We start from the raw sequence: 111,200 nt of genomic DNA on the forward strand, positions 1-111,200 counted from the left end.
TTAACTGGATTCTTCTTCTCACTTAACCGAATTAAGCCTGGGGGTAAAAAAGAAGAGCCTACTGCACTGGACGCCTTTTTGAATTTTTTCCTTGCGCCTGTGTCACCTATGTGTCAGAAATTTAGATAAATACCAGTGTAGTTCTAGCACTCGCATTGCATTGTTGGAATGTGGTGCAAAGGTTGTTTAGACTTATTCAAATGAATAAACATCTTTCAGATTGTCTTCATAGAAGACTGGAAGTGAAGTAACAGAAAGCACATGTCCCATTTTACTGAGCTATATTTGTATTCAACTAAGCAATAACTCGAATGGGAGTTGTATATACACATAGTGGATCCGAAATGGAAATGCCTGGGTAAACGAGACACCAAGAATATTGAAAACAAGAGCTTCCACACAAATAACATCCCATCATGGTTAGGGTCCTGTATACAATGCTGAACAGGCTTGGCTGCCTGTAATTGTGAGTAGCACTGCTGCAAGTGGAAACCTCAGTGGGTTTAGGCCTTCAGGAGACTCTCGGTGACATGATCTTCACTGCTCACCAGCTGCATGAACAATATCAGGAACAAAATAAACCTTATATGTTATATATATATACACTTTGTGGCTCCCTTTGACCTCATGAAAGCTGTCAACTCCATTAAGGAAGATGCATTTTGTTGTGGAGGATACTTCTGAAGTATTGATTCTTCCTGGGTTTCTCACTACTCTTTGTTTGCTCTGTGATATGTAAGTAGAGATCTACAGTAACTAGATTCTCAGCTTTATCACTAGCTCTTTCGAAATTAAGAGAGCAATGAAGCAGAGCTGTGCTATTTGTCCAAAAATGTGTTCCGATATTGATTGCCATAGCATATCTGACCACCATTGAGCTCCTAGTTGAAGTATTTAACTTCCATCCAGAAAAAAGGCTACGCTGACACTGAGCTCCAGCATGCTGATGATGAAGTAGAGACTGCTTACATGGAGATCAGGTCTTTATGTAGTTGTGTACATCTTTACTAATGAGTACAAAGTCAAGTCCTTCATCAATAATATCTCGGTGAGTAGTCCCCAGCTCCAGAGATTCAGATTCATCAGGAGACTTTGGCAATTCTTGTACCTGTGATGGGTCCTCTTACAAATGGCTGACGCTGATGAAAAGATTCATTATTGCCTAAGAAGTGCTTAAGTAGGTGTTTGAAGATCACGTCTGACTACAAACTACTGGTCTATCATGCAGTCATGACCCCTGTTGAGTTGTGGGCAGCAAACAGAGGGCACCTCGAGGCGCTGAAGAAGTATTATCACCAATGCTGCCTGTGGATCTTTTGAACGCAGCCAGAAGAGTGATGAGCTAATATTAGTGTTCTTTTGCAAGCAAACAGGAAAGAGCAAATAAAAGGACCATATAGCTACATTTTTGATGATAATTTTTTTGAAAACATTATCTTACCTAACCTTTTGAAAATCAGAGTTTATTTGTCCAGATAATCTTGATGCTTAAAGTATTAATGTTTATTTAATTTAGAGGCCTGAATTGGAAGTGATCTTGGCATTGTACTGCAGGCTGGCTAGGGTCACACAGAGGACTTCTTGCTTCTGAAATGCAGAACTGCAGAGTTCACAATGAAAGTCATGTGTCATACTGTACGTCTGCTGCTGTGAGACAGGGGAAGGAGGAGAAATCATTATAATTCCTGATGTAGTGTTGTAATAAAATGCTGCACTGGTAATTGCTCAGACTACCATAGAAAGCTGGGACAGCTGTGGCTGAGCAAGTTAATAAATCAGTGAGTGTAAAATATCACAACTGAAAGAGCTTCTGGGTTTTCACACCTCCAGCACTTGTCATCTGAGCCTGGGAATTCTGTGAGGAAAGACTAAAAGAAATTATCTCACGCATTTCAGTAAAATTCACCTTTTTATCGGCGGAACAGCAAGGCTTGAACCTAAACTGCGACAAAACCAAGCACAAGTCTGCTAGGAAGGGTATGATTAGGTGGGCTTTCTTGCCGAGCAGAAGCCAGTTTGGGAATGATCCCCTTTTAAAGAATAACTTTTAAGGCACCACAGCTCCACCTCCTTCTGTGGAAGAGCGCCGGTCAAAGCGATGCCGGCGGCCCTCTGCTGTGATACAAGGGCAGCCTGCTTGTGAAATCAAAGCCAGGCTTTGATTGTTTCAGTGGGTGTGTGCACTGAGGTAGGCTGGCTCCTGCTCATTACATGGCCCCCAAGATAAATTCCAGAAATCCAGTAATTGTTGAAACTAGAGTCCTCGGCTCTGCACGAGCAAGTAAAGACACCCTGTGCATGCCTGAGCAGCTGCCGATCTCCTTACTGCTCACGCCTCCCTGAGGATTTACAGCCTGTAGGCACAAGAAAGGACGGATACAACTTGGAAGCATCAAGCAGGAAAAGATCATACTACCAGGCTCTTACTTACTCTGGTTAGGTTAGAGGCACTGCGCAACATGTTTTCTCCCTGAGCCCATGTCTCCTGGGAAGCTGTATTCATGACTAGATCTTGGCTGCTTGCTCTTCTAACCGATTGTACACCTTGTCTGTGCAAGGATGAGTGTGCCCAAGGAAATGGCTGAGAAATGCCAGTGGATGTTTCTGCCGTGGCGTGGAAGCTGGACCCTGCGCAGTCAGGAACAGAGACAAGGTAGACCTGCGAGGAGAAGCAGTGGGGGGTGGCGGGGCAGGTGGGAGGGCCTGAGAAGTTCCGTCGACCCACACAGAGTAGTGCATATTAGACAGGACATCACTTCCCAAAGAAAGCGCAAAGAAAGACAAGAAATGGATTTTGACATACAAATTTGACATAGTTTTATTTCTGAAATTCTGTAAAGGGTTCTTAAGAACTTTTGGTTTGGTTTTAGTTGGTTGTTTTCGTCAGTATACAGTAAATGTCACATAAAGAAAATACACTAAACTAAGGCAGTAGTATTCTGTGGCTTACTTATATTTTTTTTTATCTAAGGATAGTGGTACTTGCACGTTTGCATAGTATTTCACTCATGTTCATGACTTCTTTTTTTCATTGTACGGAAAACAGATTACATTTCTCTAACAATTTGAATGGGGGGAGGGGGGTTGTATTATTATTATTTTTATCAAAAATGGTGCTCTGGCATTATTGTCATATACTGTAATGATACAAATTCAGTAAACAGCATCGTAGCGTGCTTTCATTGCTGAGCATTTTTAAAAATGTTTTAGTTTTTAAAAGTATTACTTCATACATTTGGCTAAAAAAGCTCCACAAACGAATCATTGAGCGTTCATAATGTGAACACAGGGCCACTCACAAGTTCCGCCATCCCTGACCAGTTTCCCTTGAGAAAGCGGGACTCTTATTTCGGTATTCTGAAACACAGGCACAAGGCAGCTGAGCTCTACAGGATGGAGCAAGCTGTTATGTGAAAAAGATCCCTGAGGGCACAGTAAAACTTCATGCCACCTGCAACGCCTTGCTGCCTGATTCAGTTTCGTCCATTACGGTTCCTGCTCTGTTCAGGTGGCAGAAAACAGTGTCCTTAGAACCACACATCGGGCTGATTTTCACTTTACCACTGCTGTCTCAATGTAGGAATGAATAAGAAGAGACCTAAGCCTATATAATTGAAAAAAATAAAACCAAATATTACTGTCTTTAGTGCAAAAAAACAAAAGAAAAAATAATATTCATTATTACAGTATTTGAATTAATGTTCTCCTGGAATAATCAGGAAATATTTTTTTAATTATTACAGAACTGGAGTGTACTATCCTACATTTAATGGTGTGTAACCAGTCATTAGTAACTGTTTTTTTAAGAGAGATTGACATCAAAGTCATTCGCAGCATATTTTTCAAATTTTCTAAGTCATGTTTTGATGTCAGTTTCATCACGGCTATCAAGTTAGGAAATTAAAAAGTTCAGTAATTAGCGATCTGTCTGAAATACCGTGAAGTGTATTGCGTCCATTCTGATCCTGCTGTTGATCAAAGCTGCGTGATGTTTTGCATCGCTGTCTGGGTAATCGAAAGGTGTTGTGGGGGAGCATTTCAAGTAACCAGATGAACCCGCTTGTCTTTGTATTTATTTACTGTCTTGAGCCCTCAAGTCCATTTGTCTTGCTCACTGATGTATTTTCTGACATGACTCTCTTGTGCTTTCAGAGGAGGAGCGGCATGTGAGAGCTAATGACCGCGACTACAATGACAAGTTTCTATATGCAGTAAGTCGGAGCTCTTCTTCCTGCAGTGTGGGGAATAAAGGGTCCATTCTGAAGTGCCTGTGTCTGATCCTTTCTTCGTTAATAGAAGAAAAACAAAATTAATAGAATATTCTGTAACACTTTATTTGAATGTGACTGCACAGTGGCTTCAGTATCACCACATGATTACCACTCCAGATATTATAACTTAATACTTATACTTTTTTAATATGACATGACCTGTGTGTAAGAGGTCATAACATTTGTTTTAGCATCATTTCTAGTGATTGGTACAGTGCAAGCATTGAATGGATTATGAAACCGTTATGCAGCAACATTCAGTTGAAGCAATACTGAAAAATTGTATTTTTTTAAAGTAACTTAGGAAAATAAGTATGATTTTTTTATCTGAATGGCACATAAACAGTAGTATCCTGCTTGTGTTCAAGAATGAATCTAAAGTATATAGCTTTTATCTGTGTACCACACTTCCTGTGCCCGGTGTCATGATTCAGGAATTGTTCATTACTGTAATCTTATGATGCAATCACAGCACTTGCTTCATTGCTTATGAGAAACAACTTTTCTGGATTACATTGTTAAGGGGGATGTTAGGAAATCTGTGTTGTATATGGGTTTTGACCAGATTAATTTCTGTTTTCCTTGAAAACAGGGAGGGAACACCATTGGCAGCTGAATTTTAAAGTTGGTGTTTTGTTTGGAACAAATACACTTTTTGTGTTTGTGTGTGGTATCAGTGAGCCACAGACAGAGTTCCACCCCTGTGAAAACACTCTCTGCCCTTGGAAACAGCGGAACAGAACATTGTTAGTCATGCCTCCCAAAGCACATCCTACATACAGTAGATCTTCCACACAATCAGATTTTTTAAAGTGTTTAAATCACTAGGGCAGCTAGGTCTTATAAACCTCACATTAATAATACATTATTATAGGTTGCAGACCTTTTCTGTATAAACCACACTTTAATACCAGTAAGAGATCATCTTCTTTAAAAAGTTCACTTTAATAAAGTTAGAGATTTCTTTTTAAACATCGCATTAAATTAGGTTTGAGATGGGTCTCTTTATAAACTTACCAGTAATACAGGTTGGACATGGGTTTCCTTATAAATCTCATTTTAATGTAGTCTGGAAACCAGTTTCCAAAGTGCACATGTACCTTAGAGATTTTGTGTCCCAGCATCAGGAGTGCATGTGGTGGGTAAAGATGATTCAAGGGTAAATACTGCAGCTGATGTACCGTAAATACCGTAATGCTTGTGTTTCTGATTTTGGCACTTCTAACATTCCACATTTGTGGAATGATAGAGGGACGTGTGACTAAAGCTACTAAGCATTTTAGCAACATTTCAATATTATATTTATTTTAAATCATTATAACTTTGGAGAACCCACATAGGTTTTCCATTAACTATGGAAAAAAGTGCTCATTTTCACTTTCTTTCTGATGGGCACATTACTCATTTCCGAGTATTCGGCTGCAGTACATGGAAAAGGCGTGGATTTACTGAAAATGCAGATGCATTTAACTGCTATTTAACTGCTCTGTGAATATTAAAAGCTATAGGTAATGTGACACCTATTAATTTTAAGATTTGATACTGTTTTTGCTTCTTGAGATACTCCATATACCACAAATAAATTTCAACATAATGTGGCATTGAGGGACAAAAAATTGTCCCAGGCCAGCTGTAGCTACCAAAAACCAAAATGGTTTTGTATCAAACTTGGTTTTGCGTCTGAATGATTACATTTTAGCACCAAAGAGTGGTATCAGATCTCTCTCGGGGAAGAAAATGATATTTCTTACCGGAATAGTGTTCATGTTGCGGTGATTAAATAGTAATAATGCCCCTGAAGCAATCAGATATGAAAATAATAATAAAAAAAACATTTGTATGTTATTTGAGCACAGGACAAAAAAAATAATTCAATTACATTTTTCATTCATATAACATTTTTGCTCTTCGAAGGGTCCAGGCATTTTCAGTATTTTATATTGCAGTATTCTAGTCAGCATTTGGTGTTACGTTCAGCACCATCTGATAGCAATCCCTGCAGCTGTTGTTACCTTCTTAATCAAAGAAACAGGAGAAACACACACGAGAGCAATCATAACAAGACAAATATATTTTTTAATACTTTTTGTGCAGGCAAAGTAAAAGCATTCTTTTGGGGAGAGGTAGAATAGGAAACTTTCAGTGCTGGTTTTTGGAAGGTTTTAGCTATATACTATGTCAGACTAAAACCACACAATATCAGCTCCTAACTGTTTTCGATGAGCACCTATTATTTTATTGCTGTGGTATGAATGTTGTGGCTATGTGGATTGTAGCTGGCTTCTTCCTGTTTTTTATGGCCATACCTGAAAACTAATTTTAAGAGATTAGAAGGGTAAATAGCGCATAACTCATCCATCCATTTTATAGCAGCTTTGTCCAGTACAGGGTCACAGGGGAGCTGGAGCCTATCCCAGCAAGCAACAGGCACAAGGCAGGCTACACCCTGGACAGGCCAACAGTCCATCACAGGGCACACAAACAGACACAGACACGCACACCCTCACACCATGGCAAATGTTTAAAGAAGCCAATTCACCTACTAGCATGTCTGGACTGTGGCAGGAAACTAGAGCACCCAAAGGAAACCCACACGATCATGGGGAGAACGTACAAACTCCACACTGTGTAGTTATTTTTCAAGCAGAAAAATTATTGTGGTACACAAATATATCATTTATATATAAAGGAATGTAGGTGAAGAAATGTCTTTAAACTCAACCTGATTACAGTGAATCTTTTATCATCAAAGCAAGTATTACAAAAGATATGTGATTTTCAAATATATTCATTCCAAGGCTCCCAAACATTGAACGACATTACTGCTTAGAAAGATAAGTTTTTAAGCAAAGTAGAACAATATTGCTCTTGTGCTGTTTTTGGCTCTTGTAGCCTACAGCTCTTATACAGTATCTCTCTTTTAAGGAGCTAATATGTTTTGTTATTTGTTAATTACAGATACTGCCCTGTCATGTGTGCACACTGTGCTTCATCAGTGTGCTGGGCTGCTGTATTCGTCATCTTCGAACTGCTCTCCCACAGACAGTTCCTGTGACAGTTTCTAAAATATGGATTGTGAAATTAAATGTAAATATGCTGTCCCTGTGCGGTATAGTTAAACTGTCATTGCACTAGAGCCACTACTGTGCTTACAAAAAAAAGTAATTTTTTGTAGCAGAGTTATACAGATTGCTGTACTTTTTCTAAAAACCTATTTAAAATAAGGGCTGGTGAGGTCATTGTGATAAGATACCGTATTTATGGAACTTTAAATAGCAACAGGGGTCTGTTACGAACTTGCATTAAATTCAAAAGCTGGTCTGACATTACATCCTTATTAAGTTATATTTGCCTTGAAAGGGAGACGCATGTGATCTGAAGTCTCTGCTCCCAGTTGGATTGTTGTCATGGTGATGTTGCTCCTTCCCGTCTGTTCTACATTCACCTGATTGGCTTGTGCTGCTGCTGTATGCTTTTAAATACACAGCATTTTGATAAAAGTAAAATCTAGGAAATGACGTGAAATATCACTGCAGTAGCTTATAAGGGGAGGCTAAAGCTTATTTTTCAGGATTTCTGATCATTTTCATCTAAGTGCATTCAATCATCCTCCCTTAAGCCTCCACTCTTGAGTTGTCTCAGGATTCAGGTACACCTATTGAGCAAAGAATAGCAACACTAGTGAACTGAATTTCCTCTGTCTCAACAGCTACCACCTCAGCAGCAGGAGGTGGGTGATTATGCACCTGATGGTGGCCTGGTGGCCTGGTAGCCCGAAAAGGCATTAATTAGTGTGGTACAAGCAAATGAACCCCCCACTCAAACCTTCCACCTTTTCTGGCACCCAGTCCATATAGCCCAACTATGAATCAGAGCCACTGCACCAGAAAACCTCATGAACAGGGTGATCTGAAGTCTCTTAAGAAGCAATAGACAATGGTATCATCTTTCTAGTTCTCTAGGCACCGTGAACCCTGCCTACTTCCACAGCCATCATTCCAGGAACAACAAGGTGTTGGCTTTCCAGCATGTCATGCCTGCTAATCCCCAGCTAATGGGGCAGCTCTCATTGCAATGTGTTTTTTTCTTTGATTTGAAATTCTGGCACAAACATCAGGAGCAACAGAATTTCAGTTTAAAGCAAATGGTGTTTGCACCTACTGTATGCAGGCTGATGTCAAAACTGCAAGTTCCCAGCTTGATTCAGGCTGAATAATTTTTGGGAGATGTTACACTTCAGGAGTCCTTTAATCTAGCCGAGAGCTGAGAAAAAATCAGGGGACTTGGTCGACACAATTCCAATTCCAAGTTCATAAGTAAAGTTACAAATTAAGGGGAGGCCGTTTGTACCATCTAACCCCTTGGGTTTCTAGCAGTAGATTGATCCTAGGATTTCATCCAGCCATTTCATGAAAGAAAACAGGGCATCTGCATTGACAACACAGGGTGGCCAGCTCCAGCTCCAGTTTCAGTTTTAAATGCACTTGCATGTCGTTTCCACTTGTATCCTCTGGTTTGTGTTTCACTGTTAATTCGGACGAAATCCACTGTGTAGAGTTTGTCTGTGGTTTTGAGGATTCTGATCACTGAGTAGCAGTATAAGATCTCTACTGCAATCTCGGTTTCAGGCTGAAAAGGTTCAGTTCTTTTACCCAGCAAGTGTAGAACATTCTTTTAAGCCTGGGATTTTACAGTATCTGGTTGCTCTTATCTGGGCAGATTCCAGCAGCTGTAATATTGTCTTTGTAATATGGTGCTGAGAACTGTACATAATACTCTAAACGAGGTCTTAAATTTCAAAATGATGCATAATCATTTTTTAAAACTTAATATTTTATTCAAAAATGTAATACTCAAACTGAAGACTTCTAGAGGTAAGATAAGTTACAGTAAATGTCAGCAAAAACTAAAGAAAGCTGAAACATGTTGATTGCCCATGAGCTCAATATTTGGAGCACCTTTGTCAGCAGTTATAGCTGTAAGTCTCTACAAGCTCTGCACACTGGTTTGGAGCAGTTCTTGCTCATTTTTTATTGCAGATTTGCTCCAGCTCTCTCAGTTTTCTTGCTGATTGCTTAATGACAGCAATTTAAGGCTTTCCACAGATCCTGCAAAATCTCAAGGGCATCAACTTTCTTATTCTTAAGCCACTCCATTGTACCTTTGCCTTGTGCTTTGTATTATTATCCCGCTGAAAGGTGATTTTTTGTTTCAGTTTTAGGGGCAGAGGACCAAATTAGAAGTCCCCTAGTATATGCCTATACATTGCTCCATCCATTTTTCCTTCAATCCTTCCAAGCATTCCAGTCCCTGCTGGGGAGAAGCATCCCCAATAGCATGATATTGCCACCACCATGGCACACAGTATTGACTGGTCGAAGCACTGTTTTTATATTAGGTCAGACATAATGCTTTTGCAGTTATACCAGGAAGACTAATTTTGTCTTGTCTGACCACAGACCTTTTACCGTATGTTTGTAATATCACTTAAGTGATTTGTTGAAAACTACAAACATGTGAGATCTGGGATGCGTTTTCCACTATTTCAAAGATGTCGTTGGCCTTACAGTGACACCCTCACCTTCTTACTCCTTGCCCAGCTGTTCAGTTTAGAGGGACGGACTGTATACAGATTTCTTGATGATTGAGTAGACTGTGTTCATAGGGGTATTCAGAGACTTCAATACTTTTTTGTGCCTTTTGCCTGATTGGGGCTTTTCAATGACTTTATCGCTGACTGGTTTTGAAAGCTCCTTAGTTGCGTGGTTGAATCTTTGTTTAGAATTTAGTACATGACCAAGGAATGTCACAGGGACAGGTGAATTTATTCAGAATTAATGAAAACTAATATCAATGCCTGCAGACAGAGGCCACTTGAAAAAAAGTCAGTGATGATTTGTGTGACCTGTAAAATGAATTCACAGAAGGTGCACAAAATTACCTTATGTTTTCCATAATAAAGGCATTAAAGCAACATAATACATTAATTTATATTATAACTACTGTATATATCCTATCTGTTCTGTTTGCATTTTGTCTTTGCATGTGATTCCCCACATAACCAAATCCAGCTGCTGGCTGTTTGTAAGCTCAGCAGCAGTAGTAAGAGTGTGCAATCTTTTTCACTTTTAATGTTGGTTTTGAGAAAGTCATGATCTTCAACCTTTTGTGGTGCAACAGTCACTGAAAAATAGGCCACTGGGTTGATCTACTGTCCTTCCTGGAAAAGTATTTCTTGATTTTGGCTTCCATTTCTAGGTCATCATGTTTCACTTGGCCCCCAGTTCCCTTTTGTTCTTATTACCCGCAAACCACAAATGCCCTTGTGTGCATGTTGTAGAAATTTTTAGAAAAGGGCTTCTTATTAATAAATAATGTGAAACCAAGGATCTTTAACATTTAAATGATTCACCTAAGAATTGGCACTCACTGTCAGAACTCTTACATGGATTTTGCAGAAGCTGAAGAAGTATACTTGGTTTTCTGGAGAGCTTTATTTCTGAAGCTGTTAGTGTAGCAGTACATGTAAAGAGTTTGGCACTAAGAGTTTGTATTTGTATCTCATCTTCAAGTCTGCACTAAATAAATCTTTTTTTGTCAATGTTTTTTCCATCCAGGAAAATCGCATCAAAACATCAAAATACAACATCCTAACCTTTCTGCCCATAAATCTATTCGAGCAGTTCCAGAGAGTGGCCAATGCATATTTCTTATTCCTGCTTTTATTACAGGTAAGATGTTTTGTGAAACCATCATTTGAAAGTAGTGTACAAGTTCCTTATGTAATCCTAAAATATTTTCCTTTTGCCCTTTTATTCAAACAACACTATCAAGCAGATCCAATTATTTTATTGCCTTAGAAAATGGCACATGAGTACAGTCAGATTTAATTTGCAATATTAACTGTATTTCATCTCTTTTTGGTGAGATGTACCTAAAGCTGCTTAGAATTCCTTGCATTACATATCTATTAGAGTCTCCCAATCGAAGCCATTTGATTGTAGACTTGCTTTTCGATGTACACGCTGGAAACCACTGCCTGCGGATCTGAAGAAATCAATTCTCCTCCTTCTTTTCTTTTAAAGACAACCTCTGGTTTTCTATCCAGACTTCTCATTTTCTTAATGAGATGAGAGGGACACAGTCGTGTGCTTTCAACCAGAGACGTAATTTTTTTCCCCCTTAATGTGTTGCAAAATCAGCAGTGTTTTCCTTGCCTTTCTTATTATTCGTGGTGTCAGATCCTGAGCCGGTGTTAGCACTAATTGTCCTCAAGAGGTATCTCTTTTTTTATTTCAGAATATGGGTTTTCCTCTGCTGCAGAGCTTTTTATCTGCAGAGCTCTGCACTAGTGACTAGAACGCTGATTACAGACTCAGCTTTCTGAAAGTATGTGTAGGTCAAACAATCATTCCTTTCCCCAGCGCTCATCCTGTGTGAGTGTTGTCCATGCCAGCTTAATAAATACAAAGTACCAAGTCTAGAAGTGGTTGGTCTCTTCCTCTCCTTTAATTACTTTTGTGCACTAATTATATTAACTGGGATGAGGAGCTGTTTCATTGTGTTTATGTGGTTTTGATTTAACCCCTGGGTTGTCTCCACTCCTTATTTTTTGTAGCTAATTCCTCAAATCTCCTCTCTGTCCTGGTTCACCACCATCGTGCCTCTGGTTCTGGTTTTGACAATCACAGCTGTAAAAGATGCCACTGATGACTATGTGAGTAAGAGGTGACTTACCTGTATGAAGAGACAGATTTCTGTGGGTAACGTCAGCGACTGTATTTTTTTCTCATGCTGCTACTTCATCAGATGGCTTATAAATAATGTAGCAACCTTTAGCAGTGTTGAAACAATACACACTGTCAATCGTTCTTGTTACCAGCCCAGTGAGGTGATTGGAAGTTTTTGTCTATTCACGAGATTCGGCAGTCAATATTCTGGAACCCAGCCTTCTCATTAATGAGTCTTCGGTTTTGGTAAACTGCAGAACGTGACATATATATTTTTAAAATCTTAAGCTGCCATGTGGTCAGAATCTACAGGTTGAATTCAGAATCCCATCAAATGACATCTCCTTTTTTAAAAAAACAGCTGTAAATTGGATCAGATGTAGTTTGCAATCTGCGTTGTTCTTTTTTGTCCTTGAGTAATATAAATGCAAATCTTGTCTAGTGTTAGAAAATGGATAGAGCATAATCAGTTTCAAGCCATGAATTTTAAACTTTCCCATTCTAATCTCATGTTGCAGTACGTTAATGTATTTTGCATAAAGACTGAAAATATTTCTTTCTGTTTAAATAAAAATAATGTTGTTAGTATGGCAGGAGCTACTATAGATCTGATGAGATACAAGTCTGTGAATTCAGGAAAATATTTTGTTCAGACGTAATATGAAAAATATAGAATTCAAAGGTACTGGCTGAGGGAGGAAATGGGAGGAAACCCAACCAGATATCAGGTCTGTTCAGGTCTTGGCAACAGCGATACTGTATGTAAAACCAAACCTGTTTCAGGAATTTTTATCTTGTCCATGAACCTGTGTAGATTTCACTTATTATACGTCTAACAAACATCTGGTTATTCTAATTCTGTTTCCTTTTGTAACTCTTGTAGTTCCGCCATAAAAGTGATAAACAGGTCAACAATCGGCAGTCTCAGGTGCTCATCAGGGGCAAGTGAGTACGAATTGTGTTTTTGGCTGCTGTCCTGTGGAGGCTCATAAAACTTCCAGCGCTGTCATACTGCTTCACTGAGTTACTCACCACTTTCTAATGGGTTTATAATGTACAACAATATTAACTTAATTGTGTCATTGCCTTGGAGAACATCGGGAGCCATATGATGATAATGATGATGATAATAATAAACACATGCTCCTCAAACCTTGATAAATTGAGTGAACAATCTGACCACGTTTTTATATGGGTTTTTTTACGTTTTGTAATAAAATATTTTGAGTATTGTCTATGTTACATAGCATTGTATAATGTCATGCAAAACCATTTACAGGATGCACAAGAAAAAACACCAACAGTCAAATGAAACTTCACACATCTGAACAAAGTTCAGAAATCTGAAATACCATGCTCCATACATATGAAATACCACAGGATAATAGAGTGGCAAAGTCAGTTTTTGCCAATATTCAGTCCCTACAGAAAAAACAGGGCAGGAGAGTAAACTTACTGGCCTCAGGATAAAGAAACAATAATGTGTTTGGAGTGTTGTTTGAAAGACTTGAGACAAGGGCATTGGCTGACACTGCCAGGGTATGTTTTAATTTTATTTTCCTTTTCTTTTAGGCTGCAGAATGAAAAATGGATGAATGTGCGTGTGGGAGACATCATCAAACTGGAGAACAACCAGTTTGTAGCTGTGAGTACTGCTCACTCTCACCAGCCAGAGAGGCAGCAAACTTCAATGCGTTGTGTCCATGATGTTGCAAAGGGCCAGAATTCATCCTGTCACAGTCACAGGATTTGGAAAGGGGCTTTTCCCTTTTCATTTGGTGAAGTAATCTGCCCTTGTTCTGTTCCTTAGTTCTGAATAGAGATGATAAGACAAAAAGGAATGTCCATAAAGTCATGTGTGTGAGGGAGAAACCGTTCTGCTTCTCATTTCAGAGTGAGCTTAGGACTGAAAATCGAAACAACTCCTTTACACTGAGTCATGGGGGTGGGGTTGGTGAGAAACAGTGTCCAGCTGCATTGTTAAAGTGAATTTCCTGAAACCTCTCAAGAAACAGCTAGATGAAGTCCTTGAATCACTAAGTCACTAGTGACTTCGCTTTAGCATGCTGGGCTGATGGCCTCCTCTTCTTTATCACTTTTTTTACGAGTGCACATCATTTTGAGAGAAGCCTTTCTGTAAAGGGCTTTTAGAAACGTACCAGGGCGATCCAATAGGCACCATGCAATCAAGTGTTCGCCATGTCTGTGCCTCAGTATAACTAAATGTGTTAAATTAAATTAGCTAAAAAATGTGTTATTCTTCAGTTCAGAAGGTGCATGAATAATCACAGGCAAAACAAAAGTTTCAGTGCGGTATTTTTAGTTTAATTTAGGAAAACACCAGTTATTTTCATTGGACATTCTCATTAATAAGCAGTCTAGAACAGACACAATATGCCTTAAATGTGAAGTTGCACTTGTAATGTTCTTATTTTCTGTTACCTGCTTTAGGCTGACCTGCTCCTCTTGTCCAGTAGTGAACCATATGGGCTCTGTTACATTGAAACAGCAGAGCTGGATGGGTAAGGCCATTGGAACATGTCTTTGTAGTCTACAGATATTCTAGGGTTTGCATTTTGGTTTGTGTAATGGCTACTAATGCATGCTGGATCATAGTCACAGTTTTAACTGTATTGTCATTTTTGATTTTTATTATTCACATTGTTAGGTTAAGAGAATGTTGAAGTTGCAGCTTTCTCCTGTGCAACAATCAGGAGGGGAGATCTTTAGTATATTTCTTAACACTCATTTGGGAAGCTGAGCATGACTCATTTTTCACTCTCCTTTAAAAAAACAAATTTTCAGTGTTTCAGTGGTTGAGGTTAATAAAAAGTATTTTAAGTCAGTGACTGCTTCAGCTTGCTGGCCATGTTAAATTAAATTGTTTTTGTTTGCATCTTTTGTAGCCTGTTCTAGTGTTGAATCAAGCCTAGGTCATAATTGCATATTCCTGGTTTGTTTTCTTTAAATAGGGAAACTAACTTAAAGGTGCGTCAGGCATTAACGGTGACTTCAGACCTTGGTGCTGATATAAGCAAGTTGGCTGCCTTCGATGGTACGTTCTCCCATTGTATCTTCATAGAAACCTCTGTTAATGTTTTTTTGCAACACATAATAAATGAGGTATTCTTTCTTCATACCTTAATTGGTAATTATACAGCATTATGGAAAACCAAAAGAAACTACAGCATATTAGATCAGATCTCTTCATCAGCAGTGTGTATTCTGCCGTAAAACCTTCTCAGTTTAATGTAAAATGTAGAGCAGATGGCTTCATAATTAGTGGATTTTACATGTTTGATGCTACATTATAAAGGGTAAACTTAGTGTTGCTTTCTAGGCACAGAATTAATTTAAGTTTTTATGAGAAAAATGTTAAAAAAACAACCTTTTATTTTTTTTCAACTGTTTGCAAAAGTACTATACAGTTCTCATCTTCAAAATTTCATTACTGCAAGTACAAAAAAAGATGGCACAGTTATCAAGGAAATTAATTATTTTGTATTTATTAGAATAGTAAATGCTTTAAAAATGTTTAAAAAATCAAAACATGCAGTATAGTATAATGCTTTGTTTTGGCTTGTAATGAATGAACTGTGCGTCAGAATAAGATGAATGCATTGTGCTACAGTTAAAATTGCTTTTGGCTTCAGTAGTCTAATTGTGTTCTTCAGGTGAAGTTGTCTGTGAGCCTCCAAATAACAAGCTGGACAGATTCATAGGGACACTCTTCTGGAAAGATAATAAGTATTCTCTCGACAACGAGAAGATGCTGCTCAGGGGCTGTGTGCTCAGAAACACTGAGTGGTGTTTCGGAATGGTCATTTTTGCAGGTATTGATTCATTTCTCTGGCATTGCATTACTTGTGCTTTCACAGTGTGGAGTGCATTTTAGAATACCTCTGTCAGGACCAGAAGCACATAAATAACAATTAATGGAAATAAATTGTGTTCAATTGCCTTGTAAATGCTTTTCTCTTCAGGGCCTCAAACTAAACTGATGCAGAACAGTGGGAAGACAAAATTTAAAAGGACCAGCATCGACAGGCTGATGAACACTCTAGTTTTATGGGTAAGTTTGCTGGTTCTCAGTTGCACCCCTCCTTGCAATTATTATCCAGGTTCTCAATTCTCATGCTTTATTTAACTAATTGGCCAGCTCATGGACATCCGTGTGGCCAAAGTGTTCTTTTTTAATTTAAGAATAGACAGTTATTGTTGTTAAACCCAATGTTGGAATTAAACCCAATGTTGGAATCGACAGCTGTGTTCCTGCAATTACACACAGGGAAGAATGTGGACATGTAGACTCCTTACCTACCTGAACCACATGTCTTTTAAGACACCAGAGGCTTCAGCCCCGTAATGGATGTTCAATGCTGCCTGCAGTTCCTCATCAAATGGCACCACAAACCTGCAAGTGTCCTGGAGGACATAGGCAGCTCCTGGTCACTGGTCTAATCCCACTCTGCCCTCAGTAGCGGTCAGGCAATAGTGTGCCACCTCCTGTAGAGTCCTGATCACGGTTGGCTAGTGCCACGACCCAGCCTTGGACCTGTGATCACAGAGGTCAGCTGCACCTTTACTGGCTGAGCTGCTCTGTGTTTCTACTCAAGAGGATGAAGAAAATGTTTGAAGGTCTCAGTGATGCTTTCAAGCATTGTGCTGCACTCACAAAACAGCTGAATTATAATAACTGACAGTTCCTCTGTATTTTTCAGATTTTTGGTTTTCTTACATGCATGGGAGTAATCCTTGCCATTGGGAATTCGATCTGGGAACACAAAGTCGGCAGTAACTTCAGAATGTATCTGCCTTGGAATGAAGTACTGAATGATGCTGTGTTCTCTGGCTTCCTAACATTCTGGTCATACGTAATTATTCTCAACACTGTGGTCCCCATATCTCTCTATGTAAGGTAAGAGAGGATGTTAATGGTATATATAAAAAGGAGCATTTTAAAATTTTAAGTTTATTTAAACACAGATGAATCACATTAGACTCTGAAGTCTTTTTTTCCCAAGGGGACATTTCATTTAAGTTTCGTTTTACCATTCTTCATATACTGCACTGTATTTTTGCATTTGTGCTATATATTCTACTGTTCTGTGCTGGGAGAATGAGGAGCCTTTGATCTTCTGATGCCCTGCAAACTCCACAGTGCCTTAAAGAAGACTAAGTGCTGATTGGAGGAGCACTGGGGCTCTGTGTGATGTCACTGTGATGTCACTGCTCCACCAATTGCATGCCCTCACTTGGGCAATGTGACCTACAGTAGGCTTGAAATGGCAGCTGCTGAGTTAGTTAACCAGCCTGCATTCTGAGCGACTGTACTTGCTTGTTGAGTCACTTGGAAGCCCCCAGACCGTTCCAGTCTCATTGGATTTTCTGCCAACATACTGGTACGATTTGTGTAACACATCATAACTGATGGCTTGTCTATTTCTTTCCTTAAAAAAATCAAGTCACATTTTCTAAAGCAGATTACAAGCATTCAGTGTGATTGATCATGAAAGAACTAAGGTATTCTTGAAACTACACTATCTTGTGGACAGTTGTATTATTGCTGTTTTCTGTCTCTATGCTGTTTTATATCTATATTTAATGATCTCAACCTTTGTCCATCTGTTAACCTCTGTTAATTCATTTTAATGGCAGTATCCTTACTGAAAGCTTACCTTGGTAAATTTACTAGAGAATTTGTGCCCATCTCCAAATCTCCAGATGTGCTTATCTGGTGGCTCCTGTGAATACCATGTCTAGTCTTCATGATGCCTTAAAAACGTAGTGTATCGTAGTACTCCATTGGCTGTACCTGTCAGCCCTATAGTCCCTATAGGAATGGAAGAACATTTTTTTCAGTATTTATTTTGGCATTTAAATCATATTTTTGTATATGTATACAACCATACAGACCAGTCTCTTGTGTATCTCATGCTCTCTTCAGTTTTGGTTTATTAATTCACAACACTTGTCCTTGAAGGCATATCTTACGGAAAACAAAAGGATTGGTTTGACTCCAGGAATCAATAAACTACAGTAATGCCACTTAAGAAAGCAGACGTTTTGGTTTGGCTCTCACAGTCAGTTTTCATTGATAGAGTGTTAGTTGCAATTTGTGTTTGGCTTGTATTCTGTGTGGATCAGTTCTCTTCAGTGATTGTAGGACAAGCAGAGATAATCCTGTCTGTCACTCTGGCTGGTCACTGAGCTCCTACCACTCTCCTAGAGCCAAATCTTCGTTGTTGCCCATTGCTGTCTTTGTCAGCAACACTGTATGCCCAAATGCAACATATGCCTTATGTATAACTTTGTAAAGCAGTTCACTGTGTTGTATATATGGAGATTCTGGCATCTGACATGGGCTAGTTCTACTGTTTGATACAGAGATGTAGACACTGTATTTTATCTTTGAATTATTTTACATTTATGACTTATATGCCATATTCTCAACTTGCTTGTAAGAACAGTGACTTTCATGTTTTGACACACTGCAAGCTCCCTAGTGCCTTAAAGGAGACAAACATGATATCCTAAAATGCTCTTCAGTGGAGGCCTGAACAAGTGGAGGTGAATCCATCCATCCATTATAGAACCACTTCCTCTAGTTCCGGGTCACAGGGGAGCCAGAGCCTATCCCAGCAAGCAACAGGAGCAAGGCGGGATAGACCCTGGACTGGACCACAGTCCATAGCAGGTCAACAGACTTACTCAAACCAGGGCCAAATTTCCCAGAAGGCTATTAAACTATGAGTATGCCTCTGCACTGTGGGAGGAAACCAGAGCACCTGGAGGAAACCCACACGAATACAAGGAGAACAAACAAACTCCACACAGATTGCACCCCAAATTCAGAATTGAACCCAAGATTCCACCGCTATGAGGCAGCAATGCTGACCACTGCCCCACCGTGCCGCTCGGGTGAATCCTTAGTACATTATTATTAAATTATTATTAAAACCATAGATATCCTGGAATAGCACTCTTTTGTAAGGAATGAATGATAATGGTGCTGATTGTTCTGATACTGGCTCTGACAAGAAAGTGAGAGAAGACCTAAAAAAGACAGAACCAGAAAGTTGTTGTTTTTGGTGTTGTTTCCAGTGTGGAAGTGATTCGGCTGGGACACAGCTACTTTATTAACTGGGACCGGAGGCTGTACTACAGCAGGAGGGACACGCCGGCTGAGGCCCGGACCACCACACTGAACGAGGAGCTGGGCCAGATTGAGTACATCTTCTCAGACAAGACCGGGACGCTCACACAGAACATCATGGTATTCAACAAGTGCTCCATTAATGGGAAAACATACGGTAAGGAATGCGATCCTGCCTGTGGTCTTCACTGTTAAAATGCTCTTAATACAGAACAACATCAAAGTATCTAAGATGAAGTCACTTAAAAAAAACGTTTTTTCCCCTTTAATGGAAATGTACTCATGTCTTGTTAATGTGTATGGAATGACTTACTCTCTGTTGAATGCAATAATACTTTCAGCTTCAAGGAGAGTGTTTGGGACTCAGGAAAACATATCTAAGGATTTTACAGTCTAGTCTTCTCATTATCTTCCTTTTTTCTTACCTCAAGGTGACGTGTATGATGAGTTTGGCCACAAAGTAGAGATCACAGAGGTAGGAATGCATCCCCAAAACTCTTTTTAAAGAAAGATGATGCTAATACATTGTGCCAAATATCAGTAATGACTTCAGACATATTATGAAAAAAGATTGTTCTGTTAAAGCTTTTTAACAAACAAGTTCAAGACTGCTATCTCCGATGTAGGGAGCACTTTCAGCAGTTTAAGTAACCATCATTACCCCTGTCCAAGTATAGTACTGTATGTGCTTGAATTTCACTGACAGATTTATTCTTGCTTGTATTTCCTTCGTGAAGGCAAATGGCATAGGCTATATTTCTGTTTATGTATTATGATTGACTAGAAATAGGTCTGGGGATGTTTTGTTCCGCAAACACTTGCCAGAAACAAATAAAAAGAAAACAAAAAATAAATGAGAGTGAACCCGATCTGCGTCCTGCCAGTGGTACCAGACGTGGGTCCCTAAATCAATTCCACTGAGGAAAGAATTTAAAGAGATGTTGTACGAAACCTGAAGCATGAGGTTCGAGCTGCTGTCAGAATTGATTACTCTGTGACAAGAATACAATACTTCTTAAGCAACATACTGTATCATGAAGAAAAATTACCCCCTACATCAGGCCAGATAAAACCTGACTATAGATCTTCAGCTCCAGTTTTCTCTAGCTGGACTGAGTCTTAGTTTCATTGCAGATCACAGATAGCAACGCACCAATAAATAGAGGAGGCTTACTGTCTGGATGATTTTCTTTTTTGTGAAGTGGGGATATTTGGCATTTTACTGCCCTGCAGCTCCTGGTCACATGCCAACACAGATGACAGAGGGAGCTTCAATATTGTCAAACAATACTGAAACAAAATATATTGTCTATTTTTAATTTATAAATATTATGTCTCTTTTTTTTTCTTATTTTAGAAAACTCAGTCTGTGGACTTTTCCTTCAACCCACTGCGAGACAGGAAGTTCAAGTTTCATGATTCTAGCTTGATTGAAGCCATCAAGCTAGAAGATCCCACAGTGCACGAGTTCTTCAGACTGCTTGCCCTTTGTCACACGGTAATGCCTGAGGAGAAAAATGAAGGTAAAGTATTAAGCAATAACTGTGCTGAAAATACTGTTATCGTCTCTCAGGGAGCCAGTACGGTGCATTCCTAGGGCAGTTCAACAGAATTATGATCATATTACATGCTGAGAGTACATTATTTTTATAATTATTTTAATATCTTTTGAACAGTGCAAATCTACTTTCTTCGCAGACTGCTACCAAATAGATCAACAGTACTGGGAAGCATAGAATGTTATTTGCATAATACTGATGTTCCAGCCTTGTATCAACAAAGCAATAATCATTTCAAACTAATGCCTGTCTCTGTGGGATATTGTCTGACTTTGAATGCCATATCTGCATTTGCATTTTAATTTATGAAGCAGTGCAGAAAAAAATTATTGAATGTTTACAGATGTTGAACCCAATAATGCCAAAATCTGTCAATGCCACATGCTTTTTGGTGTAATTATTTAGAACAGGTTTGAAAGCACATTTTCTGTAGCCTGTAAAATTAATGTGCACATGAGTCTGTTGTGCAGCACTCAGTCTGCTGTAGCGCTTGTGGACTAATAAAAATTCTATTCAATTTGTTCTTGCAGGGGAGCTCATGTATCAAGCACAGTCACCAGATGAAGGAGCTTTGGTCACAGCAGCTAGGAATTTGGGATTTGTCTTTCGGGCAAGAACCCCTGAAACTATTACAGTTTATGAAATGGGAAAGCCTGTGACTTACCAGCTCCTTGCCATCCTGGACTTCAATAACATCAGGAAAAGAATGAGTGTGATAGGTAACAGATGCTTAGTGATTATTCCAAACCAATTTTGGAAGGATTGTCCTTTTTATTTAATTTTATATGTCTTGATGATTCACTTAATTTTTTAATCGTCACTCATATCTAGTACAAAGGCTACATCTATGAATGTAGATAGATGTTTATTAATAATAATGTATGTTATATGTTATATAATGTATAACAAATATGTTGCAGTTTAATTAAAGTACAGAATGATTAAGGTTACTTAAAGGGAGCTGCAGTCCCAAGTTCTCAAACCGGTTATTAAATCTTGGTAACAAAACACATTAATTGACAGAATATTAAAAAATTACAAATTAAGTACAAAATCATGAACTTCTGTGAAAGTACTGTAGGTCTCCATGTTGTCACAAAGCTCTGGTCTTGCCGGAGAGAGTGAGAGTTTGCAAGATCTGTGACGTGATATGGCCCTTTCTGCTCACTAGTCACCGTGGTGACTAATGTAATGCGATGCACAAGCGAATTAAGTACAGCTTGTGCAGCAGATATTTCACCCCAGAACTTTTCCAGTGTGATCTGCATGAAAGATTGAATAAGAAAATTCTATTTATCACCAGAAAGGTCTTGAAGTCAGGAGCAAAATTTCTATTGGATTAAAAGAGATGTATTCACAAGCCTGCTTGTTTACAATGTAATAGGGCAGCTTTACCTCCCTGGAGTTTTTTTTGCCTCATTTGAATCACAGACTATGGTGCTGAGGACACCTGGAAATTGTCTATTTTGTGGTATAAAAAGTTACTGTGTACATTTTACTATTATTGTAGTTTGAAATACATTCATCAATGCTGGTTATTTTTAACCTGGAAATATAAAAATAGCATTGCAGTTCCCCTTTAAACTGTTCAACACAAAGCGCAGGGCAAAAGTGGAATTTAAAACTGAGGCACTTTTTTACACAAAGAGTTCTGGGAGTCTGGAACAGGCTTCTTAGTCATGTTTTCAAAGCTAATACCCTGGCTTCTTTCAAGATCAGGCTAGATGAGATCTTCATCATCGATTACCAACCAAATGAGCTTGATTGAGAGGCCTCTTGTTCTTAACCTTTACTGTATGTTCCTGTATTCTGAAGCATATGTCTCCTGTTTTCAGTGAAAAATCCGAAGGGCCAGATAAGGCTGTACTCCAAGGGAGCTGACACAATTCTGTTTGACAGGCTTGACCCCTCCAATGAGGAGCTCATGTACACTACCTCCGAGCACCTGAATGTAGGTCATTAATGATATTCTGCTCCTGTTCCACTCTCTTGCACGTAAACAAATATAATTACCACTTTAGATGCAAACACAATGCGCAGAGCTGTTTTTTACAATGTGTGGTCGATGTTATAAATTAAATTTACTGTGTAACAGAATTACAAAACATTTATTTTTATTGTGTATGCAACGTGATTACATTACTTGTAAGTCATGAGTCTGTGTTGACTTTTGGCATTAATTTGAATGCTTTCCCCCTGGAAGTTCCTCTCCTGGGAATCTAGGTTGTTCACATTGAGTTTTTTATTGATCTGTGTTAATCTTGCACATGCCAGATAAAGAAAAACTTGTTGACTGAGCCTTTTTTAATGAGATGTAATAAAATGAGATGTGTTTTCACACTTTAAACTGATTTTTTTTGAGTTCCCTGCCAACACATCATACATAATGAACAGAATGAAAATGCGCCCGAGCTAATGCTGATTCATAAAGTGTTGATTATTATACCGGCAGGTAATCCATCACTCCCTATTCTGTCTGGTCACTGGCATCATTAAAAATCAGATTTCATGCACACCAATCTGCCAGAACGCATTCATTTCTGTCACTACTATATGTGCCTTTTCTTAAGGTGACGAAATGGCGTTGATGGTTTTTGAATTTCTGGAAATGAAAAATTCGCTGGAACCACAGTAGCCTAAATAAATGATTGAAGTGTGCACTTTTACTTAGAGATTAGGAGGAACATTGGACAAGGAATACTAATTTTAAAGAGAATAGATACAGTACCCAAGAAAGACCTTGAAATGTTTCTTTTTTAGAACTTTTCTTCACACTCACCCAGTGTGCAAATGTTCTTGCTTTGTCAAATTCATATTTCCTAGAGTTTTAAAATACATTTACTAAAGAAATTTGTCCCTATAAGTGAATTTTTCATGTTCCACACACTCGTATTTGGTTCCTCTAGAGCAGAGCTACTGTTTGCTTCATGCCACTGTGGATGCCCTGTGAAATAGCTGGATGGGGTTGGCAGGGAGATACATACAGTAACTGCTTCACTGCTTGATTAGATCTTTGTGGTTTTCTTAGGAGTTTGCCGGAGAAGGGCTGAGAACATTGGCTCTGGCATACAAAGATCTCGACGAAGACTACTTTGAGGGGTGGTTAAAGAAGTTACATTTCGCCAGCACCTCCCTGGAGAACAGAGAGGACTGCCTGGCTGAGCTGTATGAAGAAATAGAGCAGGACATGATGGTAGAGTCTGAGAGCTGCTGCAAGCTGAGGTCTCTTTAGACAGTTCTCTCCAGTCCTTTGTTCTGCTTGATTATCAGAAACCTCTTTTTTGATAACAGCTGGCTGTAAAAACTGTAGCACCCAAATAGATGAGAGTATGGGCTCAACTATCAGTTACAAATTGCTAATGCAGGACCCTGATGTCGGCTTTTTGTCTGCTGGTGGCCTCTTCCTGCTGCCTTTTGGAAGCCTGCCATTGGTTACTGTGTGTGTAATTTTTGATTGTGTTCTGATTTAATCCAGGCCCTAGTTTTACAAACAACAAAGGCCAGTTTTAGACTAGTTAAAATAAAATGTGCCCAATATATTCTCTATTATCATCTCCATTCTTCCTCTTTTCCATGTGCACTCCTTGTGATAAATGCCTTTATAGATCTCACCTCAAGAGTGTACTTCAGCATGATTAGAATCCTGCCTAAGATGTTTTTCCTCTCTTGTTTGACTTTAATAAATGTTTCCTGGGGAGAGGAGTAGGTGTACCCTCTGCCACTCTCTGTGCTTTGCCGTGCCTGAGTGCCTGCATCCTTTTCTTCAGGGAGAGTCCATTAATATCAGACGTGTCTTTCTCAAGTTGCTAGGTGCCACAGCAATAGAAGACAAATTACAGGAAGGAGTTGCCGCGACCATCGCTTGTTTAACTCTTTCCAACATTAAGATCTGGGTCCTTACAGGAGACAAGCTAGGTAATTGCCAGCCAACAACTGATCCTTCCTTACCTATCTTGTAAATCTCATCAGTTTTTTTTTTTGTCTGCTTACCAAGCTGTGTTGTTAATCATGGTTTGCTGGACTTTGATGAAATTCCTCAGTTTTTCTCTGCTCATAATTAGCCTGTGTGGTTTTTAGGAGCAATTATTTTTAGTAGTACTAATATTACTCTAGGAATCAGAGAGGCCGGCCTTTGTTCCAGCTGTTTATTATGCTGACACCTTTATCTGTGGCAGTGGTGGGCTGAATTTTCCTTGAGATGTTTAAAAGGCTTGGGGCTCTGTGTCTCAGGATTTGCCTGCTTGAACTTTGGGATGCTGACAGATACAGTAGAGGGCTATTGTAAAAGTTCAATCAGTAATGAAAAAGAACCTGAAAATGCCCTGTGTCCCTTTAAGATTGTTTGTTTCAAAAGTAGAATGAATAGTCTGGTCATCTAACAAATTATAAATTTGATATACTGTAAGTGTCATTTGACTGACTTGATACCAAACCAATCTTGCTTTTATCAACTTTAACATATTCAGTGTTCAGTATTTTAAAATAACAGCTTGCCTTTTGAAAATAAATAATGAAATATATATATTAGAATGATTTATTGTTGTTGTTTTATTAAATAACGTATTTGTTGTTTTCCACTTAACCAGTAGAGCAATTGAATGTAATCTATCTAATGTGTCCTGACTTTCGGTTTGCAAACCAATGTTGTGTGAATAAGCATGTCCTTATTGACCTCCTGTTGTTAAGAAACAATAAAGTTGTAAATGTGTGATGCTGAATTATTCAGAGGGCTCAATTTAAATTACATTGGCTTTGCTCTTTATTGGATGACCTGGGTTCTGCTAAAGGCCAACACTGAATTTACACAGACCAGTAAATATGCAGTAATTTGATATAATGTACAGAATGTAACACAGTGATCTCGAGGAAAACTGGTTTTGCATCAGTGCAGCTGTTCTAAAAAGTATTTTGTGTCAAAGATTGAAGTTGAAGGTAGTAATCTGAAGTAACAGGAATTACTACATCTGAGTACTACATCTGAATTGCACTGATAGGCGGTGTTTGGGATATTACATAGGTCATAGCATAAAATACCCCAGCTATTGGACTAATCATATTTGAATAAAAGCAAACTTACATTAGACAGATAGATGAATGCAGCTCATCTGTTAACACCGATGAGGAATCTCTTAGAATTATGCATCATAACCTAAGCATTTGCATCACAATCTGTTACAGTATATGAGCATTTTTGCCTTAAGTACACACAATATGTGTAATGCTTCCTTCCGCACTTGCTGGTCCACTCCTTAGCAGGCAGATAACTAAGACATAACAGATGAGTAACACCTAATACCCAAGGACAGTGCAAAGATAACTGCACCTCTATTTGAATGAGCAATGCGTGGTCAGTCTTAGTGCATGCATCAACAGAACAGTTTAAATATTCTACTAATCCAATGACACAACACAAACAATAGCTTACAGTGGTTTTTTAACAGACAAAGGTTTACCATCAAAGACCTGGTTTTGTCATGAGTGATTGGCAGGTGGATTGGAGTGTAGGATTTTTTCTTGGCCTTAAGCAGCTGCTCTTTTTATTCTGTTTATATTTCAAGAAACCAAAAATCTGAATCCAGCTATTGCTATTGTTTTTATCCAGAGACAGCGATGAACATAGGCTACTCCTGTAACATGCTGAGAGATGACATGAGTGAGGTGTTCATTGTGTCTGGGCACACGGCCCTGGAGGTGCAGCAGGAACTCAGGTAGGAACAGCTGTGTGTGTGGTGTGCTGTGCAAAGACACCTTTAAAGGAAGCTTAATGATAACTCTAACAGTAGTAGCAATACCACTGTAGACGTTCTACTGTCAGTAATTCAAGCTTAGATACTAAGTGTTTGCACAGGGTTTCTCGTAGGTGTGAGAACGCTGATCTGAGCTGCTGTCTGAAATGTAGCAGCTGGATATGTATTCCCAGGATATTTCCCACATTGAGATCCCACACTTTCAGAACTTGCCCAGTTGTTCAATGCCTGTGATCCAGACTCTGGGCCCTGCTGCACCAGTTACAGCAGAGTTGTTTCTGCTGTTAATGGCTGCATGTTCTCACATGTCTGTTTTCTAAGTACTGGAATTGTTATGAGGCGCTATGGTGGTGTAGTGGTTAGCATTGCTATCTCACAGCAATGGGGCCCTGGGTTCAGTTCCTGGGGTGCTGTCTGGGTGGAGTTTGTGTGTTCTCCCTACATTCACATGGGTTGCCTTCCACAATCCAAAGACGTACTGGTAGGTCAACTGACTTCTGGGAAAATCGGCCTTGATGTGAGTGTGTGTGTGCCTGGCTGGGTCTGTGGCCTGTGATGGCCCTGCGTCCCATCCAGGCTGTACCCTGCCTTGTGCCTGTTGTTTGCCAGGATAAGCTCCGGCTAACTTACGATCCTAAATTGGAAGAAGTGGTTAGAAAAAGGATGGATGGATTTGTTATGGATTATGTTTCTCTTTTATGAGAGGCTCAGAAGGTATTTAATTAAAAAAAATACAAATTTAAATGTTAATGTATGATTAATGATTTTCAGGCAGCCTCTACAATAGTCTTGTTAGACTGTACTGGTTCCAATACCCTTGTTACGTTTTTCTTGCTTTTCTGTGTATTTTGGTACTTGAATGTCTTTTAATGTTGATTTGGGATTTTTCTAGGTGGGATTTGAGGTTTTTAAATTTAATTTCCTTCCTTTTTACCCTTAAATTTTAAGCTTGCATACAATATTTTACGCCAGCGTGCCAGAACAAAGGCAACAGTTAATGTGTTTAATTATCAGGAGCACAAAGCAAGTAAAAATATATCCATGTCAATACCAGACTAACATCTCATTAAAACAAAACACAAAATTCAATAATACTGTTCCCATTTCCAGGTCTGGTTGCAGCGATTAACAACCTCACACTTTAATGAAGCCAACTTAAATCTAACACTTCCCCTCCTGACTAATTGTGATAATTAACAACCCTCAGGGCTTTTCATCCCTCTTGCTGTATTGTGGTTTACTAGCACTGTCCAAATGTAAATGCAGGTTTTTACAACAGGTCGTGTAGGACATACATCATCGTATCAGCTGGATTTGTGTGCTGGTCAGGGGAACAGTATGGGCTGCACTGAGGAATTCAGGGCTGTACTAGCATGCCTTGTGGTTTATGAGCTCGTTAACCCAGGGAACCCAGGGAACTGAGTCCCAACAAATCAATTAATTCAGCTGGAAAACGGATCACAGTAAACTGAAACTAATAAATACAAATATACAACTGAAGGCCCGGTGTATAAGTAATTTTGCTTATGCTTGTTCCAGATCATTGTGCTTAAGATCCCCCAAACAAAAGCAGAATGTTTCAGGTAGATTTATAGAAAGGTTGCAAATTGGGTTGATTTATTTATCACAATCCTAAACAGAGTAATCACCCCAGTAGAATCCACTGTCAAGTTCAGAAGTGATGAATGATGAAAATAACATGAGTGATAGATATCCATCTTCTTGTTTTACTGGTTTACATCCAACAAACAAAGCAAATTCTATCAAAAAAATGTTTCTTTTGTGTTTAAGGAATGTTAAAGAGCGGATTCTGGGGCCAAGTAGGGATATTGGGAATGGTCATACCAACCTGGAGAAAAAGGAAATGTTCAAGAACGACTCTGTTTTTGAAGAAACCATCACTTCCGAGTATGCATTGATCATCAATGGATACAGTTTGGTAAGACCTCTTACACATTTACTTTGAATAATAATTTTCCTTCATATCAGTATAAAAACTATTCTATTTTCGTATGTCAACATCATATGGGTGGCATGGTAACGCAGTTGCTAATATTGCTGCCTCGCAGTGCTGGGGCCCTGGGTCCAATTCTGGGCTTGCTATCTGTGTGGAGTGTGTGTTGAGTTTCCTCCCACAGCCCAAACACATACTGGTAAGTAAATTGGCTCCTGGGAAAGTTGGCCCTGGTGTGAGAGTGTGTGTGTTCGTATCTGTGTTTCTGCCCTGTAATGGACTGGCATCCCATCCAGGGTGTATCTTACCTTGTGCCCTTTGCTTGCCAGGATAGACTCCGGCTCCCTCATGACCCTGAATTGGCTAAAACAGTCAGAAAATGGATGGATGTCAGTATTATTGTTAATCTTAGCAATAGTAAGACTTTGAATATGATTAGTTCTGTGTATTATATGACTAGAATGTTGCTTGATTATGTTGTATGATGTGAAATTCTCCCTTAAATGTGTTGCAGGCTAAGTTCTTTTTCCTTGCTTTATTTGATACTCATACTGTAGGATTACTGCTGTTCTTCAGATCTGATAGGCCACCCAGCATATTTAGCATTCTGAATGTGGATTTAGCATTTACTGGCTGGATTGATTTTTTTTAAGCTGGGAGATGAAATAGCATAGAGTTTCTGAAAAAAAAAGTGCCTTGATAGGTAAAAACAATTAAATAGATTTCCTTAACCAATTAATCAATCAATCAATTTGTTAGTTGATTAATGAATTGGCTAGATAAAATATTGCATTGATAGTTTTCTTAACACACTACCCGAGGAGGATATTATTAGCCACATTTCTGTCATTTTGGAAACTTGAGCATCTCATTTTGTTGTGCAGTTATTTATTCCCATTCTTGTCTGCTGTGTCTTATCGAGCTCTTGATGAGAAGGGCTCCATTTGTGCTGCAGCGCAGGGAGCTCCCAGCTCTCCTCCGTGTTCATTAGAAGAATCCATCCTGGTAGAGTAATTGCTCTTGTTCCTGTGTGATACAGGGAGCGCCCCAGCGTCATTGTTCAGAACTGTACAGCAGGTGCCCGCAGGAGGTCCATTTTCTTTAATTGTTAATTACAGTTTTGACAAATAAAATGTAAACAGTGAACTTCATCAATAGGGTGTCAGGCTGCACAGCTGGAGTCTTCTGATTATGATCAGGCAGGGCCTCCTCACACCCCCCAGTGCGAACTGACAGCTCTGTGCTCGGCAGGCCCATGCCCTGGAGGCAGATCTGGAGCGCATGTTCCTGGACACGGCCTGCCTGTGCAAGGCGGTGATCTGCTGCCGCGTCACGCCTCTACAGAAGGCCCAGGTGGTGGAACTGGTGAAGAAATACAAGAGGGCCGTCACTTTAGCCATAGGGGATGGAGCCAATGACGTCAGCATGATTAAAAGTAAGTCACGAATGTAGACTTCCCCAAGACATCTCAAATCTCATTTTCAATTGCACTTCCAGCAGTGTGCAGAGGTCTGCACAGGTTTTTTTTTTACTACAGGAAAATTGCTTGTGCAGCAGCTTGAAAGAATTAGACTCACAGAGCACCATTGTGTTCCTGATCACACATGATTTCTCCTGAAGTCATTAATACAGTTAATCATAACTCATTTCAGTTAATGTTCGACACCAGACAAACAATATGTTTGCATATTATATTTAAAGCCACTGACAAGTAGTTAATATGAGTGGAAACGGCTTCCCACTGTGGGTGGTTTCAATGGCAACTCTTTCACCCAGGTGTTAATCAGAGCCTACACTTTTCCTGTTTTTGTTTAACAAGTGTGTGGACCCAAAGGGGCTGAGGTAGGTATTGGTGTCTTATTTTTTAGCACAGAGGCTTTTGTTTTATTTGAAAATGATACTGGATGTTTAAGAGTGAGGCCACAAAACAGAAGAAAAATGTAATGGCTTTCAAAGTAAGCAAGAGCAGAATGACCTAAAAATACCATCTGTATTGAACCAATAGAAATGAACTGAAGCTGAAGTCACATCTTTTAAAGAGGCAGCAGCCACACCTTCCTTCTGATGTAGTCAGCCACACCCTGTTACATTGCAAGAGAAAACTCAGTTTAGTTTGGATTGAGTTGCAGGATAACCTGAGCAGTGTGGCACGGTAGCGCAGTGGTTAGCATTGCTGCCTCACAGAACGGGGGCTGTGGGTTCAATTCTGAACCTGGGGTGCTATCTGTGTGGTGTTTGTATGTTCTCCCTCTGTTAATGTGGGTTTACTCTGGGTGTTCCAGTTGCCTCCCATAGTCCAAAAAATATTGGCAGGTTAATTGGCTTCTGGAAGAATTGGCCCTGCAGTGAACTTGCGTCCCATACAGTGTGTACCTTGCCTTGCGCCCTTTGCTTGCTGGGATAGGCTCTGCCTTCCCAGGACCCCTATATTGGAAGAAGCAGCTCTAAATTGCTTAGAAAATTGAGGATCGACGATCTGAGCATGACGAAGCATTCAAGTTTACTGGCAGCTGGAGCAAGGCTGAGCTCTGCTGTCCTTGCCCTTCACAGCAGCCCACATCGGTGTGGGCATCAGCGGGCAGGAGGGCATGCAGGCAGTGCTTGCCAGTGACTACTCCTTCGCCCAGTTCCGATACCTCCAGAGGCTGCTGCTGGTGCATGGCAGGTGGTCCTACTTCAGGATGTGCAACTTCCTCTGCTACTTCTTCTACAAGAACTTTGCCTTCACTCTTGTTCACTTCTGGTTTGGTTTTTTCTGTGGCTTTTCTGCACAGGTAAGTGAGCTTTTTGTCAGCTGTGCAGTAGAGTTAATTGAATAATTAGATGTACTTTTGTTTTATTATTAACTTTGAAGTCTTTCCTAAATCTGGGTGCCTCCCTGGCATTACCTTATCAGTACAGTCTATGAGAGAAAAAGAGTACTGCAAAGGCACATTATGTAGGGAGAGATCTGTAACTGTCAGACAAACATTGTGCTGTTGTGTTAAAATTTAATTTATTTTTAATTCATCACAAACTATAAAACTAGTTGTGCTTTGTTGTCACTGAATGATTCCACAGCAGGGTGACCTATTTTCTCTTCTTGCCCTCACAGACAGTTTACGATCAGTGGTTCATCACCCTGTTCAATATAGTGTATACCTCTCTGCCTGTTCTTGCAATGGGACTGTTTGACCAGGTAAGACTTGTTTGAAGTTGAAATTCACATGCAAGCCCCTTGTGCATTGGTTTCTGAGATATTAAAAATCTCATAATGTCTCATAAAATCTCATAAAATAAAAATGGAAGTCAACAGGTTCTTTCTGTACCTGTAACATAGAGGTATATAGAATTTGATCCTGTAACCTCCTGTCTTCTGAATTACATAAACTTCACAGCATTCTGTTGCATAATGTATAGTCTTCATTTTTTTCATTTAGAAATGGGCAGATAATACAGCTGTTGTAAACCTTTTTCTTTTTAGGACGTTAATGAACAAAGTAGCCTTGAGCACCCAAAGATGTACGAACCTGGGCAGTTCAATCTGCTCTTCAACAAGCGCAAGTTCTTCTTGTGCACCCTGCAGGGCATCTACACTTCCTTCGTGCTCTTCTTCGTCCCGTATGGAGCTTTTCTGGACACTGTGAGGGACGATGGCGCCCATATTTCTGACCAGCAGTCGTTTGCTGTGACCATTGCAACGTCATTAGTGATCGTCGTGAGTGTGCAGGTGAGGTCCAAATGAGGAAGCCGAGGATCATGAGCTGCCTGTATCGCATCAGACACTGCGGGTTCTGTTTGGCAGCACATGTGACACTACAGCTCATGCATTTCAGGCCATCTCGCAAGTTTTTAATTCACAGGATAGACCAGTATGCATAATGATTCTGTCTGTTCCTGGAAGCATCTGCTGCATCTGCTGCAAACTGTCAGATATTCTGTCAGGACTGAGCAACAGCAGGTATCTGCTCAGAGAGTGATAGTGAGGGTTAATAAGGTACAGTTCGGAGTTCAGACAGAGGAATAGCAGAGCCAGTGATAAAATCCCTATTTCACTTAATTGATGAAGCACAATAAAAGTGTTAACAGTCCAATATTGAAATCACACTATAAACTCGTGATTTTGCATATGCTGTACTGTATATATAAGAAATGAATGCCAGTCTTACAGAATTAAATCTCTCCAAGATAGTTATTGTACAGTGAAAAATACCAAACTGCTCCGTAATCAGCTCTTCTCAGACCACCACAGACACACAGCTAGGTTTGTATTTGTATTGCATGAAATAAACACAGTGCTAATGTTTGGCAATGTTTTTAATAAGTTTTAATAAATGTACAATTAACCAAACCTAGTAACAGGCCCAGCATTCGTATGAAATGCTTTGTATTTTATTCAAGCTGGGTTTAATGTAGTCTGTTAGATGGAGTTTGTCTTTCAGTATTTTTCATTAATATTCAGGAGAAGAATTTCTCAGAAATATTTTGTTTTTTTTTTAAAATATTAATGTCTCTTAAATTTTAGCTTGTTATTTTCCACACATTGTTCCAGTGAAACACACGTTGTGCGCCATCAGGTGGCTGAGTACATGAACTGCACGAGGTGATTATTTTTTAGAAGCGAGACAAGGCTTTGACAGTATAATATTTTTTCTGTTTGCAGATTGGGCTGGACACAAATTACTGGACAGCTGTGAATCACTTTTATATATGGGGCAGTGTGGCTGTTTACTTCGCCATTTTATTTGCTATGCACAGTGATGGCATTTTTGACATTTTCCCCAGCCATTTCCCTTTCATTGGTAAGACTGTATTGTTAAGATACTATATATTTTCCTCTCCACCATCTTTGACCTGCAACTATGCTAATGAGCAGTAAGTAAAAAGAACTGCATTGTGCACTGATTAACATACTAGGGATGTGCATTTTAGTCTGGAGGTCTTGTACTTACTCATTTTAGAAGCGTGAAGCATGCTGCACCTGGTAAATTAATTGTAGAGCTGTGTACTGAATATCATGCCCAAACCTGATATATCTGATAAACCTATAAAATTCATTTTTGCAAAATTCAGTTGTATAGTTATTGAGTTTTTCTTTTTTCCTCACATAAAAGGCTTGCTTTGCTTTAAAAAGCTACCTTTAGTTAAAATATGCTGTATAAATACATATCCAGTATGGTCTCAACATTTGCAAAGGTTTGGTGCATAGAACCAGAGATCCGTAAGTGACCAAATTCGCATATAACCCCAATACTGTTGGACAATGTACTACAGTATATATTATGTATGGTTAAAAGACATAAACTATCCTCCTTTACTGTATATGGTAAAGTACTAATGCCTTGACTTTATGTAAATTTTAACATTGATGAACTAAAAGAAACAACAATACACTTATAGTAATCAGTTCAAATAAACTACAGTACATGCATCCCTTCTGTGTGGCCAGCCCGCATTTTCTCTCTCTGCTCCATGATTAGCATGGTCCACTATAATGAAACAGGCAATAATTCCCCTGTCATTCAGCTTGTCATTCCCCACGCCTCCAACACAGAACTGGAAGAGTTCATTACAATACAAAAGCAAGAGTTTCCAAAAAATTGAAACCACAACGAATGAATGAAACCACATTGAGGTGCGGACACTGGGCAGTGGGTGCTTGGGCAGGTGGCAGGTGGCAGGGAGAGGCTCTCTCGCGAGCTAGATTCATCTCACCAACCTAGTCTGTTGCACCACTAATTTGAAAGTTGCGGTTAACAACCTTCAGCTTGGCTTCATCTGCTCTTCTGTTCTTTCATCCCAGACCCTGTCAGCCACGCCAAATAGCAAATAAGCAATTCTGCCAGTGTTAATTTGCAGATGTTGAGACCCTATTGTATAGTATTGTATATTGTATATTATTATAATTTAATTCTTTGTTTCTTAGATACATCCCAATAGTACTATGATTTTGCACTTTCAGAGAGGTGTCACTTTGAGGGTTGTTGTGTTTTTCATTCATTTTTGTGTTTTTTAATTCAGTTGTGTTGTTTTTGTAAGAGCTGTGCACTCCGGTCCTGTTCAAACGGGTTTGTTCTCTTGTGGGATTCCAGGGACGGCTCGGAACTCGCTGTCCCAGAAGAGCGTGTGGCTGGTCATTCTCCTCACTACCGTGGTGTGCGTCATGCCAGTGGTGGCAATACGGTTCCTGAGGGTGGATTTGTATCCCACGCTGACAGACAAGGTGCAGTTCTGAGTAGGAAACCTGCTGTTACAAGTCAATTTGTGATTCCTTTGTCTTTTTCTGTAGTTTAATATAGAAAATAGCAGTCATAACAAATGTCAACTTTTGATTCTCGGTTCTTGCCATGTGGGCCCCTGTGTCTGTTCAAGTAGTGAGCTGCGTCAGCATGCGTAGGCTGCAAAGGAACAAGTACAGGTTTATTGTGTGCTGAAAGAAAAAGAAAAAGAAAAGAGACACAACCTTTCAGCTGTGGAGCCTTCTTTAGGTGTGTCACTTTTCTTTTTCACTTTTCAGCACGGAATAAATCTTTTATCTGTTCCTTTGCAACCTTAATCACTTGTGCTGATTGGAGTCTGTGAGTGATCTGATTACTGATTCAGACTTTTTTTCTACACTAAATCATTTTCAAGAATCTAAGTTACTTTGCCTTGTTTCCAGCAGCTTCTGCACACAGAACTTTATGGAGTGTCTCAACTTGCTAAGTAAGAATGTAAGAATGTTTTCTCTAATTTCTGACTAAGCAACTCTTAATAGGTGATTGATTTGATCATGACCAGACACAGGTGGGAAAGACACCTTATGAGACTCTCCTAGTGTGAATCAATGTTTTTCCTTCTGCTCACGTCCAGTTGGTTCTGTTTCTGCTGGCGTACCTAAATGAGGACAGTCCTGAAACTCAAGAATTACCATGGGACTCATACCAATTACACATCTCGTGCAGATTTTTAAAGAGCTGAAAGCAAATCTAAAAAAAGGCCTCACAGATAGAAAATTGAAATAAAACAGCCTGTGATTAAGAACTTGGTTGGGGCAAAAACCAGCTGAGACTGGGGTACCACAGGACCCAGTTACAGTCACATACCCAGCACCTTCTTCAGCACTCTCAGCAGCACATTTTGTACTTGGATTTTTAGTCAAGAAGGCATTTATAAATATGCTTCTACAGCCTGTTTCGCTATAAAATTAAAAAAACATAATCTTGAGTATGTGCAAAAATAATGTATAACAATATCAGTTGACAGCACTTTTTTGATGTGGAAAATACAGAATACTCCTCCTAAGGCACGATGACTCAAAGTTGTGTTCCACGCAGCTCCAGTCATTAAATCGCATCTCATCACACTTCACAGCTACTGTTAAGGCTGCTAGGAGTTACGAGCAAAAAAACATTAAAGCAAGTTCAAACAAGCAGATCTTAATTAGCAACTTAGTGTGTCCGCTAATAACCCTGTCGTCACTTATTGTACATAGCAACCACGTTAGAAATACCACAAATGTGAGTAGCTTGTAGTCAGGATCTACAGCTTGCTTCATGCACACTCAGTTGAAGGTGTAGTGGCGCAGCTATTCCCTCTAGTTTTTGTGCAGTCTCCATTTACTCACAAAATATTTTTTGGCACCATTTTTGGTAGAAATGTTTATTTTTGGTAGTTTTTTTTTCCTGTAGCAAAACTACAGAGAGCTGCAGGCCGAGAAGCCCAGGATGGGAGAGGATGTCTCTGTGTCTCTGTGTACATCTGAGTACATTCCTTGCACATGACCTGTACCCGGGAATAAAGCTGACCCCCATCCCCCCTCACAGGTGCGCTACCTGCAGCAGGCCAGCAGGAGGCAGCGGCCCCGAGAGCACAACCTGAAGCGGGTCCGCAGGACCAGCTCCCGCCGCTCCGCCTACGCCTTCTCCCATCAGGAGGGCTACGGGGAGCTCATCACCTCGGGGAAGAACATGAAGGTGCCGAACCCGTTCTCCGCACATCCGGCCGGGAAGGTGCAGAGCAGCGCCAGTTGGATTGAGAGCTTGCTTAAGAAAAGAACTGACCCCTCGAGCAGCGCTGGCGCCGACAGGACGCCCCGACAGCAGCACCCCGAGTGACACATTGCACTGTGCGCCAGCACCCAGCAGCCTCTGACAGCACTGACTCTGCGCAGAATTATCTTGACTGAGCCCTAGCTGTCCAATGCAACCTCTGTGGAAGAAGAGGCCCTATAAGATATATCAGCAGGTGTTTCGAAATGCATGCATTTTCCATGTGGTGATAAAGAGCTCTAGCAGCCCAAAAAGACCAGCATGCTTCCCTCCAGCCCTGGCTCTGCGGTTCTGCAGGTTGGGAAGAGCATTTAAATCCACAGTGGGCAGCAGTGCCTGCTGCTGACGTCAATAATTCAATCTGTAATGTGAGAGATCTAGTGAAAGAAAACAGGACAGTGTAGTCCAACATATTTTACTCATGCAAATTCAGAACAGAATGTACACTAATGTTTCCTTTTAAGATACTGCAGTTCCATCATTAGACAGGACAATAATTCAAAATGCTGAATACTTAAAGTTTTTTTTTCTTTCTGAATTCGGTTCAGCCATACTCGCTGTTGCACTCGGCCACTTCAATAAATACTGCAGAGGCCTGAACCTGTCCTTACAAAAGAGAACAGTCGCCTACATCAGGACTGTTAATCTGAAATATGCACAGGATGGCTGCCTTCTACTGGGTACTTTCACAGAGCCCTTTGTACCGCCTGCAGTCAAGGCATCGATCCTGTTCTGCGATCCTGCATGGAGATTCAGTACACTCAAATTAGCGCTGTTTGGCAAGGTTTTAGGTACAGTATGTGGCTGATGTAGCATTCATTGCATTCTCCCCTCCTAGTACAAACTACGTACTGTGCTGGACTCCCGGGTGTATATCCGAATAGATACCTTGCTCAAGGAAGAGCACCCAGGCCCTCAGGATATCAGCTAGGCTGAAAAGACCCAACTTGTCTGGGGAATTTGTAGGCCCATGACTTAAACCAAAGTCAGACTGCTTTGCCAACATGGTTTGGTGTGCCACTGCAGGTGTGAGTTCTCCATGCTGCAGACAGTGCATGTGTGCACTTGGAGACTAACCTGTCCTCTGAGTAATTCGAGGCTATATCTTGTCAACTAATGATAGCAGACGTCATCGCAGTGATTTCCTGACTGCTCGTTTGTCCACTTTGTGTGGCTGCGGTACGAGCAGGAGAGCGGTTCCTGCAACCAGATAGGTGCAGTTCTGCAGTGCAGTTTTTCCGTTGAGCCACCTAGACTCCCCAGGCTCACTTTTTTTCTGCTTGAGAAACAGTGCACTTTTTTTTTTCCTTCTGCAAATTTTAAATAATGCTAAGATTGATCCAACCCCACCAAATGCTACAGTTCATATCGAATGTCAAAATACTGAATGCTTGAAGATTTTGTTTTTATTACAAAATATTGTGACTTACAGTATATTGAGGGTAAACGATATCATGATACACTTGATTGTGACTAATGTTGCAGACAGAGATGTGAATGACTTGATTTTAATTTAAGATGCTGCAGAATTTTAAAACAATGCAAATAGGTACTATAGTATGTAAAGGCAGAAGTTTCATTAACATTCTTCAAATATATTGTTTCAGAATTGCTCAAACACTAGTAGACCACAGCTTGTGGACACACTGTTAGCAGTTTTTCCGCACAGCTGCTTATACAGCAGCACGAGGTTCTACCATGTGTATCTTCCTATGCACAGTCTATTTTTTGTCTGCACTTGTTTCTTAATCAAATGCTTGTAATTTTTTTAAAAGCCAAAAGCAAAGTACAACTCATGCATGTTTCCAGTGTGAGCCATGCAGAGTTATTCATATTTAATTTGCACATTTACGATGTCACCATCTGCCAGACAAAAACAAAATATTCTAGAATGCACAGGTTAGTTCTATTTTGAATATATACAGTATATTTAATTTTAAAAACATTTTTGCTTAAAGACTGAACCCATTTCTATGTCTCTTTTTGAAGGGATAATTTGTGCCTTTTTAGTTTTCTTTCAAAAGAAAAAAATCCATATTTATCTTTGAAACACACTTGAGAGACAGTGTCGTGTCTTGCATTCTGCATATTTGTGTATCATATTCCTGTACTGTACATGTTTGAAATGTGTTCTCAGTCACAGATATTGTCTATTACTTTTAAGATTTAGGGATTGCTATGTACACATTCTTGACCATATATGCCTAATATGCATTACCTCATGGAGTACATTTCACATTTGTAAGAGATGAAAATGTAGTTTGTTTTTTATACACTCTTCATGAGATTTTTTAAAGATGTAAACTGTTTGTAAATATTCAAAACAAACTTTTACAAGCCACATGTTGGCTACTATTATTATATTTAAGGAATGTGCAAAAATGTAATTTTCTATACATTACTGTACACAAAAACAGCTCTCAATGTTTTTTTTCTGTATTCTGCTGAATGGAACCTCCTGACTGTATACAGATGCATGGGTTTTGATACATACGTTACTCTTCTTTTTTTATACACCTTGAGGAATGATGTGTAAATAATTGTCCTTAAGTTATTTGACATATATACAGTTTTACAAAAATATATTGTTTACAGATTATAACAATGTCGACCTTTTATGCTTCCCGTTAATACTGTACTTGTTGTGCTCTCCCCTCCCCCCCAAAAAAAACATTTCTCACCATTAAGGGTTTTGCAGACTGAAATGAAACGTCAGACCACGACTACTGTTTTGTTTGCAACGAAAAATGGAAATAAATACCAGAGCTCCTGTAAGATCCCTTGATCGTTGTTCCCGTCTGAGCTCTCAGCTACACAGTTGGTGTAATTATTTAATTGTATAATTATGATAGATCTACCCTAAGCCGGCTCTGAGATGTTGCAAGTACTTCCAACTTCCTTTAATAAAGTGAACAGAACATAATGGTACAAACGCAAGGAAGCCATTAGTTTGGGAAATATTATGAGTAATGACTTGTAAAGAAAACCTCATCTTAACCTTAATACCTGAACATGAATCGTATATATGTAAATATGTATTACTTATCCGTAAACTCCCCGGATAGGAACTGAGATTGAGAAGCCTGGGACTGAGAAATAGTGGATTATTGAGAGTTGGAAGACAGCGATGGTGAAATTTCATTCGGGCTTTTTTGAAAGGAAACGCATTTGCTTCGTGGTTGACTTGTGTTTCTTATCATTATTAACGTCGTCGTCATCTTATATGTCAAGGGGAAGAATTTTAAAGTGTTCGGTTTCAATATTTAATAATAAAAGAAATGCACGTAACGAGTCGCTGTAGGTCCCGAAGTTACCAGGAGATGGCGATGGGGATCTTCTGTGAGTACGCGCGAAACCCGGACTGGGCCGTTGATGTTGAGCTGCGCACAAAATATCACAATAATACTTCTTTTTTAACCTGTTTAGATATTGTTTATTATAATGAGTTAAATTGTCCAAAGGTGTACATAACTGATTTTCTTCAGTTGTAAAACTAATACCTGATACATTTAGAGTAACAATCTTACAACTGTTCAATTACTCCCTCCCACTCTTAGTCTTAATTGATTGTAGGCCGTTTTAATTTCTGGATTAACACATGATCAAAACAGCTCATGAATTGACACGTAATTTAAATTCAGTGTCTCCATAATCCCTCACAGAGTAAGAAATGACCCAGTTTAAAATAGGTCGCCTTAAAGCAATTAATATTAAAAGGATCAGTATTATTTTTTTTAGTATTTTTATCATCAATAAACGGACCAGTTGTGTGTGTGCAAAGAGAGGAAGTGTGGGTGAAATCCATTCACATTTACTATGTGACACCAAGTGCGCACACCTGAGTGACGTACACTCAGATGGGCAGAGCAACCGAAGCCGCAACAAAAGAGCCTCTGGATGAAAAAATTAAGAGACGACCAAAGTTAAAATTTCTGCGTGATTTATTCTGCAAAGAGAATGAAGAGTATTAGCAGTGTTGTGTGCTGCTTTGGACTCACTGCCGGGTCAGTTTCACACTCGGCAGGAGAGCTACTTGGTGTCACGTGTTCCGACTATTTATAGCCGATAAAGCTTGAATATCGAAAACTCTGAGGCACCAGCTTCAACGTGAAGGTCACTGCGGCTGAAAGAATGTGTAATATTTAACTTGGTTCCCTTAACAACACTTTACATAAGGCGCACGACCCAGGTTAGTACTGTAGCTATTTGAGATAAACTGTTTTATGTGTGCGCGTCTCTCTAGTGAAGTCAAAATTGTTCTGTTTCTCCTGTCGGGCTTTTGAAAAAGTTCTTACGTGGCTCTATATCTCGACGCTGTTCTACCTGACTGGGAATAATCAGCTTTGTTTCAAATGGACATGAGAGCTCACGCTGTTTTCTCTGTTCTGTAAAAGTCAACAAAATTTAAGTGCACAACGAGTTTTGCATCTGAAGTAGTTATAGCAAATAAAATAAACATTTATTTTTAAAATCTATATAACAAAAATATATAAATACCCCAAAGATGAAATAACAGTGGCTTAACTGTAGTGAACATTACAGCTTTTACTATGAAAGCAGAATCAAGGCTATTTTATGTCTTTAACATACAGTGGTACAAAAATAGAGTGCGAGGCAAACAGAAATAACAGCAAGGGAATTACAAAGGGATTTAGGAAAATCAGGGCCTTGGCAGATACATAAATAAATTTAACATTGGTACTGTAAGTGCAAAGTGTTCCCTGCTGGTACAGAAACATTCACTGTAACACTGGAGCTGTGTGTCTAGCTAAAATGTGGAATTTAAATGTGGTTATGCAGTTATGCTTCAGCTGTATAATGCATTAGTGAGACTTATTCAAAGTGTTGTGTTCTATTTTGGTTACATGACCACAAAAAGGATATTATAGCCATAGAAAAAGTTCAAAGAAGAGCAACAATTTTTGGTACTGAGGAATTGTCATATACAGAGAGGCTAAGAGATATAAATCTCTTCAATCTTGAAAAAAGGAGAGTGAGAGGAGATTTCAATTAAGTACAGAAGATCCTTGGGGGTATTGATAGTCACTCGGCAGACTGTTTTACACTCCATAAAGAAAGCCACACAGGAAATTAACAGGACAGCGAATAGGAAACCCTTGTTTCCACAAAGAATTGAATGATTCTCAGCCAGGCTGGGGCCTATACTCCGGATAATTTTAATTTAATAATTGCAGTTCTGTTTTGCTGTATCCCTTCAGTTTTGGAATCGCCAGTTGTGTGTGTTTTTTGTCTCAGCTTGAGCAATAAACCCCCTGGGCGCACACAGGAGAGTTGTGGAGACGTGACCAGACTCCTCCAACCTGCCCACCTTCAATCTGCTCGTTAATTAACACATCACAGGCAGCTCAGCCCCGTACTTCGGGGTTCGACGCCAGTTGGAGGAGAGGTGCATCCCTCACTGACAGCACTGTAGCCTGTGACTACCCAGGAGGCAGCACAGAGCGCGGTGTAGCTGAGAGGAGAGCAAACCCTGGCCTACTCACTCCTCCCTGCCCTCAGCACAGCTCAGGGAATGGTGCACCACGGCTTGGGGAGTCCCAGTCGCAGCTAGCTAGTGACATGACCCGGACTCGAACCCAGGATCATAGAGCTCACCTGCGGCGCCGCCTGGGAGACCTTAGCCAGGCACTCTTAAGAATCAGCTGGCGGGATCTTAAATTTCACTCGGCTACTAAACTTCCAAATGAGAATGATGTGCTGAATGTCCTCCTCTCCTTTGCACCCTTTCTTCTCATCTTATGTTCCTTGTGCTTCACATTATTTCTGGAAAACAGGTGGTAAAGACAGTGAAATGTATGACGCTTTTATTTGGAGAAATTTACTGATTTCAGTGAGCAACATACTCCTCTGTAAGTTGAACATTTTGCTGTACAGTTTATATATTGATGGATTGGAAGGCTATGGAGTGTTTTGATTCTGCTTTTCAACTCAATCTATGAATATGTTGTATATCTTAAAGTTGCACTGAAATCAACAATTTTGAGTTCTAACGCATCAGCAGGAACCAGGGCACTTGCATTACATTTGGTGCCTGATTGTTATTTGATCATTGTGAGTTTGGTCATAATTTAGGTGTCTGAAAATGATTTGAACATGCTGTTCTCATGAACTAGAAAATAAAGCTGGACAAGGTCTTTTTCATTCAACCGTGGAGCTCAAAACAAATAAGCATTTCAGCTACGAGTATTGGTGTCTCATACAGCTCAAAAAGGCACAGGCCCTGGTTTGCTCCTCCATTTCTGTTTTTAAACGCTCTTAAAAGCGAATTGCTCGTGCAACATGACTGTTATGTTTCTCACTGCTTTCAGTACTGGTGGGAAATCGAAGGTCACCTTTTGTGCCGGGACTAGAGATTTGTTATCTGGCCAAGAAGATTTTTTTTCCCTCTGGCCTGGAAGATTTGAATGTGCTTGTTCTCCCTGTTCCCAGCCCTTGCAGTGAGGTGCTGCTTGGCACAGTGTCCCGTACCACCGTCACGTTTCCCGTTCTCGCGGATCTGTAGCAAACAGCCGGGTGATCTCTCTGTGTCCTGGTGCACTGCGACGTCACACGGCTGTCCTGGAGGTTATCTGGAATCGTCAGGGAGGCATGTTGACATCTGAAGGCCTGGCCTGTGTGTGAGTTCCCGTCTTTACCTTCAGGACACCTGGACTAGAAGCCGCAGGAGTCTGCGGAACCATGGCCTGCCTCCTACGCTGTGTCACCAGCTGCTCTGTGCCCCTGTTCCACCAGGGCGCACTGCCAAAGACGCCTGGAAGAAGATATTTTAGGACATTTCCCGTCTTATGGAACCATCAAACTGCTAAAGGTAAGGCAAATGTCCCAAAGTCCGAGACGTGTTCTAACTTTGTGTTTTGAATCATGTCCACCAACACTGACTAACTCTTTTAGCTCCCTCTACTAACAGGAAAGAGACCCAGTGAGCCGCAGGTTCATCCAAGGATTTTCTTTGTGTTTTTTTCATTACAATTAGAAGGTCAGGAGCAGTTCTGTAGACGACTGGAAAGAATTAAGCATTCGGAGGGAGGCTGAGGGGGCTGTTTTTGTACCTCTCGGTACAGGAAAAACTGTGGGTTTGTAATTTTGACAAGATTCCCTGTTTAAAAGTAAGAGAGGTCACTCAAAGGTGAAAGACCCTGTTGCTTCCAATACTGGCTGACCATGTGTGCTCAGCTGTCACAGCGTCCCAGCTCTGCTCCAAGGCTCCACAACCTGAAGTTCACTTTTGTTTGCTTATTTATTTTGCTTATTAAGGAGTGAGGCTTTCAGGGCCGTTTCCCAGGCAGGCTGACAAGCTGCTCGGGCCCTTGCAGGATCGGCAGCGGGCAGAATGCCAAGCAGCTGCTAATAATGTCTCGCTACACTTAGAAGTCACCCTGCCAATTAAGGCGAGATATGTGAAACTGGAGTGTCCCTGGAAAATCTCAAGGGCGGCTGGCTGAGGGCTGCGCAGTCTGTTTAAGATAATTTTCTCTTTCCTTGCGCTGTGGCTCATTTTAACAAGTGGGGAGGGAAAAAAACAACTTTTGAATATGTAGGCCCTTAATGTGCTCATGTGTGAATATGGCAAAGCCTCCTGTCAGCGCATGGTAGTGCAGCATTAAAGTTTTTATTCTTACTTGAGGTCCGAGGATGTTTAGCAAAACAAATTTAAAAATGTCTAAAATCAATTTTTTTCAATACTTAGTTAATTGAGCTCCACTGTTCTTATTCCATTGCATTGTGCAGAAACATAGAAATGTATCCAATTGCTCTCTGTAGTGAGATGGACTGAGACAGAGTTCCCAATCCTGGTCTCAGAGGCAAACACACCTGCTGTTTTTTCAGTCACGCTCCTTCACAAAATTTAACCCTTAATTCAGTTAATAGTTGGGTTAATTTGAACTGTTTTCTGCTCTTGAATATGTTGCAGGCTCCCTGTTAACTATCGCATAAACATTCAGAAATAAGTAGAGAAAAAAAACTTAACAAATGTTGATATCAAGCAAATTGTTAGCTCAATAAAGGACTCAGTTAAATAATTAAGCTTCGCTGGAATACAAACCAGCAGGATTGAGAGCTCCTGGGACCAGGGTTGGGAACTCGTGGAATTGGGTAACTAATGGACAAAGAGGTAGTGGTTAAAATTGGTCTCTTGATCTACTGTACAAATGAGCATTACAAAAGATGTGTGTGAGTGAAAATTCTGTGAGTCTTGTTTCTGCTGCAGGGGTTCGCTACCAGGACATCCTGGTTGGAATCCCCAAAGAGGTGTCGAAGAACGAGAGGAGGGTGGCTGTGTCCCCGGCTGGGGTGCAGGCCCTGGTGAAACAGGGCTTCAATGTCCAGGTGGAGTCGGGCGCCGGAGACGAGGCGAAGTTCTCAGATGACCAGTACAGAGAAGCAGGTGCCAAGATAGGGGACACAAAGACTGTTTTTGGTTCAGACCTTGTTCTGAAGGCAAGTCACATTTATGGCTCTTTACCTAATTTTTTATTTATTTAGTTTTTTTAAGGACCAGCTTGAAAAAAGCCTGCATGTACAGGTACTCTGTGAACAGAAGCAAGACATGTTTGTCTGATGTAATTTTCCTCCACTGAGTTATTGCAATAATTGTATCAGTATCCTCTAGCAAAATAATTATCTGCAAGTTCTTCTACAAAATGCGAGTTTAATAAATGATCCTATAAAAATGTCCTTATCGGCAACAAATGTTTTTTAATGAAACAAACTGCTTGCAGTGATAAGCTGAAGCTTGTTATAATTTCTGCTTGCTTGAGATTATTACACATATATATCATTGGAAATCTGCTCATTCTAGGATGTGCGCGCACAGGAGCACAATTTAGAGACTCAGGTTAACTCTGGTACAAACCTTGCCTAGGGTACTTGTGTGTGGAGTCTGCATGTTCTCTGTGTATTTCCATGTTTTTTCAGCTGTTCCAGTTTCTTCACAAAAACATGCAGACTCCACACACAAGCACCCTGGGCAGCGTTTGTACTCGGGGGGGCTAACTGTCATGAAAATGTGTGATATAATGCAAGTTAATTGGATACAAATTTTGGTTTAGGAGTACGTGCTTCTGACACACTCTAATGAAAGCATCAATGTGTTTTAACTTTCTGCCTTTCCCAGGTAAGAGCTCCGACATTTAATAATGTTTTGGGAACACACGAAGCTGAGCTGCTCAAACCAAAGGCCACTCTTGTGAGCTTCATCTACCCAGCACAAAATCCTGACCTTATGGAGAAGCTCTCCAAGCAGCAAGCCACTGTTCTTGCAATGGACCAGGTGCCTCGGGTCACTATTGCTCAAGGGTATGATGCCCTGAGCTCCATGGCTAACATAGCAGGGTGAGTAACAACCAGTCCGTTCTGAAATAAACTGCAGGCTTCTTATGCGTGGTAGTTCAAGTCTTTGCAGTGTGTCAGGCTGCCAGATGAGTTAAATGAAATGAACATGGAAAAAAATCAATAGGAATGGACATTTATCTGGTTTCCAGGATTTGTCTTTGCTGGTGTGATTTTTTTTTTAGTTTTGTGTGCTCAGAACCCATCCAAACTACCTGTTGGGACCAGTAATATTTGCATTGTTTTTAATGCCTTGATGTATACATGAAGTTTTTTTTTAAAAAAAACTGTTCCAAAAGAATATCAGATTCATCTGGCAGACCGAAACTTTTCACGAGTTTAATATTCTCGTTTTTAAATGGATGCAAGTGGGTGAAAGCAACAGGAGTTCAGATAACTTCTGCAAACTCTCTGTATTTTTTTGACACATTGGGGAGAAAAAGTACAGTTACTCTACAAGACAAAATTTGAAACTCGGCAGGCTTGTTTAGGTTTCATATGGAAATAGTTTAAAAGTCTCCCAGATGAAGGAGTAAATCACGCTTTAAGCATGCTCTTGTCATTCAGGTACAAGGCTGTTGTCCTGGCAGCAAATCATTTTGGAAGATTTTTCACTGGCCAGATCACAGCTGCAGGGAAAGTGCCTCCAGCCAAGGTACCGATCTCGCCGTCTAATTACTGTGTAACACTATCGCCCTGAGTGACAGTCAGCGCCAGCCAGATCTTCACAGTGCTGTCAAACTCTGGAGGGAACTTCTGCACAAAAAGAAAGGAATGCTTTAAGAGAGGCAGATTCAAGTATACACATTTTTAAAATGACAAAGAGAACATCAAACCATCCATTTTCTATACACTTCTTCCAGTTCATGGTCGGGAGTGTGCCTGTTGTTGGTAGGTCGGGAGCTTTTCCTGCCAACAACAGGCGCAAAGCAGGATACAATCTGGATGGGACACCAGTCCATCGCAGGGCACGCACAGACACCGACACGCACACACTCACACCAGGGCCAGGTTTCCCAGAAACCAGTTAACCTACTAGAATATCTTTGGACTGTGGGATGAATCCTAACTGGAGTGCAATGGTAACGGTTCAGCCTCCCTTCGACGTGATATTTAGTTCTTAGTTTTCCTTTGTAATGCCCACTCCCCCTGTGCCATGTGGAATGGCTAGTACTCAATTACTATGGTACGGTTCAGTGGCCGCCCTGGCGCTGGCACTTGAAAGAATGTTGATGTCCCGCTCATCCTGCAAAACAAGCGTCATGGAGTGTGTGTCTCACTCCCTCCATTGCGAATTCACACTTCTCCCATCTGGGAGATGCCTCTGTGCCCCCAGGTGTAAAACCAACACACTCAGGAAATCTTGAATTCCCACTGCAATCACACTCTTAAACAATGCAAAGTAACTACCTTGTCTCTTGTTTCTTTCCCCCTGTAACACTACTGTATTCTCTTCCCTTTTGATGATGTGTATTTGTCATGGTGTTGTATTTGACTCTGCCGTAAAACAAACTTCCCCTAGGGGACAATAAAGCTTGAATTGAATTGAAAAACAGGCTTTGTTCAGGCCACTCGCCCCCTCTTTGCACTGCCTCTTTGCGGTGGGGAGAGGGTGGAAGCGGTTGTCTTTGGTCCTAGCTGAGCCTTGTCGGCACTCTGCCGGGCTCCCCGGAGGAGTCCCAGTCGCAGCTGGCTCACCCTGAAGCTCCAGGTCATGGAATGGCTGGCTGGCTGGCTGGGCCTGATGGGCTCTTCAGTTGGGCACTGTTACTGGCCCACACACCCAGGAAGCCTGCTCTAGTAATAAGCGAGCTTTCTCTTCTTGCCAGGTTTTAATAATTGGCGGGGGGGTGGCAGGCTTAGCCGCTGCAGGGGCTGCCAAGTCCATGGGAGCAGTCGTCCGAGGATTTGACACCAGGTAGGCGTGAATTTAGCCCACTTGTTGGTCTCAGTTTTACCTGGACTACCTGTAGCAGTGTTCTGGGCGTGCACTGACCACATGGGCCTGAAAACCTGTCACTGCCCCGCAGGCCGGCTGCCCTGGAGCAGTTCAGGTCCTTTGGCGTGGAGCCCCTGGAGGTGGAATTGGCCGAGTCTGGGGAAGGAGTGGGCGGCTACGCTAAGGAGATGTCCAAGGAGTTCATCAAGGCAGAAATGGCCCTGTTTGCCAGGCAGTGTAGAGATGTGGACATCATTATCAGCACTGCTCTCATTCCAGGTGACCTTTCTTGTCTCTGTGCGTCCTCGGGACAGGGGGCTCCAACCTGGGTCCTGGGGAACCCCAATCCAGCAGGTTCTGTGGAACACCAGTTCCTGAAGATACGAGACAATTGTATTGTGATCATTTAAACAGGTGGCTGGTAAAATGAAGTAATTTGGAAATCATAGAGGACTAAAATCTCAGTACTCTTCAGCCTGCAAGGACCAGAGTTCTCTTAATTGATCACATTGTATGTTTGACTCATCTACAGTTGACAGATTTTTTTTAACGATTAGCCACAAGTGACCTGTAGAACTAACTGGATTGGGACTCTCCAGAACCAAGGCTGGAGATGCCTGGATTACGAATTAGTCTTAAATGCATTTGAGATGTTTTTTTCTGCAACAACACATAAAACTTTCTAAACTCCCCAGAGAAATTATTATACAACTAAACTAGATGAGTGCATAGTTTTCACTGTACTAGTAGTAACTTCCATGAAATCCTCTGTTTATTATTTTAACTGTACACTCTGTGTTTTACTTTCCCACCAAACAAACTTGTTCTTTTTCACTGTTACCTCAAGAGCAGGCTTAGTTGTGACATAAGATGACCTCTGAAAAAGCTTGCTGTGTGATCTGTGAGGTTTGTATCTAGACTGCAGGCAGCATACTGCACTGGTAACAGATCTTAGATCTCAGCAGTTTGTGCAGGACTTTCCTAGACCAGTCTGTTCCTCTCGCCTTGTCTCCCAGGAAAAAGAGCCCCTATCCTCATTAAGAGAGACATGATTGAGTCCATGAAAGATGGGTCAGTGGTGGTTGATCTTGCTGCTGAAGCTGGGGGAAACATTGAAACCACCAAACCAGGAGAGCTGCATATCTACAAGGTAAGACATGAAATTTTGCTTCACATTTAGGTGAAAACTGTAACAAGATAGGGCTGTACAGTGGTGCAATGGTTAGCATTGATGCCATGCAGCACTGGGGTCCTGGGCTCAATTCTGTATCTGGGGTGCTATCTGCATGGAGTTTGCATGTTCTCCTCGTGTTCACTTTGGCTTCTTCTAAGTGCTCCTGTTTCCTCCCACAGTCCAAAAACAGACTACCAGGTTAATTGGCTTCTGGGAAGACTGGCCCCAGGGCGAATGTGTTTGTGTTTGTGTCTGTATGTGTGCCCTGTGATGGACTGGCATCCCATACAGGACCTGGTATCCCACCTTGTGCCCAGTGCTTGCTGAGCTAGGCTCTGGCTTGTCTGCCACCCTGATTTGGAAGAAGCAGTTAGGAAATGGATGAATGTACCAAGATAATCATTAATTGAACTAATCTGAAAACACCAGACTCCAGAAATGTTACCCTTACCTTCTTTTAAATTCATTTATATTCCTTACTTTCATTTTATTTATCAGGCTTTTCTTGTGTTCTGCAGTACATTCAGAAGCAGATGTTCAGTAGCTGTTGTTTTTTCTTCTCTGAGTAAGATAAAGGCATTGCACGTGATTCAAATTTGCATTCAGATAGCTTAACTGTGCAGCTGTTTTTTTCATAATGAGAACCATCATGTCAGTTTGCAAAAAGGAGGTTTTAAAGGCCAGCATCACACCCTTCACACATTGCCTTTGGTTAAAGATTGGTGCTGTGGGCGATACTAAGAGATGTCTTTTATTAATTGGATATATATATATTACAAACAAATGCACACTCGGAGTAAGACAACAATGCAAACACTTGGTAATCCTCCTTTTTTACCTCCATGTCTTTTATCAGGGGGTGACGCATATAGGATACTCTGATCTGCCCAGCAGAATGCCCACTCAGTCCAGTACTCTGTATTCCAATAATGTCCTGAAGCTGCTGAAAGCCATTAGTCCCGACAAGGAGTATTTCTATTTTGAGCCCAAGAATGAGTTTGATTATGGAACAGTTGACCACGTCATCCGGGGCACCACAGTCATGCAGGTGAGTTTCTTGCTCGCCTGTAAGTCCCAGCCGTTGACTTTCCACTGGTCCTCAAACCCTGAGCTGTAATGCATGTCTTTTTCTTAACCAGCAGCACAAGAGATATCGGGTTTTTATAAATTAAACCTACTGCTTCGCTTCAGTCCAAGCCTTCCTGTGTGCTTGAAGGAGCTTAATCTGTTAAATATTACTTGGCAATCCTTTTTTGTTTTTATTGACACCTTGTAAATTATACAAAGAGCCGAAGGCTTCAGGGTGTGGAAATGTCTCCTGCGGTGGACACACCAAGTTGCAGTGGATAAGAAGTTCATTTATGCATGAGATAAGGTTCTGTAGTTGTGCCAAAATCTCAGTGACTCAAGCAGATACTGTAGTTTTCAAATATTAAGTTGACTGAAAGAAATTCCTAAAACTATCACTTGCATAAATCTTCTTAATGTTACACATTTTGAGAACAGAAATCCACTATAGCTGCATGCATCACTGCTTGTAGTAAACTGGATGCAATCCCCATGTACAATGAAACATTTTGTCACATTAATAAGATTTGTAAGGCTTTCACTGAGCCAAGGAGTGCATTAAACCTGACTGATTTCATCCTGTTGTCCTTCAGGAAGGCAAGATTCTCTTCCCAGCCCCTTTACCAAAAACTGTCCCGCCTCCCGCTCCTGCTAAACAGAAGACCGTGGCCGAGCTGGAGGCTGACAGACTAGCAGAGATCTCCCCGTTCAGAAAAACCATGACCTCTGCTGGTGTCTACACCGCAGGTAAGAGGCCATAACAAAACACTGACCACTCTTCAAGACCGCAAGAAAACCTCTCCTTTCAGGTCCACCTGATTAGGTATTAGTGAAGCCCCTCTGAAATAGACTACAGATTAATCCTACATTTTTGGAAATAATCTTACTTGTAACTGGGTGGTTCTGGGTCCAAATCCCAGTTGAGACGCTGCAGTTGAGCTCTTGATCAAGGTTCTTCATTTCGCTGTAGAAATGGGCAAAATGTACGGTGCTTTGGATATCGTAAACCAAATAAATTAGAAGAAATTTGATTTGCCCATCAGGCTGCCCACTCAGTCAGTCAGTAGTGTGATTTTAATTTTTTTTAGAGAACCTGTCTCAAAGCTGTACCAGGTGAGTGGGTATGAGGGTGCTCTCCTGTGTTGTAGGGTTAACAGGAGTTCTGGGCCTGGGCCTGGCCTCTCCTAATGCTGCTTTCACCCAGATGGTAACCACCTTCGGACTGGCTGGGATAGTTGGATACCACACAGTGTGGGGCGTCACGCCAGCCTTGCACTCCCCACTGATGTCAGTCACTAACGCGATTTCAGGTAAGCACCGTCTCTAACCTGATGTCCGACTGGCTCCTCCATGTGGAAACCTGGATAGGGCGACATTCACTGGAAACAGTGGCTGTGGCTGAAATGTGCTTCTTAAGTCCATTTGCTGTGATTTGGAATTCCAAAGCCTAGTGTTTTAATCCTTTAAACCCTTTTTTTAAAACCAGTTCAGACACTTCAGTTTAGTTTTCTGTTACACCAATACCAGATTTTTTAATGTTTATTCTACTCTTCTAAGTACTGGTCACCATACAGTATATAATGGCTTTAACGTTTAATCAACAATTCAAAGTGCAGATTAGAAGATTTATATTACTGTTTGTTTTCCATTATGTTTTTTTTACTTTATGAATGTCATTCCATCTGCACCAGTTTGCTTGCTGCAGGGTAATATTCCTGTAGTGTGTGGAAGAGTAAAGGAATATCCCGCCCTCCATACTGGGATACCCAGACAATCGGTAATCTTGCTTTGTATTCAGGAGATGCTTAGTTGTCAGGAATGTTCGGTATTCTCAGCGGGAGTGTGGCGAGAAGCAGTGCTACAGTGTATCTGACTCCCCGCAGGTCTCACGGCTGTGGGGGGCCTGGTGCTGATGGGGGGAGGATATACCCCTTCCAGCCTCCCCGAAACTCTGGCCTTACTCGCTGCCTTTGTGTCCTCCATCAACATTGCAGGTGCGTCCCTTCAGCTCAGTGGCCTTGCCCCGCATTATTAAACCATTATTCTTGTTATTCTGTTTACACACTAGCTGCATCTCTCTGAGTCTTTGTAGGCCAGCGATGATGATCATCCTAGAGGTCTGTGAACAGGAAACCTTTGCTTGTGTTTGAAGTTCTTGATGCCTTGTCTCTTGCAGGTGGCTTTCTGATCACACAGAGGATGCTTGACATGTTCAAACGCCCGACAGACCCCCCAGAATACAACTACCTGTATTTATTACCTGGAACCGTGTTTGTGGGTGGTTATGGAGCTTCTGTTGCCAGTGGGTACAATATTGAACAGGTAAAACCATCCTTTTTTGAGTTTACAATGTATCTTTGCCTACAGTTCCTCGCAGTGTGCATGTAATATGTCGTTCTTTGGTCAGCCATGTGACGGACCTCTGTTTGCAGATGATGTATCTGGGCTCAGGCTTGTGCTGTGTGGGGGCACTAGCTGGGCTCTCAACCCCAACGACCTCCAGGCTGGGGAATGCCCTAGGAATGATTGGCGTGGCAGGGGGAATTGCTGCCACCTTGGGGGCACTCAAACCATCCCCTGAGTTACTCTCCCAGATGTCCCTGGCCATGGCGACAGGAGGCACCTTAGGTCTGTACACTATTTTACCTCCTCCATGTCTCTGCACATTGTATCTGAAACGCCTTCTGCTGGGATCTGGGCATGAGCGTTTTTTAATAATTGTGTCTTTGTTAATCTCTTTAGTTCACAGACATGTGCACCTACAGGAACTGATATTTAGGATCTACGTGTTGTTCGTTGATTAGTAGTTTGCTTGGCCCATGTTAGAGAATCTGATACTTACCGCAGATAACTTTGGATTTGTACTAAATCAGGAAATAATAAAACGATCTGCTGAAACCTTTCCACAATTTAAACTATTAGCTAAGTACTGTAGGACGTCTGCATGTGCTAAAGACACTAATTTTATCCCCTTCCAAAATACCTGTTAAGCACAATACCTTTGTGCAGAACTTCTGACATTTAGCAAAAGAGTCTTTTAACTGTTTAAAAACTTTGATTCAGAAGTTTTGGAAAGTTTTTTTTTTTAACTGTATGGGTTACATATTAATTTCACAGTGAACATGTTGCTAGTTTTAGGCATGATTAATGAGGATTTATTTTGCTCTCAATCTGAAGCAGCTGGGAGAAATCACAATTCAAATACAGATTTCTTCAGTTTGACAGTCCCCAGGGTTTATAAGTTTCCTTATGCTTGGTCATCTTTAGTGTTACTTTGTTTTTTTTCTGGTATTTGCACGTTTTGAACTCTTCATGCTGTTTTCCACTTCATGCCCAAGTGTACTTATCCTTTATTAAATGCAGTCATTTTTCAGTGGATTCGAATTTTTATCCATCATCCTGCCTTTTACAGCTTTTGGATTCTTTAGTAATAATGTCTTTCAAGTAAGTGCCATAATCGTATGAGAATGCTGACTTGCTGTTGCTTTGAGCTGTACCTCCACATATCCCAGAAGAAAGCCGGGATTTGTCTCGAGCTGAAATCTGATGTGTTCTTGTGGTAGGTCTGACCATTGCCAAACGCATTGAGATCTCTGACCTCCCTCAGCTGGTGGCCGCTTTCCACAGCCTGGTGGGCTTGGCAGCGGTCCTCACCTGTATTGCCGAGTTCATGATCGAATACCCTCACCTCGACGTCCACCCTGCAGCCAACATGGTGAAGACGGTGGCTTACCTGGGGACCTACATCGGGGGGGTCACGTTCAGCGGCTCCCTGGTGGCCTATGGGAAGCTTCAAGGTGCGTTTCGATCTCTTATTTCATTTTAAGCAAAAGAAAAGTACCTCCAGAGAATCTCGCAACCAACATGATCATTTTGAAGCCGCTGTAGCTGGGAGGAATGGCTCAGATTTGTTTTAGGCCTGTTGTGTGGTGTGTTGACAAACTTGACTCAAAACAACAGCTTTTTCTGGAAAGAGACCATTAGATATAAAGTCGAACTGGAATTTTTCAGAAAAGAAAGGACTGTGGAGGTCAGTGTTTCGGGCATCATTGATTTGTTTTAGTTTTTGTTGGTGTTTTTTTTTATTTCATAAGAGAAGTACAGCTTCTTTTGTAGATGCAATGTGTTACTGAATTTTGATGTCATTTCATGAGCTGGAAGACAGCTCCCCCTGTGGGTCTCTGTGGAGGTATGCTAACTCGGAGCAGATTCTGAGGCTGTCCCGCCTGCCAAAGCTCTGTGGCCTGTAACCAATAAACTTTCCAAATGAGTTTTAGTCACTCGAGAGCATTCATAATTTCCCCAGTAACTGATTTTTTTTTCTGTAATACCCAGAGATTAGCATTAAGCTGTCTGTATCGTTCAGCTATGGTGTGCTGTGTTTTGAGTGTGTCTGTGTATTGTCTTTCTGAAATGTTTTCTCGCTGACGGAACTCAGGGCTCCTGAACTCTGCCCCCCTGCTCCTCCCTGGCCGCCACTATCTCAACGCCAGCCTGCTGGCTGCCTCGGTGGGCGGCATGGTGCCCTTCATGATGGACCCGAGCTACACCACTGGCATGGGCTGCCTGATTGGCGTTTCCGGGCTGTCTGCCATAATGGTAAGACCAGGAATGGGCTGGACAGCTTTTCTTCCCAAAATATTTTACACAATTGCATAATTGGGAACAGGTCTTTTTCTTGTTTCGAGGGTTTCTAGAGCATTAACGTTCCCATCACAACACAACAGGGATATTATTCCACTTATTCTGTTCCTTTGTTGGTGTAACTTTTACTGACCATTCAAGACTTTTTGAAATATAGGTAACATCAGCTAACGCATGACAGTCCTGTATTAACCGTCAGCCCTCATACTGTTTGTGTGTATGTGGGGCTAATAGACTTCACTGTATCTTTGCTGCGTCTTCAGATTAATGTTGACATCTGGTCTGTAACGAGAGCAATCACACAACCGCTGCATCAGGAAAGAGGTGTGGTGCAGTGATTAGATCAACTAGAAATTTGTGGGTTCAAATCCTGCGTGGAGCATAGCTCTTGTACTCTTGAGCAAGTCACTTCACTTGATTGCTGCAGTAAAACGCCCAGTGTTATACATGTGTACTAGTGTTGGACAAAATTAATATCTGGAATTGTGTCTCTAGGGGGTGACGCTGACCGCAGCTATAGGAGGGGCTGACATGCCAGTTGTAATCACAGTTCTCAACAGCTACTCTGGCTGGGCCCTGTGTGCAGAGGGCTTTCTGCTGGACAACAACCTGATGACTATTGTTGGAGCGCTGATTGGGTCCTCTGGGGCCATCCTGTCCTACATCATGTGTGTGGTAAGCACAGTGCTCAGGCCCAGCTGCTTTGCTCAAAGAGCTGAGGACAGCTTCCTCTTAATTACCGTGCTCTGTGTAAAGCGATGTTAGTGTTTTTGCTCCAACAGAGGTCTTGATTATTTAATTTACTAATTACAGCTGCTGAGCTGAAAACGGTCTAAAGAATTTTGTATTGTCATTTCTAACCTCTAGAAGCAGAAACCCATCAATTACACTATTATCTTAATTGAGAAACACAGAGTCTTGCTGTAATTAAAGCCATGGGACACTGGGATCATTGGACTAGCCCTGGCCAATGGGGAAAAATGTTTGGATGGAACTTTAGCTGTCATTTTTGTGACAGGTGTAATTTGCTTGACAAATGCAGTTTTTTTCCATTTAATTAAGCAACTCCAGAAATTCAGTGCCTTGCAAAAGCATCCAGACCCTCCCTATAGTGTCCCAGAGAAATATGTAGATTAAGAATTCAGAACACTGAATTCAGTATCTGGTGGAAGCACCTTTTGGCAGCTTCCACAGTGAGTCAGTGTCTTTCCTTCTGCTCAAGTTCAGTTGGTTATATTTCTGCTGCCAAACCTGAATGAGGGCAGCCCAGAAACTCACTAATTAGCACAGGGCTCATGGTAATTACAGATTTTGAAGACCTCATTTTTAAGAGCCAAAAGCCTCGAAGAAAAAATTGAAATAAATCCGCCTTTGATTAAGAACTGCTGGAGTAGACACTGTGGTGCCCCAAGACCAGGACTGAGTGCCACCGTACTTGAATTATTTTTTTTTAAATTCTGATTTTCCTCACTATTGTCATAGGCCATGAACCGGTCACTGCCTAATGTGATTCTGGGAGGATATGGAACCTCATCGACAGGGGGAGGGAAGCCAATGGAGATAGTCGGGACACATACAGAAGTCAATGTGGAGCAGTCAGTGGAGATGATCAAGGAGGCCAGCAGTATTATCATCACCCCAGGTAAAAAGTGAGTCATAGACTCCCATCATCCACTGCATTGCTGTAGCTAACATTGCTGCAGGCACACCACTGTAATTTTCTCCATTTGTTAGACATTCAAACTACAAGCATAACATCAGGGTCTGTGTCCAAATGGGAGTTAAATCTTCCAAGTGTTTGTGGAAGAAAAGCACAGATTAAAATATAAGAATATGCAGGCAGAAGACTGTAATTACATTGCATTAAAATATAAGAATATGCAGGCAGAAGACTGTAATTACATTGCATTAAATTAATGCCAAATTATCCCCTGTAGGGAAACACAATTTTTCATTCATTTCTCTGATGCTTTTCTCAAAAGCAACTTGCATTTGTGTCCATTTCAACATTAAATTTTCTGAAAAAAATCTGTATGAAGTACCTTGCTCAAAGGCACAACAGCAGAGCCACAGCTAGGATTTGAACCCACAGCCGTCTTGACCTGCACGTATATCCGTAATATTCAGTCTCTTTTTATGATTAATTTATCTGATGCCTTTGTCCATTACAAAATTAATTTTACATTTCATCAATGATAAGTTGTCTATCTGCTGTACAAACAGGCAGGAGTAAAATCGTCTCTCTGACAAAGTGAGTTTACAGAGTACTGTAGTAATACAGCCAATTAAAATACTGCACTGATGTTGCTTCAGATGGAAAAAATTGGGTTAGCAAGTAGTAATATTGCCTTAATTGAAGTGTTTATAGAAGATCATGTTTAATTATAAAAATCATAGAAATTAAAAGCTGTGTATATTGGTCAGAGCTCCATGCTTTTGACTACTGAACTGAGCAGTGTTTTTACCCTGATTGTCAGATCAGATGTGATAATGACTGAAACAATACCAGCAAAGACAGCAAAAGAAAATGACCATGAAAATCATTAAGAGGGTTCCAGCCACTCCTGCAGATACTGTACATCATACAAATGTGATTTTATTCTTGCTGTAACTACTGAAAAAGGTAGAGCTGGTTAAAAGGTGTTGAACCAATTACTGAGTGGATGGGACCAGAAAAGTCAACCCATGGAGGCTGTCCCATAGTTTGAGTGCACTATCATTAAAGGCACCCAAGAAGCCAATTACAACGAGCCATGGGAGAAACAGGATACGGTTGTTCTAAAGCCAGAGATTATGGTTTCTCCCTGCTCAAAGGTGTCAATATCCTTCATTATTTAATCTCCTAAAACACTGCCAGAATGGTATAGTGATCTCCATACCCTTCATTAAATCCAGCCTAACACAGAAGTAAAAGAAGTAATGTCCATCAAGAAACAAGTTAACTTATTCTGGCTTCATAAACATTTAAAATTTTAGTTAAAGTTGTAAACACAACTGAATATGGTTATAAGAATAAGAATTTTGTAATGAATATTTTCAGCTTCTCAGAGGTGTTTCTGAAGGCTGTTTGTCTTGACTCCTGTTTGTTTGCAGGCTGGGGCCTGTGTGCTGCGAAGGCTCAGTACCCTATTGCAGATATGGTTAAAATGTTGCGGGAACAGGGCAAGACGGTCAGGTAAGACTCCTGGTGTGTTTTAAAGATTTCATTGCAGTTCGACTGGTGGACGCTCTTAAGCCAATAACTGGTTCAGAGGACCAACTGAGAAGAAGGCAGGAATAGATACCAGGACTCTGCAGATCTGTGACTTCAGAGAAGAACAAGAATCTGGGGACATGCTGCTCTGACACTCCCACATTATAGATATTCATCTTTTTGACAGCTTGCAATCTCCACAGCGCCTTACAGGAGAGTGAGTGCTGATTGGAGGAGTGGCACAACTCTTTTTTTTATATCACTGTGAGTGCCTGACAAGTCCTAGAACTCTTTGTCTAAAAGTGATACTGTGAGGGACAAATGTGAAACAATTTGTACATGCAGTCATTAACGAGAAATGGCATGTTCATTACTTAGTACGGTATCTATACATTCTAGTAAAACAGCTTAACAATCCACTTCATCTTTGAGTTGAAAAAGTACAGCCAAGCTTCACTTGCATATGAAAAACTTGCACAATGCATGTTTACTTTGACAATACACATGGTATGTGGGGCTTTTCTACATACCTCATGTCATATTCTTTTCTTTAAATATTTATGTCTATATACCTTGTCATATTTAAAATAATAAACTACATCTGTCCCTTGTATTCAAAAATATCAAATGATGTCTTTATTTAAACAAGGTGCTAAGTACATACGCGCACATATTCCAGATATCAATTTCTGCACAGACAGCAAGGAAAAAAGAAGATTCCAAGAGCATCTGGACATGGGCCCTTATACACGAGTGCTTTGCCAGGACACAGAAGAATAAATGGATGTGAACTGATTTTTTGGCTTGATAAGTTAGTCTTCAATCATTCATAGACTGGGAGGGCTAATTTTGTATTATTTTCAGGTTTGGCATTCATCCAGTTGCTGGTCGCATGCCTGGTCAGCTGAATGTGCTGCTAGCCGAGGCTGGAGTTCCTTATGATGTTGTGCTGGAAATGGACGAGATCAATGAGGACTTCCCAGGTGAGCTTGAGGAAACACTCACACTTCCCACTCACGATTTCCTCCTGCAGTGCAGGGGGGTTCCTACAGATATAAACCAAGTTTGCGATGCTGGAAATGTTTTGATGCGGGAGTTTTTTAGTGGTATAGTATTTGGTCCACGACATAGAACAAAGGTAAATAATTGAAAGGGACCCTGTTCTCAGCCTAACTGGTGGCAAGATTTGCCATACATGAACATGGAGAAGAATGTCATGTTAACATCTGTTGGAGTACCTGTGTCAAAGACCAACAGCTCAGGCAAAGACACACGATACCTCGATTCTTTTCACAGCTTCTGCAAGTTCTAGCGTTTTCCATCTTGCGGCCTATTTTTTTCCTGTTACGTGCATGTTGATGCTCAGATCAAATATTAAACTTGGATACTAAAATATTAAATAGTAAAGTTGATACATTCTGATTATAAATTCCACATTTTACTTCTTAGTAATAATTTAGCTCTGTGATAGTTGACACCAGCACTGAAAAAGTATTTCAGTATTATGCTCTGCACAGGCTTGTAGTATCTTTTAATGGTTGCACAGCAAATGAACTGAGACTGTACATCTAGAATTAAGTTGAAAACAAGATTGCACTTTCTAAATAAAAAAAAAATCCTTTGATCTTTAGCTTTATGAGTGAATTCATTTTTGGCCAAACTTTATATAATTATGTTTCAACATGCAATGCTACAGAGCCACAATACATCTTTAAAACTGCCAGCTTTTCAGTCTTCATAATGTTCTGCACACTTTTAAACAGATGGCTTCATTTAAGCTGTGTGTGTCAGAGGGGGGATTGATGACATTGAGTATGAATTTGATTAATGTAGCTTGGTGCTTTTGGAAAAAAATGGTTTGTCCAATAATCACAGCAATTATTTTTTTTGTGTCACTACAGAAACTGACTTGACACTAGTTATTGGTGCAAACGACACAGTGAACTCTGCAGCTCAGGAAGATCCTAACTCCATTATTGCTGGAATGCCAGTCTTAGAAGTGTGGAAATCGAAACAGGTACAGTGCTTACACTTACGAGGACATTTTAAAACCACAGTGCATGGTAAATCATCAGTTTTCAATTTTACCACTACTTGCTTAGATACCATACAGCACAGAGATTTAAATGATTACAATAAATCACACTTTTCATGTGCGGTCTAAAAAAAAAAAAGACAAGAATGTCTATAAAATCCATATAAACAGACGTTCCAAAGTTGCATTGTTCCAGGGCACTAGAGGTGCCACTGTTTCTCTGATCATGGAAATGCCTAGATGATGTTCTTATACAGTGTAGAATCGGTGCTGACAGCTTTGTTTTCCATAGGTCATTGTGATGAAGCGCACACTAGGAGTGGGTTATGCTGCAGTTGACAATCCCATTTTCTACAAACCCAACACAGCCATGCTGCTGGGAGATGCCAAGAAAACGTGTGACGCTTTGCAGGCTAAAATCCGAGAAATGTACTACAGCAATTAGTTTTTAAACTACACTCCCAAACCCCCTTCTCCCTCTGTTTGGTGATGCACTTGCACTCAGAGGAGGGAAGCTCCTGTCATGTTAAATTAAATGAATATGCATTTGTAATTCTAACATGGTAAAGTCCGAATATTAATTGAATTAAAATATTCAAGCACTGAGAGCTTAAATCTGAGGTCTGTGGGTGTGATACAGATATAAAGGCAATGGGTTGTTGTGCTGCAAGATCTAAAAACACTGAAAAGGTATAAACAATGTATTAAATGTATACTTTACAGCTGAGATCTAGCCAACTGCATGTACTGTTTTGTAAATAATAAAGTTGATTTACAAAAGTGGCCTCGTAACCTCAGAAGCGAAGCAAGGCCGAGCCTGCCCACTACTGGGATGGGAGAATACTGCTGCTGGAAGTGGTTTTGGAGGAGCAATACGTGGTGCTTTTCTCATTTTATAAACCCTTTTTATCATTTTAAAATCAAATGTACGGATAGTATAGTGGCTCCCTATATAATTATAATAATAATTGTTTGCACTTATATAGTGCTTTTCTGAACACTCCACTCAAAGCGCTTTACAGGTAATGGGGACTCCCCTCCACCACCACCAGTGTGCAGCCCCACCTGGATGATGCGACTGCAGCCATAGTGCACCAGAACGCTCACCACACACCAGCTGTCAGTGGGGAGGAGAACAGAGTAATGAAGCCAATTCATAGAGGGGGATTATTAGGAGGCCATGATTGGTAAGGGCCAATGGGAAATTGGTATGTTTCCAATTCCAAAATATATGATAGCAGGCTGGCTGAAGGTGCTGTTCTTGGATAAACCAAAGTTTCTAACTTCACCATTGAAGATCTCATTGCACAGAATATATTCATATTACTAGGGACACTAACCCCTGTTTCCTGGCTAAACTCCATTACGGTCTTGAAAAATCTGGTTTACCACGATTTCCTTAATCCAGTTAACTCCATACCTGATCTACGGTGTAGTAAAACACACAAGTCCATAATTTCTGTTGCACATCATCCAAATAGGGGATGAAAGAAGATGGTCCTCTTGAATAAAAAGCACTATATAAATGCAATGTATCAATTTTAATTTAAAATAAGGATATGAAATACCATGTCAGTGTATAGCTCTCGCAATTTGCTCGTGGGAGGGACAGCTTGATGCCATTCAAGCTCCTAGATCACAGCTTCCCAGCACTGTGTTTAGCTTTGCTGATCAGTTTGTACAAGAATGAGAAGAAGAAAAGAAGATTGTCGTACTGCCCCTGGTACCGCTGTGATAAACACTGAACATGATAGTCTTTCATGAAGTAGTATATGGCTTCTATCGTAGAGAGATAACTGTCTGGAGTTCCCTTCTGGTGACGCCAAAAACAGGTCTTCCTCGTTTTCAGTTCAACCTGAAGCAAAGCTGAACAGGACAAAAATTGAAGTCTATTTCTGCTCTATTTGCATTAACAAAAAATGCCACACATTAGATATATTACTTTCTTTACACTTACAAACATTTACAATTATATACAGTATACGGTGCATATAAAAAATAAGACAACCAGTAGTGGGTTTTGAAATACCAATTAAGGCCCAGGAAAAAAATCAGAAATGTGACCTTTCAATGGCAAATTTCCAGCAGCTGCTGGAGGTCTGTCCCATGCACTAAAGAACCTAAAGAAGAAACTTCATTACCTTGAAGCCGTTCATCTGTGATTATTTTATTAGTCTGATTCCAGGTGCTGTCAATAAACACCACTCTTTTCAAGGGGCTAGTTTCCTCCTGCTCTGTGGGTGTGCTCCCAGAAGACTCTCCATCTTCCGAATTTCCTTCACCCTTCAGTCGCTTCTGTGGGGGCTGTTCCGAGGAGCGGTTGTGTTCCAGAGGACACCGAGATTTCTTTACCGCCAGTTTGGAAAGCTGGCCCATCATTTCTTCAATCGTTACAGATCCTGGGCCTGGGAAAACTAAAGCAACCTGCAAGAACAAAGTCATTCAGATTTTTAAGTGTAGAACAGTAAAGGACTATGCAGTTTCTGTCTCTTCACTGCTGCTTTGTGAACCACTATAAGGTGATTTAGAAGTTATCTTTGATGAAATGTCATTAAAGATGTACTGTAGGAGTGTGAACCCCAACATCCTGGATAAATTCCACCCTGCCTCTCTGCTGTTCCACCTTAAGCAACACCTCTGCCTGATCTGCTGTGCAGTAGGGATTGCTGATGCATGATGGCTGCTCTACATCGCCCAGGTGGGGCCGCACTTCAGTGCTGGTAGAAATCTCTCTCATATGTAAAACACTTTAGGGTCCTTTGGGATGCAAAGAGCTAAATAAATGCAATTATTAAATTCAGAATTATAAGCAGCCATGTCACCCTGCAGCTCTCAACTGGCTACCCACTGAAGCTAAGCAGCATTGAGCCTAGTCAATACCTGGATGGGAGATCTCCTGGGAAGCTATAGTTGCTGCTGGAAGTGGTGTTAGTGGGACCCAGTGGAGGGCGCCCACCCTGCAGTCTGCATGGGTCCTAATGCCCCCAGTATAGTGGATGGGGACACTATACTGTAGTGGGTGCCATCTTTTGGATGAGATGTTAAACCGAGGTCCTGACTCTCAGTGGTCATTAAAGATCCCCAGGCATTTCTCGATAAGAGTAGGGAGTTATCACGGTGTCCTGGCCAAAGTTTCCCCCCTCGGTCTTTACCGTGGCCTCCAAATCTTCCCCATGTCTGACTGGCTTGCACTTGCCCTGTGATGGACTGGCGCCTCATCCAGGGTGTACCCTGCCTTGCGCTTGTTGCTTGCCGGGTAGGCTCCGGCTTCCTAAACACCATAAGGTATAAAGCGGTTTGGCAAATTATATGACATGACAAGTGGTTGGCACAGTGGTTAGCACTGCTGCCTGGCAGTGCTGGGACCCTGGGTTCAATTATGGACCTGGGGTTCTATCTGTGTGGAGTTTCTATGTTCTCCTGGTGTTCGCATGGGTTTCCTTCAGGTGCTCTGGTTTCCTCCCATAGTCCAACAACATACTGGTACGCTAACAGATTTCTGGGAAACTTGGCCCTGGTGTGAGTGTGTGCGTGTCTGTGTCTTTGTGTGCCCTGCAATGGACTGGGAACTGGCACCCCGATCAGGGTGTATCCTGCCTTGTGTCCGTTGGTTGACAGGATAGGCTCCGGCTCCCCTGTGTCCCTGAACTGGAGGAAGTGGTTAGAAAATGGATGGATGGAGAATGCTCCTGAAAACAATTCCTATTAACTGTACATACAGCACGTAGGACTACAAATCAATACAATTAAAATAAAGCTACTAACCTGATGCTTGTTGTCTTCATACTCAGGGATGCAAGGGTAGGTATAAACGGTGACATCATCTGGTGCTAGAAGCTTGGCGTGCACAGCTGTACTTTTGCCATCGGTTTCATTGGGGTGCTTGATTATGTCGACCTTCAGAGGAAGCTGAAGAAGAAACAACATTTCTACACGGGTACAGCAATACTGAAATACAGTATGACTGCACTTTTCTGGAAAAAAGAAAAACAAAAAGCCTTACAAATGCTCCTCTTTTTGTGAGATCTGTAAATCATTCTTCATTGTGCCTTAGTTAAAATGGATAACAATCCATTTCCCTGACCGCCTCCTGTCAGTAAGCTGGCAAATACCCTCGACAAGGCAACACAGAACAACACTAGCTACTTGCGCTCTTCGTGCAAAACTGTTAAATGGCATTTGCAATACATAATTATAAATTATAAGATTTCTAAAAAGCTCGTGGTAACTGTCAGATTCTGCCGCAGTTATTCAAAACAAAAAAAAACAACAACGCTTTTCCTAATTTTGTCCAAGATTTGTGCTGGGGTTCCACAAATAAATTGGAATTTAATTCAATTCAGATTTCCTCCAAGACAAATGGAACCATGGCTGACAGCCAGTGCCCTTAATTGAAACTTAGCGACTCAGTGGAACCACAGTTAAAGATCTGCAATACATTCAAAAGTACTTCTCATCTATTTGAGTGAAGGCTTTATCCTTCTAGCCCACAGAGGAAATTATAGCGACAATATGAACCAAATCTATGCCCTAAATGGTGTTTCAGCTAACGTAGGCAAGTGAGGATGACTACTCTTAGGTCTGTTACTGTTAAATACAGTATATACTGTACCCTGTCGTATTCTTTAATAAGGCTCTGCATGCACCTTTGACCTGCGTCAAAATTTGTTCATGCTAACCTTGATCTGGGGTATTTCCTCCGGGTTTACACCTACTAAAGAGAAGCATGTGTAACAGTAGAACATCCTCGACCCCCTGCATTTGCAACATTTCAGCCTCCCGGCCCGCTGCGCTCTCTCCAGGACGTCGTGAGGTGCCCGTTTCAAATCCCCTAAAGGTTCTGTCCCCGGCTCTTCCCCGGCTGCGCCACTCGGGATGTCTGGAGAGTCCGAAATCGGTTTCCCTGGACACACAAACGGATTTTCTGGCTTCGGCCAGTCAGCCGCAGAATGTGCGGACATTTTGTGAAAATCTAAATATTCCGCTGTAGCTGTTGAAAATAGTTAAAAGAAGTTAGAGAAACCAATATTTAATCTCGCATAATGTGTTGGTTTAAACACTTCAGTTCAGTACCCGTTCACTAGTACCTCTTCCTAAAATATGCAGCACCACGTACGAAATACTAAATGTCCATCCACAGACGGACTTTCTGTGTGTAACCCACGAAATATCCGGAGAAATACCTCTTGTAAAAACTAATCTACTATTTTAGAGTTGGTATTAAACCTGAAACACACGTTTCTCAGCGAAAGCTCTCCTATATTCTCTTTAAGGTGTGCTCAAAGTTCACAATTAAATAACTCCGTTTTTGAAACTACGAGAAGCAGTGCAGTCATCTTTGACCTAATTCACGAATTTAAAATGAAACTACATCGGTACCCGGAGGTCACGTGCATTGTATTAGTTTGTTTCCTAATTTTAACTAAAGCACTGTAAAGAGAAACCCTATCCATTAATTAAAAACGATAACGATAAAACAACACTTATGCTTTGTGATAAAGAAAACGAATTATCAGACACCGGAAATGTTTTCCGGTATCCAATTTCGGCGTTGGCACTTTAAACCGGAAGAAGAGAGACTTTGTTGATGGTTGCTAAGCAATAGCAATTCATGCCAAAGCGAGAGACGGCAAGGTTGTGAACGTACTTGTTTTTTAAACGAATGCATTTAGTTGAAATTAGAATTACAATTTTATATTAAATTCAATATTTTGAAACTTAGTTCTGTATCTTTTTTTACCCCAAAACATTATTTATCATGTTATTTTTAGGTAAATCATATCACTATGCGTTGAGAGAGCTCCACATATTTTATATGCCTGTTTTTCAATGATAATTGAAAAAGCACGAAATAGTTATGTATATGTTAACTTTTTTAGAATTAATTGTAATATAATAATCTCTTTTTCATTCATAGAAATACTATGGTATCAATGGAGGAACCCCCTAGAAATTTTCAAGACTTTGTACGATTTCAACAGCTGGTAAGAATTGCCAGTTCAACAATTTACGTTTTTCAATAATGCCGTAAATGGACGAAAAATAACGTTACTATTTTGCCAAATATTGCAATTTTTAATTGAAAATATATTTTCATAATGTTACATAGACTATTAAACTAGAAATATCTGCATTTTATCATCGGTACCACAATGTGAGTTTTAAGAGGTTGAAAATGTAACATTAAATGTTTAATAATGTGTTTCAGGTTGATTGGCCCATAATGCTGGAAGAAAAGTTTAATCTTACAGAACAGTTAAGTGGCTACCATTCAGCTAATGAAATAGCTGAATGTCTCCAAAAAGAAGCTCCTTTTCATAAGGGTATTATTACTGAGCTGGAACAAATGGTTGAGGAATTGTCCTGTCTGCTTGAAGCCCATGCATCTAAAATGCTGTACAGTGAAACACCAACAGAGAAGACTGATGTACAGCCTTCAGATATATCACCTCAAAGTAAGCATGCACTAGTTTAAAAACATTTTTTGATAATTGTTTCTATTCTGTAACATCAATTACTGGGGAAAAGAGGAATATAAAATTGATTCTTAACACAGTGTAAAGTTGCTATAATTGAAAATTACATAATGTTAAATATTATAGAAATGGAAACAAGAAAAAATGTTGGTTTATTATCAGAAGTCAACATTAACCCTGTTGGCCACAACTATATATATTGATGGAACTGGGGGTGCTGTTTCTTTTGATTTTGATTTTTTTTTTTATTTCAGTTTTAGGGCTGCTGAAAAAAGCCCGCCAAAAACTCGGAACAAAGGTAAAACAGTAATATTTTATGCCCTAGATTAAAGTCAATTCTGTTGCAGTATTTGATCCTGCACCTCGGCAATGGTATTTACTTTGTTTTATTTTCAGAGTGCTGGAGTCTCACCAAGGATCACGAATATTAAGGTACAAAGGTACAGCACAAATGCAAAACAAATGTGTGAACACATATAGTATGTGCAACCATTCATCCGTTTTCTAACCACTTCATACAACTAAGGAGTCTTTCCTGGCAAGCATCAGCCATTATACTGGATAAACCCATGATAGGATGCGAGCCCATCACAGGTCACCACAAGCATAGACACGCACACACTCACACCAGCACCAGTTTTCCCAGAAGCCAATTAACTTACCAGTAGGTTTTTGGACTGTGGGAGGAAACAGGAGCACCCAGAGGAAACTTATGCAAACACGGGAAACATGCAATCTCCAAACAGATAGCACCCTAGGGCCAGAATTGAACCCAGGGTCCCAGTGCTACAAGGCAGCAATGTTAACCATTCAGCCACTGTGTGCCCTTCATACTGTATATACAACCTTGTTTTTTAAATAAAACAGGAAAAACCAATGTGTTGATATGCACTTGTGTCTGGTTATTAGTTATTGTATAGTCAGCTGAGTAACATTCTCAAAAATTGTACATATCTGTTTGAGAACTTCCACTAGAGTCCCTTTCAAATGTAGCATTTCCAGTTGTTCATCTTTATTGACATACAATATTGGGCTTCATTAATTCACTTGCTCCTCATTTTCCCTTCTCATAATGAATAGTAACACCAGGTGTGTAAAAGTTTATGCAGCTAGGGAACAGATGGCTACATTATGGAAATAATAATAAACCTAATGCCACCATTAAGATTTCTGAGTAATTAACAATCAATATAGAAACTTCTCCTAACACTATGTGATGTACGTACTGTACTCTCCTCTCTTTCATATTTTTGAAAGTACTGTTTAGAGCATCATTTAAATTTTATACTACTTGGAATCATTTATGTGCACAAAACTTGCTTAGGTTTGTCATATATATTGCAAAAGGATCATATAAATGCCAGTAACTTATAACTTTAACACTGTTTTATCTTTTTAATGATTTTACAGGACTGTAAATACCCAGGATTTACTCAGAATAAATATAATGACCTACCTGGACAACTCGATGCTCTGCTACTGATGGACTACATTTCAGATGCTCAGAATTTTAATGTAAGTACAAATAAAAAATTGTATATTCAGTGACTTACATTGATTCAACCTTTTCAGAGGATTTAAAAGATTTAAACACTTCAGTTCAAAAGATTATTGAAAACTGACTACAGATAAAAGTTGTGTTCATGTTTGTGTGTAGTGGTTGGTATTAATTGCATGTAACAAAGAATCAGTTGTTTTTTTTTCTCTCAGAGTGTGAAGCAAAGTTTTATTCCTCACTTAATTGGCTTTTGTCTCTTTTTTTTGCAAATGCCGCTAAGCTGGTTCACTGATTCTCCCTCATTTCCCCTTTACAATGTTAATCTCTGTATATAAATGCTATCACAGCCTCTTAAACAGCCAATGGGCAGACATAATGCACTGAGAACAAACCTTTCAAATTGGGAATTCAAGATAATAATCTTTCTGTTGCTAAATGTGAATCAATTGTTTTGCCAGCACATTATCCTTCGGTTTTAAGCAAATGTGCTATATCGTGACAATAGAATTCACGGTTATTGGCTGCAGTTGCAGTTTTGGAAAATTTTGAATTCTTGTTTTGTAGACAGCAGTCAAATGACACTAGTTTATTTATGTTTGAGGTGCTTTGTTTTATGACTACTTCAAAACCAGTTTCTGTCAAAATCACCTTGTAAGAATAAATTACCATTACTGCAATTCCTGGCAGTTCTTTTTCAAAATTGCCCCGATCCGATGTAAAAGACACAATGCATGCAAAAGTAAACTAAAAATATGACAAAATAAAGACAAGATATATGGTAACTATTTAGCCAGATCAACTTGAAAGGCTGCCTGATCATGTCATGATTAAACGTCCTAGTCTAAGTTAGTGGGATTTTGAAAACTAAACAAAGTACTGGCTCTATTAACATACTTGATTAAAATGATAACAATCTGCCATTAAGAATCAAATTTATACAAACTCTGTCTTATACACAATTATTTTATTATTACCATCTGCATATTATTATTATTTTAACTTTTTGATTTCTGTCCCCTAGACATTTACTGAGCCTCTTCTGCAAAACCTTTTTGCATATGAAATGACTACACATTTCTAAAGGCTGTCGTGAATGCATCAAATGATTTGCATTCATTCTAGAAGTCCTACATAAAAATCTTACAGCTGTGATACATTTCAGGAATTCTGGTCCGAGAACATTAAACCCTCTGATTTGCTCCTTCACACCCAGCACATATTTCTGTACTGTAGGTTTTGTTCTTTGGAAGCTCTGAGTGACAGTTCTTTACTCATTACAGCAACTCCATTTCATTAATGTAATGGAAGTCAATGCAGTCAGATATCCATTGAAGTGAGAAGAGCATGTTACTTAATAAAAACTGTGAGCAGCTTGTAAATAAAACATGTGTTCCATCATTTACTGTAAATTATAAATTCAAGTTTTAAATTAAGTTAAAATATTTTATTTCCCCTTAAATGTTGGACTTCAGTGTTTTCTTTGGCTTTTGTGCTGCTGCAATGAGAAACTGCACTGTTATTATTAAAGTTCCTTAGGAAAGCCCGCTTGGGAGAAAAACAGTTGTGATGGCCCTGTTTTCTATTACAGAGAGTTTTGTAAAATTAATCTCATGAAGAATGTGGTGTTGGTGAAACTTGATAGAGGGATAGCCCTACAGATTCCTGAACTATTATCTAATTCCAGAACGGCAGATGCCAGAAATCTGATTTTTCAGATGAACAATCACATACGCACTACTTACACACACATTATACTTTCATCTCCTGGAATTGCTCAGTACTGAATGAGTGTTAGGTTTATTTGTTGTGGAGAATATTAATATCCAGTCATCTTTTTAAGCCAGATGTTGCCTAAATGATGCAAACCAGGTTTTTCCATTCTTTTGACCCACATTATGGTAATAGTTTCAGTGATACTGAAGCCACTATACTAATGTAAAGAAACAGGAATGCATATAAACTTGCATGTCAAGCACATGTGTAGTGCATGTGTCTAATAACAGCACGCAGACCTGCATTCCTAAAATACATGTGTAAGATGTCTCTTGATTTTTGTTGTGTAGTAGAATATACAGTGCATTACATTTAAATCCAGTTCAGTCTGAATAAACACAGAATCCACTCTGTGTAGTGTTTTAGTCAAAATAATTAAAGGACAGGTTTTCTCTTAAGGTTAGGTGGATATAGACAGCAAATTGATAATACTAATTTGATGGTCAGTACAGCATGCTCAGAATTGTAATAATCTTAGAAAACATGACTTGGGAAAATATGATAAATTACATTTCCAAAATAAGACTTTTTTACTTGCATCTTTGTTTTTAGAGATCATATTTACAGTATACTTGAACCAATTGCCCCATGCAGTTTACTGTTAGTTGTCATTTTATTTGTTGTCTTAAAGGTGGTGGTTAAAACCAGGGAACATAAAACACTAGTACAAAAGAGCAATTATGTGGATTGAGTAATTGTAAAAAACCAACACATTGGTCTATTATTGTTACTGTGTACCGTTACTGTACACTTTCAGAGTAAAAAGCTGAAACTATACATTGAATTCTGAGGTTGAATTTCATCTAAAACATTCTGAAACAAATGTTCATGTTTATTACATACCATTTGGACCCATCTAGCTTGTTTTGTTACTAGTACAGTAGTTAATCGATCTGAGGATCTCACCCAGCCATTTCAAGGAAGCTTCCTGAATAGCACCTTCAGCAACTTGACTGGGTAGCATGTTTCCTCACGCTCTCAGCGATTCCCCTTAGTTTCCATTTCTGTCCTCCCTTTCATATTTCACTGTTGATTCTGAAGACATCCACTGGGAAGACTTTGTTATTGCCTCTGAGAATTGTGAATACCTGAATCAGATCCCCTTATAGTTTTCTGTGTTCAAGACTAAACAAATTTAGTTCTTCTAAGACTTCCCATATGGTCTGGTAATTAGGATTCCTGGTTTTCACCCTGCCGGCCTGGCTCTGCTCCTGGGAAAGCAATGATGTTTGACCAAATGAGCTTATTGGGCCAAATGGCCCTTTCGTGCTTGCAAACTTTTTATATTTAGCCTGTCAGAAGGACACCCCTTTAAGCCCCAGGAATGTATTTGGCTGCTTTTTTTCTGGACTGATTCCTGAGCAGCAATTTCTTTTTTGTGACATGGTGACCAAAATGATCAACAATATCACTTTCTCTTACCCAGAGGATAATGCGGGAGCCAAGAATCCAAATAAGCCAATTGAATTATAGAAGGCTGCATTTGTTCAACCAAATCCAATTATGGTTGAATTCAGAATTGATAAGCGTGTTTTAATTATCTGGAGATTTTATGACTCAAGTCAAAAAATTTATTTACACCATTAGAATAATCCTCACAGATGCATTCTTTTCCCCTCTAGTCAGGCTTTCTAAAGGTTTGGAAGCCATTCTTTCTCACTGAGTCATCTGTTGCTGTACTGAAGGATACCTTTTGGTGGTTTTATGTTCATGCATTTAAGGTAAGACAGAATATACTTGATTCATTTAGTTTTCTCCCTTGAAGTCTTGCTATAGATTAGAAATGCTGTTGAAATGTTTACATTCTCTTTTGCTGTACTCATAATGGGGTAGATCAGTTTGTCAGGATTTTGTGTTATCTCAATTTTATATATTTTGTTAAATGCTCTGTTTAATCTTTTATGTAAATGATTAATCATATACAATAACTTATAAGCTACTACTTCATTTTGTAAACTGTTCACTATCCAGTAATGAAATTTACTGTACGTATTGAAATGGAGCCACAAGGAGCATACTGTATGTCCATTGACAAAGACAATATGCACCAGAGGGCGCTATGTCAGCTCATTTTTATCTGTGTATCTGTAATGCTGTAATGGCTTTCGTGCATGGAGAAACACAAAGCTCAACTCATTTACCTGTTCAGTGTCGTTGTTGTGGTCCATTAAAATATGTTCTTTGTGGCTCCAGTTGTGTATGTGCTGTTTGCCACTGCTCCATAATACAGTTTTCACGATACAGTCGTTTGAAAAGATACCTGGAATTTAACAAAAGAAGTCCGGGAACAGATGTTTCATACCTCATTGCTATCTGCTACAACAGGGAATTAACTGATATACCACTGATCCTTCAAGCCCATTGGTGAAATGTTCCAAGTTCACACCTTTGAAGTGCTGTACTTCTTAATTCTGTAAAAGCATGCCTTAATTTGTTTAAATAAATGACATAAATGTAATGTTCTATATTAGATTAATTTGTGGCATGTCAGTTCATAAAGTAAGATCATTTGATTATTCAAGTAGGTAGCTGTGTCAGCATGCATAGGCTGCAAATGTTTATTCCATGCTTAAAAGAAAAGAAAAGTAACACAACGTTTAGGCTGTGGAGCCTTATTTAGGTGTCTTCTCTTTTCAGCCTGGAATAAACCTTTACTTGTTCATTTGATTATTTATTTTTAAAATAATAATATTCCCCTAAACATGCTAAATATGTAGTATATAGTTTCCCATATTCAAGTTTAGTTTAATTTAAATTCTTTAAAAAATACATGCAGCCTTTCAGTTCTGACAGGTGGGTCTGGACTCATCTCTAACACAATTCTTTTTTCCTTTGAAAGCCTAACCCAGAAGATGAAAACAAGCTTTTTGATCGAATTTCTGAAAACTTTGTGGTACTCTTAATGACAGTGCAACCAGAAGTGAAAGACAAATTGTTTAAGGTATTTTCAAAGTTCCAACTTTGAAAGCTGTTTGAAGCTGTTTAATGTTTTTACTTGCTCTCCAAGCAGCAAAATAGCAGAGATATAGTTTTTTTTCTTTTTTAATGTGAGTTCATTAATTTATTCATGTATTTTACATTATGTGTGTAAATTAATTGCATGGTTCTTAATACATGATGCAATATGGTTGTGTGCAGTTAGTGCTGTTGTCTCACAACTCACGAGTTTGGTTTTGACTGGGGTGCTTCTTGTTCTTGTTCTGTGTCACATGCTTTCTAGAAGTCATGTTCTCTCAGTCCTCAGTCCCCCCTGTCCTGCTTGAATAGCCATTGGGTTGCTGTCTCCTTTACAAGGACAGATGCATAATGAATATAAAGGATGAGTATGCAGAGATACTATACAGTAGAGACTTCAGCTGTGCAAATTGCATTTTTTTTAATCTTTAAAATATATTTCAGTTTGATTTTCTCCCTCAATCACCTATCGCACATTGTGAAACGATTGGAAAAGGCTAAAGACCACACAGATCTTGGGGTCAAACAGTCACTATTACCATTTGGCTCTTACTGAGCTGCCAGTTCCTCAGTTCCCATTGCAGAATTGGAAGTGAGGAGAGGAAGGATGCTGCTCTCACTGAAATCACTGCAAACTCACAGGTACCTGACATGTCCCAGGTTAGGTCACTCGCTTGATAGTTCGTAGGTAAGGTTTGGCTCTTTGACTACTAAGCGTTAAAGTTTCTGATTGTGATTTGAATGCAAAAATGTTGTTAGTGTTAGTCTTAATAAATATCAGGATCCGTGTGATAACAGTATGCATATTCTCTTACATGTTCAAGGTGTATGCAGACTGCTTAGCCCAGGCAGTTTATTCTGCATTTTATGGAGCATTCCCAGAGTCTCATGGTCACTTTGATGAAGACTTTAAAACTGAACTAACAGATCTGATATCTCACTGGATTTCAGGTAATGTTTATTTCTGTTTATTTTATTCAGACAACATTGTATTATAGCAATCATTACACATATTGTACATACTGTGAATGCTTATAGCAGTACCTGTTTTGTTTTTATTTTTTCCAGGAGTAAAACCTGTGCTATATTCATGGAAGAAATGGAACCTAAACTGGTTGAGTGAGGTGTTAAATGGAGCTGGAGAGGTGGGCAAAGAACCCAAGATCCTGTCAGTTACAAGCGGTAAGTAATTGAATGTACAGTATCATGTAATTTTATTGAAATCCATATGCTTTATACTGCTAAATTACTTAGATCAGTTTTAGAAATAACTAACCAGTACAATGCAATCACCTTCAACCTACCTCCAGTGGCCTTCCTGAGTGCTTATTCCTGCAGAGCATTTAAAATCACATGCATCATTCATTATAGACAGGTGGGGGTGCTACTGTATTGCTAAAAAGATAAACATTTGAACAGTTCAGTGTTAAGTTTTTTGAAAGCAGTGTTCATAAGCTACCATCAGCCCATTGACTTTTCCTTGGAGGTCAACCAGAGATGAAAGCAGCAATATTTAATACTGATATTGATTAAATACTAACATTAATATCAGGTATTGTAGAATAAATGAAAATGCAGATCAATACTGTATTTTTAATATTAATGTATTGGGATGTAAAACTACTAATCAATATAGAAATAATAATTGTAAAGCATGCCATGTTGTTACATTTACACTTTTTTATGCTTTCATATGGAATATTTCCTTTTACAGCGGGTGATATAATTTGTTTTCATTTCCCTAGTAACACCTCATATATTGCTCAGAGGGGCTTATCTGCTCCTGTTCTGTGAGCTTGGTTTGTTTTTGCAGTTCTCTGAATAAGCCCGTGAACTGCGTTCCAGGAAAGCCTAAACCCTGTTTAGGAAAATGTCTGGATAATTAAAAAGAAAATAGTTTCAAATTTAAGCTTTAGTTCTTCTGTTCTTGACCACATGTCTTTAGTAATAGAGCCCATGACCCCTACCTCTGAACAGAACAAATAAAAAAGTCTTAGTTAATGCTTGTGTGATCTCTCATGTTTAATAAAATTCAATAAATACTCATTTATCAACTTATATGTGATACAATGTACATGATTAATGATTTTTGTTAATAGCTTGTGAAGTTCATATACATATATGTATTATAAAGGTCCTTGTAGCCTTTTATATCCTAGTATCTAATTCCATAATACGTTTGATTTTTCAGAAAAACAGTTCTGTAAAAACTGAAAAGTTGAGTAACTTGCTTCCCTAAAGTCTCAAGTAATTACTGAACAGTGCAGCACTGAAATTGGGTTTTACCTGTACAATCTGTGTGCAGGTTTGCTTAATAACTTCCCATATATCTGTGACTTGTACTGTTTATGGAAATCTGACTTTAAACACTCAAATGTGAATTATAATTAAATATGGTTAAATTGAAAATCACAGGTTACAAACCAAGTAATGGATGGCAGGTTTGCTTGGGGCAACAGCAGAAAAGCACTGGATAGCAAAGGCTCCTCTTAGTTCTCAGGATTCGAGTTCACAGTTGGTGGTGGGGACAAGATTTTGATTTCTGACTGGTTCTCTTCAAAAATAAGGTACAAGAGATTTCACCCAGGTTTATTCAGGAAAGTACTGTTTATTAAGACAGGAGAAGTGAGTGCCCAAGGACAATAAAATAAAAACTTGAACAGCAAATATGGGTGACAGCCTTGAGAGGTTCTGCTGCAGTGTGTGGTCAGGAATGACATGCAATCATTTTAGAATTATGTGACCCATCAGAATGCAGTCCAGATGTGTTGATTTTGTAATTATTTTGACGTCTGGTATTGGGCAATTTACTTGGGCAGTGGTTTGGGAATATTTCTATTTATGTTTATCCCTGCCAGTTTAATCTCTGAGTTCTGAATTCAGCAGGATACAATGATGTGAGGTCAGGACAAACTTATGCATACATTTCAGTGTGGAAGCAAGCATTTCTCTCATAGTTAATGTTTCCATTGAGATAAAATAAGACAAAGTGTATATTCATTGTTTGTACTTTAAATATGAGTATGTATTCCTTTCAGCAGGTATGGTTTACAGAATGTAACTGGAATAACCAAAGTTTTGTTCTTGTTACACAGCCAAGGAAAACAACAGATGTTGCTCTCGTGAACTACTTTTCTGGTTTTTAAGCTGCCTACTACAGTAACTTGAAGTCAATGAAAACAACAACAAAAATTTCCCTTTTAAAGTTTATTCCTAGGTTTATTGTAGTTCACTGTGTGTTAATGTATTGGGCATGTGTACAGCCAGCATGGTTCCTTTTAGATTGTGGATTTATTTGACTAGTTCTTTGAAGTGCAAAAATTGAAATCGGCTATGGTCTAAAACCAGAAAATCTACAGTTTTTTTTGTTTTTTAAAAGTTCGGTTTCTCACACCTGTGCACACGCAATTTCTTTGAGCTATGTTTGTCTAGGAATTTCACTTCTGGCTTCCAGCTCACTTCAGTGCTTCTCATCTGGTACTCGAATAGTGCAATTAATTCCATATTCCACTCTTTTGACATTAGATTAGAAATCAAGTAAGGATGCAAAAAGCATCTGTAATGGGATTTTCACTTTATCTCACAATCAAAAGTTAGAACATGAGCTCTGTATATTTTCTGTAATGCAGGTGGATTACAGAAAATAATTAAAAACAATATGCAAAGAAATTAATCAGATTGAAAGATCATTTTTAATTTGTGTTTGTGTACAGTATCATTACATGAACAGTGTAGTATTGCTTGGTGCTGAATTTGTTTTTGTGCATTTCATTACAGTATGACCTGTAGTGCAATTAGTAAATATTATTCTCTCTAGAAATCCAAATGTATTCTCTTATTGTATTAAGAAGGATGTCTCCTAAGCAAATACATAATACTTGTCATAATATCAATTGCTTCTAATGAATGTTTATTGACAGTGAAGTTTAATTATTTCTTTTAAATATATAAAATTGTTATCCTTACCTGAGTCTTGTAATAATAATTTGTTGCATTTGTATAGCTCTTGTCATCCCAAAGGATTCCACAGCATTTTTTGTACATAATTTCTATTGAAGTGCAGCAATTTCAGTGAAGAAATTGCTTCACCAACTCAGTTCTGGGAGAAATGTAGGTTAACCAGATTGTGCATTCCCAGAGTTGATCAGAGTATATCAGGGTGATGTCTTACAGACGGTACATAGAGATCATTAATGACCAAATAGTCTGTGTCTTCTTGTGGGTAGGTTACAGTACTGAACTCTACCTACTGGTCCAACTTGGCTTTCTTTAGAGGTCCCCCATCCCAATAGTGACCAGGCCCACTCTTGCTCATTTTCTGAGATTTCTGAGAAGGTAATAACACTGTAGTTGTGACGACTCTGGAATAAAATACATCTTTAAATTACCTGCCAGTCACAAGTTGCATCTGCTTGTTTTCCAGAAAAGACATCTTCAAGTCTATTGATCTCTAGCTATCAGTATACTTTACCTGCTTGTCTTGTTAAGAGAGAGGTACAAGCATAACCATTAAATTTAACATCTTTCATGAAATCTTCACATTTATAGCGTATTTCTAAAGCCCAACATTTAAGCACTTTCAAACCCAACATAGTTTAGTGAGACATCTGAGGAAAGTTAGATACCAGTACCCACAATGGGTCAGTTGTTGAGAATTTGGCGAAAGTTTTCAAAGCATTTTCCCCTCAGTTTTCATTTTCAAAATATTTCTGCCCAAGTTACATGAATCTGCCAAATTTTACATTCCACTTTAATTAAACAAGCTGCTTTTTAAGTGTGCAAAAATACCATTTACTAAACTCAAATTGTCAATCTCAAAATCACGCACTGCTTAAAGATCTTGGAAGATGGAGCAAATTAAAAAAATATATTATGGAATAGCCTAGGCAAAAAAAAAACCACAAACAAAATGTTTAGAACAGGAGGGTTGACTGTTTGGCTGATCACAAAAAGAGAAGTGGGAGTTGAGCATATGGCTGATCTTTTTGAATGCCATTTCTTGAAAACTGTGGTATCACCTTTAATGACAGTATGATCAGTACAGTAGTTTCATCCAGACTCCCACAACCCTTTGTGTAAAGAAGTGCCCCCTGTTCTCAATAATAAAGCAGAACTCAGAACCTGTGTCAATTTGGCCTTGCAGTCTTCAAGTAAATCTGCCAGCAGGTGAGCATATGGCTCTGAAACACATTAAATTGAGCAGGTCGGATACATTTGAGTGCTCTTTTGGTTTTGCCACATTCTTAATCAGAGGGGTTTAAGGATTTCAAATACTGCCTACCTAGAAAAGAAATAAAAATCATAATAAAGGAGATTACAATGCTTACGTTTCCATTTTGTTCTGCATATTCAATGCAGGTTTACCGAACCTTTCGTAAACTGTAAGAAGTTATTCTTTTTTGTAGATGTGGGATTTAGTTGTTCTACCAAAGAATTTTGCCCCTTTATTTTATCGCAAATGTCTCAAAAACACATGTGGCAAATGCTATTATATTACTCACTCTTACTGTACTTAGCTGAAGTAGCGAAAGACACTTAAAACCATTTTATTGAGTTTTCTGGTAACAACAGGATGAGTATGGCAGCCAATAGTTTATGGTACTAATAAAAATAATACCAAATATCTAACAGCTTACTTGTGGTCTGGCCCTTCCAAGATGTAATAGAGCAAAGGTTCATGAGAGGGTTGTCTAATTTTATTTTTATATCCCGGAAAATAAATATTTTTATTCTTGCTTCTTAACAACACATTTTATACAGTTATTTATCTTATTTTAGATCCTTTTTTTGGCTTTACATTTGCAGTCAAATGAAAGTAATAAATTGATTTTCTAAAATGCATGAAATTATCAAATATTTTTTTCTTGCCAATAAGATAACAGATTACAACAATTGCAATTTAAAGTTGCAATTTATTATGAAACTGATGTACTTCAAAAGCTCAACATGCATGTGTGTTCTTGCATGTGCTTTTATGGTATTGTTTAATTAGCAATTTGTAAGCTTGTATTGCCATTCACATAGCTCACAATGTGATCTGAGTATTTCTGAATGCCAGGCGACCACTGTAAATATCACTGAAAATGAAAACCTCTGTAACCCAAAGAAATAAATGTCCAAAAGTCATTAAATCTCAAGTAAAAATGATGTATGGTTTGAACATGTTATGAATTATCAGTTAAAACCAACCTTGCGTGACTTGGCACAAGCTTTCACCTTGTTTCAGACATTGTTTAGGTCTAACTGATTCAGAGGTTTGTGCTCCCAGTTGTAATCTTTTTATCTGTCATTTTTCTCTGAGCCAGATGTGAACCCCAACAGAAGGTAAAACTCATTTTATCTACTTGCCCATGCGTGCGGCAGTCTGCCAGTATTTTTGTTGCAGTATTTTTGTATTTGGCAGGTATAAAATTTCGCTTAAAATACCTAATGTGAACTTTTGTAACTTAAAATGATTGTATCATTGAATTGTGCAGACATTTTATTTATGTCTGTAGAAATACCATAGTGTGATTTGTCTACCATGATGAAGGTATATCTGAAGTACTTTAGCTTTCTAGAGGCCTGTATTTCCTTTCTAATCTGAAAAAGTGAAAAGGTTTAACAAGAAATGTTCTGAGGGAAAGACTGATGGATGGAACAGCAATGGAGAAAAAGAATATTTACAATCAAATGTTAGTTTTTCTGATTCTTGTAGCCCCTTGTCATAAATCTTTACGCCAAAACCAGCAAAGAAAGAAAAATCTTTTTAAGATTAAGATGATCTCTAAAATTCAGACTATCTGTGTATAAGTATACTGACAATTAGGCAGACAACCTGGAGATCTCACTGTCCTAGTTCACAAAAAAAGAACTTTCTTACCACTGTCTGCTATACTGGAAACAAAAAAGGAAACACTTTTTTTTACTTGTGTTTTGAGGAGTAATTTTAAAAAGATTTCTAGGTCAGAGACAAAAATCTGCCCTCAATGACTATTCTGTTAGTTCCACTGGAGAAGCACCACTATCTCAGGACATAGCCCAGGCACAGTTTTACAGTTGTGATCATTTTTTTGTGTTATGGTGTTAAGAAGCAATTAATTATGTGTTGACTAGTAAGTATTAATAGACTACAGGGAATTATTGCTATACAGTACCTAAGATACCAAGAGGTTGTAAGTTTAGGTTTAAGGTAATCTTATGGATTTAACAGTGAAAAATAAACCAGATGACATAAATTGCAACTGGGAGAAGTGCATTTAAGACTGAGAATTCTTTTAAGACTGCTCTGAGAACATACTGTAGGCACGTCTTTACACAAAGAGTTGTGGGACTTTAGGACAAACCACCATGCCAAATTGCTGAAGCTGGTACCCTGGCTGTTTTCAAGAAATGACTGGGTGAGATCTTTAGATTAAATAGCTACTAAAAAAACACATGAGCTAGATGGGATGAATGGTCTCCATATTTTCCAAATTTACATTCTGATGTTCTTACGTTGCAAGAAGTACAGAATGGACAGTTTAAGAAAAAATGTCTTAATCATGAATTAATTTTTGTGTGGGTTTCCTCCGGGTGCTCTGGTTTCCTCCCAAAGGCCAAAGACATGCTGGTAGGTAAACTGGCTTCTGGATGTCTTGTGCTTATCCGTGTCTGTGCCCTGCAATGGATTGGTGACTTATCCAGGGTGTACCCTGCGCCCATTTCTTGCTTTGATAGGCTCTGACTCCTTCGTGACCCTGAGTTGGATGATGAGGTTAAAAAATTAATGGATGGATGTCATTATGAATTCTGATCTTCCCTGTTAGTTTGCATTTGCACGGGAAATCAAATTCAAAGCCTTTTTTGTATTTTACACATATTCAGTGTTGCTTGACCTCTGAAAGTGACAAGATGTTTGGCGACATTTGAGCAATCTTTGCCCTTCTTCCTGAAGTTCTGCTTTCTGTATTTGGCAGAGTTGCCGCACAATGATTACGTGCTATTTTGTCCCTTTTTTGGGCTTCAGAGGAAGGAAGTGGGTTGTCGTGTGTGGTTGACTTCCTGTCTTTTCTCTTGGCAGCAAGAGGTGCCAGAGCGCCTTCTCATAAACAGCAGCAGATGACCAGGAATTCATTAAATGAAACACACATTAGACAGGCATAACTTGACATGGATTTTATATAAATAACTTAAATAACATACATCATTGAAGTATAAACACAACCTTGAATAAAATTGTAATGTTGCAATATATTCTATGCATGATTTAAAGAAACAGATTAGAGTTCTAAGCAGGATATATATTAAAACATGAGTTCTATTTATTTATAATGCACAAAGAAAGCCTGCTGTTGCTTATAATGAGATGACCTACATCTTTAAGGTTCTGTCCTTCACATACATGTTCAAAGGAGTTACTTTACAGAGACTGCAGTGAATATGATGAACAATGTCTTGTTAAAATATCACTAAAAATTGAAAGTGGAATGTTAGATGCTAAGTTCAGAAGAATCAGGTGACTCATTTCAAAATAGACAAATGCTCTGCCACAGATACGTTTCTTTTGTATTAGAATTGATCTGGAAGACAGATTTATTTAGGAAAATGTAATTATCATCTACAGCTTAAATTACTCTAGCTATTTATAACAGTGTTTACTTTGCAATTAAATATTGATATTATTCCTTTCAGCAGCTTCAAACCTTTGCATAGTTAAAATTAACATTTATATATCATAGTTTGAATTGATTTAGCAGCCATGTAAATAATTATTCAAGGCAGTAGCCTATTACATGTTATATCAAAAGTGGACAGAAGAGCAAATAATACATGCAATATTAAATAGAAGAAGTTATTTGGCATACTTTTGGAAAATCTGATAGTCCATTTGTATGGTAAAAACGTTATCTGATTTTTATTAAGTCAAAATTTTTATGAAGGCATTATGATGATTTGTCCTTTGTTATGTTTTATAAGTTAATTTTTAAAAAAGGAACAAATTATAATAAAAATCAAGTCCAGCTTGTTTAGTTTTCAGTAGTAATTCCAGCTTTTTAACCCAGTAAAAAGTCATTATTGCATTTTGCGGTTTTTTATTATTTTTTATTTTTATGCTGGAACACATTCTGTTGGATACAAAACCCTTATGATCTCGATCAAATTAGAGAGTAGTGCCTCTAACTGAGGAAGTTAGAATATCTTTTCAGTTTTTAGCTCTTAGGGGTTGGCTGATCCTGTCTACTTTAAATTTTGAACTTTCACAATTTTCACATCTTGTGAGTTTTGTCAGATATAATATCTCTTTTAGTTTTTAATAAACAATCACATAAGAATAAAAATAAAATTGATCAGTGCCATTCAAACTCACAACTTTCAGTGTCAAACACTCTTGTCTGTAGTAAGAAACTTCACATCATTCTCCTATAGTATTTATAAAAATGTAAATATTGTAATAAAATAGAAAATGTATTTATGTTATTCTGTATCTTGTATTTACAAGTGTTTCATACAAAAACAAAAAAATTGAAAGAATATTTTGAAGTGGCATGTTACATTGTAACCTACGTTTGATTGTATACTTATAGCTACTACTTTCATCTATTACATTTTGTGAGGATCACATCAAACCTCCAATACGTTCATTACAGGGTTCTCATGGTAAAGGTTGGTATGAAGGCTTCTCACCTTCTTATTTATACATGTGAACCTGAAGAATAGGCCTATGAGGATGAAGTTCAAATCAGAAATCTGTTCTAGTGCCACATGAAAATCTTCATATAATCAATTTTAACAAATATTACTCTTTTTTTTCTTTATTTTTTCTTTACTTTCCACTATTGTTTTAGTATAATGTCTGAGTGCTTAGGCCAGGGGTCTAACACCCACTTCCTGGAGAGCCCAATGTCTTCTGGATTTTGTTCTCGTTTCTTGGTTACCTAGATGGCTTAATTAAATTAACTGCATAATTGTAATACAGGTGGGTAGCTGCATCAGCATGCGTAGGCTGCAAAGGAACAATTAAAGTTTTGTGAACTCGAAGCCACCCGAAGAAGGCTCCACACCCAAAACGTTGTTGTTCCTTTCTTCTCTTTTCAGCATAGAATAAACCTATAATTGTAATACTAGGCTTTAGAGTAATTTAAAGGTAATTGCATTAAGATAATATTTGAGTACTTTGCTGTATAAGACCTTAAGAAATAGTTTGTTTATGTGTAACTAAGAAAATTGGTAAATTGTTTAATCGATTACTCAAGTTGGAACTAAAACCAGAAGGCACCAAGCCCTATAATAAATGATTCTGAGACTCTTGTCTTAGGCTATGACAGGAGTCATAATGTATGTACATTGAAATTCGATATAGAGGAGTAGCTTTGGCTTGGCTTTGAAAAAAGACCCTTCACAAAGTTGAACTGAATAAAACGTCTTGAGAGTTTTAATCCACTCTCTTCTCTTCTTTGCATTTCATGGGTATGAAATGAGATGTGACATGTTCTTTCTTTGTCCTTTTTCCTCTTAATGGGACACCTTTGTGGGATAAAGAAATGAACATTTCTTTGCCATTATTAGTCCATTTTGCAGAGGAATAAGCATTGAAATAGTTTTCTAGGAAGACTTCCTTGAAGTTGCAGTCCTCACTGTAGGTTTTCTGTAAATTAAGAAGAAAACAATTTAATTCAAACTTTGTAATTTTGCTATTTCTGAAAGTGTATGAACATGGTTTAGTTATTTTGTGATATATTTTCTCTCATTCTCTCATTCAGGCAGTATGAATAATACATAACCTTTGGTAAGGTTGTATTGTTGTTTTATGAATCCTTTCAAAAGTGCATTACCATAAGAACCTGATTTTTTCATTGTTTTGTTTTATTGTAAATTTAATATTGAGTGTAAATATTGAAATACATTTCCTGGTGGCTAAAAATTAAGTACAGCTGGCAATGTATTGAAATGTATTCAATAGGAATAGAGCTTCTTAGATGTTGGCATGTTTTAACACTTTAAATTCCTTACCTTGCCATATAATCTTCCTTGCTTATTCATAGCTATATAATATTGACTTTTCACCCCTTTGATGGCCAGCACGCCGCCCTCTGAGACTGTTCGTATTTCTAGAATACCTGCAATGAATCACAAGACAGACCTTTCCTTAGCAATCATCTTCATTATAAAAACAGGATGGGGTCTTTGCTGTTAATCAGTTTGTGGTATTTCTGGTTTTATTTTAAAGCTGTTAAATGGTTTGGGTGGCCATTACAGGAACCACAACTCATGCAATTGCACATATGGGTAGCAGATTAAAGATTGTTCCCTGAAGAAAAAAATATCTGCCCCTTCCCATTTGCTTTGCACGCTAGATTGCAGAACCGTAGCTGAACTTTTAGCATATAGAAAACAAGGCCTTTTTTAGGATTTTTTTGGATTTTCTGAATCCAAAATTTAAAAATTACAAAGGAATGTGTTCTTAAGGTTTTTGAAATGCATGAGATCAAATTAGGTTTGAAACATCCTTTAAGAATATACAGCAGACACATTTATGCAGGGCAAGCACATTGAAACTTTGGAAGCTGCAAGTCATAATAAACAGAACAAGAGATTTGAACGTTTTGGACATTCATTCTTCAAACACCTACCTTAATGGTCATTTTATTGCTATTGTTCTCCAGGGAGAAATGTGCCATACTCTTTGAAGAATTAAGCAAGAATGACAAACATTAGTTTAATTGCTCCTCGAAAGCATTTTTTTTTTAGCTACAGACTTTTATCAAACCAAGCTGTTCTCAATAAAATATATATATTTACCTCCCTTGGAAAATGTAATATTAAAGAAGATTTGACAAGAAAACTTGTTCCTAATTTTTATGGTAAAAGCAAGTTTCAAAGAAATAAAGTCTTTATCAGATCAGGCAAGGCATCCCTTCTGTTTTGTCTTTTAAGTATGGATTCAGTGCAGTGCTTGTGTGGTCTTTTATATACTGTAAATGAAAAGAAGTACTTTTGGAGTTTTGCCTTGCAGTAAAGATAGTTTCATATGAGGATTTTTTTGCGTTTTAATCAATACATTGTGATCAGTTGGGCATAATGAAAAATAAAAGTAATGTAATTGTTTTTAATTCAAGTAAAGCAGCAAATCACTTGTTAGTGTTAACCAGTTTCTAGTTTTACAGCAGTGTTGTCTTTGTAATTACTGAAATTTCTCTTAAAAATACTTGATAAACTCAACACATTCTGGTTCGATTATCCACCAAAAAAGACAGTTGTACGTTAGTCTTTGTGATTTTTTCAAGAACAGAGATTCATAGGAATTGAGCATTCTGCTGTTTGCTGTGAATAAGTTTAATCTTTTTGAAAATAATGATATGAAGCCTTACGTGCAAGTGAAAAGTTGTGTTTTTCTCGTAATGTTGTACCTGAATCATTCCCATGTGGACTATTTTTTCCTGGTTAAATTAAGAACAGATTGAGTTGTGAACTGGTAGACAGTGTTGTATGGTAAAGGGGAAAATTCCACTTGATTCTTTCTAATGGCCTAAAATATTTATGTAGCAGTACAATCCCAATTATTCCAGAACAGAACCAGAAGTGCCCACATCAGAAAGATTTTTTTTCAATTTGGTGCAATTTTCACACCTTTAGTACTTCCTGAAAAGTGTGTGTGGGGATGTGTTGTGGGTGGAGTTGGGTGATTGTAAAGCCAGTTTAAGACCTATAATAAATATTTCGGACATTATGCTACATTGTCTTTATGCAGGCTATAAAAACAAGTATAGATATTTTTTACCAAGACAGCAAACGTATTTTATTTTCTCAAACCGAGTAATGCAAGAACTTTTAAATTAAAAATAGGTTAATATCATTAACGTTTTTTTTAGTTTAAAACAAATTGTTTATATTAGGAATCCCACTCTTGTTTTGCTGTACTAGGTCATTTTACTTCATGTATGCAGTATTGGATAATTCTGCACATGGTTAGTAATGCTGGGAAGGGAAAGGGTTTGTTGAAGATTAAGAATGAAAAATATGACGTTTGCATATACAGTATGCATTTGTACACACTTGTAAATATTGTTCTTTTACTGATAGATAGATACTTTATTGATCCCGTGAGGGAAATTGCAGAAGGCATTTCTGATTACTGAAGGCATTTCTTTTTTATTTTCTTTGTGTTTTCCATTTGCAATACGTAAATTATTATTTGTCGCAAATGATTCTTCAGTGTGATACATACAGTAGCCACAGAATTTCCTACTTAAATTGCTTTCAGACAAACTGTGACATTTATGAGAAATTAAACTGCAATCTTACTGTTTTCAAAAGCAAGCTCAATATAATTTAGAATGTGCAAATTTAATGTGGCACAAAGCATGACACAGACCATCATTACATTTACTGTTGGCATGATAATATGAACTGTGGATTTGCTTTTTGGCTGTTTGATTGAAAGAAATGTGAAAAATTGAAAAGCTTCAGTTTTTCAGCTAGTACATACTCTTACTAGCCAAAAGTACTAAGAATTTACTTTTTATTTAACTTAGATTAAGTAATTCAGACATTTTATGAATGATACACACACTACTGCTGTTTTACATGAAAAACGCAAACAAATAATTTTCTAATTTACTGGCTTGTTAAACATGTAGAATATCAGATGGTATAGATTATTTCCACAAAGGCAAAAGCTGTAAAGTCCAAGGAAAGGCTAAAATGCTAATAAAACACAGTTGAGGTCTTTCTATTCAGAAACATCTGCATGCTCAAAAGAATATACCTCTCCTAGTACCTAGACAGTGTTTTTTGTGTGTTTTATAGGTTTGAAGGCTTATTAAAATTCGAAAGTATAAACATCTTTTACATCAGTGACAAATGTGCGACAAATTGGTGAGACAAAATCTCAGCATAAATGTAGTGATGAGGGGTTTGATAAATGTTTTTTTTTGGAATTAGTGGGCTAGTAGGCCAAACATGCACAGAGGTTATCTGAAATCCATTAAGGAAGTCCAGCATGATGTTTGACTATGTTGTGCAGTATGTGCAAGAAATGACCTAATGGTTAATAGTTATGTTACCTAAAAATTTCAGGTCAAGATATGCTGCCAACAGCTTCAAAACAAAGGAATGAAAAGTAGCATTTATGCAAGTAAATGTTTATTCTTTACTATGTTTAAGAATATGTATGTATTATTTGACCTTGTCATTTAAGTCACTTTTATCAACCAAGCTCTGCATTTTTACCAGCCTCTTTATACAGCTTCTAGTCTAGGCTCTGGGATTCTCCCACCTAGGGAATTGTAACTACCATTCATCATCCTTCCTACACCATCCGTATGCTCCAGTGCATCCAGAATTTAATGGCTCACCTTATCTCTTTTCTTCCTTACTTTTCTCACTCTATTATGTTACTCCAGTTGCTGTTGTTCACTAGTCTAGTCTAGCTTCTAGTCTAGGCTCTGGGATTCTCCCACCTAGGGAATTGTAACTACCATTCATCATCCTTCCTACACCATCCGTATGCTCCAGTGCATCCAGAATTTAATGGCTCACCTTATCTCTTCTCTTCCTTACTTTTCTCACTCTATTATGTTACTCCAGTTGCTGTTGTTCACTGGTTCCCTCTTGCTGCATGCATCCTATTTACAAAACCCAATTCCCACCTACTGTACCGTATCATTATCTCAGCCACTCTGCTTCTGCCTGCATGCAGTCTTTTATCTCCCTCTTTATACCCTCTTGCTTTCTCCACTTTTCCTTTTCCACAAAACTGTCTGCCTCTCCTCTATGCTCACCTAATCCAGTGACCATTCATTCTCCACCCTTGCCACTGAACTATGCACCGACATCAGGATTGCACAATCCCTAACTGCCCTTTGACACCAGCTCAAGACATACAGGTACAGTACCTGTTCACATTTAGACAGTGCTGGATCACTTGACATGATCTCTTATCTCTCAGCTGCATCTTCAATAACTCTTGCACTATATTGCGATAATGTTTTTAATTCTCAAATCGGTAATGTAAGTTGCGATCCGCACTTATTCCTTTAAACATGAAATATACACCAACAAGGTTTTTACATAACAGATCTATACACGTATACCTGCTTGCCTGTTCCTTGTACTTAATGTCAAGTTTCTGTATTGTATATTGCCACTAAGCAAATTATTATCAGTAATATGTATTTATTCATTAGCAGTAAATGAGTGAAAAACAGATGCTCACCCACTTCTGTCTTCTCTTTGTTGGTGTTAGAAGCAGAGCGCACATGAGCTGAGAGTCTGCTCACAAGCTTGCAGTGGTTGCAGGCAGTGATGTAACAACATGCTGCAAACTGTGCCCATTATGTTACAGGGGTTGTTGAGGAGCTCACACAGACTAGGGATGTAGAATAAAATGCAATAACCAAACAATTTAAAAATCCTGCACTTTCTCAGTAACTGGAAGTCTATGAGTTTTGTTTTTGATTGTTTTTGTGAGTTCACACCACATGCTTTTGGATAAGCTGTAAAGGATGTCTATTTACTCTTTTACATATATCAAAACTTTGAACTTGTTTTATAGAATGTAGCTTGCGTGTGCTAAAAATGACAATATTATGAGACTCTAATGAAATGTGGCTGTGAACTGTATCTCTTAGAGGCATGCTTTAAGTGAATTCACTATAAATAGCTTAATTGGTATTTAATTAACATATAGAATCTTGAAACATATCAATCATCTGTGCCCCTTTAGTAAAGGTTATAACTTTGCTGTCTCCCAACACTGTGGGTACAGTCTGTACACTACAGTGTATTCAGGACTGTGGAATTTCACAAGCCTGTATTCTTACAATAGTCTGTTCAACCGTCTTTTCCTTCTCTTGTCTGAAGCTTTTGGCACCAATCCTTTTTTGTCTGCTGACTACTTTCTTTTAAATAGCCACTCTTTATGGGCTGTAATGACAGATGTCTTTAAGCAGGCGGTCAAAGACATTGTCATTAATGTTGTGACTCTTACTGTACTGTCTTCACTTACCAGCAAATAAATTTAAAATAAAAAACATCATCCCAGTATTTTGAAACATTATTATGTATTTGTTAAGGCAAAACAATGTGTCCTATCATCAACGAGCTGTCATTGGTGTGAACTGGTGAATATGGTTTTACTGTTCATGGAAAGTCTTGGAACAAACAGAAGTTTGTCCTAACACCATTGTAAAATATTGCACATTCAGTTAGAATTAAAAGGGCCTTTAAATTAATTAGATTAAAAAGAATAATTGCAATATGGACTACATACAGTACTGCTAAAAAACATGATCAGCCTTCTTTAAAAAGCTGTTACTGGTATTGATTAAGACTCCCAGTCCCTGAATTACAAATATAATTTTGTCATGTTCTTCTCATAGAATGAATTGGGAAATTTGATATCACTTGTTTTGCCCTGTGGTTTAACTTGACCTATTCATGATCCTGAAAGCAAACCCCTACTTTAGATGGATCACTTGCATGTTGGAAAAACTGGATGATTACTCAATTTTTTAAATATTGTTTTATTTTATAACATAGCATGCTGTGAAAGTACATTCAGCTTAGTAGCAGTGATGATGGATGTCTCAGAGGTAAAACAGAGGTATTTCACAGGCATCACAGAATGTGTACTTTATTACTGTTTCATGTTTCAGCAACTGCAACTGTTTAGCGGGTATAAGGAGATGGTAGGAAACACATATGGACTGCAAATGTTAGTTCTACTGTTTAGGGCAGCTTCATAAGGCTTTCCCCCAGCTTGAACAAATTTACCTTGCATTTTGCTCCTGCCTCTGGCTAAGTAAACTAATTTGTGGGTGATCCTTAATTCTGTCCTCCCTGAGCAAAGTCAGAGTACACCTTGCTTTGATTTGCTTCACATTTAGGACACAGAGCTCTGAGGAACAGCTGATCCCTGTCAGCCCAGAATACTAATGTGACACCCATAGGAGGCTAAACAGCTTCAGTACCTACTGTACAGCAGAAAATTGCTTTCTAAGTAACTTTCAAAACTTGTATTGATTACGAAACTTGTTTTTCAAGGGACTCCATTAAAAATAAAACCAAAATAAGATCATACTGTCTTCTTTGCTTCTGTTAAATAGCATAATATTGACTAGTAGCATGGCAATAATTACGTTTGGAATTGTAAGATCATAGATGTTTAGTTTTTTAAACGATGTGGGTTTTCCACTGAAATCTACAACAGTTTTATTTGATTTGTATGCAATAAAAATAACAAAAAACAATTCAGTTTAAAAACATAGACTGAATTAAATTGTTTACATTGTCATGAAACACAGAACCTAAAGCAGGTACTTGGCTGTCAGTTGCATTTAGTAAACTGGGTAATGATTTGGTAACACATGCATTATATCAAAAGGTATAATTTTAGAAATAAGCTGAGGTGTATTGATTGAAATAAAATTTTGTTTAATGAAGGTTACAGCATTCAAGCTAGAATAGTTTTTAAAATAATATTAAGAGAGTGAGAAAAGTCATGTTTCTAAAAAGAGATAACATGCAATTAAAGATTCCCAAAAAGTTTAAAAAATCATTAATGAGATTTTCTCAAAAACTAATTCAAAATGAATGTAATTATCAGATCATCACTATCAGATTGCTGAGGTCTTGTGTAGTACTTTTGCAGTTAGCTGCATTTGTTATTACTGAAGGAAATAAGTACATTGAAGCAGAGAAATAATTATGCATGAAAAGTTACAGAGCTGCTTTCAGATAAAAATCAAAACATAACTATTGTTACAAGTTGTGCCCCAGATTGTGTTTACAAAATGCTAATTTTTAAACAGTATGTAAGTGGCCTACTCACTGACTGCTAGTTTGCATGCAAAGCATAATCTAAGTTTGTGCAATGAGGAATTGCTTTCTCTGTAATCAGACTTTGGCTTGCTGCACCTTTTAAAGAAAAATGTTGACAGGAATATTGTACAAATAATCTACATTCATAGTATGAGAAAGTGTACACTTTTCTTTGAACTTAAAAGGCTCAGACAACATTGTTGGATGAAAGACAAGGAAAATGGGTTGCCTTCATCATAAAAGTAATGGCTTTTTTTGCCGAGAATCAAGACTTTTTATCTGGAAATCATATCATTTTTACCCTTGATTAAGCTGTATTTTCAAATGCTTGCTTTCTTGTCTTTTGTTGTTTCCAGCTCTAAGACTGTAATGATGTAAATGCTGCACGTATTAGTAATCCAAATAGTAGATTAATGAAGGACCAAGTTGACTTCTGTTTTTAAAGAATCTAAAAACAATTCATTAGCAGAATTACTGCAGTTTGAATTTGGTTGTCAAATTTACCATTATAATTAAAAATATCACATATAGAAACAGTCTGATTTGTTCACTGTAAATATACACTTCTTTCTATATCCTTGAGTAGAAAGGCAGTCTTTAATGTTCATAAAAGTCCTTGAACGTGAAGAAATGTTTATATCACTGTTATAAAACACATTCCTGTTAGATTTAAGTATTTCCTTAACTTGATATTTCAGGATTTTGAATGATGTTGTTTTATCATATTTAGAGTAAGTTTAATTTATGTTTCACACATAACAGCATTGTAGCTATTTATTAGAGATCAATAACTCCTAAGGAGAAATTATGAACTGGACTGTATAATTTATTTAATTAAATATTTTTTTTGGTTTGTAGAAATGTTGTGGATGTTCTTGGAACAGATATTAACTTACATTAACAAAAATCTATTGGTTTGCTAGTCACTGTAAGTCCAAGACACCACCCAGCACTAACTAAACAAATCTTTTGAAAGTGTCTTTAACACTGCCAAGACCAGTCTAGGAATCTTGTATGTGTTCATGTATTTGTGTAAATATAAACAAGTTTTATTTAAGAAAACATTGCTGATCTTCTCAGTTAGTTCATAGTATTATGGCCTTTTAATAAGAAAGAGCATCATAAAACCCAACAAAAACATTGCAGTTGAATATCTGACAGAGATCCTTTCATTTATTCAGGTTGGATCTTCATGTCTTTCATCAGCATATTTTGTGTTTAATTGCTCAGTTAATCAATTCATTTGTCATTTTTCAGCCTTTTGCAGTACTTGCCTTATTTAAAATTTAAAACACTTTAAATATCTAAAAAGCCCAATTCTAAATGTTTTCCTGGCTGTCTTTATAATTCTTCTATTTACTCTTACAATTGCTAATGGGAAACTTTGGCTGCATTTCCAGTTTTGTAATTTTGCGCTTTTGTAATGTTTTCTTTTTTCATTTTGAAATATTCCACTGCAGGCAATAGGTCACTCATTCCTTGTTAGTAAACATAGCTAGGAAAATCTGAACGGAGGATTTAAAAGTTGTATTCATACTTCATGCTGGTTTCATCAAAAGCTGCCTTGCGTGTCTCCTTATGTGTTGTGCGTGCAGTTGTCAGCCACATCTGTGTGTATCAATTTCCCCACGTTTCAACGCCAATTGTTACGCAAGCCTCTTTTCCATCCCCAGAAGAGATGGATTCTGTCACGCCATCCTTTTGTTTGGGAGCAGACAGCTTGCAAGATACTGTCTAAGGAGATGGTGGCAGTCTTTAAGCCTTTTGTAGCTGTGTGTTCATTTGTACAATTGTACTGTTTCCACATACACACAAGTTGAATCCATCCTTAATCACTTCAGGTAAGCAGTTTTAGTACAATACGTAGTAAGTGTGACAGTGTTACAACAGCAATATCTGAAAAATTGTTCTTCTACTTTTAAATATCCTTTCTCATCCTATAGTTTATTTCACACTGCATGATGCAACTGTGAACTACTGCATGTAGGATGGAATTATCCTCTTTAAAACCTTTAACGTTTATAAAACAATCGAAACATGAAAAGACATGTTATTCAGAGAGAATGATCCAAAGATGAACCCAGTTATTATGAAGAACATTTAACCTCTTTGCTTTCCTTTCATGGCACAATAGCTGAAGCACATGCTTACCAAGGTTTGACATTGTTTCCTTTATTCAGGACCTTGAACTAGTGGTGAAGTTAATATAAAATTCAAAATTAAACAGCTGCTTGAAACATTTTTCTCCTTTCTGTAAAATGAAGTTACAGTGAATTTGATTATTTTACTATTTATGTCTTAGTCATGCTGTCCCCGAAATGTCCTGATTGCCCTGGTTAAAAAAAAAGACCCACATTATGACACATGTTCAGAAAGTTTCCATGGAATTTTTTAGGCATATCTCATCAGAATGACTTTTCTGTAACCACTGCTCAATTCCTGCTGAGTTCTCTGTGGGCAGCTCAAGCAAATTTAACCACTGGGTCCTATCCAGGGTAAAAGAACACAAGAACAAAACTGTGACGTGACTAAGGATCAGACAAAATGTAATATAGCTGTCATAACTAATTTTCAAGTTTAGTGTTTTGCTTTATCACTATTTGATTTGGTGGTTTACTGGTTATGAATCTTTTTTATAGTTTTGTTTTCTTTTAAAGTACAAAATACCAGTATTATTCTTTATAGATTTAAAGAAAAATGAAGAAATAAAAACTGTATTGTTATTTATACAGTATATTAAAACTGCAATCAAAATCTCATTGTTATGGCCGTTGTCAGTATTTCAACTTTAGGACTCTGTGATTATGATGTATTGGAAGTGCACATGTTAGAAAAACAATAATAAAATAAAGTACACTGTTCAAATATTTAACACCTTGAATTGTTTATAAGGTTTAACTTAAAGTGTACCTTTCAGTTTTGAAATCATAGGAAAGATTAATGCTGTTCTTTGGAAAGAACAGGTGGTGTAAACTTAATAGGTGTTCAAGAGTATGTCCAGACAGCAGCAACATCTGTCTAGATTAATGCAATATACAGTAAGACATACTGTACTCTTAACTGGCTGACCACACCAAAACTGTTGTTGAACATTGTCATACAGATGCTTACAATGAGGTTGGGATAATTGCTTTTGGACACCCATGAAACTTTTAATCCAAAACAGTCATGTCTCGTCGTAGTTATTTTCTATTCACAATGCATAGCCTGGTATAAAGCTGCGACATAAACACCCTTAATATCGTTCACTGTTGGATATCTAATGTACTTTAGTAAACAAGTGTCATCAATAAAAAAATAGATTATGTGAGATGAATCAGTGCAGATTTGCTAATAGAAATCTAGCACTTTTTAATTCAAGACAGATTTGTATACTTTGTTTCAATCTTTGTTTAGTGTGGGAATTCACTTTGCCAAGTGTGACACCTGGTTTCTTTTATTTCTGTCATTTTGGATGTCTGTGCTCTTTTAACTGCAATGGATTAGCTGTTAACTAATGATGTTGTTGGGAATATAGTACAATAACAATATATGGGCAGCGACTGAACATTGAAAGGGGTCATTTTTGGATTGAAAATAATGACAAAATAATAAAAAACAATAATGACTCTCCAATGAGGTCAGAAAATATTTTAAGTCAAAGTGCTGTAAAATTCAAGTAAAAGAAGACCTGGAAAGCAACCCTAGGACTGGCCCCAGGGAATGATCTTAAATCTTTTCTGCACTTCTGCACTTTTCTGTTCTTGGTTTAGTCTTTTGGAAATTAAGACTGAATGTGCCTAAAAACTTAATTGTAATTTCCAAATAAAAACTGCTAAGTTATCTAGTAGTTTAAAGTGTCATCATTTTGTTCTATGAGATCTGTGCAGCTAATGTTGAGATATTGACTTAAATTATTGAAAAACTGTTGGTAAGCCTGGAGTGTTGTAGTTAAATATCTTACATTTATCATAAAATTTTAAGCATCTTACTTTTCAACAGCTTTATCTATATAGTTATTGGATACAGATTGTGCAGGAAAGTGAATTTAAAGCAGAATTTGATAAAAAAAAACGTTAATTTCATGGAAGAAAACAAGATACTTACTGTAGCAGTTGGTATCATCTTGTGTTCCATTAATTCTGCCAGCTTCATCAATTGTTAGAAACCACTGTGTTCTGCTGAAAAGTTGTCTGACTCGTACATCCCCTCCCTCCATATAGTCATAATTTCTTGTGTGCCGTTCATGTTTGGAGCAGTTCATAATTGCAGCCAGTTGCTCTGGAGTTCTGTCATTGCAAGCTAAACACACACTGCCCACTAGAAGGATAAAGAGTAAGTACAGTCCAGAGGGCAAAGTTGGCAGGTTCCATTTCAGCATCCATTTGCGCATTATAATGCAGTGTTCTGGGTATTCACGAACAACATACTGAAATAGAAATTAAAATGCAGACTGTTGCTGCTAGGTCCTGGACCTGACCTCTCGTCTGCACACAGGAGGTCTTCAGGACTTCTACTGGTGAATATTGTGTCAAGAAATGCTTTTGCCTTTCTGAACGCCAAGAAGGTAGTTTTCTATAGTCCTCTTTTGTATATTTTAATTGCAGATTCAGACAACACAGAGCAATGCATTCTGCAGTACATATCGTTGGTGTTCGTGGTGACAGTCTTTTCAATATCAGAACTGTAAAAAAAAAAGAGCAGTTTTTACAAAGAATTATGGTCAGTCTTGTAGCAGTATTACATCTGCAACCCCTGACCCAGAGGTCAGTCAGAATCTGAGACAATTCTCTATAAGAAAAAAATTAAGATGATATGTCACATATTTTTGTTACATGCATTGTATTTTCTGTACCTCTGTAGAAGCTGTAATTAATGAGCTGTTCATTTGATGTCTCAGCAGCATTTGATGTAAATTAGTAAGCATTTATCCTAACTTTAGTGCAAAAATCAATATTAAACATTTGCTTTAGGCTTTCCTTTATTTGCTCACCTCATAGTTGCAGTCATGCCTTTATAATCATTGACACTTTTGCGGCTAACCAAACACTTTCCGGAGAACTGCCCACAATTTCTCTCATTTAGTTGTCTGGACAGACTGGAGACTGGAGACTTTCAGTACCACCTCCTTCTAAGCTTTACACATGTAGAGCATACTAGAACATGTCTGAAAAGCAACCACTTTCTTCAGTATTGCTCCCATTGGTAAATACAAAATTTAATCTGACAGCTGGAAATTGTACAGAGAAAATCACAAAATTGTGTCATAATTTAACTTGCATACTTACTTTTGTTTTCAGGCAACAGCAGCAAATACCGCAAGTATCCTTTTTTCTCTTATTTTGCAATTCAAAAACAGTCTGAATACAAACTTGTTCCTAACTTAGAAGAGGCTCCTTGAGGTTCAGAATTGTTCCCATGTATCAAGTACTGACCCAAGAGGGGCTTTTCTGAGCATCTTCTCTCTGTTGTTATTCAGTGTACTTAGATAAATGCCTTTTGCTGACCTCACTTGAAAGCAATTAGATCTTAGCCAGTCAGCTGTCACTTGGATGCAGGGTAGAAAAAAAAACTCAGTTTCTTTTTGTCAGACTTCCAGTGGTCATCAGAGGGAGCTATAAACTTGAAGAATAGCTTATACTCCCATGGTGTGCATCAAAGTGTATTTCATTCACTTCTGAGATAGAAACTTGATGCCTTTCAAGCACACATTTAATTCAGTTGTATTTTCTAATTATCTTGTACAGAGTCTACAGTAAGGTCACGCATTTCAAAAGAAATTTGTTGGCAGTTATTTAAAGCAAAAATAAAAATATACAAGTCGCTGAAAACATGATCTCTGAAGTGAAATAACTCGTGTTAAGGGGATCATTTACAGTATATATCCAATATTCACACATTCCAAACAAATGTTTCAGAAGACTGCAGTTTTACTAGATTTGTTGATTCGTCATGCACTTTAAGAATCAGAGAGATCTGTTGAGCTTGGAAAAAGAGGTACTTGGTGTGGATTACAAGCTGCTTGCACGCACCTTACAATTGCTTCAATTTGAAAGCTGATTGAAAACGCAATCAGGTGCAGTAATCTTCACAACAAAGCATACCACAGTGCTCCAGAGAAGAATATAGAGGATTTATCTACTACAAGTCATAATTTTTCAGAGGTAACTATTCTTTGAATGTCGTGTTTGTACTTAAACCCAGGATTTACAGTTTTAAACACCCGGACTTTTCTTGCACTCAACACTTCAGAAGTTTACATTGCACTTAATGATCTATTCCCTTAGGGAGGAGAACAGAGAGCATGCTGGCAGCAGTTTGAGAACCTTTTGGATTGCAGGCAAGCTTGCTTTTCTTAAATTATTCAGCAGTTATCAACACCTGATGTGTTTAGATAGACAGATAAATCATAACTAGATTATTTCTAGCAAGACCCACGAGGGCTGGTTTAAGGTTTGTTGGTTGTTTCTGTTTGTATCAGCTAGGTCTGTGTTGATTAAGCAATACCTCAAAGTGTATTTTAATTTTGAAAACAGCTTTTGGTAAGATACACCACATGTTTGAAATACATTGTATTTTTTAAGTTTTGTGATGCAGGATTATCAGGAAATAAATGAGTATCAATTAATGAATCATTTTAATAGGCTTTTACAGCATGACAGTTACATAACATATTTCTTACTAATGAAGTCATAGTAATGAACTTTTGAGAAATAGCTACCGAGTACAAAACAAGAATGTAGTCAATATATTTGTCATGGTATTATCTTTCAAATGTAACAGGATGTAAGTGTTGAATCAGAACATTAAAAAATGCATCATTTTGAAAGGTGTAAACGTTACCTACATAAAGCACTAAAAGTTCTTTTAAACAATCCACATTTCAAGCCTTTTCTTGTGATGCAAGCCAAGAAAGCAACAGACTTCAATTGCTCTTGTATATAAAAGCTCTTCTGAACTTTCTTCCACTGGCGTAATTTATTTAGTGATATTTTCCCATTAAGTAAATATTTGTACAGAGTCTTAAAGGAATGGCAGAAGAGCCTTGTATTTTGACACTTTAAATGCGTTTTCTAAGAGATTTCGAAACTGGCACCAATAATATACGTAAGCTATCTTAGTTCACTTTCGGAAATAAGGACCCATCAATGTCTGTCTCAATGACAATTTGCTTGTAGTTTCGCTTACAGAGAATATTTCTGTGATTCCATGAAATAAATGAAATAATGATTAAATAATCTAATGAAGTAGCTGGCACTCTGACATAAAATACTTTTCAGCTGGTGGCTTGTAGTTTTATGTATACCTACTGATCACCACTGTCCGTGAACTGGACATTTTTTAAATAATAGGGAGGTAGAAGTGACTCACCCCTCTGGGCAGGTTAATTAAAAGGGTAAAAGTACTGTGTAAGTGATCACAGCTGTGTCAGACACTCACAAGGGACACAGTGTGGGTTTGGAGAGTCAGGGGTCCTGTCGGAAACATCCTAAATTTTGATCTGAAAAATACCTTGCAACTTCTAAGGTACAAAAATGTAAAAAAATGTTGGTTTTATTATGCTTTATTCTTGTGGGGCAAAAAAGCACGTCTTCAATTTCTGCTTCATTGGTATCAAATATTTATGTGGTTGTTTCAAGCAACCTAAAACTTGAACAAATAAAGATTAGTTGTCTTCAAAACTAACTTCAGTTATTTCTTCTAGAATATCTCAGTATTCTGAACTGATGTTTAGGATTGTGAAGACTAGGGTGATGGAGCATATTTAAGGAGAGGAACTCAACCTCCATCGGTTCTTTCATAAACGAAGTAGCATGTTGTTGTTTAATTTCTCATTTGGTTGTGATGCCTTTTGATCGTTTGTGAGGATGTTCCATTTTAAACTGCTTAGCGTTTAGAGGAAAAGTGTGCCTACTTAGTGCCAGATGGCAATTGTCACACAGGTTGTTTAAGTTTATTGTTTCAAATTGTTGCATGTTGCAAGCAGATCAAAGAGCACTTGGTAAAGAGAACCAAATTACAAGTGATTAAAGTTTACAGTAGCAGAGGAAGCCCTGAGCCTGGAGGCATGCAGACCCTGCGTGAGTACACCTCTTTAATTTCTCCCAGTCTTTTTGTTTTATGGCAAATTGATTATTGACAAGAGCTTGGGAACTCCGGAAATTATTTGCACATTTTGAAAAGGTTTCAGACAATAAAGCTATACCTGTTATTTTAATGGACTACCATTGTTAAATCTGACACAGTTATTACAATATGAGAACACTAACATTATTGCAATGGGACACGCAAACATGCCCAGCACTAAGTAGAGTAGTTTAAACTGAGCCAATATAGTTTCAAAACAGTTTTTACATTTGGGTGCTGTGCACAACTAGAGTGTTCTCTATTTTAACTTTAACTCTATTTACATGTACTAAGACATGTACATGTACTTAGACAAAGTATTGAGTATTTTTTGTAATTTAAAGATTGTTAAGGAATGAATAGCTCATTTTAAACAGAAATTATTGAATTTAAAACAGATTACTTCTAAAAGCATTACTATGATTAAGATCTGTCTCAGTGTAACTGCTGTCTGTCATAGTGATGATAAATTTTCTGGGTTAAGCTTAGTAAGGCAATCAATTTGCTGGTAGGTAAATACTTAGAGCATTTATTCTATAAAACTAATCCAAAGCTTCATCACGCAAAACCAAAAGGTTTTAATGCTTGTGCCATGGAAAGGAATCACATCTGTCCACTTCAAGAAAAGTAATAGTAAAAGTGTTTAAAGGCAAATAGAAAGTGTACTAGAAATGTTATAAATCATCATCAAGAATTCCTATGAGGATAGTTTCTAGTATTCCATGCTATTAAAACTAAAATTGCTTAGTAAATTGAATAACAATGAATAAACAAAGCGTCCTAGGAAAGATTCTAGATGTTCATGATAGTTTTATTATAATCGGTTCTAATCATAATTAGTTCTATTATAGGATAGGAAATAAAACTTAAATACTTAAATCTTTACCTGCAATATTGTATGGGCTTTGCTAATATGTAATTTCTTTGCTTGGTTTTTATCAATCAACTATTATTTTGATCTGGCTTACAAATGAGTGCTTCTACACTGACAAAATTCACTCCATATGCTAAACAAGTACTTTAACACAATAAAGTCAAATGAAATCACTGTTCTCTTAAAAGATTTCGTAAAAGGAAACATTGCAGTTGGTAACATTTTACTGTTTAATAAACACTCACTCTGTTGTGATGTAAGTTTATACAGCTATGCTTTCATTTAAATAATGGACTGTGTTTAAGGTCAAACTATTATTAGACATTGGGTTTAGCTGGAGTTGGACTATGCTGGTGAAGTCGCTTGTGCTTCTGAATTCCATAATAATTGAACTGCTTAGGGAGCAGATGCCTTTCTACATTTGTCTATATACTGTATAAGCACAAATTCATTGTCTTTTTGGCCTGGAAATGTTTTGAAGAAAATATTTTGATATATATATTCAAAATTTAGAAGACCGAGGAAAATGTAGCTTTTAGAGGTATTTGATGGGTGTGAAGGTCTTTTCCTAAAAAGAAGATGGTGTCTATATGAACTTCCCTTTCATCATCAACATTCTCAGTACACAAAGGTAAGGGCTGGGTATGAAAATGTAAGTTTCCTATCAACCAATCTGTTCCTAATGTTTTTTAGCTGTTCAGTGCACAGACTAAACTTTTAAGTAAAGAGTTTATGGTCATGAAGGCTAACATGACATAAATATACACACAATGTTTATTTCTAAAGTACAGTAGCTGTCTAGTATGGAATATAATTGTATACAATATTAAAAAGAAACCATTTCAAAGTCATTGTGAAAAAAGCATAGTGATGTTTATTTCAATAACAAATGGCAGTTTATTTTTTAATCTTCCAGCAAACTTAGTGACTTACACATTAACTGAGCATCTAATTGATCTTGTTCTTAGGGTCACTTTAGTGTAGTATTTCCAGGCAATTTAAATTGTACTTATTTGAGGCAATAGGGTTTAATTGATGAGATCTGTTTTAAACAGTAGTCTTCAAAGAAGGGACCTCATTTTCAGCCACTGGTTGCTTTACCTTACAGCACAGGGCTGTTTGAGAAACTGTCTTTTCCTGACTAATGAAGTTTGCTCTTTGAAGCTGCTCTTCCTTGATCCCAGCAGAAGTATGTGTTAATGCAACAAAAGGTGACAGATTTTTACAGTTCACCAACAGGAATGAGGTGTGAAACGTCTGTCAGCACTGAAGCGTTTTCTGCTGTTGTGCCTCTTTCTCTCATGCAAGGCAGAATTATGCCTTGGCTTTTTTTTCAGCCTCTGATTTCAGATTTGAATTTTAAATAATTTATTTTTCTATTTATTTTAGGTATAGGTAATTAAACTTTGCTTTATTAGACAATAATTATTACACCATGTGACCAGCTTATGTTTCACCCATGTATTTCATTGTGTGTTTTTCCAGATTCACTAACATAGTTGAGCTGAAAATATTTGCTTTTCGCAAACACTGTGACATTTCGTCTTGTTTTAATATAAACACTGAACAACAATGCTGTTTTTTCAACAAAGCAAAAAATCTTATTGAGTTTAGTTTAAAATTAATTTTATCAGCACATATTAAAGACGATGGCTCCTTTTTAACGACATTTGAGTCAGAAAGATTATTTCTGACATTTCAAGAAAACTACTTGGACGTTAAAGATCCTATAGCAAAGTTTGTAAACGTAGAGGCATTAACCCTGGTGTCCTGACTTAAATCCACACTGAGTGTATGGAATCTGGCCTCCCGAAATGTTCTCCTTTATTCAACTGCTTAAGTAATTTCCACCTTCCCCACCTGATCTGCTGTGTTGTGGGGCTGCTGGTACAAAGTGCACTTTACTGGATGATGAAGTGGGTCCCCCCTTGGTTGTAGGAGCCTCAGGGATGAAGAGTGCTTTACAGATTCAAGGAAGATTCTTCTGAATAAGAATAAGAACGCCCCTCCCACATTTTTTTTAAACTACTCAGAGTTATGATAAAGTCTTTTACATCATATTCAATCTTGTTTAATTATGACTGATTGAACGTGTACAAAAAATGTAGATAAACATCATAGAAAATGGCAAGCAGGTCATTTATAGATACAGTTATTTGCATACAACTCTTGTCCAATCATGTCACTTTGTGTTTTATTACACGTTTTTAAAGTGACAATTATAATCAACATGAATGCTCAAACCGAACATGTGAAATACATTAATTGCAAATAAAATTCAAAAACTAATTCAGGATTCAAAAACTGCATAAATTGTTGCATAAATGGTCTCCAACTTTGCTATCTCAAACTTAAACTTGTTCAGGTACACAGAATTACTTTCAAATGTCAGACAATTAGTTGGATGGCTTAAGTATGCATGGAATACTAGTGGTTCACATGATTTCAGAATAAATACATACAGTATCTCAGTAAGGTTCCCCAGTCAGTTATTGAATTTCAAGCAAAGATTTAACCATTAAACCAAGATCTTTCAGAAAACAATCAGGGCTAAAGGTTTGCTGAGATAAAGATGTCATTTTATGTTGTCTAACACTTGGCAAACATATCCTCACATACGTACTGTACATCATACACATCTGTTTCCTTTGAATTGTTATTTTGTCTTCTTTGTACTGTTTGTTATTGTCTGCCATTTTGTGTGGGGTTACAGACTCTGCGTGGGATGAAATGGAGTTTTGCCCTGCCCTTTAGGGGATGCTGGAGATGGAGCTTTGAGTTTATTTCTGGGTACTTGTGCTCCTGGCAGTCGGTCTATTCTTGTTCTTGGGTCTGAACCACTTCCTAATGGTTAGCAAACTGGTAGTGAGAATTGTCTTATTAAAAATAATCATTATATTTTTTCATTCATTCATTCATGACAGGCAAGGTTATCACATGTAGAAAGCCAAAAACCATATAAAGACAAAATTGCTATCTATCAACAATCTCTAACCACCTTTATAGATCTTGAGCAAGTTTGCAACGAAGAATAGGTGAACATTGTACCAATCCAGTGGGAAAACTTGGTAGAGACTCTTCTTAAAAGACTTGCAGTTCTGATTTTTCAAAGCTGCTACCAGCAAGTATTGAGTCAAGAGGGTGGGAAATCTACATGGAAATAATTACTGTAGCAAAATAAAATTTGGATTCTGTGTAAACTACATTGCAGTGATGTGTTAGATGCTATTTATTGTTATAATAATGTTCTTCAATGTTCAAATTATTTTGCTTGCCAAAGCAATTGCTCTGAAAACTTTTCATATTTAATTTGCTTAGTTATAGTTATTTTTGTAAGCATTTAACTTCACAATTAAAACAACTTTGTTTTAAAAGCCATCTAAGTGTTTTAGATAAAAGACCCTCTGTTCTTTAGGTATTACACCTAAATTGCCCACTGCAATAATTTCAAGATTTGGTTTAGTTATAATGATTAATATACTATTATCTATTTTACATAATCATTCTATGGAATATGAAACACGAATTAGCACTATCACAAAATGAGACTGTGCTAACAGGTAAATGTCATTCTAGGGGTAACAGAAGAAAACAAAAAAGATTAACCCTCTATATTATGTTAAATATTTTCCTAAATGTTACATCAGTGAGACCGAGTTCTCAACCAAAATAATACTAAGTTTTTTAGGTATGTAACATAGACTAGGAAGAGAATATCTAAATATGTGTTCAATATAAAGAAACCTAGCCAGGAAGAAGACTTTGAACTTTCACAGCCTTTCCTGTATAAAAACATTGTATTACAAAGCTTTCCAAAGTGTGAAGTCTATCATACTGGAACATAAAATGGACTGAATTCCTTAGGTAATTCCAATAGCGTCACTGATAATGTTAAAATACCAACATCTTAGCCAAATTAGATTTTAGGCTACAGCTGGGAATAGCCAAAGACTATTTCTTTAATTCCTGACAAGCTGCTTTTACAAAAAGAAACATCAACTTTATTGTTATTTTTGGCACTGTATATTTTTCTCTTTCCAATGAAAGTGGCAATCCTATTTTATTTAGTATGGAGTCACGAGAAGCACCTTAATTAAAAACAGTTCTGGTTTCATGCACTTCAAGAAACTAAATTAACTGTGATCTAATGAGGTTCTGTCCAGACTATGAACATACAGTCAGTTCTTCAGTGGCTAGGGACTTTATAGATCCTAGATAATGCACTGGCAGCTGTGTGGGATCATTTTCTTAACTGTTGTTGCTAAACGCTAATGTCTGTTGATATGCTGTATTTAAGAAACAGTGCCTTTCCTGAAATAAACGTGGAGGTGCTTTAGTGGTATTAAAAAAGTGATCTGAAAATAAACCAGGAAAATTCTAATCCAAGATGACTCTGTACTTTAAACTATTCATTTAATTTGGTTTTGTTGTTCTTAGATATGTATACATATACTATACATATTATAAAAGACACTTAATTTAAATGAGAAATGGGTTTATGTGTTTTTAATTTAAAAGATTAATTGTAGAGGTCAGCTCTTGTGTTGTCTCTGATATCCGCAGTGAGGTTAACTGGTGGTATCAGTTAACTTGTCATAGCTCCCTTTAACTTTGACAGCAGCTGTGCCACCTTGTAGCCTGATCTCATCAGATCTGCGAAAGTGAGCAAAGCTTGGCCAGGTCAGTAATCAGTAGATGGCACTCTTCACTCTGGAGCAGAAATTCTATTAGCAGTGCCCCAATATGGTGACTGGCGAACTATGCTAAATACAGTAGTATGGGATATGATTTAACAAACTTCAAGAAATTAAATTATGATCTAATGATGCTCTTGCTTTATAACATTGGTCTGTAGGAATCCATACTGGCACTAGGAGATGTTGTATTTTATATAATACAGTCTTGTACTTGACTAATTTGTCATTAAAGATCCCTTGAAACTTTAAAAAATAAAGATATCAGCCCCACTGTATTCATCTGTGGGTTTGAGCAGTCTTTCCTCCTAATTTGCTGATGAAGTAAATTTTCAAGTTATCTTCTTGATCTGCTGTGCATCACCCAGGTGGGGCTGCACTTCTGTGGTGGATGAAGTGGGTCCTCTCCCATGTATAAAGAATTGTGGGATCCTTTGGGATGAAAAGTGTTAATCAAACACAGGGTTGTAATTAAATGGATATAATTTGAGCCCTACAAAAACATATAATTGCCTCCTTGTATATATCCACTTCCACCAGAGCAGCACTGCATTGCTGACATTTTTCAGGGACTGGTGGTAACAATAAATAATTAATTTAAAACAAAATCTGTTTCCATGTTACGACAGGTTATGAATGCATCAAGACTAACAGGATTGCAGAATTTACAGAACTATGAAGGCAAAGTCTCTTTTCTTATGGAAATTGTTGATTTTGGACATTGTGTATTTAAACAAGCAAAGACATATGGACAGATACATGGACAGATACATTGTATGTGTCTATACAAGAAGTTGAATTATATAGACAATCAGTTTCATGCTGAAATCTTTTGAGCCTTCTTTAGGTTCAACAACCTCTAGTGGTTCTGTTTCAACTTATGTTTGTCCTCTTTTCCCCTTTGGAGAGCTTGAGTTTTCGGCTTAGCTTGAAATTCTGAAGTATACTGTGCATTGTGCGTGTGTTCATGGATTTTATAGCCCTGAAGAACATTAGGAGTATGCTCTTTTGTCAGGAGACCATCCTTCTCCCTCTTCCAGTCCAGCAGCATGTTTTTAAACCTATAATTTTTCAGAAGCTGAACTTTTTTGATTGAAGATGGTGTTTTTGTCACATGTATTTCTTTATGCCCTGAAGGAAGCGGTCTGCCACTAAACCTAAAAAAAACTTTTTGTGATCAGTTATTTATTATTAATTGTATCCTGGTTCTACAATTGTAAGGAAGGACTACATACAGTCTATTTTAATTTTCCAAATTTCATCAATACATAATACTGTCAAAACACTACAACAAGGCATTGCAATGTTCGTGTGAATGTAGAGAACCAGTGGAATAAATATAACATTTCTATATAAATCTATTTAGTAATGTATGCAGTATGAATGTATTTACCAATAAATGTGTCTCTTGCTCCGTTTCTTTATTATATGTTACAGGGACACAATGTCAGATGGCCTTTAACCTCGAAGAATTAATAAAGAATAAAAGGAAGATAAGTGTTGTGCAGACAGTGCCTTTTGCTGCCAAGAGAGAAAGTGGTGCTACAACAGATGTCAAGACAGGGGTCTTTGCAAGGAAATGGAGAGAGGTTGGAATTGTGCTTGCTTTTGACCTTCTACACATGGTTTAGTTATTCAATGCTTACGTGTTTTGCATGCATGATGAAATATACTGATGATGTTCACTTTGTTTCTGTTGCAACATGAGAGTAGTTTTAAATCAGTTAAAGGCCTTCGGGACTACCCGGGAGTGTTAGTACTCTCGAGTGCTGTTTGGATCCTGATACCTCATTGATTCTGCTCCTGAGGGTTTTGCTTCATATTTCCCAGTTTCATGGTGTAGCCCTGTTTAATCAAGCTTCCATGCTTGGGAAAGCCTTAATTCAGCACAGATGAATCTAATCACTTGATACATTTTACTGACCATAACCAGACATCACAGAAATACAGAGGGTCATAAAGTTTTGATGATTTGTAATTGACCCAGCCCTAAGAAACCATGGAAAAAATTGTAATTTATGGCATAAAAATTCAAGAACATACCCTCTTGACAAGTTCAGAATCAATGGCATGTATCAGTGACTCACTGTGGTTTCTACAGCAAATCTGAATAATGCGTTACTAGATTTTGTCTAACCTGCTATTATATAACATTGCGGTTATTTGTGTGGCAGCTTTGCAATTCATGCAGAACCTATGACAATAGCTTTTCTGAACACATAAAATGTGTCTTTTTATCAAAGCATTTTGGGTTGCTAATATACCTGTTTAACTAATTACATTATTTCTTTCTAGGAAAGAAAAGCCAGCCATTAAATATCCATGCGGTATTTATTATGCACTTATAGTACATAGTATTTTAATGTAATTAAAATTGTCACATCTGTTTTGATTTGAGTAAAATGAGATAACAGACTCCTTAAAATTGGACATACTATGTAATCACTCATGCGAACTGTAAATTAGGATTCTTTTCTTTCGTGTTTTTTAGTCTCATTCCATCGGTCCTAATCCAGAGTCGGAACATGTGCCATTCATGCCTGGTGGTCAGAGCCCCCTGGTAGCCCGCTACCTTCAGCTGCACGGAATCCCCCACACCGCGGGGGGACAGCACGTGAAGCGCACAGAAATACGCAAGTTACCATATCCTTCCAAAAAGCTCCACCGGACTGCTTAAAAATGTCTATGCCACACAAACCCCCAACACAAAGAAGTCGAAAAATACGTGATTTTCACCATGAAGAATACCAAAGAGGGCCAGAGACGTCCTGGCAGCATCTGACTTTTTAATTGGAACACGCAATTTCTCACACAAAGTAACAAAATGTATGAGAAAGAAGTTTTTAAAAGATTTTATCTGTATTATATTGGGTCTATAGATAATAATTTACACAAAAGACTTAATGACTTTCGGAATCGGAGCTCTTCTTCATGGTTAGTTTTAACCTTCCTTTAATCTGTAATTGCTTCCAGCAGACTGTTTTTTGGAAGAAACTGTATTGAACCAAGATAAGTTTTTTTTTTTCCCAAAGGCTTCCTATTCATGGACATCATCTTTGTTATCATCACTGTAACAATCATCTTCCTTTGCCAGATAAAATACTTCCAGATGATAGCTTAGGGGAATCCCACACTGCAACTGTTTTACAGGTTATTTTACTGTCCTGCAGAATGTTTGCAGCTTGTCCACTCAAAATTTATCTATGTGGCAAGAAGAATTCATGTATTGTAGAATATGGTTTAGACCAATAACTAGCAGGATTGTACTTTTCTTTTTCTTTTAATGCAAATTAATACATTCTGTACTTTATTTTAATAGGCACACATTAAAAATTCAGAAAGGAAACATTCAGAATGCCATTGCCCTGTTTCACATTAGGGGTAATTCATATTTTAAACTGCCCTCTTACTAAGGGTTTAATTAATGGTTGGGTTGAATTTGTGCTGTCTGTTTTGGTGTGTCATATATTTAGGCTTTCACTGTATGAAATACAATGCTACCTTTTGAGCTCTACATTTCTTGTTATATATTGTTTATGGACTACTACAAAACAGTTTTAGGGTATTCAGGATGAGACTTTTCAGATTATTATATTATTTTACAAATAACTCCCATCAGCAACAGATTGTAAATATTTTTCTTGAGCCTTTAAAGAGTTCAAGTTGGGATATTTTCGAGAGAACCTATGCCAGTCTTTTTTCTGAGCTCTGGTTTGTTGAAACCTACAGCTGCTTTGTAATTCCAACTTCTCAGATTTTGGTTGTCTGTGACTTTTTCTGGTACATTTTGTCTATGAGGTGCCCCCACCAGAAAAGATAGATGCTTTCTTTAGAAGCTGAAGAAGATGGCAGTCAAGATCAATCATGAAAAGTGTAATTTAATCACCGTCATCAAATGTTTGAGCTAATGTTACACATTAGTCAGGCGGAAAAAAAAGTAGTATTTCCTGTTTTAGTGGTACCAAGTACACGTTAGCACAGCGCTGTGAATTTGAATACAAATTCAGATAAGTAAAATTGTGTTGAAAACCCTGTAAATGTATTTTATTCACACAAGAAAAAATGTTCTGAAATTCCCTAAAGTTATAACTGTGCATTTTATTCTGTCAGCAAAACATACATATGTTCGTACATACTCATATTGGTACACCTACATTGCTATTTTTTAAAGGAGTAATTAAAAAAGAACTAAAAACAAAATCAGAAAAATTTGTTTAATTCACCTTCTTCCTCAGTATTTTCACAAGAATATTTAAGACTTTCAAGATATAGTGAAGTGTTTAGTGTCTTCAACCTTCAATGACCAAAACTGAAGAACAGTTCAAATATAAATGCTGCCACTGAATTTTTTGTTTCTACCAATAATTCTCATCAAATTATTAATACTAATTATTATACCAAACATGCAAAAATAGAGAGCAACATGTAAAAAACAGCAAGCAGTACCTTACGATGTAAATCGTTATATATGATAGCTTTAAGTACTAGATGTCAAGGATGCTAAAATGAAATGAACAAATCTGTCCATCTGTTCTTTAACTGTATCCAAAGCACGCCACTTACGCCAACATATCAAGATATTATTGGTGAAACTCAACGATTCAGGAACAAACTTCAAAAGGATTATATTCAGTAAGTTTCAGAGGAGACACAGGGTTTTCATTTCAGAATCTTTCAGGTACTGAAATGCTTAGGGCATTAAGAATTTTAAGTTGCGTGTAAGTGGAGCTGGTGTTATATATTAATTTTAACGTATATACTGTACAGTGACTTGCAAACGTATTCTGCCCATTGCTGTGGTGTTCCATTGTGTAAAAATATAAAATGATAAATAAACATTTTTATTTTATTCAGAATCTTGATACTCAAACTGAAGACTTCTAAGGGTGAGATAAGTTACAGTAAATGTCAACAAAAACTGAAGAGAACAAACTGAAATAGTGTATGTTGACTACATTAAGTATTCAGACCCGAGAACTCAATATTTGGTGGAAGTATCTTTGACAGGAAAAGATCTTTTTGAGTAAGTCTTCCAACTTTGCTTTGTGCAATTTTTGATCATTCTTCTTGGATAACGTATTTGCCTTTACTTCATTTTTCCTTTGGTAATAACAAGCTTTCCTGTCACTCTTAAGGAGAAGAATCCTTATTCTTCTCCCCAGGATGAGAACCATGATGCTGCCTCCACCATGCTAGACTGTAGGGACATTATTGTTTTGGAGATCTGCCATGTTGGGTCTGTGCCAAATGCCTGGTAATTAAGATCACTTTATTAGCCATATACAATTTCTTGCATTAGGAATTGGTCTTTTTTGCATACCACAGCTTGCTCTCCATGAGACACAGACACACAGGGAGAGAAGCTTGGGGTCAGAGCACAGGGTCAGCCATTGTACAGCGCCCCTGGAGCAGTTTGGGGTTAAGGGCCTTGCTCAGGAGCCCAATGGAGTAGGATTCCTCTGCCGGCTGCGGGATTTGAACCGGCAACCTTCCAGCCACAGACGCAGATCCTTAGCCATCGCTCCGCCAATTTAACCACAAAGTTCCAATTTGGTCTTATCTGAACAAAACAACTTTTGCATTGTTTTTGCAGGTTACTTAGGTTCTTTGCTGTAAAGGACAGTAAGTGCGAGATATGGGTTTTCCTTTTTTCCAAACAGGCCAGGATATCATTGATTGATGATTGATTTTCATTATTTCTTGTTGATTTAGATTTGCTTACAGGGAGACCTATTCAGAAACTTTGATATTTTGTACCCTTCTCCAGATTTGTGCTTTTCAATTAATTTATCCTTGACTTGCTTGAAAGTTCCTTAGTCTTCATGGTTGAGTAAAAAAATAAATATTTTTATTCTGAAATCATGAAAACCACTATTGAGTTGTACTCACCCAATTGTTTGGCTATAAAGGTAATTTGGGTTTGCCACAGCAAAGGGCTTGAATACATTCAATCATGACTTTTTCATTTTTTTCTTTCATGTTAATTACATATTTACTTGTAGTTTTTGCTTTAAGTTTTGGAGTAGGTTGTCTATATAACAAATATTAATTGGTACTTTGAAGTGTCTTAACTGCAAGATTTAAAGCAACAAAATGTGGAAAACTCCAAGAGTCTGAATACCGTAGCAAAGCATTTAATAAGATGTACTGTGAATTGTAGCATTACAACTTTAGCACTTATTTTTAGGGATGGAAATAAATGGTATTGCATCACAGTTTGAGATTCAAAGGTCATCTGAATGGGATGCAAAGTTTTGTTCGACTCACTTATTTTTATTTACAATTATTTCAATTTTCTGCTCTGTAATCACATTTAACACACTACTGTATGTCTCACTGAAAGATTGATGTCATGTACTTCAGTCCTTCAGTTGTACTGCTTCACAAGTAGAGTACATAATTTCATTTATGGGTTGCAGCCAGTCCTCAGTTTTGAAGAAGTTAGAGTGGGATTTCTTTTACAAATGACTTTTGCAAAGTGCTTCAAATCTCAAATAATTGTTTCAGAAGTTTTAATGTTTGACGTTGACAGGGTGAAGAAACTCTATTAAATTGTGTACGTTGCAAGATAAGATCTGCTGCTATTTCATCCAATTTTAGTTCCTAACAGATTTCCAAAAATGATAAAACACCATTAACTGAATACTGTACATCATTACACTTATTTATCAATTTTTACACATATTTACACTTATTATGTTTGGTAATTGGATCACATAGAGAGTGAAGTTTATTTTGTATCACATGTGTGGCAGCTGCAATAATTTACAGTAAAAGTGCTCAGTGCATACATTTCTGGAATTTATTTGTGTCAGTCCTGTTGTGAATGCACACTTATAGTTCTTTTAGAAGCCTCTATAAAGTAACAGGTTGCAAATCCTTTGCCACTAGCCTATGTAGCCCCAGTAGAGCAGAAATATATTTAGCCTGTCTTATTTTATTTATCATGCAGTGTGCAGAGAAAGTATTTAAAATAGCCAGAAACATTATTGAATTTAGGATGTATTCTCAAAAATTGTACTTTATCTCACTTCTGTACCTTGAGTTGAAAACAAAGCTGCATTGTAAAAGCTCAGGGAATTTAACACAATTTGCGACTCTTGTAAATTACACCTGTTGGCGTCAGATATTAAACGGAACAATTCATAAATAATATTGACATATTATTTCATATCATGACATATAATAATATTAAGGAAGGTGTGCAAGGGAA

General features: G+C 38.2%; 5 protein-coding genes and 1 long non-coding RNA gene across 8 annotated transcripts; 4 read left to right on the top strand and 2 right to left on the bottom strand.

Moving 5' to 3' along the window:
• The first annotated feature begins 2,539 nt into the window (after window positions 1-2,539).
• On the top strand, window positions 2,540-44,794 carry atp8b4 (ATPase phospholipid transporting 8B4). Of its 2 annotated transcripts, XM_088921176.1 has the most exons (29): window positions 2,540-2,653; window positions 4,153-4,211; window positions 10,889-11,002; window positions 11,890-11,988; window positions 12,885-12,946; window positions 13,574-13,646; window positions 14,453-14,523; window positions 14,974-15,056; window positions 15,676-15,834; window positions 15,985-16,073; window positions 16,723-16,919; window positions 19,106-19,314; window positions 19,589-19,632; window positions 20,515-20,680; window positions 21,247-21,435; window positions 22,552-22,667; window positions 23,745-23,909; window positions 24,520-24,631; window positions 26,319-26,424; window positions 28,255-28,402; window positions 29,669-29,852; window positions 30,968-31,191; window positions 31,512-31,595; window positions 31,881-32,126; window positions 33,060-33,198; window positions 34,489-34,619; window positions 36,202-36,351; window positions 43,089-43,255; window positions 44,657-44,794. In XM_088921176.1, exons 1-28 carry the CDS (start codon window positions 2,560-2,562, stop codon window positions 43,215-43,217), a joined length of 3,642 nt encoding a protein of 1,213 aa, XP_088777302.1. In that variant the 5' UTR covers window positions 2,540-2,559; the 3' UTR covers window positions 43,218-43,255; window positions 44,657-44,794. The 2 variants fall into 2 exon arrangements, with proteins under 2 accessions (XP_088777302.1, XP_088777301.1); XM_088921175.1 differs by lacking the exons at window positions 43,089-43,255; window positions 44,657-44,794 and having other exon boundaries at window positions 36,202-39,122.
• On the top strand, window positions 44,186-48,126 carry LOC148831167 (NAD(P) transhydrogenase, mitochondrial-like). The gene is made up of 7 exons (XM_088920013.1): window positions 44,186-44,207; window positions 44,657-44,886; window positions 45,563-45,780; window positions 46,345-46,432; window positions 47,416-47,538; window positions 47,607-47,695; window positions 47,808-48,126. Exons 1-7 carry the CDS (start codon window positions 44,186-44,188, stop codon window positions 48,124-48,126), a joined length of 1,089 nt encoding a protein of 362 aa, XP_088776139.1.
• A 2,472-nt stretch (window positions 48,127-50,598) lies between these two features.
• LOC148831168 (NAD(P) transhydrogenase, mitochondrial-like) lies at window positions 50,599-60,610 on the top strand. Its single transcript, XM_088921177.1, has 13 exons — window positions 50,599-50,705; window positions 51,163-51,268; window positions 51,842-51,952; window positions 52,135-52,280; window positions 52,391-52,586; window positions 53,522-53,755; window positions 54,397-54,557; window positions 55,098-55,277; window positions 56,085-56,244; window positions 57,696-57,777; window positions 58,660-58,778; window positions 59,697-59,812; window positions 60,123-60,610. Exons 2-13 carry the CDS (start codon window positions 51,163-51,165, stop codon window positions 60,273-60,275), a joined length of 1,764 nt encoding a protein of 587 aa, XP_088777303.1. The 5' UTR covers window positions 50,599-50,705; the 3' UTR covers window positions 60,276-60,610.
• dtwd1 (DTW motif tRNA-uridine aminocarboxypropyltransferase 1) lies at window positions 58,404-70,541 on the bottom strand. The gene is made up of 5 exons (XM_088921178.1): window positions 70,484-70,541; window positions 64,510-64,820; window positions 63,596-63,739; window positions 61,972-62,254; window positions 58,404-61,696 (listed from the first exon to the last, which is right to left on the bottom strand). The coding sequence occupies exons 1-5, from the start codon at window positions 70,539-70,541 to the stop codon at window positions 61,467-61,469; spliced, it is 1,026 nt and encodes a 341-aa protein (XP_088777304.1). The 3' UTR covers window positions 58,404-61,466.
• LOC148831170 (uncharacterized) lies at window positions 66,038-66,746 on the top strand. Its single transcript, XR_016091330.1, has 3 exons — window positions 66,038-66,285; window positions 66,561-66,604; window positions 66,703-66,746. It is a non-coding gene; the product is annotated as an uncharacterized LOC148831170 (long non-coding RNA).
• Window positions 70,542-82,869: 12,328 nt separating the features above from the next.
• fgf7 (fibroblast growth factor 7) lies at window positions 82,870-95,654 on the bottom strand. Of its 2 annotated transcripts, XM_088921546.1 has the most exons (4): window positions 95,581-95,654; window positions 94,400-94,976; window positions 83,504-83,610; window positions 82,870-83,138 (listed from the first exon to the last, which is right to left on the bottom strand). In XM_088921546.1, exons 2-4 carry the CDS (start codon window positions 94,683-94,685, stop codon window positions 82,926-82,928), a joined length of 606 nt encoding a protein of 201 aa, XP_088777672.1. In that variant the 5' UTR covers window positions 94,686-94,976; window positions 95,581-95,654; the 3' UTR covers window positions 82,870-82,925. The 2 variants fall into 2 exon arrangements, with proteins under 2 accessions (XP_088777672.1, XP_088777673.1); XM_088921547.1 differs by lacking the exon at window positions 95,581-95,654 and having other exon boundaries at window positions 94,400-95,277.
• Window positions 95,655-111,200: the final 15,546 nt, after the last annotated feature.

Source organism: Atractosteus spatula, chromosome 7, assembly GCF_055471065.1.
Source record: "Atractosteus spatula isolate fAtrSpa1 chromosome 7, fAtrSpa1.hap1, whole genome shotgun sequence".
Lineage (NCBI taxonomy): Eukaryota > Metazoa > Chordata > Actinopteri > Semionotiformes > Lepisosteidae > Atractosteus > Atractosteus spatula.

Excerpts from the sequence above, each read along its gene's own strand:
- atp8b4 (XM_088921175.1), top strand. The coding sequence starts at position 2,560 with ATGAGTGTGCCCAAGGAAATGGCTGAGAAATGCCAGTGGATGTTTCTG. Across the intron at positions 22,668-23,744 it reads CTACCTCCGAGCACCTGAAT|GAGTTTGCCGGAGAAGGGCT; the intron begins GTAGGTCATTAA and ends TGGTTTTCTTAG. Across the intron at positions 29,853-30,967 it reads TGACGTCAGCATGATTAAAA|CAGCCCACATCGGTGTGGGC; the intron begins GTAAGTCACGAA and ends TGCCCTTCACAG.
- LOC148831167 (XM_088920013.1), top strand. The coding sequence starts at position 44,186 with ATGTATCCAATTGCTCTCTGTA. Across the intron at positions 44,208-44,656 it reads GTATCCAATTGCTCTCTGTA|GGGTTCGCTACCAGGACATC; the intron begins GTGAGATGGACT and ends TTTCTGCTGCAG. Across the intron at positions 44,887-45,562 it reads GTTCAGACCTTGTTCTGAAG|GTAAGAGCTCCGACATTTAA; the intron begins GCAAGTCACATT and ends TGCCTTTCCCAG.
- LOC148831168 (XM_088921177.1), top strand. The coding sequence starts at position 51,163 with ATGGTAACCACCTTCGGACTGGCTGGGATAGTTGGATACCACACAGTG. Across the intron at positions 53,756-54,396 it reads GGCCTATGGGAAGCTTCAAG|GGCTCCTGAACTCTGCCCCC; the intron begins GTGCGTTTCGAT and ends GACGGAACTCAG. Across the intron at positions 57,778-58,659 it reads GAACAGGGCAAGACGGTCAG|GTTTGGCATTCATCCAGTTG; the intron begins GTAAGACTCCTG and ends TATTATTTTCAG.
- dtwd1 (XM_088921178.1), bottom strand. The coding sequence starts at position 70,541 with ATGCTACCCAGTCAAGTTGCTGAAGGTGCTATTCAGGAAGCTTCCTTG. Across the intron at positions 63,740-64,509 it reads AGGAAATACCCCAGATCAAG|CTTCCTCTGAAGGTCGACAT; the intron begins GTTAGCATGAAC and ends TTTCTTCTTCAG. Across the intron at positions 62,255-63,595 it reads ATGAAGACAACAAGCATCAG|GTTGCTTTAGTTTTCCCAGG; the intron begins GTTAGTAGCTTT and ends TTGTTCTTGCAG.
- fgf7 (XM_088921546.1), bottom strand. The coding sequence starts at position 94,685 with ATGCGCAAATGGATGCTGAAATGGAACCTGCCAACTTTGCCCTCTGGA. Across the intron at positions 83,611-94,399 it reads AGATGATACCAACTGCTACA|GTATTCTAGAAATACGAACA; the intron begins GTAAGTATCTTG and ends GATTCATTGCAG. Across the intron at positions 83,139-83,503 it reads AAGGAAGATTATATGGCAAG|AAAACCTACAGTGAGGACTG; the intron begins GTAAGGAATTTA and ends CTTAATTTACAG.